Source organism: Labeo rohita, chromosome 23 (genome assembly GCF_022985175.1).
Source record: "Labeo rohita strain BAU-BD-2019 chromosome 23, IGBB_LRoh.1.0, whole genome shotgun sequence".
Taxonomy (NCBI): domain Eukaryota; kingdom Metazoa; phylum Chordata; class Actinopteri; order Cypriniformes; family Cyprinidae; genus Labeo; species Labeo rohita.
In genome coordinates, this window is record NC_066891.1 from 20,729,520 (window position 1) to 20,835,667 (window position 106,148).

The 106,148-nt window shown below is 37.3% G+C and overlaps 7 protein-coding genes across 14 annotated transcripts in view; 5 read left to right on the forward strand and 2 right to left on the reverse strand.

The window, feature by feature from the left end:
- Positions 1 to 898, forward strand: part of LOC127154281 (sodium-dependent lysophosphatidylcholine symporter 1-like) — a 10,505-nt gene extending 9,607 nt beyond the window's left edge. The window contains exons 12-14 of one of the 2 annotated variants that reach the window (XM_051095710.1): positions 23 to 166; positions 264 to 440; positions 634 to 898. In XM_051095710.1, coding sequence (XP_050951667.1) covers positions 23 to 166; positions 264 to 440; positions 634 to 676 — 364 coding nt within the window. In that variant the 3' untranslated portion in view covers positions 677 to 898. Of the gene's footprint in view, positions 1 to 22; positions 167 to 263; positions 441 to 633 lie in introns of those variants that run through there. The other variant, XM_051095711.1, reaches the window with a different exon arrangement.
- A 1,655-nt stretch (positions 899 to 2,553) lies between these two features.
- On the reverse strand, positions 2,554 to 6,296 carry LOC127154285 (F-box only protein 44-like). The gene is made up of 6 exons (XM_051095713.1): positions 5,878 to 6,296; positions 5,554 to 5,704; positions 5,324 to 5,438; positions 5,115 to 5,210; positions 4,475 to 4,610; positions 2,554 to 4,391 (listed from the first exon to the last, which is right to left on the reverse strand). The coding sequence occupies exons 1-6, from the start codon at positions 5,893 to 5,895 to the stop codon at positions 4,242 to 4,244; spliced, it is 666 nt and encodes a 221-aa protein (XP_050951670.1). The 5' UTR covers positions 5,896 to 6,296; the 3' UTR covers positions 2,554 to 4,241.
- Positions 6,297 to 14,904: 8,608 nt separating this feature from the next.
- Positions 14,905 to 27,632, forward strand: LOC127154280 (sodium-dependent lysophosphatidylcholine symporter 1). The gene is made up of 14 exons (XM_051095709.1): positions 14,905 to 15,037; positions 15,252 to 15,371; positions 16,352 to 16,476; positions 16,647 to 16,779; positions 17,082 to 17,160; positions 18,518 to 18,696; positions 18,815 to 18,905; positions 19,510 to 19,631; positions 20,915 to 20,998; positions 21,358 to 21,441; positions 21,625 to 21,737; positions 25,007 to 25,150; positions 25,248 to 25,424; positions 25,818 to 27,632. Exons 1-14 carry the CDS (start codon positions 14,957 to 14,959, stop codon positions 25,858 to 25,860), a joined length of 1,575 nt encoding a protein of 524 aa, XP_050951666.1. The 5' UTR covers positions 14,905 to 14,956; the 3' UTR covers positions 25,861 to 27,632.
- Positions 27,633 to 31,671: 4,039 nt separating this feature from the next.
- fkbp1ab (FKBP prolyl isomerase 1Ab) lies at positions 31,672 to 35,572 on the forward strand. The gene is made up of 4 exons (XM_051097114.1): positions 31,672 to 31,838; positions 31,956 to 32,003; positions 33,612 to 33,724; positions 33,882 to 35,572. Exons 1-4 carry the CDS (start codon positions 31,802 to 31,804, stop codon positions 34,008 to 34,010), a joined length of 327 nt encoding a protein of 108 aa, XP_050953071.1. The 5' UTR covers positions 31,672 to 31,801; the 3' UTR covers positions 34,011 to 35,572.
- A 1,584-nt stretch (positions 35,573 to 37,156) lies between these two features.
- On the forward strand, positions 37,157 to 57,147 carry sdcbp2 (syndecan binding protein (syntenin) 2). The gene is made up of 9 exons (XM_051095937.1): positions 37,157 to 37,326; positions 45,404 to 45,455; positions 48,932 to 49,028; positions 50,431 to 50,531; positions 53,520 to 53,678; positions 53,874 to 54,049; positions 54,809 to 54,980; positions 55,096 to 55,187; positions 56,419 to 57,147. The coding sequence occupies exons 2-9, from the start codon at positions 45,405 to 45,407 to the stop codon at positions 56,471 to 56,473; spliced, it is 903 nt and encodes a 300-aa protein (XP_050951894.1). The 5' UTR covers positions 37,157 to 37,326; position 45,404; the 3' UTR covers positions 56,474 to 57,147.
- Positions 57,148 to 60,515: 3,368 nt separating this feature from the next.
- Positions 60,516 to 79,024, reverse strand: snphb (syntaphilin b). 7 transcript variants are annotated; one of them, XM_051095932.1, is made up of 7 exons: positions 78,795 to 79,024; positions 72,421 to 72,520; positions 69,510 to 69,584; positions 65,600 to 65,716; positions 63,977 to 64,084; positions 63,713 to 63,862; positions 60,516 to 63,179 (listed from the first exon to the last, which is right to left on the reverse strand). In XM_051095932.1, exons 2-7 carry the CDS (start codon positions 72,462 to 72,464, stop codon positions 61,562 to 61,564), a joined length of 2,112 nt encoding a protein of 703 aa, XP_050951889.1. In that variant the 5' UTR covers positions 72,465 to 72,520; positions 78,795 to 79,024; the 3' UTR covers positions 60,516 to 61,561. The 7 variants fall into 7 exon arrangements, with proteins under 7 accessions (XP_050951889.1, XP_050951888.1, XP_050951890.1 ...); XM_051095931.1 differs by having other exon boundaries at positions 72,421 to 72,557; XM_051095933.1 differs by lacking the exon at positions 69,510 to 69,584 and having other exon boundaries at positions 72,421 to 72,557; positions 78,795 to 79,023.
- Positions 79,025 to 89,048: 10,024 nt separating this feature from the next.
- LOC127154530 (chemokine-like protein TAFA-3) lies at positions 89,049 to 97,930 on the forward strand. Its single transcript, XM_051096124.1, has 7 exons — positions 89,049 to 89,096; positions 89,857 to 89,904; positions 90,106 to 90,214; positions 90,434 to 90,590; positions 91,151 to 91,294; positions 95,150 to 95,274; positions 95,512 to 97,930. The coding sequence occupies exons 4-7, from the start codon at positions 90,446 to 90,448 to the stop codon at positions 95,521 to 95,523; spliced, it is 426 nt and encodes a 141-aa protein (XP_050952081.1). The 5' UTR covers positions 89,049 to 89,096; positions 89,857 to 89,904; positions 90,106 to 90,214; positions 90,434 to 90,445; the 3' UTR covers positions 95,524 to 97,930.
- The last annotated feature ends 8,218 nt before the right edge of the window (positions 97,931 to 106,148 follow it).

The following is a 106,148-nucleotide window of genomic DNA, read 5'->3' on the forward strand; positions in this document are numbered from 1 at the left end:
GTAGGTTGTTTATATATTTTAGGTCAATGTTGCCAGATGTAGTGGATGATTTTAAAGTCAAGAACCCATCATGTCATGATCTAGAACCATTGTTCTACTCCTGCTATGTTTTCTTCAACAAATTTGGAGGGGGCATGTCTGTTGGAATCTCAACCTTGGTACTACAGTAAGAGCTTCCTTCAATCGCATTTTGAGTCCCCCAAAACCTAACGTTTCTGACTGATTTTACAGTGTTTCATTTAATGCTATTCTTGACTCCTCAGCTTTGTAGGATACAAGCCTGGTGCTTGTAAACACAATCCAGAGGTCATAACCTCACTGCGGGTGCTCTTCGCTCCTGTACCCATCTGCCTGCTACTCATCAGTTTGATGATTTTTTGCTTCTATCCCATCAATGAAGAGCGACGGAGGAAAATCCAAGAGGCATTAAGGAAAGCAGGGTATGGGTTTCTGTTAGTATTACCTTGAGGGATTTATTTTTTGCGAGAATAACTGGCTGAGTTGAGCAATCACTTTCACACTCACTTTAGGCCTTCACAGTTTGGGTGTAATATGTTAAAATCTGTGTCTTCATGTTCTCACACTGTGTTCCAGTTTTGCAATAACTGTATTAATTGTGCCTGTTTTACACAGGACAGAGACCAGCATGAAAGAAGAAGACGAACTGAGCCTATGAAGTAATCATTCACTACGTCACATAAGGATTTCACTACTTTTGTAACATTCACATGTTCTGGAACTGTTAATAATGAACATGCTTTGTTTTCGTTGTGCATGAGGAATTTTTCTCCCAAAACCATTTAGGAATTTCACTAATCTCAAACCCCTAAGGTAAATAAAGAAGATATTCAAAACATGCGGTTATGTGGGGCACCAAGCCCAGAACTGAGAAACATTAGCGGTCTTGAAGTTGCAGTGTGTCATTTCTGCACCATGTCTAGACAGACAGTCCTGCCTCAAGCCTGCATCACTAGTTGCAGCAATGCTGCTGTGTGTAAAGAGGTTACACTGTTCAGGGAAATTAACCAATGGATGCTTTAATGATAACTGTCTCTGCATCAGCACTTCTTCCCAGAAGTGGTAATAATGATTATATAAGTGTGTTTTTAGCTGGTCCAAGCTGGTCATCAACTACCATTGTTCCAAAAACCAACCTGACTACTTTAGGCTGGAATTACCACCTGGTAGCTGGTTTACTGCTGCTCTGTCATCTTGGACCAACAAGCTTCCATGCTTCAAAACACATCGACCAACTTCAAATGGATTTTTTCCAACAGGATCACAATCCATTTCTTAATTACCTAATGTCTGGGCCAGAACCAAGAACTAAGTAACTACATCTGATCTGGTTCCAAAATTCTCCAAAGCAATACAAATTCTTATTTTTTGATACATTTCACTTTTATGAGATGCTTTGTTCATCTGGACCTATGCGTGGAAACATTAAAGTTACATCTCAGGGGAGTGTCTGGATGGTGTTAAACATTATTAACATTATACATATTTGTTAAATATCTTGAGAACATACTGAATTGTTTAGCGTGCCAGTATTTCCACCGTAGTTAAACCATGACAGTATACCTACAGGTGCAGTAGGCATGTGGAACAAGCCTTAAAGGAATTTAACTCTGCAAGAAATAATGAACAGTGTTGGGAAGGTTACTTTGGAAATGTAATAGGTTACAGATTACAAGTTACTTGATTTAAATGTAATAAGTAGTGTAACTTTTCAATTACTTTATAAAAGTAATGTAACTTTTGTAATGTAAAGTAATGTACTTTTAATTACTTTTTGATTACTTTTCTAAATGTCTATTTTCAACTGTTAATCATTTTGAAACATTTAAACCAGGCAGAGTTCAAAGTAGTAGTACTACTTTGTTAGTTATCTTATAATTACAGTGTAATTATAATATATAATTATAATCTATTACAGTGTACAAAAAAAAAAAAAAAAGGCAGCAGATGCATTTGTATGAAACAATAGAGCGAGTCCACGATACCAGGATGACAGAATTAAGAAATTGTCTACATAATATTGAATTAAGTTTTAATATTTTATTAGCTAACTAAACACAAAGCTTCCGCCAAGAAAAATTATCAAGCATATAGCACTGAGTTATTAGCTTCTACCAGTTGTAACATACCTTGGAATGTCATGACTGACCAATCAGAATCAAGCATTGCACAGAACCGTGTAATAATTTAATTTAAAGCACAGCCACCACAAATTCAGACTTTTTTGTTTTTAACCTATTTTTTTTGGGGGGGGGGTTATGCCTTTTATTGTGATAGGACAGTAGAGAGATGACAGGAAAGAGCTGGGAGGAGAGAGGGTAGCAGGATCGGCAAAGGACCTCGAGACGGGAATCGAACTCGAGTCACCGTGAGTGCAGTTGCGCTATATGTCATAACAAGATCATAACATAACATCATAACAAAAAAAAGTTTAATAGCTATGATACTGGGTTTGAAATCTAATGTTTGCATAGTTATGACAGAAAACACAGGCATCTAACAATGCCTTGGAAAAAACAATCTTAAAAAATAAAGTTTATGCATAAACACAAATAGGAAAAAAAACAGTTATCAAATAAGCATGTGTCCTATTCTGTGTCTCATTTTAGAGCAGTCAATGCAATTTATGAAAGAGAAGTCAATTAAATCTGTAAGTTGGGGTGGGTGTGTAAAAAAATTCAGATGAAATCCCCTTTGTAATCACTGGCATTTTTCAGAAGTAACTGTAATTTAATTACACATTTTTCTCAGTAACTGTAACCAATTACAATTACATTTATTTTGTAATTAAGTTACGTAATTCCGTTACATGTAACTAGTTACTCCCCAACACTGATAATGAATTATGCACTGTAAAAAAAATGAGCATGATTTTAACACTAAAACGCTACAGTAAAAACCTGTTAAATGGTTAACACTAATTTTCTGCACTAAAATTGGTGTGATAAGTTTACATACACCTTTATATACAGATTCTGCCAAATGTTAATTATTTTACCTAAATAAAAGTGATTATACAAAAATGCATGTTATTTTTTATTTAGTACTGAAAGGAAAAAGGTATTTCACATAACAGACATTTACATATAGCTCACATGAGAAAATAATAGTTGAATTTATAAAAAATGAATCTGTTCAAAAGTTTACATACAGCTGATTCTTAAAACTGTGTTGTTACCTGAATGATCCACAGCTGTGTTTTTGTTTTGTTTTGTTTAGTGATAGTTGTTCATGCGTCTCTTGTTTGTCCTGAACAGTTAAACTGGCCACTATTCTGTATTAAGAATCAAATGTATGAAAAACGGGGTCTTTTAAATGGGGTCATTTTTATAAATTCAACTACTATTTTCTCTTGCGGACTATATGTAAACATCTTTTATGTGAAATGTCTTATTCAGGTCAGTACTAAATAAAAAATAACACGCATTTTGTATGATCCCTCTTATTTTGGTAAAATAATTAAATGGATAGTTCACCCAAAAATGAAAATTTGATGTTTATATGTTTACCCCCCAGGGCATCCAAGATTTAGGTGACTTTGTTTCTTCAGTAGAACACAAACAAAGATTTTTAACTCAAACTGTTGCAGTCTGTCAGTCATATAATGGCAGTTAATGGGATCCACAGCTTTGAGAGTCAAAAAAAAACACAGACAAAACCAAATTAAACCCTGCGGCTCGTGACGATACATTGAGGTGTTAAGATCGGTCTGTGCAAGAAACTTAACAGTATTTATATCATTTTTAAACTCTGATCCACCGCAATGTCTAACTGTCCTGAGCGTGTTCACAACAGACGCGTCAGTGAAAAATCTTTGTTCGTGTTCTACTGAAGAAACAAAGTCACCAACATCTTGGATGCCCTGGGGGTAAGCAGATAAACATCAAATTTTCATTTTTAGGTGAACTATCACTTTAACATTTTGCAGATTCATTTTGCAGTGTGTGTAAACTTTTGACCTCAACTGTATACCACAAGGAACAGCTTGTGTTGGGTTTAAAAATACTGTTTCACAATACCATCCTATAAAATGACTAATGGTCATTGATTACTAACGAATGAATGAAGAATAAATTATGATAAAAGAAGGTAAAACACTACACAAATATATGGTTTAAAGCAACGCACACAGGTTACAAAAAGAATCCTTATCCTTCGAGCACGTAGAGAAAACTGTTGATTTGTCATTATTGCATTAAAATAATTCATGAATTGATAAGCAGTTAATCTCTCTCTTCAGCTGGCCAGATCTCCACACTACTGTTAGTGACCCGTATTCCATACCAGCCCGCCCAAAACTGTCTATCCTTCCCTCCATGAGTGAAACGGATAAACCGAACCCCAGGTCCATAATCCTTAAAGACATGTGTCATCTGAAATAAAGCAGAACAAACACAGGGACAGTTAAATATTTACTATTATTTTGATTACAGGCTGTCAGTATTATTCTACTCACTTGACACCACGGTTCATCGTTTCCATATGAAAATATAGCTTTCTCAGGCTGAAAGATAGTGATGGGGTTTCTCCTCCAATCAAGCAACTCTACACAGATATGATACTCACTTCCACAATCAGTGCGTGCAGTATACCTGTGCCAATAAGAGAAGTCATATCAACCTATTTAAATTGTTGCTGCGTTCACGTCATGTAATTACTGTAATTTAAAAATGACAACATCATCTCGGAATTCTGTGTACGGCTAAAGTATTGACACAGTGTCTAAACTAATTTGTGACAGTCAGGTGGCACAGCAGTCACATGGTACAAATCGTAGCTCTCAGAAAATTATAATTATAATTATGTTTTACAAGTTGTTATCTCGTAATTACTGAGAACATGATTTGTACCTAACGCTGGTTAGGCCACTGTGTTATTAATGACAAATTCAATTTCTGTCTTGTGCCTAATATATGCAGAATCATCCAATAAAATGACAATAATCCATCATAGCTTAAATATGAATATATAACATAATTAGAGTGAGCATAAGGCACATGTGACCCAGACGGACGGGCCATAAAAAATTATTTAAAAAATGAAATTCACAACCTAAGATACTACAGCATGAAATGAGAGTTTGAGCAAACACTCACCAGTCTGATATTTTGATATGAGGTTGCATTTGATCCATGAAAGCGTCAGTGTAGCCTTCTTTCTTCAAATCAATCAGCTGTTGCTTCAGACATAACCTGACACAAAGTTTACAGGTGATTCATGTGTGGATTGGCCTGATGGTTAATTTATGTTCATGCTGTATGAACTGAAATGAAAAGGGGCGCAAAACTTTCTTGAAGAAACATACATATAAGATGTCACAAAACATTTTGTGACCTTGCTGTCCGGAAACGGGTATCTATTTCCACTTATCTCCCAGCAGTCACCTCCATTCTGTATAATATTCCAGTCTTGAAATTCATCTAACAAGAGAGACATTGGCCGATGCATAAATGCACTTTTTTCTAGTGACACTTATCTAAACAGTGTGTACTCATTGTCTTATCATGATTGTGTAATCTGAATTATGTGGTTCACCATCAGCTCTGGGATTCTTGAGCAAATTACGACGATTCTTAGCTAAGGAGTAAAACAGGCGCCAGTCATCTGGTGGTCTGGAAGCATCATGTAGCTCAAATCCCTCTCTCTGGCAGCGCTCTCTCCAGTGTGAAGCATTGTCCTCCAGCTCCTTCCATTTACGACAAACAGAGGAAGAAATATGAAAGGACTGATACAGATGTAAACCCCTCAAGAAAGTTTAGAATAACGTCCTGATTCAAACGAGTACAGTCTGTTATCCATAAAGAAAGGTGTGGTTTGGAACGACGTGTATGAATATGTGGACTGTATTAGCACACTTACCATCTTCTGTTTTAACATTCAGTTTCGCTTTCAGACTTTTCATCTAGTGTGGATGTTTAGCGTTCCCGTTACGCAAACAGCGTACAGCGCACGCGCGTGTGCTCGTTCCACTGTTTCCGCTTTTCTTTTTATCATCTTAATATTTACTGTATATTCAGGTATTGATCACAGGATCGATTTGAAGGTTTGGAATGCTGTGACGACTGTGCTGTATATGTTCGAAATATGAATTCATGTAGCTAGAGGAACATCTGAACGCAGACCTGAGCACTAACAGGAAGAAATATAAAAAGACTGATACAGATGTAAATCCCTCAAGAAAGTTTAGAATAACGTCCTGATTTAAACGAATACAGTCTGTTATCTGTCAAGAATGTGGACAGTACTAATGTAGTGCCGAGTCTAATTATTTTGTACTTGAAAGCGCACTTACCATCTTCTGCTTTAACGGTCAGTTTCGCTTTCAGACTTATCATGTAGTGTGGATGGTGTGTCGAAGACTGTTACGTCTATGTTTTCCCTTGGTTTGGTGTTCCCGCTACGCAAACAGCGTACAGAGCACGCGCGTGTGCTCGTTCCACTGTTTCCGCTTTTCTTTTTATCATCTTAATATTAACTGTATATTTACGTATTGATCACAGGATCGATTTGAAGGTTTGGAATGCTGTGACGACTATTCCAAATATGAATTCAAATATACAACGTAATTCTCTAAAAAGTATACATGTGCTGGTCATATAATTAGAATATCTTCCAAAAGTTGATTTATTTCACTAATTCCATTCAAGAAGTAAAACTTGTATAATGTATGCATTCATTCCACACAGACTGATATATTTCAAGTGTTTATTTCTTTTAATTTTGATGGTTATAACTGATAACTAATAAAAAACCCAAATTCAGTATCTCAGAAAATTAGAATATTGTGAAATGGTTCAGTGTTGAAGACACCTGGTGCCACACTCTAATCAGCTAATTAGCTCAAAACACCTGTAAAGGCCTTTAAATGGTCTCTCAGTGTAGTTCTGTAGGCTACACAATCATGGGGAAGACTGCTGATTTGACAGTTGTCCAAAAGGCGACCACTGACACCTTGCACAAGGAGGGCAAGAAACGTCATTGCAAAAGGGGGGAAGGTCATTGCAAAAGAGGCTGGCTGTTCACAGAGCTCTGTGTTCAAGCACATTAATAGAGAGGTGAAGGGAAGGAAAAGATGTGGTAGAAAAAAGTGTACAAGCAATAGGGATAACCGCACCCTGGAGAGAATTGTGAAACAAAACCCATTCAAAAATGTGGGGGAGATTCACAAAGAGTGGACTGCAGCTGGAGTCAAGAACCACTGCGCACAGACGTATGCAAGACATGGGTTTCAGCTGTCGCATTCCTTGTGTCACTCTTGAACAACAGACAGCGTCAGAAGCGTCTCGCCTGGGCTAAAGACAAAAAGGACTGGACTGCTGCTGAGTGGTCCAAAGTTATGTTCTCTGATGAAAGTAAATTTTGCATTTCCTTCGGAAATCAGGGTCCTAGAGTCTGGAGGAAGAGAGGAGAGGCACAGAATCCACGTTGCTTGAGGTCCAGTGTAAAGTTTCCACAGTCAGTGATGGTTTGGGGTGCCATGTCATCTGCTGGTGTTGGTCCACTGTGTTTTCTGAGGTCAACGCAGCTGTATACCAGGACGTTTTAGAGCACTTCATGCTTCCTGCTGCTGACCAACTTTATGGAGATGCAGATTTCATTTTCCAACAGGACTTTGCACCTGCACACAGTGCCAGAGCTACCAGTACCTGGTTTAAGGACCATGGTATCCCTGTTCTTAATTGGCCAGCAAACTCGCCTGACCTTAACCCCATAGAAAATCTATGGGGTATTGTGAAGAGGAAGATGCAATATGCCAGACCCAACAATGCAGAAGAGCTGAAGGCCACTATCAGAGAAACCTGGGCTCTCATAACACCTGAGCAGTGCCACAGACTGATCGACTCCATGCCACGCCGCATTGCTGCAGTAATTCAGGCAAAAGGAGCCCCAACTAAGTACTGAGTGTTGTACATGCTCATACTTTTCATGTTTATACTTTTCAGTTGGCCAAGATTTCTAAAAATCCTTTCTTTGTATTGGTCTTAAGTAATATTCTAATTTTCTAAGATACTGAATTTGGGGTTTTCATTAGTTGCCAGTTATAATCATCAAAATTAAAAGAAATAAACACTTGAAATACATCCGTCTGTGTGGAATGAATGTATACATTATACAAGTTTCACTGCTTGAATGGAATTAGTGAAATAAATCAACTTTTTGAAGATATTCTAATTATATGACCAGCACCTGTAGTTTTCTTGTCGTGTGTATTTGTCAATCAGCGTTTAAAGCAGTTTATTGGCATGTTTTTTTATTCCGACATTGAAATAAATATATATTAAAAAAATTATGTGCTTGTACCTTGAAAACGGAAGGTACACTTTCAGTAGCTACATACTTGGTACAGTAGTATATATATATATATATATATATATACACACACTAGTCAACATTTGAAGTGGATCAAAAAAAGTTTATCAAAGTTGTCCTAAGACAAGAACGGGTATTGTTTTGGTTTTAGGACAACTTTGATGAAAGGTTTTGATCCACTTCAAATGATGAATACTGATATATATATATATATATATACACTACCGTTCAAAAGTTTGGGGTCAGTAAGACTTGTAATAGTCTTTAAAGAAGTCTCTTATGCTCATCAAGGCTGCATTTATTTGATTAAAAATACAGAAAAAAACAGTAATATTGCAAAATGTTTTTACAATATAAAATAATGTTTTTTATTTTAACTTACTTTAAAATAGAATTTATTCCTGTGATGAAAAGCTGATTTTTATCAGCTGTTACTCCATTCTTAAGTGTGACATGATCCTTCAGAAATCATTCTAATATGTGGATTTATTATTAGAATGATCAATGTTGGATAATATCAACAGCTGTGCTGCCAAATATTTTTTGGAACCTGTGATTTTTTTTTCAGGATTCTTTCATGAATAACAAGTTTAAAAAGTACAGTGTTTATTCAAAATATAAATATTTTATAACAATGTAAATTATTTATTATTAACTTTTCATAAACGTTTAATTATTAACTTAATACATCCTTGGTGAATAAAAGTATTAATTTCTTAAAAAAGAAAAAAGAAAAAAAGAAACAATAAAAATGTACTGACCCCAAACTTTTGAACGGTAGTGTATATGAGTGATTCTTATGTTATCCTGCTTGTCACACTCTTAAAGTTCCACTTTGTTAGGCTATGCTATCTGACATAGTTATAACAGTTCTGTTTATCTGTTGAAGATTAGAAAGCCAAATGTTGTTCTCTAGCCACCTGGACAGAGAAGTGTTTTTGCACTTGTCATCCTGACTGATTGTGATGAAGGAACAACATAGCTATTTCTTTTGTGTCCCTCCCCCACAAAAAGATGTGCTGACATTTAGTAATGTGTTGGGGGAAAAGTTAATCTTAAAAAAATAAAGCATGTACAAATAAGAAATAAACAGTTATCAAGTAAGCATTTGTCTGTTCTGTGTCCTAAGTGTGTCCTCTCATATTTTAGAGCAGTCATTGCAATTTGTGAAGGAAATGAATCAAATCTGTATGTCTGTATGTGAGACGTAACCCCCTTTGTAATCGTCAACATTTTCATAAGTAACTGTAATTTGATTACATGTTTTTTCCCTCAGTATCAGATTACAGTTACATTTATTTTGTAATAAAATTACATAATTCCGTTACATGTAACTATTTACCCCCCCTGCACTGGCTGATAATAGTAGAGACAGCATAGATTTAATTAATCGCCCTATAAATGTTTTAAAAGAAACTATATGGAATGTTTAAGACATTTCTAAAATGAGGATTTCCCAAGACAGATTTTCTGAGTCAAAACAGGTGCACAAAGCTGCCATCCAGATGATCCGATAGTAATGACCACAGCAGTGATTTTTATACGTTTCCTTGTTAAATAAGTGTTCTGAGTGTAACTCCATGCTCTGTGTTTTCCATTTAATTCATCCTACGCACCCTCTTCCCTCACTTACATTTTCTTGAAGTGTACCTAATAAGAACATCGGAAAAACATCGTTACCTGAAGCTCTGGGATTTTTGAGCAAGTTACACCTGTTCTTAGTTATGGTCTGCAAGCATCATGTGGCTGAAATCCCTCTCTCTGACAGCACTTTCTCCAGTGTGCAACACTGTCTATCAGCTCCATCTACTCATGACACACAGGCAGGTTCAGTATGATCTCCTCAACCACAGCTAGAGGAACATCTGTCCGCAGATCTGACAGAGGAAGAACAATTACTTTTCCGTTCTAATCCCGTTGGAAAATCCAGCTGTGAAACATGGTTGCTGGTTTTTAGCTGGTTCAAGCTGGTAGATGGTTTCTTGTTGCTCTTCCATCTTGGACCAGCAAGCTACTATGCTACAAAGCATATCGACCAACTTTTCCAACAGGAAAACAATATATTTCTGCATCACTTAATGTCTGGGCCAAAACCAAGAACTAAGTACTTGCATCTAATCTGGTTTCAAAGTCCTTGGAAGCAACATAAATTCTTATTTCTTATTTTCTGGATGGTGTTAAACATTGTAAACATTATATGTTGTTTGTTAAATATCTTGACAATATATTTAATTGTTTAGTGAGCTTTTTCTAACCAGTATTTCGCCAATTTTGGCTTCACCTGTCACAATATTTTGGCTCATCAGTGTAAATGACATTAAGGCATGTTAGATTTTTCTGACATCTTGCATGTCAAAAAAGGCAAATCAAATCTCCACATTAGAAATTTCAGATCTGACCCCCGACGCATGATCTGTTTTCTCTTGTATTCAAAACACACTCAGCAGAGTTTGTCTGAAACACAAAACCTGTTTACACATGTCTTGTCTGATACATCACACCAGTGTTTGTCTATAATCAAGTCGGGGAAAGCCAGAGAAGATAAGAAGCAAATTAAAAACAATGGTAAAAATTAGCAGAGTTTATAATAATCTTAGATTTGTACATTTCAGTGCTCGGACTTCCACTAACCAGCACAAATTGTACAGTTGAGGTTATAAGTTTACATACACCTTGCAGAATCTGCAAAATGTTAAATTTTTTACCAAAATTAAGGTATTTCATAAAAAAGATGTTTACATGTATTTCATAAAAGAAATTTATTAAAATGACCCTGTTCAAATGTTTACATACACTTGATTCTGAATGCTGTGTTTACCTGATTGATTAACAGCTGTGTATTTCTGATTCATCTTTTCACACTGAGGACAACCGAGGGACTCATATGCAACTATTACAGAAAGTTCAAACGCTCACTGATGCTCCAGAAGGAAAAATGATGCATAGAGAGTCAAGGGTGTAAACTTTTAAACAGACAGATGTGTACATTTTTCTTTTTTTTGTCATTTAGTACTGCCCTTCAGAAACAGAAGATACTTACATGTTTCCCAGAAGACAAAATAAATTCAATATACCCTGATTTTCAAATTCAAAAGGTTTTCACCCCCTGGCTCCTAATGTCACGGTTCATGGGTTCACAGGCTCATTTCTCGCTCTCTCTCTCTGTGTGCGTGTATGCTTCTTGAGTGTGTGTGTGTGGGCGTGGCAGTTACCGTGATTGTGCTCCAGCTGGTGCTTGTTGGAGTCTGCTATTTAATGCCTGTGTTTTCCGTCCTGTGTTGTCAGATCGTTGTCATCCGTCTTTGTGTTAGGATTGTGTTCCAGTTACTCTGCTCTCTGCTTCCTCATTGGGACCTGTTCTTGTTCGCTCCATTGCTCTGGATTATTTTCCCCGGAGGATCGGCTGCCCATTCGCGTCCCTGTGCCACCCGGAGCTTTGTGCAACTTTTCACTTTACGTCTTGTTTGCTGTTTCATCTACTATTGTCAATAAACTGATTGCACTCTCGCAAACGGAATCCAGTCTTATTTGACATGACACCTAATGCGTTGTGTTTCCTTCTGAAGCATCAGAATATGCATATGAGTCCCTCAGTTGTCCTCATTGTAAACTCTCGCAAACGGAATCCAGTCTTATTTGACATGACAGAACGATCTGACCACACCATGGATTCCGCGAGTGCACCGACCGTCCAGGAGCTTTTATCACTCAACAACGCTCGGATGGACCAACAGGAGGAACATTTACTTAACACGGGTCGTGCTGTGCAGGCACTGGTGGCACAGGTGTCCGAGCTCACCTTACAGCTACAACAACTAAGGTCGCCCACTGCGCCACCCACACCGCCGTCTCCTCCTCAGCTCACGAACACGGAACATCTTCCGGAACCACGCCTACCCACGCCAGAACCATATGCCGGTGAGCCAAAGCTTTGTAGAGCGTTCTTAACTAAGTGCTCTATGTTTTTCTCGTTACAACCCAGAACTTTCGCTACGGAGTCTTCTAAGGTGGCGTTGGTATTGACGTTGTTGTCTGGACGTGCGGCACTTTGGGGTACGGCGGTGTGGGCACTCTCAGACGAGATGAAACGCGTCTTCGATCGTGCGGTGGTTGGCCGCGAGGCGGCGCGCATGCTGACTGATCTCCGCCAAGGAAACAGAATGGTGTCGGATTGTTCCATCGAGTTCTGCACGTTGGCGGCAGAGTGCAGGTGGAACGAGCAGGCGCAGTGGGACGTCTTCCTGCATGGGTTGGCTGACCGTATTCAAAAGGAAATATTCACTCTGGAGTTACCTGCTGATCTAGATGGACTCATTGATTTGGCGCACCGAGTTGATGCCCGATTACAGCGGCTTGATCAGTTTTGCTCCAACACCCAGGTATCGGATTTCTCTGCTAATCCAGTTACTGCCTCCACGAATACGGTCAGCCCCGCATTCGACCAAGAACCCATGCAGGTGGGTAGAGCTCGGCTTTCCCGGGAGGAGAGAGAACGTCGGAGAGCTAAGGGACTTTGTCTTTACTGCGGTGCGACCGGTCACTTCCTGGCTAACTGTCTGGTAAAAGGAACAGCCCGACAGTAGAATCGAGGTTACTGTCGGGCGGAGTATCGCTGGAGAAAGCCTCATCTACAACTCTCCTCCTGGTTAGACTGCAATGGGCAGCCGCATTCCACAACTGTCTGGCCCTGGTGGATTCGGGAGCGGAAGGTAATTTTATGGACTTTGATCTTGCTCATCGCCTTCACATTCCCATTGTTCCCCTCACTCACAAGATTGCTGTTAACGCACTCAATGGACAGGCCCTTCCAGACATTACTCACACCACAGGCCAGGTTACCCTCGTCACTTCCGGTAACCATTCTGAGAGGATCACTCTGCTGCTTACTTCCTCCCCACTGGCTGCCATTGTCCTTGGCCATCCCTGGCTGGTCCATCACAATCCCAGGGTGGACTGGGGTCGCAATACTGTGTCCGCATGGAGTGACTTTTGTTATGCTTCTTGTCTTGTGTCTGCTTGTTCGTGTGTCTTGTTCTTTGTTGCAGAATGAGTCGGTGAACCTGTCTAACGTGCCTAAGGAGTACCTTGACCTGAAGGAAGTGTTCAGTAAGTCCAGGGCTGCTTCTCTTCCTCCACACCGTCCCTATGACTGTGCTATAGATCTAGCGCCAGGTACGTCTCCGCCTAAAGGCAAATTATACTCATTGTCTGCTCCTGAGAGGGAGGCCATGGAGAAATATATTTCTGATTCTCTAGCAGCAGGGTTCATCCGTCCTTCCTCTTCTCCCGCCGGGGCAGGATTTTTTTTCGTGGGTAAGAAGGATGGCTCCCTGCGGCCTTGCATTGACTACCGAGGGTTGAACAACATCACAGTAAAGAATACCTATCCTTTGCCGTTGATGTCTTCAGCCTTTGAGTGGTTGCAGGGCGCCTCCATTTTCACCAAGTTGGATTTACGCAACGCTTACCATTTGGTCCGCATTAGGAAGGGGGATGAATGGAAGACCGCGTTTAATACCCCCAGGGGGCACTTTGAATATCAGGTCAACTTTTCACTTTGTGCAACTTTTCACTTTACGTCTTGTTTGCTGTTTCATCTACTATTGTCAATAAACTGATTGCACTCTCGCAAACGGAATCCAGTCTTATTTGACATGACACCTAATGCGTTGTGTTTCCTTCTGAAGCATCAGAATATGCATATGAGTCCCTCAGTTGTCCTCATTGTAAAAAGATGGATCTCGGAATCATACAGTCCTTGTTGGAAAGGGTTAAAATATGCAAAAATGCTGAAAAATGAAAGAATTTGTGGGACCTGAAGTTTTTTTTTTACTTCTGAAGAACAGCAGGCAGTTCAACTGTTCAGGACAAACATGGGACTCATAAAGAACTATCACTAAACAAAGAAAAAATACAAAAACAAACAAACAACAACAAAAAACAGCTGTGGATCATTTATAGGCAACACAAGAATCAAGTGTATGTAAACTTTTGAACGGGGTCATTTTTATAAATTCAACTCAAATTATTTTCTCTTTTCTTTATGAATAAGTGTACATACACTGAAAACATTAAAACACCAAAACGGCACACCTTAATATAACGTGTGTCTGGGCAAAGGCTGTTGTTATAAAGCAAGAACAGAGTGGGAAATAACGGATATATTTCAACATTTTCTGAATATAGGAAGACACAAAGCAAATAGCATTGTTGAATGGGCGGAGGCGCGGATCTATGGCAGGTTACGTGTGTTTTTCCGTGTAAAAGCCAATGTTAACCACAGTTAATTAATTCCACTGTAATTCCGTGACATGTTACTACTTACTCCCCAACACTGGCTGTGTGCCTGAAGGAGCAGATTTAGCGATTTTTTCCCTTATAAATGCAATAAAAGAAAAAAATGGAATTTGTTCCTAAAATGAGGTTTTCCAGAGACTGATTTCCTGAGTCAATACATTCCACAAAGGAATGAACACATCAAGTTTTTACGTTTCCTCGTTAAATAAATTGTTCTGGGTGTATCCTCACACGCTCTCGTACTAGAGCAGAGGAACTGCCACGCCCACTTCGCAACAAGTTATAAGAGGCTGTAGAACGCTATAACTGGAAACTATTCGATAACAGAACGATGGCCAACAATAGTGCCAGTATACTAGACAAGCAAGTAGCCGACAACATCTTTTCCACGGAAAATGACGACAGTCAACCGGTATGACATTTTATAGAGAATTCTTTGTAAACTGTAGGTTTTGATGATTTATATGACAGCTCTTCTGCATAGAGGAACTATGAAATATGTTGCCAATTTAAAACAGTTAGGATGTGAGAGCAGACTAATGTTTTATGTCTCGTGTTAACGTTGAAATATAGAATCTGTCACAAATTCGTTCATATTAAAGTTGATGCGTGTTGGTCTTGTGCAGAGAACTCCTGGCATCCCTTTATCTAGAAAGCTGTGCTATGCAGTTGGAGGAATGCCTTACCAAATGACTGCAAACGCCAAGGGCTTTTTCATGCAGATCTTTTTACTGGATGTTGTGAAGGTAAGCAGTTGTGGTCTGGCAGCCGATCAGAACCTCTAACATTGTTATGTCATCTGTATCGATTCATTTTCACAACAGCCTTTTATCCACATTATAGATATATCAAATGCCTATAATATATTTAATCTATATGAACAAAGAGGCAGTGTTACATACATGGACATTAATTTGTTTAAGTTTTGAAGAAAGTATATATATCAGGGTAAAATGTGTTTTTTAATACTGCAACGCCCATTGATTTTAATAGTGATCCAGGAAATCGCACTACACACCAGTAATATCAGTGTTATTTCTTTAATGAAGTTATACAAAATACACATATGACTTACATTATGATTTGTTGGCTTTTTAATTGTGTAAATATGTCACATGATATTCTGTGATCACTTTGAATTTAATATAATGCAATCTGCTGTAATATGATAGTTAATACAAACAATAAAACATTTTTTTAAATAATATTCCTGATATCATTTTCTCCTTGTCTTATTGGCTCACATTGTTTATTTTTTTTGTCCGTTGATTTCTGATGTCCTTCTGAGGGTGAGGTAGGCGCGTAGTCCTAGTGGTTAAAGATTTGGGGCTGGTAAACGAAAGGTTGTAGCATCAAACCCTGTGCGATCACTTTCCTTGTGGCCCGTTTGAGGGCTGTTTCAAGCTTTTTCTAAATTACTGTGTGATCTGTCATTCTAAAAACCTAGAACAGCTGAGCATTTATAAAATGCATGAGGCTCCACCATGGTCCACCTCAGCTGTTCCTGAATTTGCATGTTTGCATGCCACATTCAACAGTATTTAGCTGAACTGTTAATGCAGGAAGTGAAACTAATATGTGAAAGGTCCTGTGAATGTTAATATATTGTGTACTTTAACAGCTTCGTCGAACATTTTTGTATATGTAACTGCATTTTCATACTACAAAACAAGACACAGTGAGTTTTAGGAGAATTAAAAAAATGTCTTCTATGTGTTTGTTATAGATGAGCGCTTTCTCTGCATCCATCATTCTTTTTCTCGGTCGAGCTTGGGATGCTATTTCAGATCCTCTGATTGGATATGCCGTGAGCAAGAGTGGCCGGACCAGGATTGGCAAGCTTATTCCTTGGTGAGTGTACTGGTTATGTCAGATTTGAAACACTTCCCAGTATCTCATTTAGATATTTCCGTTTGACCAAATGCACCATATTGTATTCAAATTGATTCTTTTGAAAATGCAAAATCTGCAACATTACGTGTCACATTTCTGCTCTGTGCTCAACTTCGCTTTTTACGTAGGATTGTGTTCACAATGCCACTTGGGGTCCTATCATACGTTATGCTCTGGTATACCCCACAGGACACCATGTCCTCTGGCTTCAGTTTTGGCTGGTACTTCACATGGTGCTGTCTGTTTGACACCTTCATGAGTGTAAGATCACTATTACCATTTTCTGCCCACACTTAACTGCTGTTTTACAGATTTAGAATAAAAGCTGTTTGACTGTTAAGGACATTTCCTGCATAGGGAGATGTTTAAATTAAACTATTTTTGAATATAATATTCAGTAGAATAAATATTCAGCATAATGCCCACTTCATGGTGATAGCATACTTTACTCCAGAATTAAATATATTACTCACCACTGTAGTTTTCAGACAGCTGTTTGCTTAAAGTGTTACATGATTCATAACTGACTCTAAAGCAGTTTTTCCTGTCTCTATCTCATTCAGTGCTACCATGTGCCGTATTCTTCCCTAAACATGTTTCTGGGAGGGAATCAGAAGGATCGTGATTCAGCCACTGGTTACAGTAAGAAAATATAGCTGCAAACATTAATAGATGATTCAACGAGTAGTTCACTTCCAGAACAAAAATGTACATATAATGTACTCACCCCCTTGTCATCCAAGGTGTTCATATCTTTCTTTATTCAGTCGTAAAAAAAATATGTTTTTTTGAGGAAAACATTTCAGGATATTTCTCCATATAGTGGACTTCTGTGGTGCCCACGAGTTTGAACTTCCAAAATGCAATTCCAGCTGAGGAAGAAGGGTCTTACCTAACAAAACTATTGGACATTTTCTAAGAAAAATATAAAAATGTATATATTTTTTAACCTCAAATGCTCGTCTTGTCTAGCTCTGCCATGCAAATGCGTACTCGATACAGTTAGGGTATGTCGAAAAATTCCCATCTCATTTTCTCCTCCAACTTCAAAATCGTCCTACGTTGCTGTTTTACCTTTTTTTGTAAAGGGCGTTTGAGCTTCTTTGCCTGTTCACGTTGTAAACAGAGTGTCGGTACTTCTGCAATGATGTAGGATGATTTTTATGTTGGAGGAGAAAATGAGATGGGATGAATTTTTCAAAAAAACCCTAACTGCATTGTGCATCGCAGAGCTAGACAAGACGAGCATTTGAGGTTAAAAAGTATATACATTTTTTGAAACTGACAGATCGTTTCACTAGATAAGACCCTTCTTCCTTAGCTGGTATCGTTTAGAACCCTTTGAAGCTGAATTTAAACTGCATTTTGGAAGTTCAAACTAGCAGGCACCTAGAAGTCCACTATATGGAGATAATTCCTGAAATGTTTTCCTCAAAAAACATACTTTCTTTACGAATGAAGAAAGAAAAGACATAAACATCTTGGACAACAACGAGTACATTATCTGTCAGGTTTTTTTTCTGGAAGTGAACTACCCCTTTAAGTGAAAGATTGCCATTGTATTTGCCAAAATTGCCATGTGTCTTATGTTCTAGATTTTCTTTGTAATTCTCAGTCTTTTGCCCAAGGGACTTTGCTGAGCCTATCTCACTGCCTCATGCTTTCCTGTTTGATCTGTATACTGTCCTATGCAAAAAAAGCCTCAAATAATTTAAAAAAAGGAATTGAAATTCGAACGAGATTTAAAAAAGCAAAAAAAGAAAACTTAGAATGTTGGCTGGACAAAATCTTGTTTGCCAGGAAATGTTGAAGGTGTTACCGACAGAGAGAACAATAGCATTCTGTTAACAATAACACTTACCAGCAAAGAAATATCCTTTCTTCAGCTTTTTTTTTATTTCTAACTCTGAGGTAGTGATATATAGGATATAACCTTAACTGAGATCTGTTTCCTATACAAAAGAGAAATGTCAAGCGCTTTGTTCCTCTCACATTACAGGAATGGGCATGGAAGTGTTCGCTACACTGGCGGGAGCTGCTATTCAGGGTCAGATCGTGGGGGTGCATCATGCCAAGAGGACACGCGCCTGCAGTTTACAGAACAACACGGAAGGGACTGGGTTCTTTGGGAACCACTCCAACTCACTGGATGACACATTTGAAAGTCTACGAAATACAGTGAGACACAGAGAACATCCTATTAATGCTAATAGTGGAATTTGTTTAGCTGTTGCTTTTGAAATTAAAAGTATTGATCTTGCAAAGTTTTAGCTGATTTGTCTTTTCATTTCTACAGAGAAGAGCCTATCTGATTGGAGCATTAGTATTAGGAATGCTGTACTTTCTGTGCTGCCTCATCCTTTTTATTGGAGTGAAGGAGCAGTTGGGTATGTTGAGTTAACATGAAGGAAAATCTGTTGTTTTGTTTACCACATGTTCTTTTAGTCTTCACTAATTGTGCATCGCATGCATTAATACACCGCCTGGTAAAAGAAGTTGCTGTTTGGATTTAAATGAGCAAATGCTCAAGAGTTTATGATTGGATCTTTATTGTGGTGATTAACATGTTTCTGGCAAGTTATATGCTTTGCAACAATTCTTTTAACCCTAACTGAAGCAGTGTGTAGCTTTTTATTTTTTAAACATCCAGAAGATGTACCCCATGGCCATGTTACAGGATGCCAGTGCCAAGATTTATCAGGCTCAAATTGTACAAGGTGTTCAGGAAGCATAAAGAATCATTTTCATGCATGAATTAGCCACCATAAAGTCCTGACTTTACCTCCATTGAAAGTCTTTAGGATTTTGGGAGATGCAACTCTTGATAAAAAAAATAACCTTTCTGACATTTCATCAGGTTGTCAAAACAATGCCAGGACGAATGCATCATTTTTTGGCCAGGCAGTGTATTTGGCCATTTGACTGAATTCAATGAATGCAGTGACTTTTATACTAATATAATGATTTGCATATGTCTACTTTTCATTTTAGCACCTCTGAGTAAACTGGACCGCATAAACGTCTCCTATCTAACAGGAATGAAGATGGTGGTGAGACACACTCCATATGTGCGGCTTGTTTTTGGCTTCCTATTTGCATCACTAGCCTTCCAGGTCAGAAGTTTTTCTGTTTACATCATGTATGTGTTTTGTTGGTTGTTAAAGTGCCCCTATTATGGATTATGAAAGGTTCATATTTTGGTTATTTGGGAGTCCCCAACAACAGGTTGACATGCATGCAAGGTCAAAAAACACTTTCATTGTATTTATCTTTACGGTTCGCTCAACAATTCATATTTACCAACCCCTCCTTTGCGTGACGCTAATCTGTTTCGATTGGTCCAATGATCCAGTCTGTTGTGATTGGTCTACTGTCGGAAACAGAACGCCCATCACCATTACATTAAACACCCAAACAGCCATAGTATATGTGTTAGACCAACGCAGAAACGTATTGCTCTATTCTTTATCATAATTCCAAGTAATAACAATGACAAGCATTCACTATTCATCAACACATTTCTAGACAATTGCGAGTGAACAGATATTGCTGTTAGCCGGTTAGCCAGAGACATACAGGCTGCGTGGAGCGAACACTCACAGCTAAATACGTATTTTGCATGCTATAGAGTACATGAGACTGACAATTTTTTAAGGATTACTCCACTTTCAGAATAAAAATTTCCTGATAATTTACTCACCCACATGTCATCCAAGAGATTAATGTCTTTCTTTCTTCAGTTGCAAAGAAATTAAGTTTTTTGAGGAAAACATTACAGGATTTTGCTCCATATGGTGGACTTCAGTGGTGCTCAACGGACTAAAGGTTAAAAATGCAGTTTCAATGCAGCTTCAAATGGCTCTAAACGATCCCAGCTGAGGAATAAGAGTCTTATCTAGCGAAACGATCTGTCATATTTATACACTTTTTTACTACAAATGCTTGTCTTGTCTGGCTCTGCGATATGCATGCCTGCTCTGTGCACTCCTCAAGACAGTTGGGCTATGTCGAAAAACTCCCATCTCATTTTCTCCTCCAACTTCAAAATTGCTGTTTTACCTTGTTTTTGTAAAGGGTGATTGACCCACCTTGCATTTTCATTTTGTAAACACTGGGTCGGTACTTCTGCAGCGATGTAGGACGATTTTGAAGTTGGAGGAGAAAACAAGATGGGAGTTTTTCGACATACCCTAACTGTATCCTAATGGATTTACCCGCACAGTGCAGAGCACTGGATTTCAAAAATCCAGTGGCACTTTAAAAATCAAAATACCAAAAGAGCATGTTTAAATTGTCTATAAAGATGCTCAGCTGTATGATAGTTTTGACATTAGGAATGTAAAAATTTGCAGTTTATAAAATATGACAGTTGTCATAATAAGAATATTTGTTTCAGATGGCTCAGGGGAATTTCGCCCTCTTCTGTACTCATGCAGCAAATATGGGAGCATATTTCCAGCATCTCGTTCTTATATTACTGGTGAGGGAGCCATTGTTTTGTATTGTATGAAGGAGCTATTTCTACCTGATCTGATCTGTACAAATAACTTTCATAGGTGTAACCTTATGTAGCTGGGCTCCTTCAGTATATTAATTAATAAATTATATTTTTTACATTTTAATTTAATTTTTATTGTTTTAATATTTTACAACATAAAGCACATTGTATTATATTAATTTAATTATATAATTAAATTATATTAAAATACAACATATTAAATTTTTATATATTACAAATTTACAAATATTACAAATTATTTTTAAAATATTTATACCATTAATTTTCAATTATGTAGAATTATATTTGTAGTTACAGACATGTAATCTTTTCTTGTGCAGACATCAGCTACAATATCCATCCCAATATGGCAGACATTACTAGTTAAAAAAGGCAAGAAGACCACCATATTCATCGGCCTATCAGTGAGCACCACTCTTTATTTATGTTATTTATGGCTGCACAGAAAAAGTAAGTAAGACTGCTATTACAAGTTATATTTGTTTCTAAAATTAATATTAAATGCAGCCCATTAGTATGCCATTGCTTTTTTTATTTTTAATGATAAGTTTCCACTTTTTCATCCCGCTTTCTCCTCTTCTCTGCAGGTTTACATCCCAGCTCTAATTGTGATATCCATAGTGAAAAGTAATTTACCCACCTTCATTATTATGTCCATGTTAGCTGGCATGAGTCTGGCAGCCCTCTATCTACTCCCTTGGTAATTTAACTCTCATGTACTCTCTCTTTTACTGTAAAAGCCCTTGCTCCAACTACACTTATTCCACTTAATGTTTTCCTTGTGCATTATTGAAACATTATGCAAACCCAGAGGGGCAGATAGATATTTTCATCATTATAATGTTTGGTCAATTCAGAATGACATCATACTGAAATTCGATAACAACAGAAATTGAGACTTATCAGACAAGATCTTCTGTTGTTCAGTTTTGGTCAGCCCATGCATAACCTCAGTTTCCTGTTCTCAACTGACAGTGTCATGGAGAAAATGTTCTAAGTCTTGCAAGAATATTCAGAGTTTCAGACGTCAAAATTAGACTTTATTGCATGAAAACAACAAAGCTGAGATGCCAGCTTACCATCTAAATTGTTCTGTGTCCAGTATGCTATCTTTGTACATCCCCATCCCCAGTACTTCTCCACAGTTGTTTTCATAACGAGTTTTCATAATGCTTTCTTTCACCACCTGCAACACTGTTTATCAGAAGATAACCACTTTCTGGGTACCCAAGGTTGCAAGGCATACTGTAATGAGCTGTCAGGATTTTAATGAGTTATACACGCATTACTTAAAGGGGTTGCACAAGGAAACTGAAACACTGGCCAATATAGTGTTGGAGGCTTCATGGCTATATCTGTGCAGCCTGGTGGCCAATCTTCACTGATTGCACATTCCACCAGTAAGAGCAGAGTGTGAAGGTTGACTATGTGCACCCAATGGTTCAAACATTGTACTCTGAAGGTGGTACTGTGCAGTGTTGTCAAGTATGCGGCTACTTTAACACTGTTGCCGGGGGTTGTTTTTCATGTCCGTGGGTTGAAACGACCCCAGTAACGTTACATTTAGCCCCTGGAATGGGAAATGTAACAGGGGAACCCCGCCAAAGAACGTGACTTTTACTCCCCGGGATTCGATTTTTACTGGAGGACCCCTCTCAAAACTAGTTTTGGGCTAGTTTTGAGTAGCAATAGCAAAACACCTGGCAACCCTGTTGCCATGTATCAGGATGATAATGCACCAATACACAGCAAGACTGGTGACAGAGTGGTTTAATGATTACAAAAGTGACGTTTAACATCTCCTATGACCTGCACCGTCATCAGATCCAAATATTATTGAGCCACTTTGGGGTGTTTTGGAGGAGCGAGTCAGGAAACGTTTTCCTACACCAGCATCACGTAGTGACTTGGCCACTCTTCTGGAAGAGGAATGGCATAAAATCCTTCTGGCTACTGTGCAGGACTTTGTCATTCCCAAAACAAAATGATGCTGTACTGGCCACAAAAGGAGGTCCAACACCATACTAATTGTGGTTTAAAACCAGTTGTTTCAGTTTCATTGTCCAACCCCTGTAGTTCCACACTATCTCATCTAGTGTCATCCCCATCTCCGCTACTTGCTTCTGCATGCCCTATTCATAAGCGCAGTCATGTAGGCCATGAGACCTACACAGTTAGTTAGTTTGGCCTTGAGGCCTTCAAAATGCACCCAGCTCACATATGAGGAAATCTATCTTTCACAAACATGCAAAGTATCTTCTTCAATTGTTTTATATAGGATATATAAAATATTTTATCAACAGCAGTGGCCTGTAGCCCATCTGCTTCAAGATTTGACGTGTTGTGCGTATCAGAGATGTTCTTCTGAATACCTTAGTTGTAACAAGTGCTGTTTGAGCTACTGTTGCCTTTCAGTCTGATAATTCTTGACTGACCTCTAGCATCAACCACAGAACTGCCGCTTTTTTTGACCATTCTCTGTAAACCCTAGAGACGGCTGTGTATAAAAATCCCAGTAAATAAGCAGTTTCTGAAAACTGCTGAACTAAAAAAACTAGCCCGTCTGCAGTGTTGTCGATGATAACTAAACAAAAATTAGTTTTGAATTACAAAAACTATGACGAAAATCTATTGACATTTTCTTCAACTAGTAAAAACGAGACAAAAATGTTAGGGAGGGAGGATTTGGGAAGAGATTCATTCAGAACGAATCTGGTGTGTGGTTAGGAGGTTAGATGGGTACATTTGAACTGTAACAGCTGTCCGGTGGGACAAAAGCTAGCATACATTTGCTGCACGTCTAATAAAACGTTAAAAAATGTCAGTATCTGGGAGTAAGAGAAGAGCAGACAGACATATGAATAAATTCGATGACGCAAAAGAGAACTCAATTCGGTCTGGTTTTCTGAGCACAGACATCGAAGCAGAGCCTCTCACACAGAGGAATTTATCAGGGGAACCGTGACAAAAAAAGTTGTGCAATAGGTGAAAGTAAACAGTTGGGAGAATATCAGACAAGTATCACTACATTGCATCCATGCAGTGTTGCCAAGTCTGCGGCTTTCCCACTGAATTGGGCTACTGTTTTTGATGTCCGCGGGTTGAATCGATCCCAATTTTAGCCCCTGAAATGCGAATTTACCAGGGGAACCATGACAAAAAAAAGTTGTCCAATAGGTGAAAGTAAACAGTTGGGAGAATATCAGATGAGTATCACTACATTGCATCCATTGTTGTCAAGTCTGCAGGTTTCCCACAGAATTGGGCTACTTCAACACTGTTGCCGCGGGTTATATATAACGTCATATTTAGCCCCTGAAATGCGAATATACCAGGGGAACCCCGACAAAAAAAGTGGATTTTATCCCCCTGAGCGCGATTTTTAATGGGGAACTTCCCCTCGAAATGCGATTGGGCTAGTTTTGAGTAGCTATTGGGCGGGTTTTGTTGTGAAAACCTGGCAACCCTGCATCTGCCCTAATAAAGATGAATCTAAATGTATTTATATGAATAAATATGTCTGCTTGAAAGAATGAAGAATATGGTTGTTATAAAGAATGCATAATTAGCCTATATAACCATTGGTATTTAATTTAAAAGAAGGCCATTTTCTTGTTTCTATATGAGATGTGGTTTAATTCATTTCATTGGTAATTTTAGAGAAATACTTAATAAATGCATTACACTGTAACAGAAGACTAAGACTAAATCAACATTTGCTGTCAAAATTAACACTGCCCGTCTGGCATCAAAAAACAAATGCCACATTGAGTCACTTAAATCTCCTTTCTTCTCCACTGTGATTCTTGGTTTGAACTTCAGCAGATTATCTTGACCATATCTACATGCCCAAATGTGATGGGCTGATTAGATATTTGCATTAACAGGCGCACCTAATAAAGTGGCAGGGGAGTCAATATATATACAGTACATGTCAGAATCTATAACCAAGTTGTTTATTTATTTTAGGTCAATGTTGCCAGATGTAGTGGATGACTTCAAAGTCAAGAACCCATCATGTCATGATCTAGAACCATTGTTCTACTCCTGCTATGTTTTCTTCAACAAATTTGGAGGAGGCATGTCTGTTGGAGTCTCTACCTTGGTACTACAGTAAGAGCTTCCTTCAGTTGCATTTTGAATCCCCCAAAACCTAAAGTTTCTGAGTGATTTCACAATGTTTCATTTAATGTTACTCTTAACTCTTCAGCTTTGTAGGATACAAGCCTGGTGCTTGTAAACACAATCCAGAGGTCATAACCTCACTGCGGGTGCTCTTCGCTCCTGTACCCATCTGCCTGCTACTCATCAGTTTGGTGATTTTTGGCTTCTATCCCATCAATGAAAAGCGACGGCAGAAAATCCAGGAAGCATTAAGAAAAGCAGGGTATGTGTTTCTGTCTATTTACTTAGAAGATTAAAGGTCCTGAGCAGTCAAATGGTGTTTATTCAGCTCAGTCATGTGGCATTTCCAATGAATTTTAAAAAAGATAATGGGTCAGAAGGAATGCTCACGTCATCATTTCCTAATTTCTTGTCTGTTACCACAAGTTCCTTCATTACAGAAGTGACTTTTAAACACTCAAGGCCCAGGTTTATTTTAATTTATTTATCAGGTTTTATTTTACTTTGTGGAAATGAAAGTCTTTATATCCATTTTTGGATACATGGCATATGTTCAGGGATGTCTTCATGTTCTCACACTGTGTTCCAGTTTTACATAAGGTCGTTGACTAGTTGCAATAGCTGTATTAACTGTGTGTTATGTTGATGTACACAGGGCAGAGACCGGCTTGAAAGGAGAAGAAGAACTGAGCCTATGAAGTAATCAGTGGCAATCACTACTTTTGTAACACAGCTGAACTGTTGATCATGAACGTGCTTTTGTTTTCATCTCAGTGTACAGGCTTTTTCATTGTGCATTGTGAATAGTTTTCATTCCTGCTCCTAGGGACCCAAACCTCATTTAAGTGTCTCACTAATCATACACGCTCATTTCAGGTCGGGGAGATCTCTACTAATGAGATGGATAAAAGAGACATTGAAAATGTGCAGTGCTGCGGGGCCCTCGGGGCTAGAATTGAGAAACGTTAGTGCACTTCAAGGTGCAATGTGTAATTTCCACATCATATAGAGACAAACGGTCCTTCCTCAAACCCATTTTAAGCCAGTGTTGCTGTGTGAAAAGTGTTTATATTAACCAATGAATGAAAGTTGTAGGCTAGTTTAATGCACACTCAGTGAAACCATTCACTCATATACTGAATCTTCAGACCAAGTCTGCAAAACTGCAAGCACATTATCTGTTCTTGTGTTTAATTTGCGAAAAACTGCTATTTAAATGCCACACAGTTTGTTTACATAATCTATGTGTGTATGTTATATATGTATAAATACACACACATACACATATATATATTTAATAAATATATGTAATATATGTATTATATAAATCATATCTAAATATGTGAGTATAAATATTTCTTAAATATATACATGCATGTGTGTATGTTTATATATACACACAAATATACACAGCGCACACACGTATTGTGTAAACACAAACTCTTATTTTGCATGCGATTCGTGATTAATCAATTTGACAGCCCTAACATATACCCAACTTGATCACTTAGAAATCAAAACTCAATGTTTTGAAAAAAATACAAAATTTTCACCCTTCCACCCCATTCTATTTACAGTACTTTGTAAATATATACTAAATATGCATACAATTATATTTCTATAGTGCTTTATACAATACAGCAGTAACAAATTCTGATGTAAAGCAGCTCTAACAAGTCACTCAGAATAAGTCACTCAGATAGCACATCTGCAAGGTGTCTGTTAAAGATCACTTGATCTGGAAAGCATTTGCCCTGCACAAACATCTGACAGACGTCTGTAAGATGTCAGTTTTACATATATTCTAAATCATACATTTCGTAAAGACATCTAATAGACATCTATTTGACATTTGATAGGAAACGTCCTGTAGACGTATTACGGATGAGCAAACACTGTAAATATACAGGTCCTTTTCAAAAAATTAGCATATTGTGATAAAGTTCATTATTTTCTGTAATGTACTGATAAACATTAGACTTTCATATATTTTAGATTCATTACACACAACTGAAGTAGTTTCAAGCCTTTTATTGTTTTAATATTGATGATTTTGGCATACAGCTCATGAAAACCCAAAATTCCTATCTCAAAAAATTAGCATATCATGAAAAGGTTCTCTAAACGAGCTATTAACCTAATCATCTGAATCAACTAATTAACTCTAAACACCTGCAAAAGATTCCTGAGGCTTTTAAAAACTCCCAGCCTGGTTCATTACTCAAAACCGCAATCATGGGTAAGACTGCCGACCTGACTGCTGTCCAGAAGGCCATCATTGACACCCTCAAGCAAGAGGGTAAGACACAGAAAGAAATTTCTGAACGAATAGGCTGTTCCCAGAGTGCTGTATCAAGGCACCTCAGTGGGAAGTCTGTGGGAAGGAAAAAGTGTGGCAGAAAACGCTGCACAACGAGAAGAGGTGACCGGACCCTGAGGAAGATTGTGGAGAAGGACCGATTCCAGACCTTGGGGACCTGCGGAAGCAGTAGACTGAGTCTGGAGTAGAAACATCCAGAGCCACCGTGTACAGGCGTGTGCAGGAAATGGGCTACAATGGTGCCGCATTCCCCAGGTCAAGCCACTTTTGAACCAGAAACAGCGGCAGAAGCGCCTGACCTGGGCTACAGAGAAGCAGCACTGGACTGTTGCTCAGTGGTCCAAAGTACTTTTTTCGGATGAAAGCAAATTTTGCATGTCATTCGGAAATCAAGGTGCCAGAGTCTGGAGGAAGACTGGGGAGAGGGAAATGCCAAAATGCCTGAAGTCCAGTGTCAAGTACCCACAGTCAGTGATGGTCTGGGGTGCCATGTCAGCTGCGGTCAATGCAGCTAGCTATCAGGAGATTTTGGAGCACTTCATGCTTCCATCTGCTGAAAAGCTTTATGGAGATGAAGATTTCATTTTTCAGCACGACCTGGCACCTGCTCACAGTGCCAAAACCACTGGTAAATGGTTTACTGACCATGGTATTACTGTGCTCAATTGGCCTGCCAACTCTCCTGACCTGAACCCCATAGAGAATCTGTGGGATATTGTGAAGAGAAAGTTGAGAGACGCAAGACCCAACACTCTGGATGAGCTTAAGGCCACTATCGAAGCATCCTGGGCCTCCATAACACCTCAGCAGTGCCACAGGCTGATTGCCTCCATGCCACGCCGCATTGAAGCAGTCATTTCTGCAAAAGGATTCCCGACCAAGTATTGAGTGCATAACTGAACATAATTATTTGAAGGTTGACTTTTTTTGTATTAAAAACACTTTTCTTTTATTGGTCGGATGAAATATGCTAATTTTTTGAGATAGGAATTTTGGGTTTTCATGAGCTGTATGCCAAAATCATCAATATTAAAACAATAAAAGGCTTGAAACTACTTCAGTTGTGTGTAATGAATCTAAAATATATGAAAGTCTAATGTTTATCAGTACATTACAGAAAATAATGAACTTTATCACAATATGCTAATTTTTTGAAAAGGACCTGTACATGTTGCAGATATAAATGCAGACGTCTCTGTGATGTCCGTGTGCTATCAGGGCAGGGTTAATTCAGTTCTGTTCAAGAACTGTGTGGCTCATCAATGTGCATCCACACTGTGTATAGATTATTTTTGCACTTATATGTACCATGTGTAGTTTGGCATGTATACATCATTTTATGTTTGTGTGTACAGTTACTATGCAAAAAAAAAATATATATATGTTTTTTTTTTTTTTATAAAAGTTAAAAAGTGTTTGCTTTTGCAAGAGATGTGTAGTGTTTTGGGTGTAATTCAGAAATTAAAGGGATAGTTCACCTAAAAATTCATTCCAAACCCGTAAGACCTTCATTCATCTTCAGAATACATCTGGGCCCGGTTTTTTCAAAAGGTTTAATCCGGATAAAATTGATCCGGATTTAGTAATCCTTTTTTTTGCGATCCGTGATCACGTAATCCATCTTACTTTTGAGCCAGTTTTTCAAAGCAACATCGGATTGGATCAATCTGATCCGGATAGGAACTTTTCAGGATCACCAAATCTGGATAACCAGTGCTCAAACAGGATAGGAAATCACAATGTAGAACTATAGATATGTAAAGAGCAACAAGTAGAATAGCCAGTGTGGGGTCAATATAAGTTTATTTTTATTTGAAATGAAAACACACACATTTAAAAAAAACAAAAAACAAGAAAAACCCCACCCCATCCTCTTCCAGCAGTCCGCTCATCTGAGACCTACAACACAAACACTGTACATTGAGGATATTTCTAACAAGTTTCAAATATAGATGTATTGAAATAAAAAATAAAAAAAGACTTAATGTCAAATACTCCACAGTAATTTCAGACTTCCTCATCTGATGTGGAGAGACCAGCTTGTCTGAGCGTAGCCTTTAGGAGGCGGATCTCAAGTCTGGCCTTGGTTTGCTGCAGTTTGGGCAGAGTCAGTTGTTCCGTGTCAGTTGGTCATTTTTTGGTTATTCTGTAATCATTGCATGCATCACTAATAAATATTCTAAAAACAAAAATATTTTCGATTGTGATGAATATATATATCAATTAGTGACAGAATAACATTTATTGTTTTTGGTCAATTTTGACAGCTGTTTGGGGGATTATTTTATGAGGCCAAACTCTTTCTACTTTGCTGTAGGCCTATACTGAAAGGCTGAATACGTTAAAGCCTACCTAATCACTGTAGCCTGACGGATGAACAAATAAAATTAAAACCTTATGAATAAATAGGATATCTTGTAAGATACTGCATGATCCAAATATAGTATTATTTGATACATTTTTAAAGTTTTCATTACATTTTGGGCATGAAATCCACGCTGAATCCACCCTTCTGATGGGATCAGTTTAATCCAGATTTTTTGGATCAAAGTGATCCAAATCCTACAAAAAAGTTCTGAAAAACCCAAACTAAAGGTTTGATCCGGATCAAAACCAAGATTGGATTACGTGATCTAATCCGATTATGTAATCTGTTTTTTCTTTTGAAAAACCCATTTTCAAGATTTGATCCAATCCGTTATCCAAAATCCTAGTGGATTACTTTTGAAAAGTATTTTGATTTTTTTTGCACCATCAGAGTGCGAGATTTTCAAATAGCTGTATCTCAACCAAATATTGTCCTGTCATAAAAACCATGCATCAACAGAAAGCTTATTTATTAAGCTTTCAGATGATGTATAAATCTTAATTTCGAGAAATTTACATTATGACTGGTTTTGTGGTCCAGGGTCACATATTTAGCTGAAATCTGAAATCTGAAATCCAAGAGCTTTCTGACCCTGTATAGACAGCAATGCAACTGCACAAAAAGTATTCTGTAACAACTTTATTCAACAATTTCTTCTCTTCCATGCCGGTCTCCGCTGTGTGTTCAAGAGAGTACTATGATGTAAACATGTGCATTCCTCTGCTTGCAAACAAGGTGCAGTGCATCTGCATGCATACTGGTACTTGAATGTGTGCCCTGGTGAAAAAAACAGCATATGTTGGTGGGTATGTTTTGATGCTGGGATGCTGGTTAGGTATATTTTGATGCTGGTGTCCTTTGCTGGTTTAAGCTGGTCATGTTGCTGCTCACGGACCAGCATAAACCAGCAAAGGACCACCTTAAACCAGCACCAAAACATACCTAACCAGCATCCCAGCATCAAAACATGACTACCAGCATATGCTGTTTTTTTCGCCAGGGTGTTGACACAAAAAAGAAGAAATTGTTGAATAAAGTCGTTATTTTGCTTTCTTTGTGCACAAAAAGTATTCTTGTAGCTTCATAAAATTATGGTTGAACAATTGATGTCACATGGGCGTATATTAATGTGAATGTGTCAGTTGCGTTGCTGTTTATGTAGGGTCAGAAAGCTCTTGGATTTTATCAGGAATATCTTAATTTGTGTTCCGAAGATGAACAAAGGTCTTACGGGTTTGGAACGACATGAAGGAGAGTAATCAGTGACAGAATTTTAAATTTTGGTAACTATCCTTTTTTTTTTTTTTTTTAAACTATACGCTGGGAGAGAGTATCCCTGTTATAACGTTGAAAACATACACACAGCTGGTCTAAGTGCTTGTAACTGCACTTTTATTCCACAATGGCAATGATGTAAAAGTGTATCAATAAACAACGTGTAAATATGTGCATGTGCATTGTCTTCTGTTGCGCACGTCTCCCCCTTGTGGTCAATAGTCCTTCATTTGTTGGGTGACTTGACATGTTGTTCATGGAGGGGGCGTGGGAGGTGGATGGGTGCTACTCCAGTCACCCACATTACTACACTACGGATGAAATGAGTGCTGAGAACATGTTATGTAACAGGTACTTCACCATAAACTGGAGGCTGAGGGATTCATCAGTGTTTTCTTTTTTGCACTTACAAAATAGTATTTAAAACGTCACTATCTGCTTTTTAAAACAATATGCTAATTGTATCTTCACTCACTGGGCATAACAAAGGGGACGGGTCACATTTGTCACCAGCAGGATTTATGTTAAATTAGTGCGCTGCTATTGGACCTTTCCCAGTTTTCTCGCCGCGGTCATGTGACCCCACAGCATCGCTCCTCACTGCCTGCAAACAGCTGTGAGCGAGACAGTGTGCAGAAGGGCTGTTCAGAAACATACAGTACACGAACGGGACAAAATGGGAGTCGAAATCGAGACCATAACCCCCGGAGATGGTAAAATTAACCTAATCCGGCTTCTGTCATTTAAAGTAGCGTATTATTATAAGTTGCATGCGTTTAACAGCATTATATTATTGCTCTGTCTCTGTTCCTCTCGCATTGCTTGTACAGGGAGGACTTTCCCCAAAAAAGGACAGACGGTTGTGGTGCATTATGTTGGTGAGTTGAATTTCAGATTTTCTTTTGGTGGGTGTACTGATGTTGTATTCTTATGACTATCCTTTATGTGGATTAATTGAGCTGACTTAATTAAAAAACGTTAATGCATATTTCCAAACAGACGTCCGACGTTGAGTATTACAAATTACTGTACAAATATCTGAAGACTGGGAGTGCTGTAAAGATACAGTAAAATATGCAGAGGAAGACAAAGCCATTATGCATTATTAGTTGTGTGTTGTTTGCACGCCCGGGCATTTGTCCGCAGACATCATCCTCATCTGACAGCTGAGACTGAACAGATTTTACAGACGCTCGTGTGATTCAGTCTTTGTTGGATCGTTAGGTTGGCGGCGTCGGATAGACGGATTATCACTGTCTGGAGTGAGTCGACCCCTGGGATGTTGTGATTGCCTTTTAATCGTTCAAACTAACCAAGAAATCTTGTTCTGTCGAGTAGATTATTGGATGATTAAGTAGGAAACCTAATTTAATTTCGGAAAGTTTATCACACACAGTTGAATCATTATTACAGTTTACAAACTGCCTGCCATCTAGGCTGCGTGTACTTTATGCAGAATTAATATAATAATCGCAATTGTGCCAAAAGAGCCCACATTTCTGCCATTTTGAACTTTGCATTACATGACCTATAGTCGATTTTCATTTTCTACCCCCCATTTTTTCATGCATCTTTATTTATCCTTATTAAATTTGATCCATTTCTCTCTAATCTCCTAAAATATATAAAATAATATATAGAGCAGGGAGAAAATAAATAATGAAGAAATTAGACTCAGGCAGTCGAAGCACTCCAAAACTAATTTCCACCTTGTGCTTCAGGGCTTTCATCTCATTACTTCTTTATTACATGAGAAGAGGAGTGGGAGATATTTTAGATATTTTACCTGTGAACTTGATTTATACTCACATGGCGTCATAGCAACAAGTCGGAAAGAACCATTGTTAACAGCACTACTATACATAGTGAACGGGGTCAGAAGTGAACTTTTCCATCGAGGAGAACTGATTTCAGAACTGGTATTTTTTTACATTCGCGAGGGCAATTTTTATAATCACCTTATTATTATAATCACCATACTATGTTGTCTTTAATGTCAAATACCTAAATTTACCCAATTACTTTAATCTGAACTGTTGTTTGTTTAAAATTGTATCTAAATTATAGCTAGCTGTAAAATAAAAATTAAAAATAAATAACTAAATAAATAAACAGGAGCTCATAGACCTGCAATATTAGAACTAAAGTCATTACTGTACATTTTTGCTCTTTATATTGTAGTGATACTTTTCATCTTAATCGCGACAGCCGTAATACATTGTTTAATTGTGCTGTGGCATTTTTGTCTCTTTGTCTTTAATTTAAGAGGCATTTTTGTTTATTTTGGTGGCAGTTTTGTCACAAGCCCTTGTTAATTTCCAAACCTTGTAACTGAATAATAAGTCAATAATTTACTGCTATTAGAGAGTTAGACAGACAGAAAATATCCATGATAGAGTGGAGCAATAATAAAGTACCCATTTATCTGATGCTTTAGCCTCATTTCCTGTTTTTTCAGCCTCGTCCGTTTCCTCTTAAATCTTTAGGGTCTCTGACAGATGGGCGGAAGTTCGACTCTTCCCGTGACCGTGACAAGCCGTTTAAGTTCAAGATTGGTAAACAGGAAGTGATCCGTGGCTGGGAGGAAGGTATTGCGCAGGTATGCGAAGATGTTTTGTCTACACAGAAAATCATATGTAATACTTTTTGAGTTTATTTTAAAAGTTAAATAACGTCTTAATGAAGCACTACCAAATCCAGTCGAAGTGAGTCTAAAAAATTCACGTAATTCATGCTTGTATTTGTGTGACTTTTAGATGAGCGTGGGCCAGCGTGCAAAGCTGACCTGTTCGCCTGATTTTGCCTATGGTAATAAAGGCCATCCTGGGATTATTCCCCCGAATGCCACCCTCATCTTCGATGTGGAGCTTCTCAGTTTGGAGTGATTTCATGCTCTTCACTGCCTTTTGTTAATGTTTCAATATTTTATAAATGTTTCAAGTGTCAAAAGATTTAGTCTTAACATTAGAAACCTGATTAAATCAATTTTCTCTTTCTGTCAGGCCATATTTTTAGTAATTCTTCTCAGAGCCAGTTTTATTCACCAGTTTTAGCCACATTGTGTAAAGATCTGTGCTTTATTTTATCCGAATTCTCCAACAGTTTATCTTTTGCTTTGGTCACATTACATCAGAAATAATTCTTTAGCTCCTTTAATTTTAATCCAACATTCTTCTAAATCACCAAAAACCTTGCAATGTTCTTAATCCTGAACTTGAACCCTTGAATGAACCCTTTAGACTTCTCTTTTCTTGTGACTTTTTCTTACACTGTGATTGCTGTTGGCTTGAGACCAAGTACAAATCTGGTAAAGAATCAGCGACTTTATCCCTGAATAGTAATCCAACAAAAAGAAAACATAAATTTATCTTAAAGATGTTATGTTTGGGATATAAACAATTGCATATTTATTGCTTTGTTATATTTTAAATTGAATACATTATTAAATTACATTTAATACTTTTTAACATAAATAGTTACATAACGTATGTAATTTTCAGTCAGTATTGAAATGTTAGGTTTGAATAGGTTCGCTGGTTTAAATTAGAAGCAACTTCTTGAACAATCCTTGTGCCTCCTTGTGTGTTTGACACCTGCCAGAACACAACTGGTTTTGTATATTTACAAAGTGACCATATCTACTGAAAAAGTGCCATCGTGTTACCCAAAATCAAATTTTATGGTAGACCGGGCAGATTACTATAAAAATGTAATGAAGTATGAAGTGATAATACTGCTATTTCTGTCAGTTTGGTGAGCAACGTTTTTATATATATAGTTTTTGTTTAATTTTTGCTGAATTTTATTAACATGCAGCTATTTGGAAATGTTTTCAATGTTTTTACTTTGTTCTGTGTTTGATTAGGTTGTGTAGTTGAGTAGGTGGCACATTTGGCACCGTAGCAATGGATGCATGCCATTCTTAGTGCTTGAGGATTTTGTGGTCATGTTTCACTGTTCATTGTCTCATCAAATCTCAAAACAAACCATTAACTTGCTAATTAATATCTATAATTGATGGGCACTTTCTGTTCTCTTAAAGATAAAATAATTTGTTTTCACTAATTGATAAAGATGTCTGAAAACACACTACATATTGGGACATACATATGACATACACTACTTGCCATTCATATATACATTTTGATGCTAAATTATTTGCAGCCAATAATGGTTGTTAATGTAGACCGTGCTGCCTAGACAATTAATGTGATTATATTCAATGCAGATACAGTGAGAGTACTCTTTTGTATTGACATTTTTAATTTAAAGGAAACCTGCAGGCGCTTAAAAACTTGAGTTGGTGCTGGCGATTTCTGTGATTACAAGTCAAGCATCAAATATATGGCTTTAATATTTCTGTAATGCACTGTATATTTATGTATTGTCTTAAAGACAATAAAATAATTCAGATGTGCTATAAAGTGCTTTTAGATGTTTTGGAAAATGTTGCTTGTTTGTGTCATTTCAGATTGTACAAAAAAGCATGTTATTTTTTATTTAGTACTGACCTGAATAAGATATTTCACATTAAATACATTTACATATAGTCCACAAAAGTGAAAACAATAGTTGAAATGATAAAAATGATCCTGTTCAAAAGTTTACATACACTTGATTCTTAATACTGTGTTGTTACCTGAATGATTTTGTTTTGCTTTGTTTTGTTTTGTGATAGTAACTCATGAGTCCCTTGTTTGTCCTGCACAGTTAAACTGCATGCTGTTCTTCAGAAAAGAACAAAAAAATTCTTCAGGTCCAACAAATTCTTTGGTTTTTCAGCATTTTGTGAATTTGAACCCTTTCCAACAATGACTGTATGATTTTGAGATCCATCTATTCACACTGAGGACAACTGAGGGACTCATATGCAACTATTACAGAAGGTTCAAACACTCACTGATGCTCCAGAAGGAAAATGATGCATTGAGAGCCAGGGGTGTAAACTTTTGAACAGAATGAGGATGTGTACATTTTTCTTATTTTGTTAAAATATCACATATTTTTTTTATTACTGGCCTTCAGAAGCTACAGAATATACTTACATGTTTCCTAGAAGACAACATAAATTAAATTTACCCTAATCTTCAAATCCAAAAAGTTTTCACCTATTGGCTCTTAATGCATCGTGTTTCCGTCTGGTGCATTAGTGACTGTTTGAACCTTCTGTAATAGTTGCATATGAGTCCCTCAGTTGTCCTCAGTGTGAAAAGATGGATCTCAAAATCATACAGTCATTGTTGGAAAGGGTTCAAATACACAAAAATGCTGAAAAACCAAAGAATTTGTGGGACCTGAAGGATTTTTCTGAAGAACAGTTCAGGACAAACAAGGGACTCATGAACAACTATCACAAAACTAAATAAACAAAACAAAACAAAAAAACAGCTGTGGATAATTCAGGTAACAACACAATATTAAGAATCAAGTGAATGTAAACTTTTGAACGGGGTCATTTTTATAAATTCAGCCATTATTGTCTTTTGTGGACTATAAATGCATTTTATGTGAAATATCTTATTCATGTCAGTACTAAATAAAAAAAAAAATAAACATGCATGTTATATGATTTCTTTTATTTTGGTAAAATAATTAACATTTTGCAGATTCTGCAAGGTGTATGTAAACTTTTGACTTCTGTATGTCCACTAATAATCCTAAACGTTCTTTTATTAATACTCCTAATATAAGACATGAAAGCTGAAGAGCAGGATTCATTTACCTTAAAATTTTGTTGAAGCAGATTTACAATGAGGTCCACATAAGATAAATCAGAATCAAACCAAATGATTGTATGAGTCATTAATATGTATTTGATATATCGGTAGAACTGATAACTTGGTTTCCAGCACTTCCATTAACAAAAAATACGTGATTTTACAGTAGTAACAATAACTGGACTCTAGAGTTATTGTTACCATGGTAGTTTTTGGCAGTCTGATTAACTGTGGTAAAGTTAATGAGTATTGAAAGTATAAATAGAAGTTTCAGTCCAGCCTCCTACAGCAGGAAGTGAACTTAGCTACTAAACCCAAGAAACATACACGCAGATACTTTTTCTAGATCACCTCCCCTCTGTTCACTTGTGCACCGACCTAAAGAGGAAAAGGGTCCCGTTTACTGTGCTCGGCTTGTTTACATTCCTTCCCATCATCACATTTACCCCATTTCTTCAAAAGTCAATCGTCTGAAAGCAGAAAGGTAAGAAGCGACATTCTTTAAGCTAAATATCGTTGTTTTAATTATCGTCAGAGTGATTTTATTCAGTCAGGTATGTGGGACTCGCTGGCTAACCGAAGCTAAACTTAACCAGCCTGTGCTAACACACACACACGAAGAACAAAGACGTGCTTGTGTTTACTTCGCTGAGCTCGTCATTCAGTTATATTTGTTTTTTTATTTTATAAGGATATTTTTTGTCATATTAACTGGTCATTATTTTAAGGAGAAAGAAATATAACTTTATTCGTGTAATTAGCATGATTGTGCGGTTGCTAACGGAGTTGCCGTGACTAGCTTGAGAGCTAAACACAATAAATACAGTCTCAATCAGTCGGACTTGTTTTATATTGAGTTAATTTTGCTTAGTTTAAGGTGACGCAGTGGATTAAACCTTAGTTTAGTTTTTAAAACAGTTGACAGGTGTTTTCATCGTCTTACAGTTAACGTTATTGGGCAATTTAGAGCAGGAAATAAGATGTTTATGACATATCGACATACATTGTTCAGCAGTGCATCACATGATGATGTCGGCGTTATATTTAAATATTTGCCACGTAACATTCAGACATTTTTTTTCAGGCGTTTTCGCATTTGACATATTAAATGTTGTTAATACCAGTATGTGTCACTGATATGAAACCTGGTCAGGTTTTATTTCTTGAGAAACCCGTTTTACTTTCGATTATACCTGTAGGTTCAGTCAGTAAATACATAATGCATGGAAATGAATTATTGATGACAGAATAGCGGGAAGCAAACGAACAAACAAAGGAATAACCTGTAAAGGCTTATATAAACTAGTTTTTCTTTAGTTGAAGGGACTTTCCCCCATGATGACATCAGGCAGCTGGAATAATCTACATCATTTCATCGTTGACGTTGAAGTCACGAGTAAAGATCATGAAAGGGCTTGTAGTCATAAAATGTGTCATATTTAGTTTATGACAGCAGCATTATTTTTTCCCAAAGCTATGGATGGGATATTTCCACATGGATCTTTTGCTGGACTCAGTCAATAGAGTTACAGACTGTTGCCATGGGAGAGTCGTTTATTATGCTCAGCACTCATTCAGTCTGCCTGAAAATTAGCTTTGCCCATTTCTCCCCCATACCAAAGGCCCCTCACCCACTCAACCGGACAGTTATCTGCTGGCTTTGTCCCTAACTTGAGTTTAAGCTAAAGAATTTTTTTTTTTTTTTTTGCAATTCCAATGAAAGTAGACCACATTTAGTCAAATGTCTTCTAAACCAGTTTTTCAGGCAGTGTAAATTAATTCTGCTGCATCTGCATTAGTTTCATGTGACCGTTTCCACAATGCTTCATATGATGTAGTCAGATTTACACTAAGGTTTAGATAAAGATAGGGTTTTTAGTTTATAGTTTAGTTTTTGTTCCGTTTCATTAGGGGTTCAAGCACGTAGTGCTGAAACCTTATTGTAATTGTTACCATGGCCAAGAATCAGCAATCTCCATGAGAAACTGATTGGGCAGACACAAATTGTAGAGACTTGAAACGTGGAGGGATGGTAGTACTCCTACCGTCTACAGTGTCACCAAGGCTTACCCCAATTGGCCCGACGGGGGTGCTACAGCACGAAGGTACGTAAAAACAAAAACGGCCAAAAAAATAATTGTATATTGTACGTTTCACACATGCGCACGATACTTGTATCGTACGATAGACCTTCTCATTCCAAACTACTTTGCCTGTAAAACCACTGCTGTTAATCAGACAGTTTGTTAAGTGATTCAGAAAATGTAAAAAACCTACTTTTGTGAACCATTCCTATTTTTTTTTTCGCTCAATCTGGAAAAAAAAAAAACAGTGCAGTGCAATTCTCTAGACTCTCTAGGTCAATCATTATCAAAAAAATGTTGAAATTTACCCTTTGGGAAGCAATAACGGGGTCGTTTAGAAAGGGGACCTGTCCAAAAATGCCCAAAAGCCCATAAATCCTAAACGAAAACTCAAAACTTTATAAAACCTGGTGAGCACATGGAACAGATGATTCTAAACAAGCATGCAAAGAGGGCGATTAGACCATGCAATAAGAGTTCTAAAAGTTATAAAATCATCATATTTTTATGGTAAATTACCTGTATTTGGCAAAAATGCTTTTTTAAATCATTAATTTAGGTGGTTACAGGCTTGCTAAATAATGTTTTTTTTTTTCAAATGCCTTAAAGTGCTTGAACCCTGGTAATTGCTGTTTGCAGCTACAGTATATATATTTTTTTATTTATTTTCAGTTTAGTTCATGTATCTAAAACTAAATTGATTTGTAGTCACTTTATGTACAAATTCTTTTTAAAATCATGAAAATAGAGTACAGTGTAAAAAATAAAAAAACACAATTTGTTGAGTCAACTTAAAATAATTTGTTACCCTGCTGTTTTAAAATTTTAAGTTCAGTCAACTAAAATAAGTTTAGTCACTTGAAATGTTAAGTTGTACTAAGTAACAACTTAGATATTTGTGTTCGCTAAACTTAACAGATGGGTAAGTAACCCAGCTGCCTTAAAATTTTAAGTTGATTCAACTCAAATATCTAAGTTGTCACTTAGTATAATTTAACATTTCAAGTTGAATAAAATTTTTTTGAGTTGACTAAACTTAACATTTTAAGGCAGCCAGGTTACAATTTATTTTAAGTTGACTCAACAAATTGTTTTTTACAGTGTAGCTTTTGTTTCTTCATTGCTTTATATTTATGTTTGTATTTTTTTAAATTCACGTTTCAGTTTTTGTAAAGCCGGCATCTTATTTCAAATTATTGATTCATCAATGCATGCTTTATTTCTTTATTTCTGCTTGTATATATTTAATTAAAATATCATAACTTGATTTTCCAGTTACTTATGTTGGACTCTTTCAATCATTTCGTCCACAAAAAATCTGACAGCAAGCGGATCTGTATCTATCCAGTCAACAACCCAGCCCATGCATTTTGCTCAATTTTGATAATTAGTTTCGCCGGGATGTGCGTCATAATATGCAAGAAAAAATCTGTCGCTTATTCATTGCGACTTTAAAGAAAAAAAGACCGATAACAGGTGTTGACCTTAGATTACTTTCAGCCGCAGTGATGAGATTCCCAGTCATTCTGTATTCCTGCTTGATTTATGACACACTTTGTGCGCAGTCGATTCACTTAGTTTCATAGCAGAACTAGATACAATAGAGGCACACATGTCTGTGAGAAGATTACTCACTGTCTCCATTAGTCCACTATTTGGAGACATCTCTACTTTATTGAAGTGCTCTTGACAGGAAATAATGGCCCTTTAGTGGCACAGAGACATTTTTATGGCATGACAAACGGTGTTTGTGTGGATGGGGTCTGTCAGATATATTTAGTGCCTGTTTTTGACATCATGTTGTTTGTGGTTGAAACATCAGCAAATGTTTCAGTGCATGTGTTTGCTTCCACATATCAGTCTCTGTGTGTGACGTCAACAGGCAGTATGTGTTGGTTTGCATGAGCTGTTCTGTATGCACTGGTGTGGGAGTTTATTCATAAGGATGTGGGATAAGGATGTTTTTTCCTACATTGTGGTCACGTCTGTCTGCGAGTGTTTCACAGATTTATGCAATATTTGAACTTGTAGGAGCATGTAGTCTAGTTTTAGTCTAGAATAAGCGGCTCCAGAGTGTCTTTAATCTGCTTGTAAACTTGTTCCTATGCGTTAAACACTTGAATAAGTCTTGAGGCTGTTTGTTCGGTTTCAGTCACTGGCTGTGTTCCAATCAGGCTGATTCTCACTAAATAGTTCCCATTTCTCATTTCAGTTTAGTTCCTAACCAGTGGTCTCCATTAGTATGTGGGATGTCTCTTCAGTGAAGTGAGGCAATGTGCCATGTCTTTTATTTCTCAACATTTAACCATGTTTTCCTGAATTTGTTTTCTTGTAACTTGATGTTTCTTGATCCCTGTAGGGCAGTGTATAGTTTGCAGTCTTGTCTTTTCATTACACTCATGTTTAAGGTTTCATTTTGGGTTTATTTAGATGTTCTAGGCTCTTCCCGTTGAGCAGGGTTTTTGTCATTTCCTGAATCTTGTGTTTCTGCTGTCGTGTAGCGTTTACAGTAACCTAGCGATCTACAGGCAGTGGTTTATTGGGTCAAATACACAATACGTCATGTGAACACAGTCATATGATTGTGACTAATGTCAACATCAATCAATCACATGCTTGTTTCATATCTCTTGTTGGCCTTTCCTCCGGTACACATCTCTCTCTCATATTTTCCATTCCTGCTTTTCTTTTCTGTTTTTAATCTTTTTAATTTCTTTGTACTTCTCTGTCTTACTCACTCTCTCTCTCTCTCACTTTTTTGTCTCTCTTTTCCCTCCCCATTTCCAGTAATGGATGTGTTCCCAGTAAAGCACTTAACTTCTCATTGCTCTTCCTCTGTAAGATAAAGAGCACAGTCAGGCAGTGTTTAATGTTTTATTTTGTTTGAATTTGAAATGGTTAGCGCTTTGACTCTGTAATACTGATTTCTGGTGAGATGTTATTAGTTAAATGTGAAGTTGGTGCTTATGTCCTGCCCTGAGCACTTTAATCATTAACTTTAATCCCTGTTATTTGCTTTTTATTGTATGCCAATTGGGTTTGTTAACATTATGTGTAAGGCCATGTTGTAAATGTCCTGAGTGTTCAGCTTTGATGAAGAGCTCTGAAATGTGTCCTATGTATCTGTGGTTGTGATGTATATTTTGATGTTTGTTGTCAAAATACTTAGTTGCTATTGTCCTCAACTCAAAATCGCATGGATTGAAGTATGTCTACATATCTTGCATGGTAATAGCTGGTGTCTGATTACACTGGAAATGTCAAAACTGCATGCTAGTATGTTTACTAGCATTTTTAGAATGCACGTCATCTTCAGAATGTTCAGTTCAGACTTTAGCAATGCTAAAATGTGTGAATAACTTTGTAGCAAACTTAGTTTTTGATGGAAATATATTAATATTATATAGTTTACATATTAGATACAATACAAATGCAATATATAATATAAATACATAACATACATACATAACTATCTGCCAACTTTATTACTGACTGAAAGCTGTTAAGCCCAGTTCAGACTACATGATTTTAGATTTTGGCACAATCTGCTTGACGTAGGGTGTCGTGGAAATTTGTAAATGACAGTGGGTGTCGGATGCAAGATTCAGTTGTTTCATCTCGTGTAGTGTGTCACAGTGGACAATAACCAATGGCACGTCTGTGACACTTCACAACATCATCACCGAAAGACTAGCAAGTTAAATTATTTATTTATTTTTTTTGGTTGTCCGTTATGAGTTCCGTAACATATGTGACACTGGCCAGTAGGAGCACAGAGGTGCCTTCGTACATGCTTCTGAACATGCCGGAATGGAAAAGAGACAATGGTATCGCTCCTGCTAGGTGGAATTTTACAGTGGAGGAAATGTTCGTAGAGCTTTGGCAACAACACTCCTGCATTTATGATGTTTCCTCGAGGGACTACTGTGACAGAGTGAAACAAAAATAGGAAAAATGAAAACAATTTTACCTTAGTTCTCTGACAGTCCCTTATTGTCGTCTACATGCAGTCCAGATTTGTGTCCACTGTCATGTTGTCTTTCTTTTATGGGCTTTTCTGATGAAATGACAGAGCAAAACATGATGACAGCATGCACGTCGTTAAAGAATGGTCAGGTAGCAAAGTCTGAAATGTTTCAAGATTTTAAGAGTTAAAATCACATAATCTGACACAGTGATAGTCGTAACCAGAAAAAAAATGGTTGTAGTCTGAACCACCCATCAATACGGAGCAACTTTAAAGTTGACTAAAACCTACTGATATAATTTATCAAATATAAACCAATTATATCATGTACAAATGGAAAATATATGAAAAACATAAAATTATCATGATTTAAAATTTATTATAATCGTATTATAACGCTTTACAATAAGGTTCGTTAGTTAACATGAGTTAACTACTTTTGTTAACATGAACTAAGAATAAACAATACTTCTACAACATTTATTAATCTTAGTTAATGGTGGTTTCAGAATTTACTAAGCTTCTGGGACTGTGCTGGTATAAGCACAAGCATTGACTAGAGTGGCCGCAATCAGCTTTGGTGTCCGCGTCAAAGCTGTAACTCCTCGCAGACTTGTGCATTGTAAACGTGGTCCTTTCAAATGGCAGCGCAGAGCGCGAGTGAACGCAATCATTCCTTCCATTGTACTACTGGACTACAATGCAAATAACATTTATGCACATTTTATCAGGTAATGCATTTCCTGGAAATCAAATCAGGGCCGTAGCCGTCATTTTAGAATGAGGGAGGATAGAAATATCAAATGTAATACCAATTTTTTTTATTATTAATTTTATTTTTTGTGACTTTTGTCTGAATGAAAGGTTTTATTTTTCTTATCTCTTTTAATTGGCTAAGAAATCGAATATACTGCTGGATCATATCCAATAATTTGTATTCTATAATGTTTTCCCTGTATTTTACTAATGATAATTTCCACCCCCATGTCCCCTGCATATTCAACGCCCATGAATCAAACCCATGATTGTTTGTGTTTGTTAGCAACATGCTGTACTTATGAGCTATGGAGGCAAGATTGTTTTTAAGTAAAAACAGATCATTTTTGGGTGTGTTCACATTTGTAGAATGGTTCGTTTGGTTCATTGGGTCTGGACCAAAAAGGTAGATGATACATTTGGTCCTAGTCCTCTTAGCGTTCACACTGACAGTGAACCTAAAGATACAGAACCTAAAGGCATAGTGATGCTTTCACAACCTGATTGGTCATGTTGAATGATGTATATTTCATGACGGAACTCACCAGACACTCCAAAGAAAAGGAAAAGGTCAACTTAAAGCGACGCTAGGGATGCATGCTATCAAAGTATACATTCACCGATCAGTCTGCTCAGCGCTGCTTTACGCCGAATACACCTAATGCTGTCTGCTGGACTATGTGCGCATATTGTTACGTGTATATGATTTTATTTTCACCACCTGCGAACTCACAGAGAGCTCATAAAAGTCACCTCATTGCTCCACGTTTGCCCTCTGCTCATTTTGTTTTGGATACACCGTTTGTTCCCTTCGCAACTTGTCATTACCGTTTTTGGTTCGTTTAGAAGTATTTGGTCTGCGTCACGTTCATAATTCAATTGAACCGCTCCAGAGTTTGTTTGTAAGTGGACTGAGGGGCATCTTTTTAGCAGTCTCAGCCCGCTTGTTTGATGCGCACTGGATGGCAGCGTTCACACTTACTCAAATGAACTGCACTAACAGAGTTTGTTTTAATTGAAACAAACATGACAAGTGTGAACACACCCTTAACTAAAGTGGCTTGAGTAGCACTCTGGCATGTTGAACGTTAGAAACGTTTTGTCTGCCAACTTTTAACGTGGACCATTTTCATTGATTATATTATGGTAGCAATTGATTTTGATGCCTTGCACTGCTCTTATAAATATGGAATAAGTGTTATAGTGTTTTATATGTGCCCCTTCCTCTATTAGGAAGTGATAGTTACTTCTCTGTCTGAAATCAAAAGCAGCCAGAGTTATTGTAGGAGTTATTATAATTTCTGGTGTTTTATCGATGTACATCCATGAGGATGACTGTGCAGAAGACACAGATGGACTCGCAGGTGGATCGGTTCACAACGTTAAGCAACACCACCACAGAGCTAATGCCTGGAGAGCTGTGACACATCCATGTGTGTGATGGGGGTGTTTGAGAAAGAATCAGTTCACGAAAGTGTCGGTCATGATAGAGCAGCCTGATATATACACCATGTTTTTGTTCCCGAGTTGTCTTCTGTGTGCTCCTAATACACTCCCTCATCTGTCCTGTCTACTTAGTATAGGTTTCAATTCCTGTGTGAGTCATGTGGTTGCTAGTCAGCTGAAAAACAAGCTAAGGCAATATGGGTCTATATGAGCTTACTGAAGTATTATTTCCTGTGTTTCAACACTTTTAGCTGCACCCTGCCTTGTTTTCTCGATTCTCACGCTGCGATTGTTGTGTTTTTTTTCAGGATGTCACTGTACCCATCCCTAGAGGACCTTAAAGTGGACAAGGTCATTAGGGTAAGCAGTGTTTTACTTATAAACTGTTCAAATATTCATTAGGACTGCAAAATATTGCAATTATTATAATGCTAATATTTAATAACTAATTGCAATTATGTCGAAAATAATTGACTAAAAAACTCAAACTAAAAATGTAAAACTAAAACTAAAAAATTATAATCATGATTATTAATTGTAAGTGTAAGCACAAAAGCAGAAATTAAGAATTAAGAAAATGTCAACTTGTACAGATGGTTTATTTTACCTTATCTACTGTTTTATTATATTTATCATGTACATGTACATGAACATATTCTTTACATTATGAAAACTTTTGAATCTTTAAAGGAGAAGTCCACTTCCAAAACAAAGATTCACATATGATGTACTCACCCCCTCGTCATCCATTTCTGCATTTTTCTCCATATAATGGACTGATATGGTGCCCCGATTTTGAACTTCCAAAATGCAGTTTAAATGCGGCTTCAAACGATCCCAAAAGTGGTTGCAAACAATCCCAGCTGAGGAAAAAGGGTTATTTTAATACTAAATTTAAATACTTTTTAATCTTAAATGCTCGTCTTGCCTTTCTCTCCCTAAACTCTGTGTATTCAGGTTCAGGATAGTAAGGGTATGTCGAAAAACGAATATTTTCTCCCTCAACTTCAAAAATCATCCTACTTTGCTGCAGAAGTACCGACCCAGTCTTTGCAAAGTGAACAAGCAAAGATCATCAAAACCCTGTAACAAAAAAGGTAAAACTGCGATATAGGACGATTTCGAAGTTGAGGGAGAACATGAGATGGGAGTTTTTCGACATACCCTAACTGTCATGAACCGGAACAAAAACAGTCCAGGCAGAGTAAGACAAGACGAGTTTGACATTAAAAAGTACATACATTGTATTATTTTTATTAAAATAAGCGATGGTTATGCTAGATAAGATCCTTATTTCTTGCTGGGATCGTTTACAACCGTATTTGTGATCGTTTGAAGCTGCATTTAAACTGCATTTTGGATGTTCAAAATCGGGGCACCATATCAGTCCATTATATGGAGAAAAATGCTGAAATGTTTTCCTCAAAAAACATAATTTCTTTATGGCTGAAGAAAGAAAGACATAAACATCTTGGATGACAAGGGGTGAGTAAATTATTTGTAAATTGTTGTTCTGGAAGTGGAGTTCTCCTTTAAAAAGCTAAAACAGTGAGATACCTAATATTAATTAGAATAATTCCAAATTATGTTAGTTTTTTTATTAAAACTATATTAAAGAACATATTGTAGCACAGAGGTTGTGTAAGTGCAATTATTCATCATAAAAATGTAGTCGAGATTAGTGTTTTGATATCGCAAATATTGCAGATGTTTAAATAATTAAGAGAAGCAAATATTGTGATCACAATAAAAATATGAAGAACCGTGCAGCCTCTATTATTCATAATTTGATTTGCCTTTTATAGATTTATTTTAGTTTCATTTTTACTGATTTTATGTGGTTTTGTATTTTTTTTTTTTTAAATTAGTTTTTGATTGTTTTAAAAATATTTCTAAATAGTTTTAATTTGTTTAAATTTTAGTTTTAATTTAAACATGTTTAAACTTAAACTTAGTATAACTGCTAATCCAATCTGAATGCTTTAAAAAGTACTGAAAAGCTGAGCTTTTTTTTTCTGTCACTTTTGTCTCATTTGAATATTCAGAGGCTCCGTAGTGAGCGTGATTATGTCATCACATTTTGATCTGCATTGATTCGTCAGAAGAAACCAATGCATTTCGTTCCTCTGACCCAAACTGGAACGATTGTTGACGCTTAAACCCACCTTTGTGCCCATATTAGTTCAAACTGTCATCTGTTCAACCAGTTGAACCACCAATTAGCATATTTGAACAAACTCAAAGTGAAAGTAGGGTCCCCAAAATAACATATTTGCATGACAGCACAGAAAAGCACGTTGACATAAAACAAACCAAAAAAAAAGATACAGCAGCGCTACATATCGGATAAAGCACTGGAATTGGATATGCTCTGTTTTAGTAAAATTGATTCCAACAGAGAGAATACAGCCAGCGGAGTGATCCATTTTGCTGTTATATTATGTAAATATTCCAATATAGCTTATAAAGATCATTTGCAGTAAAAACTCAACTTTTTTTACTGTGTTTTGTTATTGTGTAACACTGCTTCCATTTACTTTACTTCCTAAACATTTTTGAACACATCTATATTGTCAGTAAACTAAATAGACCTGTTTTTTACTGAAAAGCACCTATAAAAATATTGTAATTAATGGCTATAACTTCCTTGGGGAATGTAATATGTGTACAAAACTTTATTTGGAAGTGTAAAACGCCCAAATACAACTTTCTAAAAAAAAATAAATAAATAAAATAAAAAACTTCAGGAGTTTCTGTTTGAGTACACAGTAAAAAAAAAAAAAAAAAACTCTCTCTCTCTCTCTCTCTCTCTCTCTCTCTCTCTCTCTCTCTCTCTCTCTCTCTCTCTCTCTATTTATATATATATATATATATATATATATATATATATATATATATATATATATATATATATATATATATATATATATATATATATATATATATATATATATTATTTTTTTTTTTTTTTTTTTTTTTTTTTTAATTTGGAAAATCATTAATTCTTAAAGACAAAAGGAAAATTGGGACTTTAAATTAGCTACTAAAACTTCAAGTTCTCCTGTTTATAATGATGTATGGCACTTGATGCTGACTGCTAGAATAGGTCTGAAAAAAACAAATTAAGGTGTAGGTGTGTCAGGTGCCCTGAAAATGTTTATTATTTTTTTTAATAAGCATTTTTAAATAGGATACATTTTAAGGATAATAACAGTAGCTGAGTAGCAATAAATAGCACTTAAATTGGAGAACACCTTTCGTTTGCCATAAATTCAGGTTCAGTTTTCTTTGTTTTTCGCATCCGTAGCAAGCATTTAGAGAGGTGTTTTAACAATTCTTGTGACATTCTATGCGTGACGAATTTTAACGAATACAAAATTTCAGACCATAAGACAGTTCTTGGAGGCAATTATACAGAAATATTTTGGCGTCAGACTTTCACATGCTGTGCAACAAATCAGTCTGCTGGTTAGTCAGGTTATGCCATCCTATATATGATTTTTTTGATGCGCATACATGAATTTATTTGGCAAACATATTTCGATCTCCCATTCGCATTAACTCTTTTTCACATAAGTCAAAAACCACCTCGAGAAAGAGTATAAACCTTTTTTTTTTTTTTTTTTTTTTTTTTTTTTTTTATTAAGGGATTTCCTTTCAAATTTGGTGTTTCCATTGCTTGTTTCTTATGCGTTACTTCAAAATGTGCATAAAAACAGAGTGATGGAAACACCAAATTTGAAAGGAAATCCCTTGTGGATAAGTAGCTGACCATATGATTAAGGTGCTTTCAACAAACTGTGAAGTGGATATTCACATGTGGTTTGCTCTTCTAGGCACAATCCCAGTTTGCCAATGCCACTTCCAGCACCCCAGCCATCACTCAGGGTGTTTACCAGCCACAGCTTGCCACACAGGGGATGCCAAGCTCAAGTAAGTCCCGGGCCTCTGTCTACCGGTCTTCTTTTAAAGCTTTCGCCTTCTGTCTTGCTTCCATCTCCCTTATCATTCCATTCTCTCTTTCATTTCTGGAGTGCCGAGTGAGAGCTGTTTTTATAGAGATGAAAGGCTTGCCAATGTTTTGTGCGGTTGTCAAACAGGAAATGAAGACATGCCTTAGGGAATCTGGGAGCAATTCAACAATCTTCTCTACTTCCTTTTTTAATCTCGGTGTAAAACAAGTGCTTAAGTTGAGCCCCTCTTATCCAGGCAGTGCTGCCTTCCACCTATGTGCTCTCATTGTGTCCCTGTGTAAGGCCTCTCAAGACACTGCCAGGATATTACATAAGAACGTCAAAAAGAAAATTTTTTTAAGGCGGGGGTTCACACAGTACTGTAACTGAAGCTCACATTATTCTAGCCTCAAAGCAGTCTCGTCATAAGCCAGTGGGGTTTTTATGTATAGGTGTTATTGTCCTGTTATGTAGTCTAGATATTTATACATACCCAAGTTTTATGTTTGTATATATTGTAACCCCCTCTATTCATTAGTTAAAACCAAAAACTATCATAACATCTTAGTTGATAATTCAGTATACTTATTTTTGACAAAACATCCCATGTTTCAGTAGTGACTGCACATTTTCGGTAGTGACAGTAATGTTTTGGTAGTGACCACATCACATTACAGAATTTTAACCCACATACTAATTTTCAAATAGACGTTATCTTTATTAACAAACCACGTTATTTGAAGTCTAAACAAGTACATTCTCACCTAAAACCTTAAAACTACATTCTGTTACACAGAAACAGTAATATTTATAAAATTATAGTGGATTTGGGTGTCCACCATGACACTTGCTGCAAGAAATATTGCAAGCGGAGTTGAATTCTGATATCACTAGAATATTGCACTCCTCTCAGCCAATCAGATTCGAGGACCGGGAAGAACTGGTCTCTTAATTAAATATTTTATTTAAAATGTAGCTGTATAAATGTCTGCCTGTGTGAGTTTGTGAATCGGGTGTGTGCTAGTTTGTTTGTGTAGGAACGTGTTTCATAGGCAGACATTTTCCTATCTGAGCGCTGGGGAAAGCAGGAGGAAAAGAGGGATGGGCTGTAGTCGTGACTCAACTCAGGAAATAATTACTGGATGGAAACATTCATTGGCGGAATCTAACACCAGAGACTGGCTGAGTGTCGACACTTGGACTCTCTGTTCTTCCCAGTTCACTGCTTTTCTCTGTTCTGCTTTTTTTCACTTGCTTGATGCTGTCAAGAAACACATGCAAACAAACTACTTCACTATGCAACTGTGTGAGCTATTAGCTTTGTCTGTGTACGGATAATTCCTAAACTTCAATATGAACGCCTTTTCTTTCTCTCCCTCCAGCTCTGTATCCAAATCTGGAGGAGCTGGGAGACTATATGGGCCTCAGTCTGAACAGCGATGAGGTCCAGAGAAACCTTGCGCTGGTCCCAGTGGCTGATAATGTAAGTGATTGTCACTGAAAAACACCTGTTTGTTTTTAGAGTTCATTTCCACCACTCATAAAGAAATATTGAATATATGCAAACTATGACATTTCATAATCTCAGATGTTTCCCTAGCAGTGTGGTTACTCTTTCCTGGTTTTGTTTGCTCTACAGCCTGTTTTTCCATCTCTGCCTTGTACAGTATTTTCTCTGTTAAAGCAGCCAAGAGTAATTGTGTAAGCTTTGAAAAAGACGTGGAGGCGGTGGTTGTGTATGTGTGTTAGCATCTGTGCTTTTAAGAGTGTTGTTTTTTTTTTTTGTGTGTGTGTTTTTTTGGTTATTTTTCTCTGAATAGTTCAAACTGGCCACAGGGTGTCTTATTCTTTTCAGCATCATTCCTGGAAGCAGAGCTCAGAATGACTCATGCACCATAAGGCCTGTGTTGGAGTAATGCTAATGTAGGCTGCTTTCAGAGAGCATCTTAAAAAGATACTCAGTGTTCATAGTATTGAACATTAGACCAGCATCTCATATTTTGTATCAAGTTTCCTCATAGCCCCATAAATAAGCCTCAAATACCCCTTAATTGAACATAAAACCAGAAATGTATTTCTTTTCACAAATACTGGACTTGCCTTTTCACATTCTAATAGGAATATTATGTTCCATAAAAGTATGCTGAAAAAAGTTACTCACTAACATTATAAATGTTTTACTATCACTTTTGATCTATTTAATGTGTCCTTTTTGAATAAAAGTATTGATTTCTTTGAAAAAAAAACGCAGTCTTGTTGGCCCCAAAAGTTTAAACCATATTGTAGATGTACTGTTGTTAATGTTTATAATACATGAGAACTAATTTGAATTTTACACCACTCTTATCACTTCCTGTATCAGCTTCCACTGTTCTATCATAATAAAGTCATAAATGTGAATAAACAAATAAATACATTTGTTAAAAGATATAGAAATTATCATGAACATACACTACCAGTCAAAAGTTTTTGAACAGTAAGGTTTTAAATGTTTTTTAAAGTCTCTTCTGCTCACCAAGCCTGCATTTATTTGATCTAAAGTACAGCAAAAACAGTAAAATTGTGAAATATTTTTGCTATTTAAAATAACTGCTTTCTGTTTGAGTATTTTAAAATGTAATTTATTCCTGTGATCAAAGCTACATTTTCAGCATCATTACTCTAGTCTTCAGTGTCACATGATCCTTCAGAAATCTTTCTTATATGCTGATTTGCTGTTCAAGAAACATTTGTTATTATTACTATTATCAATATTTAAAACAGTTGATTTAAAATGGGATTCTTTGAATCGAAAGATCCAAGGATTAGCATTTATTTGAAATAAAAAGCTTACACTACATACTTACACTTATACACTATACCATTCAAAAGCTTGGAGTCAGTATTTTTTTTTTTTTTTTGGAAAGAAATTATAGAAATTAATACTTTTATTTAGCAAAAATGCTTTATATTGATCAAAAGTGATGATAAAGACATTTATAATGATTTCTATTTCAGATAAACTGTTCTTCTGAACTTTCTATTCATCAAAGAAACCTAAAACAAATACTACCCAGCTGTTTTCAACATCATAATAACAATAACAATAATACATATTTACAATAAATAATATTCAAAACAATATTAGAATGATTTCTGAAGGATCGTGTGACTGGAGTAATGATGCTAAAAATTCAGCTTAGAAAACACAGGAATAAATTACATTTGAAAATATATTCAAATAGAAAACAGTTATTTTAAATGGTAAAAATATTTCAAAATGTTACTGTTTTTGCTGTATTTTGGATCAAATAAATGCAGGCTTGGTGAGCAGAAGAGACTTCAAAACACAAAAAAAAATCTTTAGTGTAAATTAATAATGTGTATAATTTCTAGTTCATGCCATGTATTTAGTAATTTTAAAATTGAATCTTTATTGTGGGGCTCGGTAAAAAAAATATCTATTTCTTGATTTTACGAAACAGTATCGATTGTTAAATCCCAAGAATCCATTAGTCTAGCCTGTTTTCAGTTAATTAACAGAACATTGTAGCACACCTCCCATCAAACTTGGTTACTTTTGACATGAAACAATGTCTCAGATTTCAAATTCTGTCCATTTTATTACAGTATCCACACAATAAATGCCGCTTTGTTGCCGTTTAATGTGGAGTGACAAGTTGCTGTAGTGCCAAAGCAAAGGGCACGTGAACTGATCATCCAATCACTCAATCTGTGTTTCAACTACAGAAAGACGTCAGTATAATAGCTTGTAAACAATGTCCTTAACGTCACATTTATCTCAGAAAAAACGTATTCGGTGACCATAAACTTAAAAAATGAACTATATAGAGGAGCATTTTGCTAAATCTATGCACCATATGATTAATTCATTGTAATTTACTGTGCTTCAATGTTTAACTATGTTTAAATAAATCCGGCAAGTTTTTATAACAGCCACCATTTAAATGTCTGTATTTCAAAAAACGAATTGTATTAGAAAAAGAGTTATGTAATTGTAACTTAATTATTATAAAATCTTAAGCGTTTGTTTACAAATCGGTTAAATTCTAACCTTCAGTATTATAGTATTGTAGTATTTTTTTTTTTTTTTTTTTTCCCTTTGAGAAAATTTGGCATGTACTGCACCTGATATATATCTAAATTAATCAAAATCGAATCAAACCGGAAATCGAATTGAATCGCAAGCTTGTGAATAAGAATCTAACTGTGGAATTTGTCAAAACCCAGCTCTGCTTTATGGTATTATCGAAGTGTCGCTAGTTTCCTTTCACTGACAATATTAGGTCATGAATTCTTAATAAGCTTTAGCGCTTAACAAGCAAAAATCTAAATCTTTTAGAGTACCCATTGGTTGGAAAGTACTGCATCAGACCATATGGATGGGCCACAGTTAACTTTTCTTGTTGTATAATATATGAACAAAACAGGCACATGTATGAGTGAATACAATTTTTCTTTTGCCTGGCAGCAAGTGGCAGTGCCAAGTAGTGTGGGCGGCATGGTACGACCTGTGACCGGTGCAGACATGGGTATCAGGAGGGCAGAGATTCGCCCAGGTCTTCGGGAAGTCATCATTTGCAAAGACCAGGAAGGAAAGGTCGGACTCCGACTCAGAGATATCGATAATGTGAGTAAACCTCTTTGCATTAAACACTTCCTCAGAGTCATGATCACAGTTTTGAGGTATGTAGGTTAATTAGTATTATGTTTTAGGGCAGCACCGCTTTGTTCTCAGCAGATTTGTCATTGTTATCATCAGCAGCAGGTGATGTTTGGTTGGGGTGTCATTATCTTACATGTATGTCATTTCCTTATTATGTAGGGAGTGTTTGTCCAGCTGGTGCAGGCGAACTCTCCAGCGGCGTTGGGTGGCCTGCGTTTTGGAGATCAGGTTCTGCAGATCAATGGGCAGAACGTTGCTGGCTGGAGCTCAGATAAGGCCCACAAAGCTCTGAAAGCAGCAGGTGAACAGCGCATCGAGCTCATCGTCCGTGACAGGTCAGTCATTTGTATCTATAAGGTATATGAACACATAAACTACCATTTAATAGTTTGGGGTTAGTGAGATTTTTTTTTTTTTTTTTTTTTTTTTTTTTTCTTTCGTCTCATGATTGCCAAGTCTGATAAAATACAGTAATATTGTGAAATATAAATACTATATATAAATACTATGTAAATGAACTATTTTCTGTTTGGAAATATTTTAAAATATAATTTATTCTTGTGATGCAAAGCTGAATTTTTTAGCATCATTAGTCCAGTCTTCAGTGTCACATGATCCTTCAGAAATCATTATAATAAGCTGATTTGCTGCTCATAAAACATTTTTTTTTTTTTTATTATCAATGTTGAAAATGGTTGTGCTGCTTAATACTTTTGTTGAAACCTTGACAGATTTTCAGGATTTGAAATGAAAATCTTTTGTAATGTCACTTGTACTGTCACTTTCAATCAATTGATGCATCCTTGCTGATAATAATAATGAAGCAATGAACAAAGTACTTATAATAATACAAAAAATAATCAAATATTTTGAATATTGTCGTGATTAGATGGAATCAGCACAAGTGTATTGTGTGTATAATATAACAATATTTATGTAGATTTTTGCTGCCTCCTGGTGGTCATTTGTTGTAGTTTTTGTAGTTCAGTGAGAAAATGAAACCACCTGCTTTAGATCCAAGTTGTAGTAATCAACATAATTGTACAGATGATGCCAATAAGGATCATATCTCATTTCAATATTTTGTGTTCCAGACCATTCCAGCGCACAGTCACCATGCATAAGGACAGCTCTGGCCACGTGGGCTTCATCTTCAAATCTGGACGCATCACATCTCTAGTGAAGGATGGTTCTGCTGCCCGCAATGGCCTGCTCACCGATCACTACATCTGTGAGATCAATGGCCAGAACGTCATTGGACTTAAGGTGAGAGAGGGTTACGGTAGTGTTTTCAGAATATGCCTTTAAATGACCCAATACCATTCTGTTACATCAAAGACATGAGATTTGTAGAGTAAAATAAGTTGTTTTCTGTCTACAGGACACTCAGATTAAGGACATCCTGACCACATCTCCCACTGCCATGACCATCACCATCATGCCTAAGTTCATCTATGAACACATGATTAAGAAGTGAGATCCAGCTTTCTTTTTATATTCAGAAGTGATCTAATAATCCTAGTCGTTATGGGAAAAAAAAAAAAAAAAAAAGTGTGTGTGTGTTGCCAAGTCTGTGGTTTTCCCACAGAACCGGGCTACTTTACCGCTAATTCTGTGGGTTGTTTTTGCTACTTAGCCCCTAAAATGCAATTTTTACCGGGGAACCCCTCGTTGAAATGTGATTGGGCTAGTTTTGGGCTAGTTTTGAGTTTCAGTTGGATGGGTTTTCTTGCGAAAACCTGGCAACCCTGCTCAAACTTAACCTTAGTTTTATTCAGAGGCTCAAACAGAGAAAAAGCAGTTTTGTGCAGATTCTGATATTTCTATAGCCAAAAAGAATTATAAATTTCTGGTAGCTTGTAATGTAAAGCAATGAGAACCTCATAACAGCATAGCAGACTACTTTCATAAAATTCATTTAAATATCAGTTGTCACTGTGTTTCCCAATAATGTCTTCATAAAATGATTTAAATGGTTAGTTTTATAATCAAAGCTCTGTAGTTGTTATTATTGCAATGCAATACAGTGATGATCTGAGAGATGTCAATAAACAATCCTGAAAAGCCTGATAGATCAAAAATCAAATATAGTAGTCACTCTTGTAAAAAATTGTATTTAAAAAAATGCAAACGAACATGATGGTGCACTGTTTTAAAATGATACTAAATGGCCTTTTAGGAATCATTAGGAAAAGCATAAATATAGTATACTTTCAAATTTAGTGTATATAAATGTCTTCTTAAAATTAAAGGGATAGTTTACAAAAAAAATGAAAAGTCTGTCATTAATTATTCACCCTCATGACCTTCATTTATCTTCTGAACACAAATTAAGATATTTTTGATGAAATATGAGAGCTTCTGACCCTACATAGACAGTAACACAACTACCATGTTCACGGGTCAGAAAGACTGTAAGAACATTGTTAAAATAGTCCGATGTGACATCAGTGGTTCAACCGCAATGTGAATGCTATGAGAGTACTTTCATCAAAACTATCTAAAAATTTGTGTTCTGAAGATGAAAGGTTATTACAGGTTTGGAACGACATAAGGGTGAGTAACTAATGACAGAATATTCATTTTTGCGTGAACTAACCCTTTAAGCTTACAGTGAGACATAAACAAAACAGATATCAGTAATCAGAAATGTATCAAAATGAATTGCCATCTGATCATGACAGCCATAATCTGTATATTCCAGGATGTCAAGTGGCCTGCTGAAGTCATCAATGGATCACTCTGTGCCTGAGGTCTGAACACAGGAGACCATGCACGTCCCCTTCCACAATGCCTACAATCTCTAGCCTTCCCATTGGAGCCTCCCACCACATGGGACGTCTATCACTGATTGGATAAACCCTCTGCAATCACATTCATTTATAACATGTAAAAACTGCCTTTTTTCTATTTCACTTGTTGGCTGTTATCGTTATGCTTTCTAGTTCTTGATTCTGTCCTACTTGTCATTGTTGCCATTGTTTAATTGTCATATTACATGTTATGTAATAATCCATTGTCATTATTGAGTATTATTATCTGTTTTATTTAGGCTGGGGGGCAGTGGGTAAAAAAAACGAACCTGAGCTTCCGTTTTGAAAAGCGTTAGCTTCAACACTCCTATCTTTACAATTTCTCCCACTATGCACAAACACTTTGCTTGGTTGGCTTTTTTTTGTTTTGTTTTTTTTTTGAGAACATGTATATGCCAAGACAGCTGTACTCTGCCAGAAGGAATCCTGGGCCAGAATTTATAATGCAACAACTCATTTCTTATTGATTTTGAACATGTTTTTAGGTGTTTAATCTTTGATAATATTCTCTTTGTCATTATCCTGTAAATGTTAGTGTCTCTAAAAATTTATATACGAATGTAACCTCAAGACTGAAATTATTACAAAAATAAATAATCATCCTGGTGATACCAATGGAATATACTGTCAATACTGATCTCTCAAAAAATCTAAATGTTTCTGAGTTGCTCTACAAATTTTTCAGATGATTAGATACAAGATTTGAAACAAAGAATAAAAAACATCAAAAGTACTGAGAAAGCTTTGTTCACCATGCTGTTTAATATAGATCCTTTTACAGAGCAATGAGGGTCAAGAGCGATGTGTTGCAGTGATGTCTGTACACACTAATATTACCATTAAAATATTATTCTACACAAAAATATTGAGACACTATGAAACATTACCAGACTTACAAGACTGGTTCCACTGGTGCTGATACTCTTAGACAATACAGAGACAGAAGTGAAGTGCCAGATGAAGATGTAAACATGTTGATAGAATGACCATTTAACAAAACAAAACATAAATCTTCTAGGCACAGTCGTATAATCCTGCTTAACGGACACTAAACTACTGATGAAGTAAGGCCACGTTCACACAGCAGCAGAATACGGTTGTCAATACCGTAATTAAATCCTTAATACTTTAAGACACAGTACGATTATTTACGGGTGTGACAACCAAACGGAACAGAACTGGACAACTAGCTGTCTGTCAGGTCATTCAGTGCCAGAGTCGCTCTGCCACACAAACGCACGTCTACCGTTTGTTGTGTGCTTTCATGTGTGGTGTAGGTAACTTACAGTGACTGAGCAATGAGCTGCGTCATCTTAAAGTTTTATATCCAGTCTCCACTGGAGCCGCTCCCTTCCGTCAGTTTTGTGTTCTGCGCTCCACTCAAATTTAAAAGCTGCTGTCGTTAATGATGATTTGAAGGATGAACTCGAGGCTTGATCGGACTCGTCGTGTCAGAAAGTGGTAATACTTTCATCGCCATCTTTGAGATTGCTTTGGTCACTGTCGCTATGGTTATTTGAAAGAATACGGGCTTGACTCCTGTTGCACTTTCATACACTTTCATTCACAGTATTCGAAAAGTGACTGTAAGCTGCTGTGTGAACAGAATGTAAGTAAATGCTATCAATCCCAAAAATTGACAGTGTGAACGTGGCCTAAGTGTCAGTTTGCCACCAATTTTACATTTCAGTAATCATTCTAAAAGAAAAAGCATGGCATATGACTTTTCTTGTTTCCATTTAACCAAACAATTTATAGAACGTACGTATGTACTAATGTCTTCAAACCATATTTGAAAGTGATATACATTAGTAAAGAAACATTATTACCCTAAAAAGTGTTAATTGAGAGTAATGATTCAACAAGAAATGCATCTGTTACCAGATATTTTGTGGTTACAAAAGTACATTCTAAACAAAAATTGTGCCAGTTGACATCAAACTTGTAAATGTTTATTTGTAATCCTCCCCCAAAATGCTATAAAAACTAGGGAAATGGAGTAAAACTGTCACTTGGCTAGAATGGTCATACACAATGCAGTCTTTCAGGTACAGCCTGTTAACTTCAGAAAATAATTAACAAAGACTATAAGTAAACTAACATGTATTAAGATCTGATGGTGGATCTGAAGCTTTAAAGGAAATAATCTGATTATTAGGGGTCGACCGGTTATCGGCCTGGGGTGCCTTTCCCAAAAGCACAGCTAGCTAAATATGGTGGTAAGTTCCTTTGAACTCTATTGGTAATGACAGAACTTATGACCGTAGTTGCTTTTAGGAAACACACCCCAGGCCGATATTAAGCATTTGCAGATTAAAACAATGTAAAAGCATTTAAAGAGTTTTTGTCAGAGCCCTAATTTTCATTTTTACACCAGACATTTATATTGGTTCAGAATATCGGTTATCGCTCTACTTCATCTGTAATAATCGTTATCGGCACTGACCCTGAAAAACACATATTGGTCAACTAGCGATAATTATCCAAACAGAGAAAGAAAAAAGAACTGATATTGCAATACATGAATTCTCACATTAAATTGCACGCTCAAACAGAGTGAAAAACTGATATGACAATACATGACAAAATAGAAATATTACTCAAATATACCAGCATATAGGGCCAACATACACATCTCTGCTTGTAATATGGCTTCAAAAAATTCAAGAAAATCTTATCAAGGCCTTATGTGTCATTTCAACAGATATACAAAGCTTTATATCCAAACATTTACCTGGCCAAATAACTAATGCAATAGTTATTTACGTACATTTCATTGACAAACAATAGCGGTTTGGAGAAAAAACTCATATTCTTGGGGTAACATTGATTACAATCTCATAACCTCAGATACATATTCTGACAAGCCAAAAGATATCTGAACGCCACACATTCATAGTTTCAACAAGCTATCAGAGACATATATGCCTTCGTTTCTTTAAATCTATTGTAAGATTCTTTAATAAGTGCTTAGTTGGAATGAGGTGAAAAAGTGCAGGGACTAGACTATAAACTAAAAACATATATGCGCAATTGCCACCACATAAAGCATAAATTAAGATTGTCAAGCAGTTAAAATGAGAAATATCAAGCGCTGAAAAACCTTACAGACGCCACACTGAACCTGCACAACAGAAAGCAGTGAATAATTCAAAAGAGAACTTTGCAAAAAGACAACAAATAAAGCCTATTTAACAATACATACACTATACACAATTATCAGAGGAAGGAGGTAGACAGAAAGGCAGCGGCTATTTATGATTTAGAGGGACAGAAGATAAGACAATATGTGAGACACAAATAACTACAATTAGTGATCATCTGGCTGATTATCTGGTATACTGCTGACTGGCAAATCAATCCAGCTGTCACATATATACACAAAGTATACATATTCATGTGAATTTATGAATCAACAATGGTGAAATCTAACCCTGAACCACAAATCCACATGTATGCATTGGCCTTTCGACAAACAGAAACTCACAATCAAGTATACTTCAAGTAATTGCTTATAAAGTGAATTATAGTGCAATCGACATGTCATTAAATGTCACCCTTCATCTAAGTGTCAGTCAAATAAATGGTCAACATGAACATCATAGGGGATATACAGTCATGGCCAAATGTTTGGAAGAAGTTTCTGCATGCTGTAAATGTTTAATTTACTTTCACTGTTGTAAATTTTAAACTTACATAGTATACAACAATTTGTATATTCCACTTTTTCAATACAATATACATTATTTTGCTTTCTTTGATCTTTTGAGTGAAATTAAATTACATTATATTGTAGAAACAACTTATTAACTACTTCCAATTTTAGCATAGCAACAACTTGTTTATGTTTTATGTTTCATTATTCAGCATTGTTTTTAGCTGTCCCAACTCTTATGCTGGATGTTGCAAGTTTGAGCCCCGCACATAGCCGAATGTAATTATCTAACCTAATCTAACAGTAAATTTTAAAATAAGACCTATTGTTAAAGATTAGCCTTATATCCAAACACATTTGGCTATGAGAGTTTTTTGATGTTCACACAGTGAAAAATCACACAGTGAAACAAACTCAAACTTAATTTCTGGTGAAAAAGCTCCCATGACCCTATTAAAGTCTTTTAACCCTGATCATTGTCTAAACGCTGAATCCCTTCTTAATGTTAATATTATTACTTAGAATGCATTACCCTTTTCCTAAATACACAAATTTAGCATTCTGCTATATTCTGAACCATCAAACTCTTCCACCTAATTGAGCCTAGAATAAAAAATACATTAATCTAAAAGACTCCAGATGGACTAAGTATCATTTCGTGACAGAATTTACAGTATCTAGGACACTAGTGGTATATGCAAAGCATATAAATAGCTCAGCAGGCGCTTGCCTGGCTCCTTAAGGGGAAAAGATGACTGTTCTGCACTTATGCCACACCGGCAAAAGTAATGGGACAGCAAACTACTGCACTCACGGCTACAACAATGATGGCCATTAGTAATTCAGGTACTTTGGCTGCACTGTACATTAACACAACACAACACTCGCTCAAATAAATCAATACGCACACATAGGACACACACACTCTGCTGTGATAGTAAGAGGGACGCACAAAAGGACAGTTTCTTCCCATCACTTATTGCGTCTCTTTGCTCTAAATAAGGGTAATACAATCATATTAAAGGGGATCTTTAAGTGTCACTCACAAAGCTGAGTTAATGTCACTGTGTCAGTCCATCATTCAGAACACATCATCTCGCCTCTTTACTCAAAGTAGTAGTTGTGGAAAAAGGTGAAAGCTCACTTGAAGTCCTGAACTTCATGAGCATCTTATTTGTAGGTGTAAATACATGCTAGTGATTCCCCTTCCTCATTCTTATCTTGGATATAGACCGTAGAGAACCACAGCGTTAAGGTGCTGTGCTCAGACACTATCCTTCCACTGGTTGCCTCTATTCATTTTATGTTTTAACCACTTCTCTGACAGAAGAACAGTGGCTTCACCGGCTTCAAAGCTTCCCCAGAGAGAAGAGTTGCTCTCATATACTCATTCCCCCTGGACCGCCTCCTCCTGCGGGGTAGTGCCGAAGGCCCCCTCCTCGACGCAGGGAATGGAGGGCCACAGTGCAGCAACCCCGCAATAGAGAGCCAAAATGGTACATTGGCTGACCAACACGGTGTGGACCCCGACAGAACCATGCCACTGTCGGGACCACTGGCACGACCACCGCAAGCAAATCTACTAGGAAGTGCCGGCTCCAGTAGTTCTTTACCGGTAAACCACAGCTGGACGATTTGGATTCTGTGTTCGTAGCACTCTCGTCAACCTCATCATCATCGTCTGCACTTATATTTACGACATGATCCCCTTCAACCTCTGCCTCTGTTAGTACACTACGAGGCTGAGTGGTCTGTGGAAGGGGCTCCTCTTCTGTCTCAACCAATGGCTGAGTGGAGCAAGGGGAAGCGTCAGGGTTTGGCAAAGGGTCTGTTACAGGTTCAACAGAGTTGGATCCAATGGTCTCCGTGGTTAAAGCTGTTGTGGTGATTGGTAAGACCATATGGGGCTCTGAAACAGTTGTCTCTTTGATAGAGGACTCCATGGGGATCAAAATCGCAGGTCCTTTCGGAACAGATGCAGTTGGTGGCCAAGGCTCCATTGCAACAGCTGGTGCAGACTTTTCTACAAAGTCTGTGATGACAGAAGTTGTGGCAACTGTTGCCGTAATGGCTGATTCTGTGGCCACTGACTCCAGATCATCTCCCTCATCAGACATCCAGGTAGAGGTTGGACTGCAGGCTTGAGAGCGAAAGGTACGCTCAGCAATAGTGTCCAGATCAGAGTTGAAGGATGTACTTGGACCATGGGCAGGCGCCGAAGCAGGGGCATGCTCGTAGTCGGTCTGAATGCCTTGCTCACGCAGATGATGCAGGTATAGGTGATGATGTGACAGACATGGATGACTTACACTAACAGTGGCCCCTGTCCCGATCCCACCGCAGCGGAGTGGCACAACTCTCGGCTCGCTATTGCACAGTGCCTCATAGGTGGAGGAGTGTGGCAGGCGGGAGTACGCATCGAGCAGCGAGGCTGTCTCTTGAGACAAAAACGCAGCCTCCAGGAGTAGGTCTGCCTTGCTTGCTCCTCTTCCACTTTCTCCACAGCAAACAAACCCGCTGTCCTGCGTGCCCTCGCCTGACAAACAAGGAATATCACATCCATTTTCATTACCGCCACGTTCCTGGCCAGTCTGGTCGCTTAGCTTGGTGTAGGTAGAGCTGCGGGTAAGCGAGCGAGCTGGGGAGCCTTCGGAAGACCCCACCAGGCCCTCGCTGACCTCCAGCCCTGCCCCCACCACCCCTCCACCTGCCAGGATTTCTCCCGTTTTGGTGGTCCCGATCTGAGCCAGCTCCATGCTCTGCAATAAAGACTCCAGCTTGTGGTTCTGGAGGTTTATGTCTTGGAAGCACTTTTGCACTCCAGTGTCGGTGTCTCCCAGACTGGACCTGACAACATCGACAACCTGCTTAAGCTGCTGGATTTCCCTGCGAGCCTCCTTCAGAGCCAACTGGGCCTCCACACGGTGGCACTCCTCTTCAATCCAGTCCTCTTGCATACGAGACAGCTGAGTGCGCAACTCATCAATCTCAGTGTCCCTAAGAAGAGAAACCGAAGACGTCAAAAGAGCAAGGATGGAATGTAAAAGAGTAAGTGGTGGGTGAAAAACAGACCAAAATTAAAACAGTGTAAAATGTTTTCACTTAATACTTTGTCCTGTCCCAGTATTATGCAACTTGCCAACTGTGTCAGTGGCTGAAAGTTTACATTTTTTTCAACCTCAGTCTGTTGGAGCTGCCCAACATAGTAACACACTAGCTTCAACAATAGTCTGAGTTTGAGGAAAGACTTTCTGAAACAGTTTAGATAAGTAATAAATATTCAGCTTCCTTGAGTCCTTGCAAATAAGGGAAATAAATTACAAATGACACCGTCTGGACTGGGCAACTTTGGTCCTGGAGGACCACTGTCCTGCAGAGTTTAGCTCCAACCATTTGCATAACAATTTCAAATAAAGGAATCACTTTAATTAACTGCTGCTCAAAGCAGCTTAAAATAAAACTAATTTATTCATCGACTGATGAAATCAATAGTGCATGGACCCTCATGCTATGAACAACGCATGCCTCACCTGTCCTGCAGTCTTTCGATGGTTTCTTTGAGCCGTGCTCTGAGGTGTCTGATACACACCTCTTTCTGTTGCAGTGGGGTAAGGTATTGCTCTGGTGGAGGGGGTCGGATACCATGGTTATCATTGCAGGAGGTGTATTTTATGTGACGCCTGATATAAATGAGAACAGTGGTACATAAAAAAAACAATACTGTACATATATATACCTGAAAAAAAAGAGAAAGGAGAAGTGCGTCATTGGTCTGTGGGTGAGTTGTGCCTCACCTATGGGTTGGGCTTCCATCACTGCCCTTGCATGACCCTGAATTGCTACTGCTGCTGAGAGAAGCATTTCCATAGGGATCACGGTTACTGGCAGGTGCTGGACTCCGTCTGTAGTATAACAGAATCCAAATTTCACAGTGTCACCTTCAATGCCACTTGAAGGGATAGTTCACCCAAAAATGAAAATTCTGTCATTAATTACTCACCCTTGTGTCATTCGAAACCCGTAAGACCTTCATTAATCTTCAGAAACACAAATTAAGATATTTTTGATGAAATCCGAGAGCTTTCTGACCTTGCAAAGACAGCGATGCAACTACCACGTTTAAGGCCCAGAAAGGTAGCAGTGAACTATTTTATCTTTTTCTGCCCTCGACTAAAGATTTTTCTGGTCGACTAGTATTCGTTCATTTTAAGCATTATTGGACTAATCACATGTTTATTAATAAACCATTTAAATCAATATAATGAGCCTTTAATTGCCTATATAGCCAAATATAAAGCTTGCCACGCATAAAGCTTGCCACAGCACACAGCACAACTAATTATTATAAATGTATTGGGAAAAACAGTAAAGAGGCTGCATTGACATTTTAATTTATTAATATAGTGCTTTCTTAGTTTTCGGCTTAAGAAATGAAGTCAGCGACACTGATTCGTCATCTCCACAGTAGTGGATGCGCCTGTATGAATGTTTTATAATGATTGCATAATCTGAGAATATTTGTTTTTCATTTGAATTTAAAAGTAGACATTCACTCTCTACAGTATAAATATAATTTTCATGTCTGTAATACATGAATACATGGAGTTTCGCCCTCAAGTTCTCAGAGAGGGCAGAAAGTGCATCCTGTTTGCTTTAATTATTTTACAAAAGCCTGTTTACAGATTTGAAAGATGTATTACTCTTTTTTGACCAAAAATTATTTTGTCTATACTGGGTCAGAAAGCTCTTGGATGTCATCAAAAATATCTGAAGATAAGTAAAGGTCTCCCGGATTCGGGACAAACTCAGGATGAGTAATTAATGACAGAATTTTCATAGAAAACTGTGAGGACACATGACGGAATGCACAAACACACACTTATATGAACAAACAAAAAGTACATTTCCATGAAACACAAAACCAAACATGCCTACCTATGGTACAAAATGACTAACATGCCTCTATTCATACAGTCAACTAGTCAACTACGGGGAGAAAACACCTTTTATGGATGTAAAGAAGAAAAAGACACCCAGCTCACATAAAACTCCAAGCAAAGTAATACAAAGAGTTGTATTATGTGCTGAGGCACAGATGACAAATCATGATAAATATCCATCATGAATCAATTATGAGAAACAAACTGGCAGCTGAACAAGCAGAAATTGACAGCAGTGCCATCTAATGAGGGCTCATTGTGCACACCACAGACATAAAATCATCTTTAACTGTGACACACGTATGCAATTCAAGCTTTAAACCCCCAGTAAAATCAAAAGGTTGGATTTTATAGGGACATCGTGCTATGGTTGAAGAGTTTAAATCCATGCTGACAAAATGGCACAGAGAACAAAAAAAGTGAAGGAATGAACGGGAAAAAAGAAGAACGAGACAGAAGGGATGATGGAGCGCTGACCGACAGTGGCGTTCCGGGGACTTTGGTGTCAGAAATCCTCTGCTCTGTCTCATAGAGACCATAATGCCTGACTCCATGGGTGTGTAGTCTAGCTCTATAAACCTGCAATAGTCAAAACTGACCCACAAACAAAAAGGAATCATTACATAAGATAGCACACACCTAAAGTTCACCTTAACCTGTATTGTATAGAAATTCAAAAGAATGTTTCTGTAGACATTTTCTTTTATAAATATATGGGATGAATTCAGGTAGAAGCAGAAGTTGTGCTACAAAAAAGTAATCATCTGCCACTTATGCGGAGTGGTTTGTAAACTTTTCATTATGCTCTATTTGTATCCATAATTTTTTCCAATTTCCTGAAAATTATCTATGCATCTGTCATTGAAATTCCAGGTGCAGATTGGTCTTTATAATACACCCAATATTACCATTTGAAATTCTTACAGTTTACAAAATACCTTTGAGTTGATGTCATTTTTAAGTCCATTTCAAACATCCAACTGAAATTAACATGAGATGAAGCTTGTTTCATTATGATTGTGAAACTCTGTACATGAGGTTGCAGATCTGACAAATTATTTGACAGATTGTCTGACTAATTAATTAAGTCAGCAGTCAGGGGAGGACAGAGAGAAAGATAAAAAGAAGCTTCTTATTAATTCTGTTTGTCAGAAACACTAGCACAGGGCTGGAGGATGCTTAAAAGAATAAAAAACACCCTGGACCCATTATACAAAGGCTTACTAGATTACGCTTGACAGAATTACACTGTTTCCTTCATCCTTACTGACACTGAATGTCTCTTTTATGTAAACAAATGAGATTCTAACTATAACCTTCTGAACATGCAGTTTCATGCTGTATTCTGACCTCACATAGCCTACCACAATCATGAAATTGAGGGAAAATAGTACACAATCAACTGTCAAATTCTAGGAGCAATGGATCATGGGGTAGCTTAGAGCATAATGACTCTTTAATCTCCCAGAAACATTCTCTTTTGGGAAAATTAAATCTGGGGTTAGCAGCGCTGAAAGAAAGCAGTTCCTTTAGGTGGTGCAGAGTGCTGTTTTTACAGGCATGATGGATAACTTTGAAACTAGTGAGAGTCCGATAATAATGAGCTTTTATATCATTTTTCTTTCAATTTTGTGAGTGAGTTTTGAGTAAATATCAGTGTGAGCATCAACCGCTTGAAAACCTCATATTAGTTGACCACTAGACCACGATTAGATCACTTCCAGAATAAAAATTTCTTGATAATTTATTCACCCCCATGTCATCCAAGATGTTCACGTCTTTCTTTCTTCAGTCGAAAACAAATTGAGGTTTTTGAGGAAAACATTCCAGGATTTTTCTCCATATAGTTGACTTCAATGGGAGTCAGCAGGTTGAAGGTCCACATTGCAGTTTCAATGCAGCTTCAAAGGGCTCTACACAATCCCAGCTGAGGAATAAGGGTCTTGTCTAGCGAAACAATTGCCCATTTTAAAAATAAATAAATAAATAAATAAAAATTTGATACTTTTTGACCACACATGCTCATCTTGCACTAGCTCTGCGATGTGCGTTCGTGACTTCATGCATTCCGTAATCATGTTGGAAAGGTTACTTTGCTTCAAAAATCTCCATCTTGTTTTCTCCTCTAACTTCGAAATCATCCAACATCGTTGTTTTCCCCTTTTTTAAAGGGCATTTGACTTTCTTTGCACGATTGCTTTGTAAACACTGGACCGGTACTTCCACCTACGTCACGCGTGACCTTTCCAACGTTACTATGTAATGTGTGAGCATGATTTCTGCCCGAGTCCTGTCAGATCGCATCGGCTGTGAGGATGAAGACAACAACTCCCATGATTCCACACTCAATCACGCGTCATCAAACTACGCCTTTGATTCTTGTTTGTTTTGAATATGTGCCCACTAGCGGCGAAAACATACATAATGTGCCTTTAAAAAGTATATCAGTTTTATTTGACCGATCGTTTCATTAGATAAGACCCTTATTCCTCGGCTGGGATCATGTAGAGCAATTTGGACCTTCAACCCGTTTATCCCCATTGAAGTCCACTATATGGAGAGAAATCCTGGAATGTTTTCTTCAAAAACCTTAATTTCTTTTCGACTAAAGAAAGAAAGACGAACATGATGGATCACATAGGGCTAAGTCAATTAGCAAGAATTTTTTATTCTGAAAAATAAACTTAAATTATTTAAGTACTAAAATTACTATAACTATGACTAAAATGTAAAATATAATACATTAAAGCTAAAAAGAAAAAAGAAAATATTATAAATTTTAACTACTAATAAAAATCACACACATAAACATTGCTAAATCTTAAATAGATTAAAATAACACTAGTCAAAATACCATACTTAAAGGAGAAGTCCACTTCCAGAACAACAATTTACAGATAATTTATTCATCCGCTTGTCATCCAAGATGTTCATGTCGTTCTTTCTTTAGTCGTAAAGAAATAAAATTTTTCAGGAAATAGTTTCAGGAATTATCTCCATATAGTGGACTTCTATAGTGCAAGTGAATTTGAACTTCCAAAATGCAGTTGTCTAGCTCTGCGATGTGCGTGTGTACTCTGTGTAATCCGGGTCAACACAGTTAGGGTATGTTGAAAAACTCGAATCTCATATTCTCCTCCAACTTCAATATCGTCCTACATTGCTGTTTTACCTTTTTTTGTAAAGGACATTTGACCTTCTTTGCACGTTCACTTTATAAACACTAGGTCGGATCTTCTGCAGCAATGTAGGACGATTTTGAATTTTGAGGAGAAAATTAGATGGGAGTTTTTTGACATACCATAACTGTATTGACCCAAATTACACAGAGAATGCATACACATCGCAGAGCTAGACAAGATGTGCATTTGAGGTAAAAAAAAGTATATAAATTGTACTCTTTTTAGAAAATAACGATCGTTTCACTAGATAAGACCCTTCTTCCTTGGCTTGGATCGTCTGGAGCCCTTTAAAGCTGCATTTAAACTGCATTTTAGAAGTTCAAACTCACTTCCACCGCAGAAGTCCACTATATGGAGAACATTCCTGAAGTGTTTTCCTCAAGAAACGACATTTCTTTACGACTGAAGAAAGACAGACATGAACATCTTGGATGACAAGGGGGTGAGTACATTTTCTGTACATTTTTGTTCTGGAAGTAAACTTCTCATTTAAGTTAAACAGCTCAACGTATTCTATAAAAATAGACCAATCAAAACAGCACATTTACAATGACAAGGCACTATAACTACTGTCCACCAGGACCACCATTGGTGGGCTATAAGAGGTTTGCTGAACTACCTAACCATGAAAGCAAGCCAAGGTCATGGTTAAGCTGAGAGCAAAGCAGGGAAAATAAAAGCAAAGTGAAAGAGCTGAAACAAACAAAGCGTGCTTCAGGAGTGAGAGAGAAATAAGAGGACTCTGCTATCAGTACTGATAGCAAGGAAAAGAAGGAAGAAAGAGAAAAGCAGCCAGGGTAGTTGGACAGATGAGGTACGTCCATTATGTTTTCAGTGATGTGGACTAATTGAAGGAAAGTCGGGTATTGTGTAGTGAATATGTGCACTGCATTGCCACACACTCATTAGAATCATTGTGGAAAATATCACATTCATTGTCAGTCTCACTGATTATCAATTCAATCACAGCCAAAATGGCTTCTCGTGGGACAAATTTACAGATCATTAACTGATCCATTTGCATTCATCTGAGCGTCTGTTAAAGACTGAAGAGTTCAGCGTAATCTGCCCTCTCAGATCCTCAACATCAGCATCAGTGGTTGCAGGTAATGGGCTGGTTTTAAATCTGCGTGTGAATGCCCAGTGCAACAGTGTTGTCTACTACTACTCATGCCCTACTATAGGGTACTGAATCAGAGTCTCACACAGGGGACGCAGTGGGAGATGACAGCATTTGTTGCAAGCGGTGCTTAGGCTGTAGGGCCTTCAGCAGGTTGAATCTGAGGAAACAGAGATGAGACAGAGGCACAGAGCTGGGCTCTACTGCAAAATTACCATTAAAACTCATTGCCGCTACTGGTACATATTTTGAAATGAGAAAATGATCTGTATTCGGACAGAATTGGATGTGGGAATGGTGTAAAGAAGAAGTGTGTGGAAACTAAAGTTTTAGACATTACTATTTAATTTATATGATTTATATGATTACATTTTTTATTGCAATTCTTGTAAAATAATTCACTTTTTTTTTTACACAAGTTTTGCTTAAAACATTAAGAGATTTTCATTTAAAAAACTGGAAGATATGCATGATGTAGTATGTTAGTTTAAAGTTACGCTTGAAAATGTATTTCTGAGATCCTTATTAAAATATTGCTTCATCCATGTGCTTGTTGAATAATTGATTAACAAATGTTTCTTCTATAATTTGACAGAATTCCTTTTTGTTTTAAAGTTATTTCTGCCATTCCTATTAAAGTCAGTTTCTACCACTGAATAAAAAATGTAAAAATGTTATTGTGACTTTTTATCTCAGAATTTTTCTCGGAATTGTGAGATATAAACTTGCAATTGCGAGTTATAAAGTCCAATTTTGTGTGGAAAATATGATTTCAGAATTGCAAGTTCATATCACTCAATTCTGACTTAAAGGAGAAGTCCATTTCCAGAGCGAAAATGTACAGATAATGTACTCACCCCCTTGTCATCAAAGATGTTCATGTTGTTCTTTCTTCAGTCGTAAAGAGGAAACATTTCAACATTTTTCTCCATGAGAACAATGGACAAGTGTCCCGGGTTTCAACTTCCCAAATGCGTTTGTAATCGATCCCAGCCGAGAAAGAAGGGTCTTATCTTCTTAAACGATTGGTTATTTTCATACAAATTTATTTATTTTTATATAAAATTTATATACTTTTTAATGTCAAATGTTTGTCTTGTTTTACTCTGCCTGAACTCTGTTTTTTTCCGGTTCATGACAGTTAGGGTATGTCGAAAAACTCCCATCTCATGTTCTCTCTTAACTCCTATATCGGTGTTTTACCTTTTTTGTTAAGGGTGTTTGATCTTCTTTGCATGTTCACTTTGTAAAGACTGTGTCGGTACTTCTGCAGCGATGTAGAATGATTTTGAAATGATTTTTGAAGTTGAGGGCGAAAATACAATTGGAGTTTTTCGACATACCCAAACTGTCTCGAGTCAGAATACACAGAGTTCAGGCAAAGCAAGACAAGACGAGCATATTGAAAAAAACTGATCGTTTCGCTAGATAAGACCCTTCTTCCTCGGCTGGGATCGTTTACAACCACATTTGGGATCATTTGAAGCCACATTTAAACTGCATTTTGGAAGTTCAAGCTCGGGGCACCATATCAGTCCATTATATGGAGAAAAATCCTGAAATGTTTTCCTCAAAAATCATAATTTCTTTACAACTGAAGAAAGAAAGACATGAACATCTTGGATGAAAAGGCGATGTACATTTTTGTTCTGCAACTGGACTTCTCCTTTAATAACTTGCAATATAAATTCATAATTCTGAGATAAAAAGTAACAATTGTGAGATATAAACTCACAATTCTGACTTTATAACTTGCAATTGCGATACAAACTCGCGTTCTGAGACAGAACTACAAGTTTGTATCACAATCATGAGAAGAAAGTCAGAATAGCGAGATGTAAACTTACAACTGCGAGAAGAAAAGTCGGAATTGTGAGATAAAAAGTCGCAATAACCTTATTTTATTTTTTATTCAGTGGCAGAAACTGGGTTGCCAAGTCTGTGGTTTTCCAGCGGAATTGGGGTTGTTTTTTATGTCTGCGGGTTGAAGCAACCATAATAATGTGATATGTAGCCTCTGATATGTGAATTTTACCAGGGTAACCCCACCAACAAACTTGTATTTTACCCCCCTGGAATGCAATTTTTACTAGGGGATCCCATTTCAAAAGGTGATTGGGCTAGTTTTGGACTAGTCTTGAGTGGCAATTGGATGGGTTTTGTAGTGAAAACCTGGCAACCCTGGAAACGGACTTCCACACATTCCTAATAAGGTTTTTGGCTTTGTAATAAATTAACACTATTATTTAACAAGGATGCATTAAATTGACCCTGATCTTCAGTATTTCAGATAAATCCTGTTCCTTTGAACTTTCAAAGAATCCTTTAAAAAAAAAAAAAAAAAAATATTAAGCAGCACAACTGTCTTAACATTGATAATAATAAATGTTTCGTGAGCAGCAAATCAGAATATTAATATGATTTCTGAAAGATCATGTAACATTAAAGACTGGAATAATAGCTGAAATTTCAGCTTTGCATCACAGGAATATATTACATTTTAAAATCTATAATAAAGAAAACATTTGAAAATGTAATTTTTTTTTTCACAATATTACTGTTTTACAGTATTTTAATTAAATAAATGGAGCCTTGAATAAAAGACTAATCATACTTTTGAACGACAGTGCACATTTGTTTGTATGTGTTTAATATCCTAGTACATTAATATGCCTATAAATCTTTTAAACTGGTCCTTCAGGGAGGTTTTACACAACCTGGCAGTTGTAGGGTGAAAAAGTCTTGACAGCAGAGAGAGAGAAATTGAAAGAGCTAAACAGCTGATGTATTAATGATGGCAGCGGAAGAGAGAGAGAAAGGATTATTGAAACACTTGAAGCTCAAAAGGTCATTAAACTGCGGCAGAGATCTTACTGTGATTAAGAGAGTTCAATAGCAGCTAGAAGGGTTAGATACAGCAAAGCACCAACACAGCTGCAACTTTGAAAGAATGTCTGTTAGAAAGAAGATTTCACGAAAGACAAAAGATGCCATACTTGCGTGATCCAGAGCCAGATCTTTTATTTGAAGGCGAAGACATGGAGTCAGCAGTCCTCTCCTTTCTTTCTCCTTCTTCAGCTGGATCTGTCTTCCTCCCTGTCAACACAGCATGAAAAGCTCAGCTGCAGCCAGCCTGAATAAAACACAAGAACACAATGTCATCAGTTTGACTTGAGGAAATGACTTTCTACAACAAACCATGTATCAACCCTTGTCTCATTTACATAACAACGGTTTGCTAAGGAGGTACTTTCTTACAGTATCATGGGAAGCTCATAGCATCAAAGTCAAAAGAAACATAAGAATCTGTCTATTTCATCTAATCTATCAGATCTATTCACACTCAGCAGACCTGGCAGCAGCATTGCTTGTGGAGCTGTAATATATTTAACGTTGTGCTGACACAGACTGGTTGGTCTCTGACTCTGCACTGGTGCAAAGCCAGAGAACAGAAATAATAGAGCTTTAACTTTCACAATCGGACTACTCAGTGAAATCACGATCTGCCAGAAGCTTCTGATGCAGCTAGAATATTTCATTTGAGAGAAACAGACAAATGAGGAAATGAGAATGGGAAGCGAAAAAAGCAGTGATTTCTGCTACAGTGGGCATCCTGAGACACATGCTGAGGGAAAAGAGGGATTAATGATCTAAATAATTCAAAAGGAATTGGCACAGCTCAGTATAAGCAACAATAAACTGCAATATGCTCCTCATAATAACCAACTCAATCCTTCAGCATGATGACATGACCTTTCAAACACTTGGGGTTTGGTTGGTTGATGAAAATGAACAAAAAAAAAAAGCTAAAACAAAGTAAAATATAAATATTAGATGAAAAGCTCAATGGAAGTCAAATGATAAAACTACAGAAAAAATAAAGTTAAGTAAAAAAAACTGTATTATGAATAAACAGGAACCTTTTTTGTTTGGAAAAGCACAGCTGCTGATTCACTATCGGGACAGCGTGGTCTCCCTCTGACGCAGTGTGAGTCATAATGTAGAGCGCAGCTGTGAGATCTATCTGAACTTTGCACCAATGCAGAAGACTACAATCTCAGTCTCTCTCATATTTTATACTCTCTCTTATCAAATAAATACAAAAATAAGATCAGATCATTAATCAAATAGAAAATTAACTTACATAACTTATATATGAAGAGTTCAGATGCAAAAGCCTCTAAATCCATCTGACGTCTTTCTTTAAAAAATGCATTTTTATCAGGCTCCGATGTATAAATTTCTATGTAAGTACTGGTACTTCTGATTGGGCTGAGGCTGGGATTTTAGCGAGTTTGAAGTAAAAGTATTTGATGGACGTATACTAGGTGTCAGGAGCATTCACTCAGTATCATCTCATTTTTGGAGATGGCTTTTATCTGGTTTTGCATCTGAACTCTTCATAAGACGATTGCATTATTTGTAACAGATTGGAGACAAATCGTGGTTGACAGCTTTTTAGCTATTGTGTGTGGCACAAAAATTATGCAGAAATGTCTGAAGAATGAGCCTTTTATATTGAAAACACACATGTGAAAGGAAGCATTTTTAAAGGGATAGTTCACCCAAACATGAAAATTCTGTCAATAATAGACCAATTTGGAGTAGATGTTACAGTTGCGTCACCTGCAGCTGTGCACAGAAATGTGGTGGCAGAAAAACACTAGTATCAAGTGAAGGGAAATCCATGGAATCCATGGAATAAGCCTTTGAATGTCAGAATTGTAAAGCAAATCATTTTTATAGAATACTGTCGTCAAAGACGCCATTTGAAGCTAAATGCAGATTTTTAAACGGGCATACTATGGATGAAACCTATTATGATTACCCCACTTTTAAAGCATACATTTGATTTAAACAATAGGCCTACATAACTGTTTTTTTTCCAGGTCATGACAGTTAGGGTATGTCGAATCTCATGTTCTCCCTCGACTTCAAAATCATCTTTTATCGCTGTTTTACCTTTTTTGATGAGGTTGTTTGATCTTCTTTGCATGGTCACTTTGCAAAGACTGGGTTGGTACTTCTGCAGCGATGTAAGATGATTCTAAAATGATTTTTGAAGTTGACGAAGAAAATACGATTGGAGTTTTTCTACATACCCTAACTGTCTTGAGGCAGAATACACAGAGTTCAGGGAGAGTAAGACAAGACGAACGTTTGAGATTAAAAAGTATTTAAATTGTATTTTTTTAATGAAAATAACATTTCGATCATTGCGCTAGATAAGATCGTTCTTTCTTGGCTGGGATCGTTTACAACCGCATTTGGGATCGTTTGAAGCCGCGTTTAAACTGCATGTTGGAAGTTCAAACTCGGGGCACCATTATATGGAGAAAAACCCTGAATTTTATTCCTCAAAAAACATAATTTCTTTATGACTGAAGAAAAAAAGACATGAACATCTTGGATGACAAGGGGGTGAGTACATTATCTGTAAATTTTTGTTTTGGAAGTGGACTTCTCCTTTAAGTAAATAATAATTTAAAAAATACGTTAAAAGAACTTGACAATTCACTTTCCTTATTGTTTTTAAATATTATTTACATATTCATTATAAGACAACGGGTTTCCTCAATTTTTTTAAGTTAAGTCAACTTATAACTTTTCTCACAATTCTGACATTTTTTTCCCATAAATGCAAGTTTATATCTCATAGTTCGGATTTTATAACATGATTTAACTCATCAATAGCATTTTTGTCAATTCTGAGGGAAACCCCCCCCCCCCATAAACTCATTATTCTGAGCCGAGGGAGAAAGAGAGAATAATGAGTTGATTTCTCTTTTCAGAATTGTGATATATAATTTTGGAATAAAGTCAGTATTTTGAAATATAAATGAAATTTTTCCTTTTTTTTTATTCTTTTAATCCATGTTTTCCATAGACTGCTACTTGAAACTGTCATCTTCTGCCACCAGATAAGCTCCGCCCACAAAAAACTTAATCACTGTTTGCAAATACTGAATTGGTCTATTACTTGCCCTCATGTCGTTCCAAACCCGTAAACCACGAAGAGAAGAAACTGTTGAACAAAGTCAATAATTTTGTTTTCTTTGCCCACAATAAGTATTCTTGTAGCTTCATAAAATTATGGTTGATCCACTGATGTCACATGGACTATTTTTGGTAGTAAGGACCTTTATTGATCATGGTAGTTGCGTTGCTGTCTACGCAGGGTAAGAAAGTGCTCGGATTTCATCAAAAATATCTTAATTTGTATTCCGAAGATGAATGAAGGTTTTAATGGTTTGGAACAACATGACGATGAGTAATTAATGGCCCAATTTTTGCCAAATTTTTGGGGGGACTGTCACTTTAAGGATAAAGTGTCATGATGCAAGACTGGCCATATACACAAATAAAAAATCAAAAAATGTTAATTGCTTATAAAAAGAACACTGAATTTGCATTAAGTAATATATAAAAATAAAGGTAATATATTTTGATGAGGAAATCTGCTGTGTCATGGTCCTTCAACAGAACTAGATGACCTCTGGCTGCTGTCGTATGAGATGTGCAGAAAAGCTGCAGATGAGTGATTGCTATGACCCAGCGGTTCTCCTGTCTCTCACAGGCCACATTCGAGCTACATTACCGCAGAAACACTTGCTCACAGCAACAATATCACACAACAAAAACAAAACTATATAAAAGCACCATAAAGTAATCCATACAATTTATGTTCTGTAAGATTTTAAAAGCTGTATGTTGAGGAACAGACTGAAATTTATATCATTATTCTAGCGTTGTTATTGTTAACTAATAACACAGCTATTAAAATAATTTTCATGAACTGAAATGAAAATTGTTGCTATAACATAAAAGTTTAAAAATATTAAAAAATATAACTGTATATAAACAACAATAAAATATCACTGAATTCACACTATTTAGCTCAAGAAGCATTGAGTTCATCAGTTTAATTCTTAGATTAACAGTCATGGTTACTTTGATTGTTGTGTGGATAAGACCTGTGTGGAGTTTTCATAATTTGTTTTTATACAGAAGAAAAATAATGGTTGGAATGAAACAAATTAATAAATACTATCAGAATGTTTATTTGCATACCTATTCCTTTAATAAATCTAGTACCACCTTCAATGTAAACAAGTAGGCCTATCTTATGTTTGTATAAATCTAATGGGAGCCAGACTAAGATGGATTAGGAAGTGATCAGAACTAAGTGATTTTGAGGTCATTTATCAGGACGTCCCTCATGGGTCCTAAGAGAGCACAGATCGCTCAGTCAATGGATTGAATGGAGCTAAATGCATCCAGTGTGGACGGATAAATGCACCATGAATGCTCTGAAGTGAATAAACAACACAGCAGCTGCGTGAAGTCACAAACATAAACTCTTTCAGTAGCTGTAATCAGTGCAATCAGCTAAAGTAGATCTATAGAAAAGCAATAATCAGTATTACATTTACATCACAAGCAATTACAAAAAGTATGAAATACATATTAAAGGAAATCAGTATTAAAATCAAATCAGTGACAAGATCCAAACGGCTACATTAATATAGTAATAAAGTGTGATATTCAAGTGCATCCATCCATTATAAAAAGTACTCCACAAGGCTCAGGGAGGTTAATAAAGGCCTTTTGACGTGAATTTATGTGTTTGTGTGAAAAAAAAATCCATATTTAAAACTTTAGAAACTGTAATCTCTAGCTTCTGCTAACTATCGTAAGCGTGTTCGCGAGAAGAGTGGCGTTCCAGCGGATAACATAGGACATAGGTGTAGCGTAAGCTCCAATTTCGTAAAAACCAAGTTTTGTTTAAAGCAAAGGAAAACCGGTGTCCTATTGGCTTATATCGAAATCCTCTGACATTTTGTCTTTACAAATCCTCGTTTTGTACTTCTAATTCATTACCGGTGGTTTGTTTTGCACATTTACATACACTTTCGCATTCGTCACGGAACTTACGCTATGCCTGCGTCCTACGTCATCCGCTGGAATGCCACTCTCTCGTAAATACACGCACAACAGTTAGCAGAACTAGAGATTACAATTGTTTTGCACAAATGCATTGATTCAGTTCAGAAGGTCTTTATTAAACACCCAGAACTGTTTGGAGAACTTTTTATGATGCCTGAATGCACTTTATTGGACTTCAAAATCTCAACACCCATTGACCGCCATCATAAAGGTTGGAAGAGCCAGAACATTTTTTAATTTAACTCAGATTGTATTAGTTTGAAAGAAGAAAGTCATATACACCTAGGATGGCTTGAGGATGTGTAAATCATGGGTAATTTTTATTTTTTGGGTGAACTATCTTTTTAAACTAATTTTAGATTATTGCTAATTGCTATGTGAATCAGTTATTTTATTTCTAATTTTCAACTTTGAGTTTTTCAATTTAGATTTTACTTCAGATCAAATATTAATATTTTAAGACACATATTGACAAGAGATTATGTTTACATGTAGTAATATATATCACTGAGTGTGCTCTTTGCAGCTGAAGCACATTTGGCTGAATGTGGTAAGGAAATGCTTTGGAAGATTGGCCTGCATGCTGAAAAGATGTAGAGCAGTCGCCATGGAGACAGCCATTCAGCCACTATTCTAGAATGTGAGCTCCACAAGTGGTGAGATTGGCTTTCCTAGTTAGTGTCTATGTGGTGAGACAGACAGGCGGGACAGCATGGTGACATTACACAACCTTAATGGCAAGTCTACGTGCAACAAACAGCATCCTGCGCAAAGGAAAAAGTGATAGTTACTGCAATACCAGAGAGATTAATAGTGATGCACCATGAGACACACTGTACAGTTTGATCTCCTTTAGTATGTTTGAAATAATGTAAACTTGCTTGGTTGTAATAGGGACTACACATGATAATCTTTCCAGATCCTTACAAATCCACTTTTAGGCACACTTTCTCTGCAGTCCACAAGTCCTTACAGGGATGCAAGGTCATACTGCACCCTAGGCCCTAAAACTACACTATCCCTGTCACGACTCACAGCGCACAAGACGTGCTGAAGCCAAATTAGAAATAAAGCATTTTAAAGGGCTAGAAAACGACAAATCTACAGCTCTGGATTAGAATAGTATGAAAGCGCAATACCAAAACAAACGCAAGATGCACACGCATGCTCGCTGCAGGGAAACATCGAAACACCGAAACCCAAAAGGTGTGCAAAACACACCGTGCAAATAAACAGCATTTAGCGTGCGAATGTGAAATATCGTTTTGCTCGGTACATTCAGATAGCATATGAACCGCGTACCTGGCGCGTCACAGTCCTTGGTTTGTCCTACACACGGGAAATGCAGAAGGAGTCGTTCGCTACAAGGATGCATCACGCACACTCGCACGTCATACTGCAATGCAAAACATTTGACATTTACCTGGTTGCAGCTATCCGGTGAGAATCAGCTTGCCTTCATGTAAACAGCAGTGTTTTGTCGTGTTTACCCGGGTTCTCGTCCCCGTCAAGGACTCCGCCACAGCGGTGCTCCGCTGCTCGGGAGGGCGAGTCGACGGGGCGGGTGCTGCTGATAATGAGAGGGATTCTGGCTTGTGAGATTTGTTTGAGAGCCTAGTGAGGGAAGACGAGTGTTGATATGAAAGCAGATGCGTAATATTACGATGAGCTCCTTAAAGGGGACCACACCACTTGAAGTTGAGCACATGCGGATTATGATTTTCTGTTCCCGCCCACTCAACAAAACGTCAATAAACAAAACACATCCTAAATATAAAAAGATACGATAAAAATAAAATCTAGACTAATAGTGCTCAAGCAGTCTATTTAATGTTCTGATAAAATAAGTCTTACTTTCAAAATCTCTCCCCTTCCTCCCATACATATTTTAGGGGGGCTGTCTTTACATTTTTTAATGTAAAATCAACGTGGTTACAACACTGTCATAAGTTAATTGCAGTTAGTTACTAAAAAATCAAGTGGGAAATGCCTAAGTCGATTAGGAATGATCGAGATAACTTAAATAGACAGATGCATGTTGACTGGAATAATGTGAAATCGTGTATGTCTCTGCTTTTCGCTGCAGGATTAATCAAGGTAAACACCCAGTCTAAAAATAAGCACACTTTTTCCAGGCATTACATTCCCATGGGACTCTAGTTCGATTTACGGCCGCCTAATAAGATATCATATATCCGACAGTCTTCGGGCATTAGAGTAACTAGAGAAACTGAGAGTCGCCCTTTCAGCACCATGGACAGCGCTCTTCAGTCTTTTCTCATTGATTGGATAGGTGGAGATAAAGCTTGTTTGTTATTGTGAAATACCCAAGCCAAAAAGAAAGAAAGCAAAACACTTCTGTGGTTTCAACATAATGCTTTGTCCATGATCTGCAGTAAATAGAAATAGTTGCTCTTAAAATAAACATCTTTCTGTGACCAAAAAGTGATCTATCTATCTATCTATCTATCTATCTATCTATCTATCTATTATTTCCTGTCTATTAATATAGAAATATATTTAATTTCTGCTTTCGTTTCTTCACTGTCACGCCTTAAGCCCTCGAGCTTTTATTTTGGCGGGGAACGACAGGAAGCCTAATTAGTGAGTAATTAAAAATGTTCACACTGAGTTTGATAAATGGCTAGACTCAATCCACTCTTCTAATAAAACGGAGTATATCTCCCCCACGACTCCACCTAACAAAATTCCACGTGACCATCCAAGCTTTTAATTTCTTTTTCCTGTAGTCTTTGTATTATTGCCTGTGGTAGTGCAATGATAAGTACATGTTATGTTAAACAATGTTGCAACTTTTTTCTGGTAGAGTTCATATACAGTTGAAATTCATATACAGTTGAGGTCAAAAGTTTACATCCCCCTTTCAAAATCTGCAAAATGTTAATCATTTTATCAAAATAAAAAGGATCATACAAAATGCACGTTATTGTTTATTCAGTACTGGCCTGAATAAGACATTTCACATAAAAGATGTTTACAAATAGTCCACTAGAGAAAATAATAGTTGAATTAATAAAAATTACCTCATTCAAAAGTTTACATACACTTGATTCTTAATAGAGGGCAAGCATTGACGTCACTTTCCCGCGCCGGGACATGCCCCCTCAGCTGGACTGAGTGGCAAAAGAGCTTTCAGCGTGAATGGATTCAATAGGGAAGATGCGAAAACATGAGTAAAACAAACGATAATCAGTTTAAACTAAAGGTTGCTGAACTTGATATAATGTTCCTAAAAACTTATATAAAACAAATATGGTCAATGGATATTGATGCAGCCAGGAATCATGTTTTCTAACACTTACATGTGTCTGATTTTGACGTCGGGGAAAATAAATAAAGCAAATTTGCCTGTAAACTCATTTTGTAAATACAAAATAGGTTGGTCTAAACCCTGGAGATCACTTATAGCATTGTCATATTGTCCAGCTGAAAAACGTATATAGTTTTGTCGGTGTTTATTTAAAAACATCTAGATATGCAGAATTTAAAATGGTTAATATTTAGTTGATGACTTGTCAGTACGATATACTACAATACAATATATAGGATATGATTTTACTGCACTATTTAACTTATAAATGATAACTGCAAATCCGTGTGTCGCTGCCTGGAGACCATTTGTTTTTCTGAATTGCAGCGATTAATTTGCTTCTCTTTTCAGTAGCTTTCAGCAGTCTGTAAAAATATACCTCAGGTTTCTTGTCAAATCTCTTTGTACAGTCAAACGCAAAGCTCGTTCTTGTTTTAGAGGTGTTTTGTGTGTTCTATCACAGCATTCCCGTTGGAACCAATGGTACCACTCAGGCATTTTGCCACTCAGTGGGCGGAGCCACAGCCACTCCAGTTGACGGTGACGTCACATGCATACCCTCTATACTGTGTTGTTACCTGAATGTGTGTGTGTTTTTTAGTAATAGTTGTCTATGAGTCCCTTGTTTGTCCTAAACAATTAAACATTCTGCTGTTCTTCAGAAAAATCCTTCGGGTCCCACAGATTCTTTGGCTTTCCAGCATTTTTGTGTATTTGAACCCAGGAATGACTGTATTATTCTGAGATCCATCTTTTCACACTGAGGACAACTGAGGGACTCATATGCAACTATTACAGAAGGTTCAAATGCTCACTGATGCTTCAGAAGAAAAATAAAATGGAATTAAGAGCCGGGGTTAAAACTTTTCAAAACCTTTCAGTCGTTATTGGAAAGGGTTCAAATACTCAAAAATACTCGAAAACCAAAGATTTTGTGGGACCTGAAGAACAAGGTACTCATGAACAGCTATCACTAAACAAAAAAACACAGCTGTGGATCATTCAGGTAAGAACACAGTATTAAGAATCAAGTGTATGTAAACTTTTGAACAAGGTAATTTTTTAAAATTCAGCTATTATTTTCTCTAGTGGACTATATGTAAATATCTTTTATGTGAAATATCTTATTTAGGTCAGTACTAAATAAACAATAACATACATTTTTTATGATCCCTCTTAATTTGGTAAAAATGATTAACATTTTGCAGATTCTAAAAGGGGGATGTAAACTTTTGACTTTAACTGTAATTACAGCTCATTTTCAATGTAATCGACTGATAAAATATAAAGAAAAGTAAATGTAAAACATTTTGACCAGAAAATGAACACAGGGTTCTGATATGAATCATGAGGAACTTCATGAACTTTACAGGAAAAGGTGGCTAGTTTGATGGTTACCTTATACAATGTAATCATATTTTTAATGATGTATTAATTTATACAGGAAGCTGGATATTTCACTCTGAGCAGTTGTTAATTACATAATTCTTTAGAGTTAATTCACTGTCATGTTACAAATTATAATTTCAGTCTCCTGACAGCTGTTTAAATGCAAAAGATGGCGAATTTTCCTAATTTAATTGTCTGTTATAATTGATAGGACAACTGTTCAGTATTTTTTGAAGATGGTATTGACATGCTTCTGTTTTTATGAAAATGTTATATTGCTGTGCTGTTTGGATATTTATGGTAGGTTTTATAATAAATGTTTTTACAGTCTATTTTCTCAAGTAAAGAAAGCAAAACTGCATTGGTGGTCATCATTTACAAAAACACTGAAAGCAAAACAGAAGTTTTATTAATTCAGAAGTTCCAGATTGTCAGAAGATTGACAGCATTGTCTGTTCAACATGTCCTATGACATTCTACTAAACAGTCTTTAGCTTTAAATCATTTTATGCCCATGTTTGTTTTATACTGTAAGAGTAATTAAAAATATCAGATTTTTGCCCCTGTCATTTGTAATATTTAAGGATTACTATATAATTTCTGCTAAGTCTTTCTACTGTAATATCAGTTGTTATTTATTTATTTATCAAGTAAATATTAATGATTTGCTGATTGCTTTTAATAAATGTGCCATATAATGCAATATTCACACACACACACACACACACACACACACGATAATTATTTAGAGATAATGACTTAAAGTATTTGCTATGTAAAGTTTTTGCAATGTAACATTCTGTTTTTTTCTACTAAGTGCTTCTGTCATGCACACTGTATTTATATGTATACTTATTTATACTTATATAACTTACACAACTTTTTTTCTAGTAGGCTAGTGTTTAATGAAAGACTCTGGTGCATTCATTTATTTGTTGATTTATGTACTCATTTATTTGTCAAGTACATATTAATGATTTGTTGGTTGTTTTTAATAAATGTGCCATATAATAAAATATTCACTGAGACACACACAGGCACAGGAAAGTTTTTTGAAGATAATAACTTTAAGGATTAAACTACTTCCAGAATAAAAAATTCCTGATGATTTACTCACCCAAATGTCATCCAAGATATTCATGTCTTTCTTTCTTCAGTCGCAAAGAAATTATTTTTTTTTTTGAGGAACATTTTTCTCCATATAGTGGACTTCAATGGGGATCAACGGATTGAAGAGTAAAAAAGGTTTCAGTGCAGCTCCAAAGGCCTCTAAACAATCCCAGCCTAAAAATAAGGGTCTTATCTAGCGAAACGATCGGTCATTTTCTTTAAAAAAATGTTTATACCACAAATGCTGGTCTTGTCTTTCTGGACTCTGTGCATTCTTCAAGACAGTTAGAGTATGTCGAAAAACTCCCATTTCATGTTCTCCTCCAACTTCAAAATCGTCCTACATAGCTGTTTTACCTTTTTTTGTAAAGAGCGTTTGACCTTTTTTGCACGTTCACTTTGTAAACACTGAGTCGGTACTTCTGCAGCCGATGTAGGACGATTTTAAAGTTAGAGTAAAAAATGAGATGGGATTTTTACGACATACCCTAACTGTCTTGAACTAGCGGATACAGATTACGCACGCGCATAGCAGAGCTAGACAAGAAGAGCATTTAAGGTTAAAAAATATTTTTTTTTAGAAAGTAACCGATCGTTTTGCTGGATAAGACCCTTATTCCTCGGCTGCGATCGTTTAGAGATCTTTGAAGCTGCACTGAAACCTTTTTTTACTCTTCAATCCGTTAAATCAACTATATGGAGTAAAATCCTGGAATGTTTTCCTCAAAAAACGTAATTTCTTTGCGACTAAAGAAAGAAAGACATGAACATCTTTGACATGGGGGTGAGTATATTATCAGGAAATTTTTATTTTGGAAGTGAAGTAATCCTTCAAAGTATTTGTAAGTTTGGGTATTTGTAAATTCTGGTCTGCATGCTTTATGTCAGTAAGAAGCTCAGTAAGATTTTTGTTATGTAAATGTTAATTTAATTAATTTTATTACATAGTTCATTTTTTTTTTTTTTTACATTTGAACATGAAACAGTCCGATATTATCACAACCATGAGAATTCAAAAGATTCTACATAGAGCGCAATTATGACGTGAGACGTGCAGCTTTATATGAACATTCTTTTTTAGAATTCCTCTGTTGGGAGTTTTGGCGATTGGTGCGGTTGGTGTGTTTGGTGCGTTTGGCGAGTTTCTACAGTGATTGTTTTTCTTCGGTTATTGATTCTCGGTTTTTGACTCTCTTTCGGACTTTGACTATCGGCTTTGGATTTGCTTCGTATTTTGACTCTCCGTTTTTGACTTACTTCCGTTTTTGACACTCGATTTTTGACTCGGTTTTGGACTCCCGGTTTTGACCCTTTTCTGTTTCTGACTCTCGGCTTCGGATCCTCTTTGGATTTGTTGTGAAGAAACACCATCCTTTCCTAAAGATGGAAGCGATTGGTGTTTTATCGGTGTGTGTAAGTATGCGATATGCACACAACACATTACTAACAATATACAAATACTAGAAGTCCAGTATAGAACTTGTTGTGTTGATGTATTTGCATGCATAACTTATTTTGTTTAATCGCCAAGTATTGTAATTAACAACATCTTGAAAATTGGTGTTAGTGTATATGAAGAAACACACAAAAATGTTTTCTGACTATATACTAGTTATTAAAATGCACACTTGTTAGACAGCTTATTTAAATTCACTTTCTTATGTGCATGTTCTACAGTACAATTCACGGCAAACATCAGATTTTTTTTCTACTGAACTTTGTCTTGTGCAGGTGGAAACACCAAGAGCCATGTTTGGTGTGCCCCTCATCAGCCTGAGGAAGAGCGGACAGATGAGGCAGGGTCTTCCTCTGGTGTTCACTCACATAGTGGAGTTTGTAGAGAAACATGGTGAGTGTCATGTGTGAGTGTTTGAGAGTGTTTTTCAGTGTTTGTCACTTGTGTGTATTTATAAAATGTGTGTTTGCGTTTAGGTCTCAGTAAGAGTGGCTTGTTCAGGGTCCCGGGTCAGTGAAACGCTGCCAGGACCTGAGGAAAAGTTTTGATGAAGGAAGCTTTCCTGAATTTGAATATAGGGATATTCTTACTGTGGGCTCCTTGCTGAAAGCTTTCCTCAGGGAATTGCCTGGTGGACTTATTCCAGAGCCACAGAGGACAGAACTGCTGAAGGTGTTCAAGGGTAAGTGAAGCTGAGGTGGTGATGAGTGAACATTTTAAGTACTTGCTGCACAACAAACAACATTTATCAGATTTGACTCAGTATAATTGAATTCTTGTATCTTGTAGATTCAAAAAGGAAGAACTGAATCAGGCTGTGAAGACAATCCTGAGCAGTCTTCCAGAGGAACATTTTAATGTCCTCTGCTACTTAATGTTCTTCCTGTCCCGTGTGGCTGCTGAGAGTCATCTGAACCTTATGACATCTGAAAACTTGTCAATAGTTTTTGGACCCAACATCTTTCTGTAGTGTTAATATGTGTATTCAGCTGATAATGTCCATTCATACATTACAATGTAACTAAAGGACAATGTAACAATTAATGAACAGGTTTTGATGAAATTATAAGGCAAGATTTCTAGTTTGAAGATGGGTGAAGTGGTGTATAAGTTTATTTAAGGTTGACAAATATTTGTTATCTGCATGTGTAGTGTTTCTCTCAGCCCCACCATGGTTGAAGAACAGGGGCAGTGTAATGATTTGACTAAGCACCTGCTGGAAAACCTGATCCACCTTCTGCCAAACATTTACCCTCATGCATCTACCAGCAGCACAGCAGTGAGTATATACACCATTATAAGTTTGTTTCAAATGATGATTGCATCTTTGTGTGATTGGGTTTAGAAGTAAACTGTAATAGTGTAAATGATAAAAGATCTTCCTTATTTTGTTTTGTATATGTTTGAGAGATTAAAAATGCTTAAAATGTGTTTAAGGATGAAGGGGACTGGACTACTGAAGAGTGTGTTGAAAATGTTTAAAGATGTGTACATATGCTGAAATCACACACGTGCAGACCCTTGCTTTTAACAAACAGTTGTTAATCAAATGTATGCTCACATCACATACACCCCCCCACAAACATGCACACCTAGGATGCTGACTATTACGGGTTTATTATAAATAATTTTTTGTGGTGGTTGTCAGTTTATTTTCATGTTTGTTCTGTGTCTCTTTTTAGTTCAAATCTGCCTAAACTTGGACGAGTTGGGCGTCTGAGAAAAAGGATGAGAGGTTTTTGGAGAAAGCTTTTCTCTTGCACTAGCAGGTACACAGTAGGATCTGTAATGAAAATGACTGATCTTGTTTGTTGTCCTGTGTATGTGGCTATATGACATTTAAAAATTAAGATCAGATGAGTGAGTTGAGTCTAAGTGAGTTAAGTGTTGAGTGACTAAACAATGATTTCTGATTTCTTTCTTTTTATTTTTGTTACATAGCTATGACATAAAGAGTGCAGAGGCCTCTTTAGGAATAGAGACCCAGATGTAGGCGAGCAGAAGGTACTGAGCCACCAGATGACAAGAAGATACTGGGGCCAGTGAGGGTCAGCGGATGAGAGTGGAGAGTGGAGGGTCATCACAAGACACTGGGGCCGGCGAGGGTCACCGGAAGACAATGGGACTGGTGAGGGTCGCAACAAGACACTGGGGCAGGTGAGGGTGACCACAAAGACAAAAGGGCTGTTAAGGGTCACCACAAGACACTGGGGTTGGTGAGGGTCACCACAAGACACTGGAAGACAGTGGGGTTGGTGAGGGTCGCCACAAGACACTGGGGACCAGTGAGGGTCACCACAAAGACAAACTGGGGTGTGAGGGTCACCACAAGACACTGGGGTTGGTGAGGGTGACCACAAAGACAAAAGGGCCGTTAAGGGTCACCACAAGACAGTGGGGTTGGTGAGGGTCACCACAAGACACTGGGCTTGGTGAGGGTCACCTCAAAGACACTGGGGCCAGTGAGGGTCACCAGATGATAGTAGGCTGATTAGGGTCACTGGAAGACAATGGGGCCAGTGAAGATCTCCGGAAAACACTGAGGCTGATGAGGGTCAACAGAATACAGTGAGGTGACTAAGGGTCACCACTAGAGACTGGGGCTGATGAGGGTCACCGGAAGACAGTGAGACGACTAAGGGTCACCACAAGACACTGGGGTTGGTGAGGGTCACCACAAGACACTGGGGCTAGTGAGAGTCACCACAAGACACTGGGGTCGGTGAGGGTCACCGGAAGACAATGGGGCTGGTGCAGGTCACCACAAGACACTGGGGTTGGTAAGGGTCACCACAAGACACTGGGGATGTTGAGAGTCATCACAAGACACTGGGGTTGGTGAGGATCACCAGAAGACAATGGGGTCGGTGCAGGTCACCACAAGACACTGGGGCCAGTGAGGGTCACCGGAAGACAATGGGGCCGGTGAGAGTCACCACAAGACACTGGGGTTGGTGAGGGTCACCGGAAGACAATGGGGTTGGTGCAGATCACCACAAGACACTGGGGTTGATGAGGATCACCAGAAGACAATGGGGTCGGTGCAGGTCACCACAAGACACTGGGGTTGGTGAGGGTCACCGGAAGACAATGGGGTCGGTGAGAGTCACCACAAGACACTGGGGTTGGTGAGGGTCACCGGAAGACAATGGGGTCGGTGAGATTCACCACAAGACACTGGGGTTGGTGAGGGTCACCACAAAGACACCAGGGATGATGAGGGTCACAGCACAACACTGGGGCTGGCAAGGGTCACCACAAGACATGGGGCCAAGTACGGGTCACATAAAACATTGGGACTGGCAGGAGTCACCGCAAGACATTGTGGCTGGAGAGGGTAACCGCAAGGCAGTGGGTCTGATGAGGGTCACTGCAATACACTCTGGCTGATGAGGGTCACCTTGAAGGCAATAGGGTCAGATAAAGGTCACCAGAAAGACACTGGGTCCAGTAAGGGTTACCGTAAAATGATGGGGCTGGTGAGGGTCACAGCAATTAAGTATGGTCAGTGAGGGTCACCTGGAAGACATTGGGGCTGGTAAAGGTCACAGCAAGAATTTGGGGCCGCGAGGGTCACCACAAGACACTAGGGCAGGTGATGGTCACCACAAAGACACTGGGTCCATTGTGGGTCACCGCAAGACAATGGGGCAAGTGAGAGTCACCACAAAGAAAATGGGGCCGGTGAGTGTCACCACAAGACACTGGGGCAGGTGAGGGTTACCACAAAGACATTGGGTCTGGTGTGGGTCACCGCAAGACAGTGGGGCTGGTGGTGAGGTTCATTTAGAATACACTGGGGATCACCACAAAACACTGGGACCAGTGAAGATTGCTGGAAGGCAAGATGATTATGAAGACACAGGCATGCCAGATGATGATGTTCCTGACACAATTAAAGCTTCAATGAATTAGTGACTCTGTTTTTTCCTTTATTAAATCTGTACACAGTCTTTAGTTTTTGGTTGTCCATGTAAGTTGAATTCAAATTTAGCAAAAGCCAAAATTCTGCACTACAGAATTCAGCTTTTTACAAATGTATGTACATCAAAATAAACAGCCATTTTATTATTACAAAACACGCATATTAGAAATATCTAAATATCTAAAATGTTCTTTTAATTCAACTTAATAAGTTTAATCACATGTATCGGTGTTATCAAATACTATATGGAAATGGCGATATAAAATAAACATAATGGTTTATTTCTGAAACTGTAATGAGCTCACGCTGTTAAAAAATATCTTTGTCTCCCGCGCAACTAAGACAAGTAATCGCCTTTAGAGTAGTAATAGAGAAGATCTGAATGTGAACAGATGGTCTCTTGATTAAGTTTGACACTGACGCATGTAGGAAGCCACTTCCTCAGGACTTTCCTAAACCAGTGCTGAATGAATACATGAAGAGGAGGGACACTTGTTTTCCTAAAGAAATACAGGTAAGGCAATTCTAAACTTTAATTTTTAAAAGGGGCAGGTCGAAATATTTGTATTTTCTCTGTATGTGTAAATGAAAATTATGAGTAACGTAAACGCGGCGTGACTGCGTTTTTTTTACGTCCGCGATAACTTGCAAGGATCAAAGTTATCTAGCAAATGAAAGCTGCGCGCAAGTAGCGCATTAGTTTATTATATCCTACTAACTATAAAAAAATCTGAGAAATAGTCCTCAAAAACAACCCTCGTCTGATACGGGAAGATTGACACGAATCAGCTAATCTATTGATTGTCGTAATTTATCACAGAAGGTACATTAATAAACAAGTAATTTGAGTAGCAGATTTTATACGTTGTTTATCAGTATTGGTTTGCATTCGGTAATAATAGCCTTTCTCCCTTATCCTCCGTAATGTTTTTGCTTTAATTTTGTTGTGCCTCATCAACAAATAGATTGCAAGTCTATGCTACTTTTAATTATTAAGTCTTCGGGGTGAAACGGAAAAACTGATTAAAAAAAAATACGAAACAAAAGAGCGTCAATCCTGAGTAGTCATGCATCTTGGCTTCATCTTAATTAACATCATGTTTTGGTCTAATACATATTTTTTTGTTTACATATTCATTTCACATCTTGTCAGTTGTAAATAACGATGAGCTGTAAGCAAGTGGATCTAGATAGGCTTTACAGAGTATTTTAATGTCTGAACGTCCTGAACATTAAAAATGTTATCCTGACAACATTTTTGTTATCTTTCCAAGGAGAACAGCACTCTGGAAGAGCACTAGGGATCGTTTTTCCATAATCAGGTACTATATAAAAGCTCATGTTTGCAGACACTCTGTCAATAACAGTCAGATGAAAGCAGTCACCTCTGAGCTCACTAGTCATGGCAGGGTTGCAGATCAGGAGATGAAAGATCAGATTAACCCTGGGGACTTCACAGTAATACTGACACTAATCGCTAACCGTATTTTATTATTTCCCTCACACTTTTTGTTTCTTTCTAGATCTTGCAAATGATGAAGATGATGACAAGGATGATAGTGAACCTCAGACACTCATTTGCATGTGATGGCTTGCAGATGACAGAACATTAAGTGAAGTGTCATACTGAAGGTAGGCATCCTCTAAAGATCTGCCAGTTTGAGACAGAGCAATTACTATGGTTAATAAGGTGTACCGAATCTATGATGTTTCATAATATTACTATTTCTTCTTGGTATTTTAGCTGTAAGCTTTGGTTACATTCTGTTATTTTTAAATATGCTATAGAAATAGGCTTTTGCAAGCATGCACAGTATTAAAATAACAATGCACTTTTTTTTTAAATCACAGGAAGCTGCAAGCATGTCTTGCAAAAGAGAAATCTGTGTGAAGCCTATCTACAGAAATAAAGTAAAGCAGAAACCGGGAGCTTTTCTGCTTGTGTGTGTGTGGCTCCTGTGCTCACAGTCAGTGTCCAGCAGCAACCAAAGCTCTCGAGGCCAAACCGGTGAGCTAAGCTAGTGCAACATCTCTCTCTTTCTCTCTCCCCCTTCGTCTTTCCCCTCAGGTCTAATTAAACACACTGGACACACAGTTATATGGCCCCTCTGGGAGCACAGTCAGACCACTGCTAATAACAGCTAAAGAACCATTTGCCACCTATTATAGCTCATTCAGTGAGTTGGTCATGAGGTTTTTGGTAGATTGAAAGTACTTTATGTTTATTTGCATGCTAAAAGAGTCAAATAATACATATTTGTATATATGTGTATTCCATCACTCTGTGTCAAATTAACCAAAGTTGGAAACTTCCCTAGATAATTTTTTACATTTTGTTGATTAAAAAATCTTTTCTGCTTTTTGTGAAGTCACTGTAACATAGCTCAGCATAGGCTAATTGTAATGTTGTGTATGTCCATGTGAGGGCGGCAGAATACTAGAAATTATGTTCCCTGAGCTTCTGTTTTCACAGTTTTGTATTTCAAGATGTGTGTACTCACAATATGGCAAACATTCTGTTTCTGCCGTCTCTAACTTTATTTTTGTCAATGTATGGTCGGTCTGAAGTTAAGCCGGGTACCTGTGAGGTGGTGGCGGCTCATCGTTGCTGTAATAAGAATAAAATAGAAGAGAGGTCTCAGACGGTCAAGTGCTCATGTCTTCCTGGACAGGTTGCTGGGACCACCCACGCCCAGCCTTCATGTGTAGATGGTATGTCCACTGTCCACAGTCACAGATTTTCATATTATTTTTGTGGGATGCTGCTTCTATACTGACAGGTGTCTATATAGTTCATAATAACTGTCGTATTGGTCAAAACAAACAGAAAATTACTCGGTATGTATGACAGCATACGCTGCAGTCATTGATATTTTAGGAATATTGATATTCTGTTATAGTTTTTGTTAATATAGTGAATTAGAATTTCTGAATTTTGTTACATTTTTAGTAATTTTGTTGTGGTTTTGTTGTTTTATTAGTGTTGTTTAATTACATGTTTTCTTTCAGTTTCAACTAATAAACATTTTTTGTAGATTTCCTGCTTAAAAAAAAAAAAAAACAGCTGAAATTAGCCTAAACTGGTTGGCTGGTTTTAACTGGTCATCCAGCCTGGCCTTAGCTGGTCAGCAGGCTGGTTTTAGAGGATTTTTGGCCACTTCCTTAGCTGGTCAGGCTGGGAGACCAGCTAAAACCAGCTACGTCCATCTTCAAACCAGCTATGATCGATCATCCAACCAGTTTAGGCTGGTTTTCGCAGTTTTTTTCAGCAGGGTTTAGTTTCAGTTCTAGTTTTAGTTGATATTAGTAATCCTGGCTGCATTCGATGGTTTGCAAACTCCTGTTGGATCCATTTGAGTTTTAGAAACAGGTTGGACTTCAGGGCACCATTTGATTTAAAACTCCAGCAACATAAAACAGTGGATTTCTCAAGCTGTCAGTCTACTTAAATTTACCCCAGGCTTCGAGGTGTGAATCTAATCCTGCTCTGCCAGTTAGCTGACTTTTCAATCAACAGATATTTTTGAGGATTTACTGCCACACACACTGTTTCTTGCTGGAGGTCTCTTCTGTTTTAGGATTTCTGCAGCAAGTTTCTGGATGATATACAAAACTTGTGTAAATAAATTAAAAACAAAACACTAAAAATTAAACTTGGTGGTTTTGAAATGCTACAAATGAATTTAACAAACAATGTTGTTAAATTATTGCTGTTTATCTTTAAGCAACAAGATGGATGAGATTTTACAATTAACCATTTGCAGGGAGTTTGATTGACAGGCGATCTGACCAATCATAATGGCGAATCTGCCATTTTCGTCCGACAAACAAACCAGACAGGAAAATGGATTAAAGGAGAAGTCCACTTCCAGAACAAAAATTTACAGATAATGTACTCACCTCCTTGTCACCTAAGATGTTCCTGTCTTTCTTTCTTCAGCCTTAAAGAAATTATGTTTTTTGAGGGAAACATTTCAGGATTTTTCTCCATATAATGGACTGCTATGGTGCCCCAAGTTTGAATTTTTCAACATACCCTAGATGTCATGGACCGGAAAAACAGTTCAGACAGAGTATAACAAGATGAGCGTTTGACATTAAAAAGGATATAAATTGTATCGTTTACAACCGCATTTGGGATCGTTTGAAGCCACATTCAAACTACATTTTGGAAGTTCAAACTCGAGGCACCACAAAAGTGCACTATATGGAGAAAAATCCTGAAATGTTTTCCTCAAAAAACATAATTTCTTTACGACTGAAGAAAGAAAGACATGAACATCTTGGATGACAAGGGGGCGAGTACATTATCTGTCAATTTTTGTTCTGGAAGTGAACTACTCCTTTAACATTGGTAGACTTGAACTTGAAAAATGATGTGTATTGATGTCTTTGCGTGGTTGAAACAAGGTACCCTCTGATGTTCACTCGTGTTTATTTCATTATATAGTAAAGAGAAAGAGATGATTGGTTCATGTGCTGCTTGAACTGTAACTGCTTGAAGGCGCTACAGCGATCTGTCATGACACATTAAAGAGCCACAAAACAGTATTTGTTGATAACATTTGTAAGCTGAGATATTGTTTCACACTTAACTTGCTCTGTCTTGTCTATTGGCGCGTTTTCAGCTTCTTTGTTCCGCGATGTATTTTTTACTGTGTGAGAATATGATTTGTGGTGTAAAGGGGGCTATAGCTTGTCGGACATTACAACAGTAACGAATAGGGGCGGGTCTTTTCGAAGGGTCAGTTGAATATCAATATATCTGTCCAAAATTGGCAGATGACTAATATGGTATTTTTTATCAATACAGTTGAAGTCAAAAGTTTACATACACCTGGCAGAATCTGCAAAATGTTAATTATTTTACCTGCCTGCTGTTCTTCAGAAAAATCCTTCAGGTCCCACAAATTCTGTGGTTTTTCAGCATTTTTGTGTATTTGAACCCTTTCCAACAATGACTGTATGATTTTGAGATCCATCTTTTCACACTGAGGACAACTGAGGGACTCATATGCAACTATTACAGAAGTTTCAAACACTCACTGATGCTCCAGAAGGAAGAAACTATGCACTAAGAATCAGGGGTGTAAACTTTTGAACAGAACGAAGATATTTTTCTTATTTACATGTTTCCCAGAAAACAAAATAAGTTAAATTTACCCTGATCTTCAGATTCCACCGCTTGGCTCTTAATGCATTGTGTTTCCTTCTGGAGCATCAGTGAGTGTTTGTAATAGTTGCATATGAGTCCCTAAGTTGTCTTCAGCATGAAAAGATGGATCTCAAAGTCATACAGTAATTGGTGGAAAGGGTTCAAATAAACAGAAATGCTGAAAAACCACAGAATTTGTGAGAACTGAGGAATAGCGGGCAGTTTAACTGTTCAGGAATCATGAACAACTATGACTAAACAAAAAAAAAAAAAAACAGCTGTGGACCATTCAGGTAAAACCACAGTGTTAAGAATCAAGTCTATGTAAACTTTTAAACAGGGTCATTTTTATAAATTCAACTATTATTTTCTCTTGTAGACTATATGCTTATTCAGGTCAGTACTAAATAAAAAATAACATGCATTTTGTATGATTCCGTTTATTTTGGCAAAATAATTACCATTTTGCAGATTCTGCAAGGTGTATGTAAACTTTTGACTTAAACTGTAAATTGTATTTATACAAATAACGTTCCTCAATAATATATAATGCCTTTTTTTGAGCACAGGCCACTTGAGCTTGCATTCAGTTGTGCTATCAGTGAATCTCTAGTACTTGGATTTAGTCTAAATGATAATGCAGAATCATACAGAATTCGATTCAAATTCTTCATAATTCATTCTTAGATAAAATGTCAAGAAAAAGTTTTGAAAGAAAAATCCAGATGTAATACCACATTCACTTTTCATATATTTTCTCATATCTTCGATAGCATTACTATATCCTGGTGCCTGGGGTGCACATGAATTGTGTTAAGCAGGATATTACCATTTTACAAAAGAAGCTGCAGACTCTATGTATGGTTCTGTCCCTGAATATCCAGCTGAAAAGTCTAGCATGAACTTTTAGACCATCATTGTTTTTCTAAGGAAACTGACCAGTACAAGTCTTGCAGGTTAAGGGACCCATGCTGTGACTGTGTCCAAAATAAATCATATGCTGTTCTGTCATGCGGTTTTGTCAGCATGGAGCATTAATCACTGATGGCTTGTGAGTTTTTGTGTAGTTTTAGCATGCAAGTTCTTCTTGCTGTGTGGGTTTGAGTGTGGGTTTATGTGCATCTGAGAGGTGGGCACTGAGTTTATGTGGGTGTTCATATCATGGTCGTTTTTTGTATGCCTCTGAGCAGGTGGAAACTTGAGAAAACTGAGCTAAACTCAGTATTTCACAATGTGTTTTCAATCCATTTTAGTTGTTCTTACTAGATTACTAGATTCTGATTGGCAAACATATGCAAAATGTTGTTTTACATAATGACTGCAAAACTCTGGAATGGTATCTTGTCCTGAATTTCTTGATTGTACTGTATGTTGTTCCTGTCTTTCACTTGTTTCTTTTCATTTCCTTTCAGCGTCTATCATGCGAATGAAGTGGTGGTGTCAAATGGAGCCATGCTTAAATGGTGAAGAGTGTAAAGTGTTGCCTGACCTCAACGGCTGGTCCTGCAGTTCCGGGAATAAAATCAAAACTACCAAGGTGAGTTGTAGGGCCTGGCTTATGGAGAGAGTCCACTTTTAGAAATACAGTCAGCTGTTCGACAGAGACCACACATATGCCAGAGCTTCAGTGCCAGATGTTTAGGGCTGAATGTCTCAGCAGCGATGCTTGTTTGGACTTTAAATGCATCAGTTTTCTTCTATTTATTCATTGCTAACTCTACCTGTCATATGGAATATCGTCTAAAGTGCATCTTGGCTCTTCTTCCCCGCTTAGGTCACGCGGTAAAGCAACACTTCTGTGGACATGTGATGACAACTCATAATTTCACACAAGCATATTTTAAAATCAAACCTGCAAATGTCAACAAAAATGCACGCTTGAGCAGAAACGAGTGAACTGTGAACTAAGACTGTGAGAAGAGTTCAAGGCACTTGCTTGATGAAAACCTAAATATTTATAGTTCAAATTAATGAAAGAAAAGTATCACGGTATTTCCACAAAAATATTAAGCAGCACCTGTTTTTAAAATGTTTCTTGATTGGCAAATCAGCATATTAGAATGATTTTTGAAGGATCGGGTGAAAATGAAGACTGGAGTAATGATGCTGAAAAATCAGCTTTGCGTCACAGGAATAAATTACATTTTAAAATATGTTCAGATATAAAATTATGGTTATGGTTATAATATTTCACAATACTGATTTTACAGTTTTATTTTTGTTTTTACAGTTTTGTTTTTGGGTAAGCATAAATAGTAGAATAGTATATTTTCCAAAATATCATCTTTTGTGCGTCACAGAAAGAAAAAAAAAGTCATGCAGGTGTTGAAAGACACAAGAGTGAGAAATTGTTGATTTGTGGGTGTACTATGCCTTTAAATATTTTTGGAAATCACAGGTATGTTTTGGTTTTTCGCTCTCCATCTTGATTAAACCATGTTGCACTATAATACGAAAATCCGTTGTTCCCCAAATTGTAACCAAGTTAACTCTGATGTTGTTTTTGCACAGCAAAACAACTTCTGGATGTCTGATTTAGACAAATATTAAAATAAAGCCCCTACCAACACACACACACAAACACACTGCCAGTTTCTTCATTTTCATCTGACTGACTTGACACACCACCTGCAAGTGGAGGCAAGTAAACATGGAAGTTTGGAGCAAAACAAGCCCTGTTTGATATGGAAATAGAACAGAGGAGTGTGAGAGTGTGTGTGTTTATCTGGATGTGTGAGAAAGACAGATGGAGAACCAGACTATGCTGGAGCCCATGTGCTCCTGAGTTGTAGGTCATTATCATATTAGAGTTTATTAAAATTTTGATTCCCGGGTTTGGAGAAGTCGGGGGCTCAGCTTTAAATTATGACTGTAAAAACAGTGAAATTATGTATTTGTTTGCTTACACAAACACATGTTGCGGATCACCGCAGGTTCCAGTTTGTTATTAATTCACACCAGGGTCACCGCTGACTGTTTTGAATGATTTATCATGAGACTCATTAAGACGCATGACAATACACTGAATTAATTTGCTGGTTTCAAATATAAAACTGAGATTTTTGAAAGTGTTAATGAATATTTCATTATTGAGGTGCCTCTCTGTATCGTTATTTAACCATGAAGAATGTGGGTATTTTTTCACCTTGTCGCTCTGCAGTGCCCATAAAATTATACCTGACAGTTTAAGTGGCAAGAGGGAAGATGAATTTGAATGTATTTCAAAATAAACACATTTCAATTTTAATGACACAGAACTCTCCTGGAGAGAGTAATTGTTCTGTGTGGAGATTCAGAAAACAGGGTATTACTTATGCATGCCGTGCCTGGCATCAGTCCCCCGGGGAGGGCCGGCGCGCTCCTGTAGTGTTTTAGAAGAGCCGAGGACAGTGGATGTAAGCATACCTGCTTGAATTTAAACGACGTTGACGTCCATAATGAACTTAATGGTGGGGTGCTTGAGTTTTACGTTCACACTCTTCTGTTTGCATCGCATTGTTAATAATAAGAGTGCAGCTGAATAACTCGATGTGCCATTGTTCGCATACTTTAAAATAAGGAAATGAGGAACTCATGCCAACACGCTATGCCAGCATCTTATTACATCCAGCAGTGAGCGGAGGAAGACAGAGAAAATTGTTTGGCTCTGTGGGAAATAAAAAATTCAAATTATCAACTCTTTTAGACGGGCAATCTACCATTACCAGGCTCAGGTGAATCCCTCTTTTGGAGGGTAAAATTAGTGGGAATGGATGTGGGGACAAAAAAATCCCAAATGTGTGTTCATTGGTCAAATAATAACCCAAATCCCAACTTAAATCATACTCACAGTGGGATAGAGACAAGGAGGGAGATGAACACGTCATGTGACATCTGTGTGCTATTTTAAAGAGAAGGTTCAACTAAAAATTAAGATTCTGTCACCATTTATTCATCCTTGTCACACCTCTGGACCTGTTGTGTTTTCTGTCCCCATGCGCTCTTCATGACCTAGTTTTTCCCTCATGTTTGATTGTCATTTGGTTCAGGTGTGTCTTGTTTATTACCCTTGTTTACTTTAGTACTTATAGTGTAGTCTGTCCCTTGATTCCTTTGTCTGGTGTTGTCTCTATTTGATTTGCTACATGTGTCTCCAGCCTGCCCTGTGTTACCCTCTGTCTCAAATATTAAAGACTGTTGTCCTGCATCTCCTTCATCTTCATGTTCCTCACTTCTATACAGTCGTATCATGACAGAACACCGGACAAAAAAAAAAAAAAACGTAACCCCTCTGTTTTTGTTTCCACATTTTGTTCAGTGTTTATTTCTGTTTTTTCCCTATGGATCCCCTCGCTGCTGTGTTTACCTCCCTAGTCCGAAAGGACCTGCCCCTCCTGGAGTATGCATTTGAGTTCAGTCAGCTCGCCGTTTTACCGGTAAACTCACTGTTCGACATCGGGGTAAATTACCACCTCCCCGTCGTCCTCCCAGACACCATTGGACTGAGCTGGAGGGAGGCTATTATCCAGTGTCTGGACAGTGTCCGGCCCCGATCCAGAGCCCAGCACACCATCACCTCGCTATATGGAGCCCAAGCCTGAACCCACCGATGACGGAGAGCCCGAGCTCTATGGAGCCGTATGGAGAAACAGAACTGAGGATCGTTGTGGAGCCGGAGCTGTCTACAGCGCTCGACACGAGGGACAAGGCCGTGGACAGCAAGAGCATGGAGAGAGGCTCCGCCTACTGCACCATGGCTGAGGGTGAGCTTACTAGGATCTGGGACTGTTGGAGGTTAAAGGGGATGCCCAAATTGATATATATGCCGACTTGCCCCTTCTCCTCCTGCCTTTGTCCGAGTTCCCTGTTGGTCCTGTTTCGGCCATGGAGGCCGTTTGGGAACTTCCTATCTACCCTGAGTTGTCTGCCAGCCCTGAGAGCCGGAGGCTCACAAATGACCACCCACCCTCCAGCTCCTGCCTCCGCTTTCGTCTGGCAGCCCCTCTGCTCACCCTCAGCCCGCCGTTTGTGCAGTGGAATCACCATGGCTCTGCCAGTCTCCATCGGTGTCATTGCTGGAGGATCCCTTTGTTTCCGCCTCCAGCTTCTGAGTCAAGGACTCCACCTTGGCCCGTTGACCCAGCGGCTCCATTGGCTCCATCGGGCTCCTTCGTTCCTCCAGCTACGCCTTGGTCTGTCGTCAACCATCTGTCATCTCGGGATTCACTCCTCCGGCTCAGCCTCGTCCCTTTGGCTCTGTCAGGCTCTGCCATGGGCTCCTCCTCCACCTGCTCCACTGCCATCGGTTGGCCGCTGGAGTCATCAGCCCTTCCTCCACGATGGCTTCTCCCTCCGTTGGCTCCACTGTGAGTCACCTTTACGACTGTGGCCTGGGTCCCACCTGGCTCCGCCTGCTCCAAGTCCCTCCTGTTTCCTCCCTGGCTCCTCTCTCCGTCATCTCCAACCTGGACTCTGTCTGTCGTCCTCCTCCCGGGTGTCCGTCCTCCTCTCGAGGCTCCTCCTAAGTTCGCACTCATCCCTCCCTTTGTTTTTCCTGTGGCGCAAGGATGCGCCTTCTGGGAGGGGGGCAAACTGTTACATCTCTGGACCTGTTTTGTTGTGTTTTCTGTCCGCATGTGCTCTCCGTGACCTAGTTTTTCCCTCATGTTTGATTGTGTCATTTGGTTCAGCTGTGTATTGTTTATTACCCTCGTTTACGTTAGTACTTATACAGTGTAGTCTGTATCTTGATTCCTTTGTCTGGTGTTGTCTCTATTCGATGTGATAAATGTGTCTCTAGCCTGCCCTGTATTACCCTCTATATCAAATATTAAAGACTGTTATACTGCATCTCCTTCGTTTTTGTATTCCTCACTTCTACACAGTAGTATTGTGACAATCCTCATGTGGTCTCAAACTAGTATTTTTTTTTTCATCCATTAAACACAAAAGGAAATCCCAGCTGGTCTTTTCCATACAATCAAAGTGCAATCACTTGTTGAATGGCAAAGAGCTGGTTGGAACTAGGGTTGTCATGATATCAGATTTTTCACAACATGGTTATCATGGCCTCAAAAATTCACGCTAATGATATATTGTAATATCTATCTATTGGCATGACCAATGAGTCATGCCAGACCGATCTCATAGCAGTTTGTACTTATTTTATGAGGTGGCTAATTCGTGCAAATTCATATGACCTCAGCTGTACAAATTCATATGATTTTAGCTAAAACGTATGTATTAAACTAACCCCGCCCCTAAACCTAACCGTCACTGAAATGGTAATTAGGTAAGTAGGTAATTGAGCAGTGATGTGACCCATCTAATTTGGGATTTGTCTTTGTGTCTGAATTAGAAAGATGCAACTGAGTTTCCATGTGAGGATTGAATCAAAGTCCAGAAATGCATACTATTGTACATTTTTACATACACATTAATCATGCAACTGATGTGTAGAGCAACACAGACAAAACTGATTGGTGTATAATTTTTATTAAACTGTCTTGTTTTGTCTAATTGTTAGGACAGCATCACATCTGCTGGGATGTTCTCATTGTATGAGAGTGTGCTTATGAATGTAACTTGACTAATTTGAATTGGGTTGGAGAATGCTTATTACAAAGTTCTGTCATGAAACTTTAGATTGCACAGGCCAATACGTTTTAACTCAGTCTGATATAATCACATCATTGCTCACATGCCGCAGCTGTTTCTTTTCACGTTAGCAGCCAATGAGCTTTCTGCTCAACATTTAAATCTTGGCTGGTGCTAGCTGTAGCAGTTGCAGCACGCTTCAGAAACCCTCCACTTTCCCCAGATCATCCCTGTATATACGGGGTGATTTCATGTCTGTTATATATAGGGGTTGTTTCTTATATTATACAGTTAAGGTCAAAAGTTTACACCCCCCTTTTAGAATCTGCACAATGTTAATTATTTTACCAAAATAAGAAGGATCATACAAAATGCATGTTATTTTTTATTTAGTACTGACCTGAAAAAGATATTTCACATAAAAGATGTTTACATATAGTCCACAAGAAAAAATAATAGCTGAATTTATAAAAATGACCCCGTTCAAAAGTTTACATACGCTTGATTCGTAATATTGTGTTGTTACCTGAATGATCTGAACTTATTTTGTCTTCTGCACTGTAAAATCCAATAGTTTACCTTACTTAGATATAATTAGTTATCTTTACTTAGTTGCTATACTTACTAGGTTTTATTAAGTTACAGCTACTTTCAAGCGAGTAAAACGGTTTACTTACTACTTTGAGTGACGCTTACTTAAAATATTCAAGTAGCCACAAAGGAACCAATGACATTAATAAACCAGTGAGAGGCAGCAGTGCAGTAATATGTTGCTAATTTGCAAAATAACAACAGAAGAAGAAGAAAAAAACATTTTGTGAGGTGGCAATTGTTAATCTGCAGTTATTTTTCACTAGTTACCTTCACTCATTTCCCAAAGTCATCTTGAATGTTGTTTCAATACAACTATATATTTGAGAGAACATCACATAAGCTGTCTTCATAAATTGATGTTGATTTTCGTAAAATGTTGTTCGTGTATCTTATTTTATTTATTTATTTTATTTTTTTACTTACCATTATAGTGATTAATGATCCGTTTGGTTGGGCACTTGGAACTTTGTTTTTCTTATTATAATTTTTTTCCTATTGATGCAGCAATGCAACATGAAGTCATAATTTTTTATTTCAAGGGAAGAAAAGTAATAAGTTGGTTGCTTTTAGAAAGTAACCTTCTAATTCTGATATTTTGATTAGCTAGGTCTTTTATTTCTGTAGCTAATGTGTTTTTTATATTTATTAATGATCTTTTACAATTTTATTGTTCTTCATAAACACCTTGAGAAACTTTATTGGGTTGAGACAGTCCTTTAATATTTGTGGTGATGTGCTCAAGTCACAGACTTCAACATTCAGCACGTGAATCACAACAATGGTAACAATTCAATTTTATTTATTTTTATTAATTGTGACAATAACCATTATATTATTTTAGTTTCTCTTTTTGTTGTGTTACTACTGACACAAGTCAGTAAATAAAATTAGCAAATAAATACAATAACAGTAAAACAAACCAATTGCATAATTTATTCATGCCGCAATGCACTCTTTTAAAAAATCATTTAAAATCCCCCTACATCGCTGCAGAAGTACCAACACAGTCTTTGCAAAGTGAGCATGCAAAGTGGACCGAATACCCTTAACAAAAAAGGTAAAACAGCGATGTAGGATGATTTTGAAGTTGAGGGCGAACATGAGATTTTCAACATACCCTAACTGTCATGAACCGGAAAAAAACAGAGTTCAGGCAGAGCTAGAAAAGACGAGCGTTTGACATTAAAAAGTATATAAATTGTATTATTTTTATGAAAATAACCGATCATTTCACTAGATAAGACCCTTCCTTCTCAGCTGGGATCGTTTACAACTGCATTTCAGATTGTTTGAAGTCACATTTTGGAAGTTTAAAATCGGGGCACCATAGAAGTCCACTATATGGAGAAAAATGTTGAAATGTTTTCCTCAAAAAACAATTTCTTTACGACTGAAGAAAGACATGTACATCCTGGATGACAAGGGGGTGAGTACATTATCTGTAATTTTTTTGTTCTGGAAGTAGGCTTCTTAAATGCATTGTGTTTCCTTCTGGAGCATCATCCATGTCCAGCTATTTTTAGCTGTACAAAACAACTCATTTGCTGCATGATATTGCAAACTGGTATGTCTTACCATATTATTTTAATGTATTATCTTAATTATGAGCACACTAATTTGTATTGCAAACGTTTTTACCATTTACTGAACGTTGTTATTCTTCTCGTTATTTCCGCGTTAAAGAAAAAATGATTTTTCATTTTCATTTGTGATGATTTTTATTGACTAACATGGTTACTTAAACCAATTACAACACTAAGCTGAGCCCCATATCATAAGAAATAAATAAGATCAAATGAAAAATAACAATTAAAAATCTTTATTTTTATTAAAAGGATTGGGGTGTTTTAACCTCATTAAACATGCTTGCTATTACCTTAAAACTGCACGCTTTAGCTAGTCTTGTGTTTCATGAAGAACTACTTAGACTCTGTAATGAGCTGTCTGGGGTGCATTTGGGTGATTTCCTTTTTTTGGCTGCTCCTCCTGATCAAGTGTTTTGGTGTGTGTATGTTTGCAGTTGAGAGATACCTGTCTTGTTTGTGTAACTGGGTGTGAGAGGAGGCTGTGAATTAAGTGGTGCGAGAAGGTGAAAATGAAAGGTGAGAGCAAATCTTGGGTACACATTGTCTCTCACCACAGCCTGTGCTGTTCTGATCTTTAGGTACCATGATTTAAAAAAGAATAATGACAGCTGGCATTTAAAGAAGAAGAAAACAAATTGAACGGGTTGGTTGGTTTAGCTTTTTTGCACTTCTTTTTCAAACTGCAGCGTTACCCATTAATTGTGTTGGAAAGACTTTGAGTTTTAATGCTGTATTGCATGCACACTTCCAAACAGCACACGTGTTGACAGAGTCAGGACATCCTGACTCTGTGTTGGTTATTAATAATTGTGATTGAGTTGTGTAAGAAGCTCCTGATGTCAGGTTAAATTAGAGTCAAAAAGAGTGGTTTTACCAACAAAAACAAGGGAGCTCATGTTGTAATCAGCACTCATGCTGCATTTAAATACAAAAAGAAAGCAGACATTGTTTAAAAGGAAAAGTTCATCCGAAAATAAAAATATGAACATTTACTGACCCATCCAAGATGAGGTTTGTTTCTTAATCTGAACAGATTTGGAGAAATGTAGCATTACATCACTTGTTCACCGATTGATCCTCTATAGCGGATGGGTGCCGTCAAAACAAGAGCTGATAAAAATATCACAATAATTCACAAGTAACAACTCCAGTCCTTCAATTAACATCTTGTGAAGTGAAAATCAGCATGTTTTTAATAAACAAATCCATCATTTGTGTTTTTAACTTCAAACCATTGCTTCGGGCTAACATATGAGATTCATAATATTGTTTTCTCCAGTGCTTTTTTGGGGTAAACTATCCTTTCTAAGATCAATTATTTAATTTCGAACATCAGCATTTCAGTTCGTGGTTTCTGTATTTCTTTTGATTCTGTCAGAAAAAACACCAGCTAGTTATTTTCAAAAGGATCCAATTTGCAATCTCATTTGCCGTCCTTTTAAAGTGTTATATAAATGACTTTTTGTAATGACATTGAGACTTGCAGCACAGACAGAGCGCCTCACAGGAGCGTTTCAGACTTCCCAGACCTAGAATTGTCTCTCTGAGCAAATATCAGTGCAGTCAACACCGTGGCAGTGAGGAGGACATAGCTGCTTTTATCCTTCAAAGCTCCAGCGGCTTCATTGTATCAAAAACTGCTTTGAATCCTTAATAGCCTCATTTGCTGGACCTCAAAGAGCTCAACAAGCAACCATCAGCATGTGTGATATGTTTTTTTCCCAACACTTTTTTTCCGAAGAACGCACAGTGCATATGAATACCGTTGCCCTTCAAAAAAAAAAAAAAAACACTGGAGGTGAAGTGGTAAAAGGACATGGTAGAGAACCTGGGAAATATGTGTATGGGTAATTGACATGAAGCACTACAGGAAAGTTAATGTCCTGTGGTGTAACACGCTACACTCTCCAAATGTGTTTAACAGCTTGTTTTTTATTCTGTTATAATTATTACGCATGCTGTTTTGTGAGCTCATATTCCTGACAAACTGTTTCAACTGCATTTAACTGTTTAACATGAACTAATGGAGGAACTAAATGTGATTAATAATATCATCTTATGAAGGAAATGGTGACCCAAATACACACTTTACCTTATTAAATGATGACATTGATTAAAAAGATCCACAGACTTGTTGTCAACTGCACATATACACTCTTAAAAATAAAGGTGCTGTAAAAGGTTCTTCACAGCGATGCCATAGAAGAACCATTTCTGGTTCCACAAAGAACCATTCAGTCAAAGGTTCTTTAAAGAACCATCTCTTTCTTACCTAAGAACCTTTTTTTGCCACAAAGAACCTTTTGTGAAACAGAAACGATCTTCAGATGTTAAAGGTTCTTTATGGAACCATTTAGACAAAAAGGTTCTTCTATGGCATCGTGAAGCACCTTTATTTTTGAGAGTGTACATGTGTTTAAATTACAGGAGGGATTGCTTGTTTAAGAGTTTTCATGTTTTTAATGGCTAACTTATGTGACAAAATGTTCAGTAAACAAGAAACGTGAATACTATGTAAGTTACATATTAGACACAGTGTTGTCAGTTCATTTCTCTGTTTTGCTCTGCCAGCAAAAATATGAAAATAAGTCAAAGCAGAATAATTTCTTAGCAATGGTGTCCCTGAATGAATCAGTGTTTTTAAATGAAACGGTTAAGTAAATGATTCAGTGACTCATTCATTACAGCAGGCACTTGTTTAGCGGCAAAATGAATCATTGTTTTTAAATAAATCGTTGAAATAATAGTTCAGTGATTCATGCATAAAAACAGTGGCTATGTCTAAATATACAAGTTGAGGTTGTTGTTCAAGTGAGTCCCTTGTTTGTCCTGAACAGTTAAGCTGACCACTGTTCTTCAGAAAAATCCTACAGGTCCCACAAATGTGTTGGTTTTTCAGCATTTTTGTGTATTTGAATTCTTTCTAACAATGACTGTATGATTTTGAGGTTCATCTTTTCACATTGGAATTTGAAGACGAGGGTAAATTTAACTTATTTTGTCTTCTGGGACACAGGTTAGTATCATCTGTAGCTTCTGAAGGGCATTACTAAATAAAAAAAAAAAGAAGATATTTAGGCAAAATAAAAAAAAGGTAAACATCTCCATTCTGTTCAAAAGTCTACACCCCTGGCTCTTAATGCATCGTTTTTCCTTCTGGAGCATCAGTGAGCATTTGAATCTTTTGTAATAGTTGCATATGAGTCCCTCAGTTGTCCTCAGTGTGAAAAGATGGATCTCAAAATCATATAGTCATTGTTGAAAAGGGTTCAAATACACAAAAAGGCTGAAAAACCATGGTACCTAAAAGATTTTTCTGAAAAACAGCAGACAGTTTAACTGTTCAGGACAAACAAGGGACTCACAACTATCACAAAAAAAAAAATATGCAGGAAACAATTAAGAATCAAGTGTATGTAAACTTTTGAACAGGGTCATTTTTATCATTTCAACTATTATTTTCTCTTGTGGACTATATGTAAACATCTCTTGTTTACATATGAAATATGTGAAATGTCTTATTGAGGTCAGTAATAAAAAAAATAACATCAACTTACGACCTTAACTGTACATACATGCCTACAATAGTAGGCAAAAAAGGGAAACAAAAAACAAAACAATATGTGAAAAGCACAGTATGTACAAATTCACAGTA

Coding starts and splice junctions, on each gene's coding strand:
- LOC127154285 (XM_051095713.1), bottom strand. Junction 5,439..5,553: donor CAAGAATCCCAGAGCTGATG/GTGAACCACATA, acceptor CTCTCTTGTTAG/ATGAATTTCAAGACTGGAAT. Junction 4,392..4,474: donor ACGATGAACCGTGGTGTCAA/GTGAGTAGAATA, acceptor GCTTTATTTCAG/ATGACACATGTCTTTAAGGA.
- LOC127154280 (XM_051095709.1), top strand. CDS start 14,957: ATGGCCAACAATAGTGCCAGTATACTAGACAAGCAAGTAGCCGACAAC. Junction 18,697..18,814: donor TTGAAAGTCTACGAAATACA/GTGAGACACAGA, acceptor TCATTTCTACAG/AGAAGAGCCTATCTGATTGG. Junction 19,632..20,914: donor TTGCATCACTAGCCTTCCAG/GTCAGAAGTTTT, acceptor TATTTGTTTCAG/ATGGCTCAGGGGAATTTCGC.
- fkbp1ab (XM_051097114.1), top strand. CDS start 31,802: ATGGGAGTCGAAATCGAGACCATAACCCCCGGAGATG. Junction 32,004..33,611: donor GGTTGTGGTGCATTATGTTG/GTGAGTTGAATT, acceptor TTAAATCTTTAG/GGTCTCTGACAGATGGGCGG. Junction 33,725..33,881: donor GGGAGGAAGGTATTGCGCAG/GTATGCGAAGAT, acceptor TGTGACTTTTAG/ATGAGCGTGGGCCAGCGTGC.
- sdcbp2 (XM_051095937.1), top strand. CDS start 45,405: ATGTCACTGTACCCATCCCTAGAGGACCTTAAAGTGGACAAGGTCATT. Junction 49,029..50,430: donor ACAGGGGATGCCAAGCTCAA/GTAAGTCCCGGG, acceptor CTCTCCCTCCAG/CTCTGTATCCAAATCTGGAG. Junction 55,188..56,418: donor TATGAACACATGATTAAGAA/GTGAGATCCAGC, acceptor TGTATATTCCAG/GATGTCAAGTGGCCTGCTGA.
- snphb (XM_051095930.1), bottom strand. CDS start 69,652: ATGAGTTTTAATGGTAATTTTGCAGTAGAGCCCAGCTCTGTGCCTCTG. Junction 65,717..69,509: donor TCTCCCACTGCGTCCCCTGT/GTGAGACTCTGA, acceptor TTTGTGGGTCAG/TTTTGACTATTGCAGGTTTA. Junction 63,180..63,712: donor ATCGAAAGACTGCAGGACAG/GTGAGGCATGCG, acceptor TTCTCTTCTTAG/GGACACTGAGATTGATGAGT.
- LOC127154530 (XM_051096124.1), top strand. CDS start 90,446: ATGTCTTGCAAAAGAGAAATCTGTGTGAAGCCTATCTACAGAAATAAA. Junction 90,591..91,150: donor AAGCTCTCGAGGCCAAACCG/GTGAGCTAAGCT, acceptor GTCGGTCTGAAG/TTAAGCCGGGTACCTGTGAG. Junction 91,295..95,149: donor CCAGCCTTCATGTGTAGATG/GTATGTCCACTG, acceptor ATTTCCTTTCAG/CGTCTATCATGCGAATGAAG.